Here is a 144,179-nt window from a genome sequence, read left to right as displayed (position 1 = left end):
TGTACCACCTTCCAACCGTTGTTGTGGGTATGCCTCCCCTAGGTAGGACCACAATTGCCTAATATTTCCATGATTTTCCATAGTTCTATTCAAATTTTGTTTATGAGTTCCCATTGCATGAGCCTTGAGGTCATTCATGGCCATGTTGTGGTGGGGAAAAGTTGATGTGATGCCTTTCCCTTTCCATCCATGCATCCTTTTACGGGGCAGCAACATCGATTTTTCGCTACCTCTATGTAGTTACCAGCAGCTTGTCTCCTCGCATTTTGTACATACTGCAAATCATATTTACACCGATAGTTTTTACTCTTAGATTTTGTTCTTTTCCTTTTTTCTCTTTCTAGAATCCTGCCCCCAACCATAGGAAGCCTAAATTAAGTAGCATATGGCATGCATATTCACTTGGAAAACTTCTGACATAGATGTAGTTGGGGTAGATCAAGAGAGGAAGTGTCCACGTCCTTATGTTTACGTGGGAGTCATAGGACCGCCTTGGACAGTGCATGGAGAATGAAGAAAGTTCAAGCAGGGCAATGCAATATCGCCAAACAATCGAAGGCCTCAGGGAGTGAAGGGTGACCGCATCGTCCTCCAAGAAGATTTTTGGAAGGGATTCCACACTAGCAAGATCAAGAACGATAGAATCAAGAATTTTTGAGAAATCAAGAGGGAGAGGAAGAACACCAGGTAGCAACAAAAGAGGAGGCCGGAAGATCAAGAAGAAGAAGAACTGGTAGCTATGGGAAGGATGTCTTTTAAATATCAGAAGTTCAAGGGTAAGAATGAGGAGGATCTAGATGCTCATAGATTTTCCTTCGAGGCCACTTTCTTGGCCACCCGAGATCTATTTTACAACAAAGGAGCTGAAACGTTATAAATGTTATAACCCTACCACTCGTCAGATGCGAGTAAGCAAAGATGTTGTCTTTGATGAGATGAGTAGCTGGTATGCACCAGCAGTGAAGGAAATAGAAGATGTAGATGTAAGAAGTGTTGATGCTACACTACATGTAGAGAAGCAATCACAGGTGCTTAGTGGACCTAGAGAGTCCTCTAGTAGTGGATCCAATGTTAGTCCATGTTCAGGTAGGTTGAGGACAAATGTAGGTACACATGTATCACGTTGTAAGATTCCTACCTCCAGTGTGCAGGTGTAAAAACCTCCCCTTCTGATCTTATAATTATTCCCCTCTCTAAAATAAAATGAAGATCCTGTTTTACCTTGTTTTGGTCTAGAGAGAGAAAATGTCTAGAGAGAGGTAATTCAAAATTAAGATATTTTTGGATATAAAAATCCTCCTAGTGTCTAAAATGGTTTCCCCTAAAACAGATATTCAAAAAGAAATTTCTAATGTAAAAAGGACCTTAGCCTAAGAGTCCAGATTTTCTGCTGAAATTTTTGAAGTAAGGTTCCTATGGAGGACCAATTAGATTAATTCAAATGTAGGGAAGAGATAAATTTAAGAATAAAAGGAAATACCCCCAAAAATGAGTAAATACTCACATAAGATGAAGAGTTGACTAAGGACAATGTTATTAGTTAAAAAAGAAGAGATATTTAGAAGAAATGATGCATTTTTGACACCTCAGTGTGGGGGAATTCCCCTCATGAAGGAGGCACCTATTTCACATATGTGGTCGAGTTTTAAACTCACAAATAATGAGATATTTTTATCTCTCCTCTCTCCTGCTTCAACTAGATCTAAAAAGTAAGCTAAATTGACCTAAAAATGGTCAAAAATTGACCAAACCGATCTGAAAAATTCTAGAATCAGTTTGCTTGGTTAGAGGCTCAATTTTTCCTATAAATTAAGCCTCCCTCTTTGTAAATGGTTGATAGTGTTTTATGCACTGTTACTCTACTCCTCTCCCAGAGCCAAAAACAGTGAATTTATTAATAATTCATTAGTTTTTGACCATTTCCTCTTCAAAAGAATTGGTGGCCACTCTTGTTGCAAACAAGAGTAGATCCCTCAAACCATCAAGCCAAAGGAAAGCTCACAAAAATTCATGTAAGCTAGAAATCCTACTTTTTCTTTATTCCATTTAATGGTTTTCTAATTTTTGTTTTCTTTAAAATGAAAAATGATGCTATGCCTTGTTGGAAAGGCTTTCCCCCCTCTCTTCATTCTTGAATTCAGCCTTTCTTTATCCTAGATGTGTAATCAAATTGTTAGAATTAAACTTTTCATATTGTTTCTCTTTAAAAAGTAAAATTTGATTAGTTTAGAATTCTTTAAACCATTTGGGATCATTTCTAAGTAACTTGAGAATGAAAAAAAATTGAAAAATGGTCAGCCATACAAAGGAGGTTATGGCAAAATTTTCTTGAATTTTGTGAAATAAGTTTTATCTTTTATTATCAAAAAGAGTAATCCCCATCGCTTGTGTATTCTAAAAGTGTTATTTTTATTCTATGCATAGAAAAATGCATATTAGAAATATTTTTATAATAAAAGTGTTATTTTCATTAGAATTAAATTCTATGCATAGAAAGATGCATATTGGGAATATTTTGATTATAAAAGTGTTACTATCATCAAAATTGATTTTTATGCATAAATAGATGCATAAAAGATTTTTTTCTTATTATAAAAGTGTTACTTTCATTAAAATTGAATTTATGCATAAATAGATGCATAAAAGAATTTTTTTTATAAAAGCGTTACTTTCATCAAATTTTGATTTTATGCATAGAACGATGCATAAAGAAATTCATTTTTATTTCAAAAGAGTTATTCTCACCAATTTTGATTTTATGCATAGAAAGATGCATAAAGAAATTTATTTTTATTTCAAAAGAGTTATTCTCACCAATTTTGATTTTATGCATAGAAAGATGCATAAAGAAATTTATTTATTTTTTCAAAAGAGTTATTCTCATCAATTTTGATTTTATGCATAGAAAGATGCATAAAGAAATTTATTTTGATTTCAAAAGAGTTATTCTCATTAAAATTGAATTTATGCATAGAAAGATGCATAAAGAAATTTATTTTTATTTCAAAAGAGTTATTCTCCTTAAAATTAAATTTATGCATAAATAGATGCATAAATAAATTTTTATAAAAGTGTTATTTCCCACTGAAGTTGTTCTTATGCATAAATAGATGCGTAAAGAATGTTTATATCAAAAATAAGAATTCTCTTACATTCTATAAATAGATGTGATAAGATGTGATATGAATCAGATAGATAAATAAATAGAGGATGGACGTGATGAGAATAGAAGTGATGAGAATGAAAGGTAAATAGATGTGATGATATGTGTTGCGAATCAGATAGATGGAAAAGAATGGATGGATGGATGTGATGAGAATAGAAGTGATGAGAATGAGAGGTAAATAGATGTGATGATATGTGATGCAAATCAGATAGATGGGATTGAATAGATGGATGGATGCGATGAGAATAGGAGTGATGAGAATGTGAGGTGAATAGATGTGATGAGATGTAATGCGAATCAGATAGATGGGAAAGAATGGATGGATGGATGTGATGAGAATGAAAGGTAAATAGATGTGATGATATGTGATGCAAATCAGATAAATGTGAATGAATAGATGAGATGTAATGTCATGTGAATCAGGATGTAAATGAATGATATACGATGTGAATGAATGTGATAACATGTGAATCCGGATGTGAATGAACGATAAGGGACATGAATGAATGTGTTAGCATGTGAATCAGGATGTGATTGAATGAGATGTGATGTGAAATGGATGTGATAAGATGCGATGTAAACTGGATAAATGTTAATGTATGTAAAGTGATGAGATGTATGGGTAGATGCAAGTAGATGTGATTTGATGAAGATAAATGAGGAAATAAGTGATGAGATAGAAAAAGATATGATTAGATGAGAATGGGAATACTTATGAAATGAATGTGGATTGATGTGTGGGTAATGTGGATTGATGTGGATGGATGAGTGGATAATGTGTATTGATGTGGATTGATGTGGATGGATGTATGGATGATGTGGATTGATGTGTGGGTAATGTGGATTGACGTAAATGGATGTTTGGATGATGTGGAGGATTGATGTGTGGGTAATGTGGATTGATGTGGATGGATGAGTGGATAATGTGGATTGATTTGGATGATGTGGATGGATGTATGGATGATGTGGATTGATGTGTGGATAATGTGGATTGACGTGAATGGATGTATGGATGATGTGGATTGATGTGTGGATAATGTGGATTGATGATGGATGAGTGGATAATGTGGATTGATGTGGATGATGTGGATGGATGTATGGATGATGTGGATTGATGTGTAGGTAATGTGGATTGATGTGAATGGATGTATGAATGATGCAGATTGATGTGTGGATAATGTGGATTGATGTGGATGGATTAGTGAATAATGTGGATTGATGTGGATGGATGTATGGATGATGTGGATTGACGTGTGGATTGATTTTGTATGGATGATGTGGATTGATGTGGATGGATGTGGATTGATGTGGATGGATGTATGGATGATGTGGATTGGTGTGGATGATGTGGATGGATGTATGGATGATGTGGATTGATGTGTGGATGATGCAATTGGATGTGTGGATGATGCGATTGGATGTGGTTTGATGTGGGAATGATGTGATGTGGTAGGGATCGATGAAGAAAAAAAAATTTATGGGAAGATGAGAAAATATGGGGACTAATGTGAAAGAATGTGGAGTGATGAGAAAAGATGAAAATATTGTTGGAACTATATTTGTATGTGAAATTTATTTTTAAATGACTGTTTTATATCAAGAATGCTGGGGAAGCATTTTGACCATCTTGTGAATGAGGTCATGGAGACCTATCTGTTAAAGTTGCAACTGCTGTGAGACGGAGAGTCAACAGAGGACATCTCGCGTAGCAAGGTCGGTCGAGGTCTTGACCAGCCTCGGTTTGATTTAAATGGTGAGCTTCTCGTACAGTGGATGAGGGGACCAAGGAAGCGGCCTATGAGTGAAGCGCTAGGTGACCTGCAAAGGATCCTAGAGGGTGCTGACAATTTGGTGCCGAAGATACCCACATGTACGTCGGGGAAGATATTGGAACAAGGAGTAAGAGTTGTTTTCTGAATTCGAGCATGGATGTGGTTGATTGACCTTGCTGGTCCTCAACGGATGAGTTCATGGCTCTTTTATATGGATGGTTTGTTTGATCTTGCTGATCTTCAACGGAGATTCCATTTTGATATGTGAATATATTGCCGATTACTATGAGCTAGGAACTATCGAAAACGCCCCTGAGTGAATAGGTAGTGAGCGTTTTGGTTGCCAATGATGCCATAGGTACACTGATGAAGGAATGATTGGAAATAAGGATTCAACTGGAGATTTTGAGAATTGTGATCAGTAACACAATAGTTTCATTAAACGATTGTTTCAAAGACAGCTGATGCTGAGAAAAAGGCAATTTCATATTGGGTGTGTAAGTGGTGTGACTAGTTTTAAGTTTGCATGAATATCCGGTTAGGGGGCCTGGGAACTCTTTTCCTTGGTACCCAAGACAAAACCTAACCAAATTCTTAATTGGATTCCATCACTACAGTGGTTGGGCGGTTGGCTAACCCACGGGACTAGATGGGGTTAGGGTGGACTGATGGATCCTTTAATTGAGACTCAATTCTATTATGGTATGATAGACGAAGTAAATCCCGGACAAAAATTGTTCTATGGAAAAGAATCAATGGCTGTGCCTCTCAATGAGGAAAAAAGCATTGGTCTCTATGATCCAAGTGCAATCTTTTCCCTGATCTGACTTGGGACTTATTGGTTTTGTCAGATCAGTTCATAAGGCTAGAGAAAAAAGCATTGGTCTCTATGATCCAAGTGCAATCTTTTCCTTGATCTGACTTGGGACTTACGGGTTCGGTCAAATCGTTAGAGAAAAAAGCGTTGGTCTCTATGATCCAAGTGCAATCTTTTCCCTGATCTGACTTGGGATTTACGGGTTCGGTCAGATCAATTCACTTAGTTAAGGCTTTTGACTACGTTAGAGAAAAGTTATCCCGGAGGAATCACCCGTGCTTTCTGGGCAAGGGAAGTTTTTTGGGATCGGTTTTGGAAGAACCGATGGATTAGTCTCTTGTCCGAATATCCGTGGGCGAGGCCTTGAGTGTGAGACCCTGCCCCGCACAAGAAGTGCTACTTCCACTGCTAGAACCTCTGAATTCGTTGCGCGGTGGGGATAGGGACCTCACAGCTGGTATCAGAGCGAATTGGCTAATGAGGATCAATCGAGAAGCCAAAAATGTCAAAAATTTATGAAGAAGCAGTAAAAGGTTGTAATTGTGTAAAAAAATTCATACGAAGTGATATTTAAACTGAAATTCATAAATTGGTAATTGGGTCTTCAGATGGAAGTACCGCAATTGTATGGAATCCTTGACTTGCTTGAGGCCTAGACATGATGGTATTTACCTTATAGTTCCAAGGACCATGACTACCCGTATATATCGAGGGTATAACTATAGCTCTTTATTGGCAGTATATACGAGTAAATCTAAGACTTGAAATTATACGCATTAATACTATCCAGACGATGAATTCGAATGTGGTTGATATGATTTTAATTCTGGTTGAGAACTAATGAGTTGATTTGGATTCTGATTAAAAAATTAAGATTCCTGAATTTTGGTTGAAATGTAATAAACTAAGCAAAACCACGATAAGGATGAATGGGACAAGTCCCTGTGATGATGTTCGTAGGCTGGAATGACGTTAATGACTTCAGCAAATCACTATATGAGATTAGTGGATTATGCTGGCAGATTGCTGCTGTTAACACTTGACCCAGTGGATCAAGTTAAGGGATGTCAAATTAAAAATCTGTATAATTGAAAATTTCCATGAAAGACTGTTCAGATAGAAAATTCGATCTAATGGACCCTTATTGTGATAAATATTTGAATGATACGATCTGAGTGAATTATTATCTAATGATGAGTTTTATATAAGGGATCTTTATCCCAGGATTTTGTTGGGTTCACTAGACTATAAGGAACCCCAGCATCAGTTGGATCTTAAGGAAAAGAGTTCTTCTCTAATTTTGCGAGATGAGGACATCTCGCACTTTTTAAGTGGGGTAGGATGTAAGATTCCTCCCTCCGGCTTTTGAGGTGTGCAGGTGTAAAAACCTCACCTTCTGATCTTATAATTATTCCCCTCTCTGAAATAAAAGAAAGATCTTGTTTTACCCTGTTTTGGCCTAGAGAGAGAAAATGTCTACAGGGAGGTAATTCAAAATTGAGATATTTTTGGATATAAAAATCTTCCTAGTGTCTAAAATGGTTTCCCCTAAAACAGATATGCAAAAAGAAATTTCCAATGTGCAATTGGAATAAATTGAAATCAGGTAAAAAGGACCTTAGCCTAAGGGTCCATATTTTTTGAAATTTTTGAATTAAGGTTCCTATGGACCAATTAGATTAATCCAAATGTAGGGAGAAGATAAATTGAAGAATAAAAGAAAATCCCCCAAAAATGAGTATAAGATGAAGAGTTGACTAAGGACAAGGTTATTAGTTAAAAAGAAGAGATATGCATTGTTACTCTACTCTTCCCCAGAGCCAAAAACAGTGAATTTATTGATAATTCATTAGTTTTTGACCATTTCCTCTTCAAAAGAATTGGTGGCCACTCTTGTTGCACACAAGAGTAGATCCATCAAATCATCAAGCCAAAGGAAAGCTCACAAAAATTCATGTAAGCTAGAAATCCTACTTTTTCTTTATTCCATTTCATGGGGGGATTTTTTTTTTTGCGAGCTTTTTTTGCCGAGCTTTTTGGAGCAATGAACAAGGAGTCCGAGCTTTGCAAAGGACCATGAACTTACTATGAGCTTTGTAAAGGACCAAGAACTTACTTACATATAAATAACAAGCTTTGAAAGATCAACAATATAAATTTCAGTCTTTTAAAGATCTAGTCCATAAAAATATTAATTACAAAGTCTTTTGATCCACATCATACTTATTGATATAATTACATATATACATATACCTATCTAAATTCATGCACCTCATACATATACACATACAAAATATACATATACATACATACATGCAAGATCTACCTACATACTAACATATATACATACATACATACATACATACTTTCTTACTTACTTAAATATAAAAAACAATCCTTTAAAGATAAAAAATGTATATACCGATCTTTAAAGTTCCAAACCATGAAAATCTCGATTACAAAGTCTTTTGATCCACATCTTACTTATTGATATAATTATATATATACATATATCTACCTAAATTCATACACCTCATACATATACATATACATATACATACATACATACATACAAGAGCTACCTACGCAGCACTAACATATATACGTACATTACATACATACTTTCTTACTTACTTAAATATATAACACAATATTTTAAAGATAAAAAATGTATATATCGATCTTTAAACTTCCAAACCATGACAATCTCGATTACAAAGTCTTTTGATCCACAAATTATAGCATTCTTCTACGTGTCATCCCGACCTAATGAGAAATCTCCCACACATGCTTTGGCTACCTCCATGTCATTCTCTATCCCCATATAGTGTCTTTTTAACTCTTGGCATGCATGTCCCAAGCCTCCACATCCCGCAAAAACGTCCGACACCATCTCCTTCACTTGAGAAGGTCTCCACTAGCCACCTACAATGAAATGCAATCATAAATGTGCATCTAAGTATTGTGAAAAAGTAGCTATGAAAATGAACAGAATGAAAATTATCTCACCTAAAGAACATAGGAGATCTTTCTGCACCACCTCGAATGTAGCGCTCCAAGACCATCGTGCGTTGGAATGGATGCTTCTTATTCTTCTCAAAAATGAAATTTCGTTGAGCGTTGAATAACTTCTTTGAAACATTTTGCCCAGCTAATAGGGACATGGCAATTTACTCGATAGAACATACTAAAGCGCCAATGTATCCACCTACCATAACGAGAAAACATTATATGTTTGGATATCCATACCACATAACATGTATACATAAAGGAAAATATTTGAATGATTATGACTTACCCGTTCTCCATTCTCATACAAATAACTTGATTCCACATGAATAGACATTGTTCGATGCATGACCAATCCAACTTTCTTTCCCATGGAATATATTTTAGGAAGTTGATCCATTAGACTCAAACACACAAACCAACCCTCATTAGCCACAAACAAACCAACAAAACTGAGTGTGGCATGTATCAAGGATGAAGAAACTTGATTCCATGAGGGACACCCATCTGTATCTACATCAACAACCTGCAAACCTCTAGGAAAGTCAGCCCATACGAGGCGAGCCACTGTATCTGAGGGAGCACCTCTATGAGATAGAGCCTTGGGAATCTTCATCAAGAATTCTTCCACACTACATAAAAGATTTATGATGTTTGGTTTTGGTAAGTATAACTTGGAAAACTAAGTATATGGTGAAATTATTCTTTTTACCTATCTGAGCCCTCCGAAAGAGTGTGGACGTCTACCAGCAATATGTGTGAAGAACATCTCTCACCTGCAAGTAAACAAGACAAAAAATGAGATGCATTTCGAAAGCACACACTTCTCAAAATAAATTTGTGATGGAAAGCACTCTTACTAGTCATGTCCATGATGTCACGCTTTCCTGACACCTCCCTCTCTTGAAGATGCTCTAGAGGGTCTCTCTCTTGATCTTCATTTGTGGGGTCTCCCTCTTGAACATCATGCATAATGTCAAGAGGTCTCTTTGTTTGCCTCTCACGTTGCACTTGAGACGATGTAGATGTATGCTCTTGGTGTGATTGTGGCACTCGTGAGACAGTGGTGTGGATGGTTTTGGGGCCACACGCGAGGATCCAACTACTGGAGACTGGGTCAAGTTTGTTGGGTGCAGGGAAGGTATTCTAGAGTCTTCTTGAGTTGGGGGCTCTCTTTCAAGCTCAGATTGGGAATTCTTAAATTCTTCAAGAAATAGATCAAGATAATTTAGTAAAAAGGTAGAAATCCCCAGACCCATTTGTATATGTATATGTATGTAGATGTATATGTATCTATGTATATGTATATGTACATGTATGTATGTGTATATGCATATATCAAAACTTAACAACGTTTCTTTAAAATCTGACATGCCAAACCTTAAATGTAACATGAACTATGTATGTATGAATGTATGTATATACAAATTTGTAAAAAATTTGGGCAGCATCTCCTTTGCATTTTCTAAAAAATCCCAAAATAAACTTCAAAACTTAACAATGTTTCTCTAAAATCTAACATGCCAAATCTTAAATGGAACATGAACTTTGTATGTATGTAGGAATTTAGTATATAATTTAGTGTATATGTATGTAGGTATGTATTTATGTATGCATATGTATATATACATATATGTTTACATATGTATTTGTATATGTATATATCTGTATGTATATGTATCTAGTATGTATATGTATATGTATATATCTGTATGTATATGTATCTAGTATGTATATGCATATGGATAGTTTATATATATTTATATGTATGTATAGGTATGTATTTGTATAGTTAGGAAGGTTTACATATACATATACATTTACATTTACATGCATATAATTCAATAGAAAGCAAAAAGTACCTTTGTCTAGGAGCTCCTCACTTGGAGGCACATGATTTAGAGGATAGTCCAACCACCAAGGACATCTCTTATATTCCCAATCAGAAACCCCTCTCTCAACCCATTCCTTCGGGTACATTGTTTTCGAGGAATTTGGATCTACCCATTCTTTGATTGCTTCCGTCTCTTCGTCCATTAGACCTTGGCCAATGAGTAGCTGCACCCACCTACATATCCAAAATAAAACAAACAGCACTAAAATATTTTTTTTAATGCGTATATGTATTTTCTGCAAAAATAGAATGGCATTAGAAGATATATACATGTAGACAACCCTCTTTGCGGCATTCTCCACCTCAGGTTGCTTTTGGCCTTCCTTTACTTTTCCAATCTTTGGCCTTCCTTTACTTTTCCAATCTTTGCCCACACCTCATGGAAGGCCCATGGTATGTGTTTTCATCGCTCCTCTTGCACCCATTGCATAAATGGTGGGATGTAGATAGCATCATCTTATACCAATAAACCCTCCAAAATAGAGTCCACCTCCCCTATTAGCTCTTCCCAATACAACTCTTTCTTCATATGCAGCAACGTCTTTTTGTTATCCCCAAACATCTCCGAAATTACCTTGTCCTTTGCCCTCCCGGTCATGAGCATTTGAAGCAATTCCGTCTTCCTATTTTAGCATCATACCAAAGCCATAAGAGATTAGATGTTAAGGTTAGTTTATGTTAAGGGAGGTTTATTGACATGTGACATACCTTTGAGTTGAAATCCGAGATATGGCGATTGTGTAGATCTTTTCTTTGGTCAGAGCAACCAATCCCTTCTTAGACCAATCATAGTTATATACGAGTTGAAAGAATGCATCACCATTGGATGGGTTTACAATTATGAGCATCTTGTACGCTTTATCTCGAAATGTTTTCTCTACACACACACCACGTCTGGCTTCCTCATATTCTTGCAACCCCATGGCATGTCTATCAATGCATGATATAGCTTGTTTCACCGCATTTTCAAACGATGTCTACGTATAACGAAAAGGACTCATTATCACACACAATTAAAAAACATTGATAATCCATTTATTAATAAAAGATGGGAAATGCAAACACTACCTTCCACACAAGCTGTGCCAAGATTGTAGCTGGAGCATTGTACCATTGCTCTCCACTTCGTCACTCCAAACTAAGCTCCATTAAAGCCCACCTCCTTACGTCTTCACCAAGGTAGTCCAATATGGATGATTTGTCTGCCAGTCCAAATCGTTGAAACATGAAGATCTCATGTGACAATGTGGTTGTAACACTAGTGCGCACCAATCTGTTGTAAAGAGTCACAATGAGCCAAGAACTTAACAATGACTTCACAATGTCCGTAATTAAGTAGAGAGAGATCACTTACTCATTTTGAGATCGCAAAGCCAATAGCAATTCTCCTTCTTGCTTCTTGTCCACAACCAAAAATTGACATTTGACTCGGACATGGCATGAGCGGCTATGAGACCAAGCTAGAGAAAGCAAAATAAAGATATTACAATATATTACTTTTAATGTTGCATAAAATCACTCTATGGCATTCAATAGAACATACCTTCATGCACTCGAGACATCCATGCCTTCGCATGATGATTGCCATCCCAAAACAAGAAACTTCTACCACTGAGATCCTCCCACTCAATTCCTCTGATTTCATCCTCAAATCTGTCATGTTGTACCACCCAGTATGGTCCCCATTCTTGCAAGTCTATTTTTGTGACCGTGAAATACATAGAGCTTCTGGGACGTGTAAGTGAAACTAAAAAAGGAGGAGATGCTTCAACATAGCCATGGCAGTCAAAGGAATCACGAAACACCTCAAGTTGGCTAGAAATTGTACGGATGGCTTCATTTGGAATCAGCCTGCATAAAGGGACCAATGGGTTAGAGGAATTGCATTGCACAAAAAACTTAGTGAATACATCACCAAGCAATCCCAATTCAATAGATTTTCCAAGAAGCCTTCTATGGATCTCCCCTTGACTAGTACTAGATTCAGGCATCTCCGTGTGAGTTGGAGGAGGTGAGCTCATTGAGCCAATTTCGTTCTCCAACACAAGTGCTTCTTCCTCATGAACAAGAGAATTATGCGCTTCTGTTTCCTCTCTAACAGGAGATACATGTGAGGACACAGGTGTCCGTGATGATTGAGCTTCGTCGCTAAGAGTCAAACAAACACGCCCAAATCTAAGTGAGTATCCCCTGTTGTCTATAAGACACACACACCAAGCCCAAGTAAGCATATCTAAAAACATTAAAACACAATCTCAGTAGAATCTTGGCTATTCACATCATATACCTTTCTTCGTCTTTACCTGTTGTTTCTTGCTTTTCTTGGAGCCATCTCTCTCTCTTTTGCCTGAATATGAGTAGCAAAAAGTTTGAGCTGAATGACAGATAGGAGATGAAAACCAAGATCGGGCCGTATCTCGAGGCCCTATTCAAAGAAACCTCTAGGAAAGAAACATTCACCCATCATCAACTAATGGGCCCCATTGTGTGCTAGATCCACCATGCCCAAACCAGCCCCAATAGTGCCAGGCCCATCTAGTTTTTTGGAAACCATAGAATTGGATTGAATGTAGGGAGTATTAGATTACTTGAATAAATGCATGACAAATGTCCCCAAATAAATGTCCAAACTACAAACAATCATAAGGAAAAAAAGATGTGGCATGTTCTTAGAGCACAAAGTCCCAGAAGAATTGAGGAGCTAGCAAGAACCACTATAGGAAGAACTGCACAATCTTGAGGAGAGCATAAGCCAATCAAGTGGAAAACCTACAAAGCTACCAAAGATCCTAGAGGCCAAGAAAGGGCTAGGACAAGAGGCACATACATACATACATGTATTTATGTACACACACACACACTACATGTATGTGTGTATGTATATACACGTATATACATGTATATAGATATACATATAATTAATTAATTAATTACATACATGTATGTTTGTGTGTGTGTGTGTGTGTGGATAATTCCAACACTGCTTACACCAAGATTTTGAAGAAGAAAGAGGCAAGATTCATGTAGCCATTGAGCATCAGGATTAAAGTCAGTAATTTTCCATGTTTCAGAAACCCCAACCAATTACCAAGGTAAGACACTAATGGCTCTCATGTTCATGATGGATACTCCTTTTAGTATGTTGCACATATAAATCCTATCTTTATCTATGTTGAGTGTTTCTAATTTAGTAATCTTATAATTACACCTCATCTCTCTCTCTCTCTCTCTCTCTCTCTCTCTCTCTCTCTCTCTCTCTCTCTCTCTCTCTCTCTCTCTATACCTCCACCCTCCATCTCCATCCACCTCCATCTCCGTCCACCTCCATGCCTTCACCTCCACCCCCATCTCCATCCATCTCGCCCTCTGTTGAAATATACAAGTGAATAGGGTGTGTGCGGGAACAAGCCCTTGGTTAGAGGCTGTAAAAGAGGATGTGTAAATGTGAAAGAACCTGTGAAAAGGTGAGAAGAATCTACTGGGAGAGAATAAAGGGTAGCATGAGAAGATTTAGGAAGTGTGGAGATATTCTGGGAAAAGTGAAGAGGTGGAGAGAATCAAGCAAAAGAGGTGGAGATATTCTGGGAGAGGTGGAGTGAATCAAGGAGAAATCAAGGTGATTTGATGCTTGGATGTAAACTCTATAAATTGAGGCATTGGCCTGATGAGAATTTGCTAGTTTTTGATTATCCATGCCTACATTAAGCTATTTGCTAATTACTCACTAATTATATCTTAATTATTTGCTAATCACATTAAGCTATTTGCTAATTACTCACTACATTGAGCTATTTACTAATTATATCTTAATTATTTACTAATTACGTCTTAATTATTTGCTAATCACTTTGTTAATGATGTTGATTCTAGTATTTGACCCATCATAGCTCGTCACATTGCTCTAATTTCAACATGGTATCAGAGCCATGCCTAGAATCCATCAGGTTTATGAGCCCATTATCTAGTTAATTAAGATTAGTAGATAATTAAAAATTAATCAAAATTTTAGTTAGTTTTCAACTCACCTCTGTACCCCCAGCTGGTGGAGGAGCTCTAGCTCTTTGCACACTCAACCATTGCCCAAACCCTTCTAGCCCAAGATAGCCAACCCATAGGAGCTCCAGCCAAGCCAATCACAAGCGCAAACCGCCAGCGCATGAGGAAGAAATAGTGTAAGATTCCTCCCCAGCCTCTCAAGATGTCTAGCATCTTCCCCCTGTAATCAATCCCCTCTTCAGAAATATAAAAGATCTTGTCTCTACCTGTTTTGACATAGAGAGAGAAAATATTCTAGAGAGAGAAAATATTCTAGAGAGAGAATATTCAGATTTTAAATATTTTTAGATAGAAAAATTTCTCATATTATTAAAATAAGTTCCCCTGAAACCAAAGTTCAAAAAGATTTTCAGAAGGTACATTAGAAATTAAGTATAATCGGTTCAAGAGGCATTATCCTAGGGGTGAAGATTTTTTCAAAATTTTAAATTAAGGTTCCTATGGACCAATAAGATTCATCCAAATGTAGGGAGGAGATAAATGAAGAAATAAAAGAAAAAGCCCCCAAAAATGAGTAAATACTCATGATGAAGAGTTGACTAAGGACAAGGTTAATAGATAAAAAGGGGAGATATTTAGAAGCAATGATGCATTTTTGACACCTTTGCATGGGGATTTCCCCCTCATGAATGAGGTGCCTACTTCACATGTGCAATTGACTTTTAAATCTTCAAAAATTGAGATATTTCATCTCTCCTCTCTCCTAATTCAAGTCTAGTTCCAAAAAGTTAGCTCAACTGACCTAAAAATGGTCAAAAATTGACCAAACTGAGTTGGAAAATTTTAGAATCAGTTTGTTTGGTTAGGAGCTCAATTTTTCCTATAAATAGAAGCCCTCCCCTTTGTTGAAACTTAATAGTGTTTTATGCACTATTACTCTTCTCCTCCCAAGCCAAGAAGTGTAAATTTATTAATAACTCACTAGTTTTTGACATTTCCCTCTTCCAAAGATTGGTCCACTCTTGTTATAAACAAGAGTTGAACCCTCAAACAATCAAGCCAAAGGAAAGCTCCAAGAAATTATGTAAGTAGAGATTCTTGTAATTTTCTTCATTGATTTTATGTTTTTTCTAATGTTTATGATTGTTTGAAGTGATAAATGGATGCTATGCCTTGATCGAAAGGCTTTTCCCCTCTCTCTTCTTAGAATCAACCCTTCTTTATCCTAGTTAAGTGATCATTGATTAAACTTTTTATAATGTTTTCTCTTTTATAAGTGAATTTTGATTAGTATAGATTACTTCAAATCAATTAGAGTTAATTTTTAAGATAAATTAAGTAGGAAAATTTAAAAAATGGTCAGCCATACAAAGGAGGTTATGACGAAATTTTTTTAGAAATAAGTATTATCTTTTATTATGCTAAAAGAGTATTCCCTATCATTTCTATACTAAAAGAGTATTATCTTTTATTATGCTAAAAGAGTATTCCCTATCATTTGTATACTCTAAAAGAGTCATTTTCATGCATAGAAGATGCATATCGATTATTATTATTGAATTTTCATGCATAAAAGAATAATCTTTTTATTATGATGAAGGTGTTACTTTCATCAAAATAGATTTTTATGCATAAAGGAATAATTTTCTTTTATTATGAAAGTGTTACTTTCATCAAAATAGATTTTTATGCATAAAGGAATAATTTTCTTTTATTATGAAAGTGTTACTTTCATCAAAATAGTTTTTTATGCATAAAGGAATAATTTTCTTTTATTATGAAAGTGTTACTTTCATCAAAATAAATTTTTATGCATAAAGGAATAATTTTCTTTTATTATGAAAGTGTTCCCTTCATCAAAACAGATTTTTATGCATAAAGGAATAATTTTCTTTTATTATGAGACTATTACTTTCATCAAAATAGTTTTTTTATGCATACAAGAATAATTTTCTTTTATTATGAAAGTGTTACTTTCGTCAAAATAGATTTTTATGCATAAAGGAATAATTTTCTTTTATTATGAAAGTGTTACTTTCATCAAAATGGATTTTTTTTGCATAAAAGAATATTTTTTTATAAAAGTGTTACTTTTATCATATTTGATTTTCATGCATAAAAGTATGCATAAAAGATTATTTTTTATTATAAAAGTGTTACTTTTATCATATTGATTTTTATGCTAAGAGTATGCATAAAAGAAATTTATTTTTATTATAAAAGTGTTACTTTTATCATTATTGATTTTTATGTTAAGAGGATGCATACAAGAAATGTATTATAAAAGTGTTACTTTTATGATAAATGGTTTTTATGCATAAACATATGCATAAAAGATATAATTTTTATATTAAAAGTGTGATTTTCATCATAAATGATTGTATGCATAAACATATGCATAAAAGATATTTTTTATATATATTAAAAGTGTGATTTTCATCATAAATAAATTTATGCATAAATAGGATGCATAAGAAAAATTCTTTTATTCTAAAAGTGTAATTCCTACTAAATTGATTTTATACATAGAAAGATGCATAAAGAAATATTTTTTTTTGTTCAAAAGAGTTATTCTCATCAATTTTGATTTTATGCATAGAAAGATGCATAAAGAAATCTATTTTTAGTACAAAAGAGTTATTTCATCAATTTGATTTTATGCATAAGAAGAAGCTTAAAAGATTGAATTTTAATTCAAAAGTGTCAATTTCATTTAAAATGAATTTATGCATAAGAAGATGCATAAAAGATTGATTTTTATTTCGAAAGTGTTATTCTCCTTAAAATGGAATTTATGCATAAATAGATGCGTAAAGAAATCTTATATCAAAAATAAGATTTCTCTTGTATTCTATAAATAGATACGAGGATGTGAAACGAATCAGATAGATGAAAATGAACGAGGAATAGATGGAGATATATGGATGTAAAAGAATGGACGTAGTTATATGTATGTGAAAGGAAAGATGTATGTATGTGAAAGGAAAGATGTATGAACGTGAATGTGGATGTGTGTATGTGGAAATGGATGTATGGATGTAGATATGGAATATGGATGTGGATGTATGTGAATGTGAATGTGGATGTGTGAATGTGGATATGGATGTGGATATGGATGTATGTGAATGTGAATGTGGATGTGTAAAAAAGGATATGGATGTAGAAATGTGGAGGTATGTGAATGTGGATGTAGATGTATGAATGTGGAATGTGGATATGGATGTATGAATGTGGAATGTGGATATGGATATATGGATGTGAATGTGAATGGATGTATGAATGTGATTGTGGATGTGGATGTATGAATGTGGAATATGGATACGGATGTATGGATATGAATGTGAATGTAGATGTATGAACGTGGATGTGGATGTGGATCTATGAATGTGGATGTGGATATGGATGTATGAATGTGGATGTGGATGTATGAATGTGGATGTGAAAATGGATGTATGGATGTAGATGTGAAAATACATGTACGAATGTGGATGTGTATGTGGAATAATAAATGCAAATATGAATGTGAATGGATATGAAGTCGATATGAACGAATGGATGAGATGAGATGTCATGTGAATCAGAATGTGAATGAATAATATAAGAACTGAACGAATGAGATGAGAAATGGAAGTGATGAGACACGTAATGTAAATTAAGAAAGATAGGAATGGATGTTATGCGAAGTGAATGAATCTGATGTGATGGGATGGAAAATGATGTATGTGGTCAAGAATGGATATACATATGATTTGGAATTAGATTAAGTAATATGGATTGATGTGGAACAATCTGGAAAGATGTGAGTTCATATTGAAACTGTAATTGTGAATTGTTTGCAAATGACTGTTTTATGTCAAAAATGCTAGGGAAGCATTTTGACTATCTAGTATGTGGTCGTAGACCTACCTGATAAAGTTGCAACAGCTGACGGAGAGTCAACGGAGGACGTCTTGCGTAGCAAGGTCGGTCGAGGTCTTGACCAGCCTCAGTTTGATTTAAATGGTGAGCTTCCGGTACGCTGGATGAGGGGCCAAGGAAGCGGCCTATGAGTGAAGCAGCACTAGGTGACCTACGAAGGATCCTAGAGGGTGCTGACCATACGGTGCTTGGGCTCTGGGTTGCCGAAGATACCCACACGTGCATCGTGGAAGATATTGGAACAAGGAGTAAGAGTTGTTTTCTGAAATCGAGTATGGATCCGGTTGATTGACCTTGCTGGTCAATCAAGGAGTAAGAGTTGTTTTCTGAAATCGAGTATGGAACAAGGAGTAAGAGTTGTTTTCTGAAATCGAGTATGGATCTGGTTGATTGACCTTGCTGGTCCTCAACTGATGAGTCCATAGCTCTCTTATATGGATCTGTTGGTTGATCTTGCTGATCTTCAACTAGGATTCCATCTTGATCTTTATATGTGAATATATTGCCGGTTACTATGAGCTAGGAACTATTGAAAAGGCCACACTGAGAGAACACGTGGTGAGTGTTCTGGTTGCCAATGATGCCATAAGTACGCCAATGAAGAAAGGATTGGAAATAAGGATTCAACCAGAGATTTTGAGGATTGTGATCAGTGACACAATGGTTTCATTAAAGGATTGTTTTAAAGATAGCTGAAGTTGAGAAAAAGGCAATTTTATATTGGGTGTGTAAGTGGTGTGACTAGTTTTATGTTTGCATGAACTTCCGGCTAGGGGGCTTGGGAACTCTTTTCCCTGGTACCCGGGACAAAACCTAACCAAATTCCTAATTGGATCCCATCACTACAGTGGTTGGGCGGTTGGCTAACCCATGGGACTAGTAGATGGGGTTAGGCTGGACTGATAGATCCATAAATTGAGACTCAATTTCTGTTTAGTTCGATAGATGAAGTAAATCCCGGACAAAAATTGTTCTATGGAAAAAGAATCAACGGCGGCTGTGCCTCCTCGATGAGGAAAAAAACGTTCGTCTCTATGATCCAAGTGCAATCTGTCCCTTGGTCCGACTATGGAACTTTATGAGTTCGGTCAGATCAGTTCAGTTAAGTAAGGCTTTTGACTACGTTAGGGAAAAGTTATCCTGGTGGAATCGTCTGTGCTTTTCGGGCAAAGGAAGTTTTTCGGGTTGGGTTTTGGAAAAACTGATGGATTAGTCTCTTGTCTGGATATCCGTTTGGGTGAGGCCCCGAGTGTGAGGACCCTGCCCCACGCAAGATGTGCTACTTCCGCTGCTAGCACTCCGAATCCGCCGTTGCGCGATGGGGACAGGGATCTTACAAATAGCGATTTTCTGTAGCGCAAGTTTTTCTGATGAATTTGCAGATCTTGTCCACTTCAAATCAAATTGACCTAATTCCTCTTAGCCTCGGGGGTTTTCAAGCATGCTCTACAAGCTGGTGAAGTCAGAATTCAATTTCATCAAGTCTATAGTAAGATCCAAGCTCTTCATCAAATCTGTAGGTGACTTTGGTAAAACAGAGATTAAGATTTCAATATTTGGTCAAATCTTGTGTTTCTTGGCTTAATCCTCTACTAGACTCATTGCTATTGATGGCCTTGAAAGCATTTGAGCTCATTTGAAGTCTAAGGCACCAGATCTGGACTCCCCGCATACTCTGTTTTCTGCACACAAAACAGTGGATTAATTTGCTAATCAGTGATTAATTAGGTTACATGACTACAGACTACAGATAGTGAATAGGCATAGAAAAAGTTGGTAAGTAAACAATGTGAAGTAGTGGCTTGGGAAGATGCCTTTACACAAGAGAATGGAGAACATCACAACTTTGGACTCTTGGGTGAATTAGCCAGCCTTGATGTAGAAGACATATATAATGGAGTACGGGGTGACATGCACATCCCCAAATTTAGCACCAGTTGTGGTGGAAGGAGGTAGGCCACCTTTGGATGCAAGTCGTTGTAAGTATGTGACGGCGCCAAGCAAGTCCCTGCACATGATCATCATAATTTTGAGATAAGTACCAAGGTAACTATGCACCTTTATTGGTTTTGGAACATTGAAGAACAATGTTACTTCTAAGTGAGGTTTGGAAGCCCTTTTGCTATTAGACTAGCAAACCCACTCATACAACCCTACTTTTGGGGCTTGCCCATTAGCGTTTTATTTTCATGTTTTCCCTTCCTTCCAAAGTCATCATTAGCTTTAAATTTCGAGAATTTTTTAATAACTTCTTGAACTAGGCTTTACGCTTGGAGTGGAGACAAGATGAAAGGTAACAATGAGCTAGGCTTCAAGTACTATAATCTTGAGCTTATCTAGGAGTTGGTCATTCTAGGCATCCATATGTATGACCTACCACCATAACCTTGGTAGTCTCTAGGGCTTGGTATTGAATTCAGGACATCCATGTCCTACTTGTGAGTGTGGGCTAGCTCCTCTTGGGAGGCTTTGGTTGCCACAAGTTCATTTTGATGCTAATAGATTTCATGTGTAGCTTCCTGGAGCTTAGCTTTGAGCTTGGCATTCTTCTCATGGGGCAACCTGAAACAGTTGTTGGAAGTGGCTAAGCTTTCGACCCTCTTCTATGCATCCCAATTCTTGAGCTCTTGTTGTTGCCAAAGGATGTGATGTTTGGAAATTTTCAGTACTTTTCCTTCAGGGAGCAACCACAAGCTTCTTAAACAAATTCCTTTGTGAGGTAATGTGTTTAGAAGCACCACTGTCAAAGTACCATGTATCGTGTCTTTCATTGACATTGAGATACATGCTGTAATGATGCATCATAACTACAAGTAAAAAAAGTCCACTCATCCTACACAAGATTTACTGATGACTTGAGGGTTCAAATTAACCATTAGGTATTTGATACAGATCCCTATGACTTCAGATTGCAATTTGGAGTTGGTTTGATACTCCAACCATCCCGTACAAATTGGTTACCCTTGATTTAATGTAATTTTTGTGGTAAAATTGAGCTGATAAATTTGTGATAATCATCATTTTACATTTAACCCTTGGTTAATGCCTATAAATCTCACTCAAATTCAAGATTCACAGCTAGAGTTGCATTTGGGAATGTTGTGCGCTTTTGCCGCACAGGTCGTAGCTGGGGACTTGCCGGACACCGTATGCGAGCCACGAATGGCTGCAAGCATACAACCGGGAAGGAAAGCTCAAAACAGAATGCAAAAGGTGTGTCACTCACCGCTTAACTGCCGCCTTGAAGGATTCCCGCGTCGCAACCGTGAAGGAGGAGTCGCCGTCGCGCTGCTCTACCGCCTCTCCGCCCGCCGCCGTGCCGCTACACAGTGCTCGATCGCTCTCTCACTCTCTCTCTCTCTCTCTCTCACACACACGCAGGAGAAGGAAACCAAAGAGATAAGGCAAGAGCACTCTTGTATTCACAACACATGAGAATGAGGATTTTAGGGTTACATTTGACTCATATAGGTGACTTGGCCGTTCACACTTGGGCGCCCATACATGGCCGACCGACCCTAACCCTTATCCTACTAATATCCAAGGTGCGCCTCTCATCGGCGATCACCCAATCCCTTCATCCTTAACATATGGTGCCGACAAGCCCGGCCCATGACTCAGAATATTTAAATTAATGACGTAAAACATAATACGTCTCAATGTCCGCCATGGGTTAACATGCCCCCCTTCCTGATGTAGATTCCGTCCTCGAAAGCTATGGTATGGTAAGCTCGAGAGGGTTGTTGTGGTAGACCGTCTGCAAAACAGGGAAGTAGAGTGAAGGTATGCTGGAATTCAAAAGATATGAAGTGTATAAATTCAAGCATGTGAGACCACAATGGATGTTGCTATGAGAACTTAGTTTAAGGGTCACATGAGTGAGCTAGTGTAGCAAATTAATAGGAGTTTAAAATTATTGAAAGGATTTTAGGAGTTAGCAAGGTGTCAAAGGTTAATCAAGGTTTATAACTGGCCTAAGTCAAGGAAAATAACCAAGCTTAATAAATAAACAGATGACCACACTGTGTCTACTCTAAGAACAAGTTAATACCACGCGTCTAGGGACACAAGAAACATTAGAGTTACAGGAGCCTTTTGCCTCTTTTTTTTTTTAAATGCACGTGACAATTTTTACACAATGGCGACCTTCCTAAGGCAAAACTAACATCAATCCTGGTACCATGTTTAACACAAGGCATTATCGAGGAATCTATTAGCTCACTTTAGGCAAGGCTACCCCCTACCAACCAAGGCATCGGTTTGGAGTAGAATACTCCTCGCCTACCAAGTATCAATAAGGCGATAGGCCAACATTCAAGCACATCATAGACTTGTATTGCCATTTATTGTAGGCTTTTTTTTTTAAATCTATTTCTTTTGATCCTCGCTCTGAACTATAATTTGTCTTGCATCCTTTCGACAAAGGGGTAATAGCTATGTCCTAGAGGTCAACACACACATGGCCAGGTGTCAAACATTAAGATGGTTTTACCCTAGACCTAAGACAATCGTATTCACTCTCGTCCGTGGAAATCCCATTTTTGGACACTATATGCCCTAAGATAACTCCATGTTTAACCTAGAATTGGCATTTGAAAGGATTCAAGGAGATGCGATATAATCTACACCTTTCAAATATCTTTCGTAAACACATCAAGTGCTCGTCCCAAGAGGAATGAACACAAAGATCATCTAAGAAAGCTTCACAGAAGTCCCTTAGATATTCCTTAAAGGCCGTGTTTATCAATCGTTGGAATGTTGCAGGTGCATTGGTCAAGCCAAAAGCCATGACGCGAAAGGCAAACACTCCAAACTCCGTGATAAATGCTGTTTTAGCTTGGTCCTCGACTGCAATTGTGATCTGATTGTAACCCGAGTATCCATCCAAAAAGCTATATGCCTCCTTGCCTGCCACTCTTTCAAGCACATGTTCAGAATATGGCAAGGGGTAATGATCCCTTCTGGTGGCTGCATTAACCTTTTTGAGATCAACGCACACTCTGAGTTTCCCATTCTTCTTTGGCACGATGACTATCGGAGAAACCCATTCTGAGTGCTCAATTGGGTATATGAATCCACATTTTACCAGCTTTTCAATTTCCTCTTGTACAATCTTTGCGTACTTAGGATTCATTGGGTAGGGACGTTGCTGGACTGGTTTAGCAGTGCTAATCATTGGAATCGTGTGTTGCACCACTGAGGGTGGAACACCCTTCATATCATGATATGTCCAAGCAAATATGTCCTTGAATTCTTTAAGAAGCTTCGTAAGTGCAGCTTCTTCCACCTTGGTGAGGTCTTGAGCAATAAAAACTGGTTTAGACTCCTCACCCGGATCTGCTAAGTCTATCTCCTTAACTACCGCAGGGCCATCGTAGACACCGCTACTCCCATTGGTAGGTGTTCGTTGGGCTTTTGTGTAGACTACTTTACGTTCCCCTGTGGTGAATGATTTGAAATGCTCGGGTGCGGGGTGTAAGTCTACTGGTTCTTGTTGTGCCAGGCTTTTTTCTTTCAATTCCGCTTCCTTTTGTTGTTGAGCCAACTCTTGGTTTTGCCGCCTTCTTGCAGTACGACTTAGTTTCGGCTTCTCTTCGATTTCTAATTGGGCGACGTCATGAGGTTGCGGAATACACCACATGACACTTTGGAGGTATTGTCCCCAATTATCCGCTATCTTCCGATGAGCATCAATGGCTCCTACATAACTAAGCCATTCTGCAGTGGATCTTTCCTTGTTTATTGCAGTGCGTACATTGGCTCGATAGCGTTGACGCTTATGTCTCGTTTTCTTCTTACCAAGTTTTTGATTTTTATTTTTATCAGATTCGGACTCACTTGGTCGATCTTCACTTTCGGATGAGCTGTAGGAGGTCACCGGCCTAGGCCTTGAGCACATTGCTTCCACATTTGGGTGAATATTTGATTCATCCCCACCATCAGACTCAGAGTCAGTTTGTTTTTGAGATTCATACTCAGAGTTACATTGGTCAGAGTCTTCGCTACTGTCAGTTGAGTTTGCCACTTTCTTGCCATCAGGAGTCAAGTGCATAACACCTATCATGTTTATTGGCACTAACGGTGGCATATCTTGCCCGTCAGGTGTTACCCAGCTTGTGCCTCTATTTCCCCATGTGTCTATGGTTGCCGCTAAGTGTACCCAATCCACGTTATCCGACTCAGTCATACCCGGTAGGACATCCATGTAAGGAGAATCCTTCCCATCATCAGTCTCTTTTTTGCATGTATAGCAATACCTTAATGGGGCGGAGTGAATAGTGGTATCCGATCGATTATCAATGATAACCTTACTTCCTAAAGGATGTGCACGACCATTCTCAAGATCAACTCGAATGACAGAGTCCTGGAATTGTAGGTAAACATGGTTTTTCGACCAGTCATGTACCATTTGTGCTTCCCTCATGAAAGGACGTCCTAAGATCATTTGATATGACATAGGATGCTTGGAGAAATCCATTACAATGAAGGTATGTTTTACCTTGTACCCCAGGACCTTGATCTTGAGGTCCCTTAACATTCCAATAGGTTTAGCTATGGTTCCGTTTGCCATCTTAACCACTATGTTTGTGACTTCGAGGTGAGGTCTTCCCATAGATTCCCAACAGTTTTTAGTCACAATGCTCACGCCAGCACCACCATCAAGGATTCCCTTTAGAGTTAATCCCTTGGTAGTAATGGGGAGGGTGGCATTAGATTCGTCCCCTTCAAAGTACTGACCCAACTTGTTCACAGGTATTTCCACGACCGAATCTTCATCAAATTTGGGTTGTAGATCCCAATGTTCCTCCTCATTTTGAAGCGTGTCGGCTCTATCCATATTTGCAAATTGTGGTAGCCCCGCCTTTAGTTCTCCATTGAGAAATGCCCGAAGAGCTAAGAATAGCTCAGGATCTCCGTATAATTTAGATATGATCGTGGTTCTGATCTCAGAGGACATGAAATCCATTAGCTTGGACACATTCAATGGTACTTTTCGAGATATCGCTCCTTGACTAGGAACTGGTGAAGATGGAATCACTTCCTCTTCAATGGGGTCAGGCATTCCCTCACTAAACATCCTTTCCAGCAAGAAGGGTGTTTGCCCACTTCCTGATGTCCTATCCTCACTTTCTTCCCGAATGATGCTAGGTTTAGCTAACGGTTTATGGTTCCTGTGAGGCTGAACTTGCGTAGGAAACACTGTGTCTGGAATTTTGATTTTTCTCGGGTTTGGCTCCAGTTCTCTTTGTGTTTCTTCCACCAAACCCCTTAAGTGTTGCACTTGTTCAATCTCCTCAACTGGGTTTGGGTAAGTACCAATCTTTTTCTTGAGGGTTTTTGGCCCACGTGGCTTGTCTTGGGGAGTCTCAGTCAGTTTGGGTGGTCGAGAGGGCATAATCTGCTGACTTGGTTGTGGGGCCGAGGAAGTTTCCTTCTGTTTCCCCTTATTTATGTACTCACTTGATTCTCCTTCGTTGAGCTCCCAAGTGGGTTCCTCCCTTAAGGTAGTGGCTTTGGTCCCCATGGTTTCTATTGAATCAGAATCGTCTTCAGGATCATTCATATACACGGGGTCGTCTCCTGTCCCTATGTTAGTCTTTGAACTGGGCTTGGAGCTCGTGGCATTAAGCGATCTCTTTCGTCGTGTTTTCTTTTTCTTTGCCTGAGCGATTGATGCAGTATCCCTCTCTTCAAGAATGTAGTTTTGATTTTGAAGCATTGACCGTGTAACTACATTCGCGGGTACAACGGGTGTGGTTCCTCGTGCTTGGTTGGTGACCTCAACCAAATTCAATGGCGTAATCTTGGGTGCATTAGGATTATGTGGACATTGAGCAATCAAATGATCTATGCCACAACGATTACATGTAAGTACCGGCATTCCCGATGTGCTCCCTTGATTTGGTTGCATTTGAGTAGCGATCTTCTGTAGCCTATTAGGGCACTCCGCTACACGATGCGGTCCACCACAATCATAGCATTGAAGAGGTGGTCTTCTTGCCATGGTATTAAGATTTTGCCCTCTTGTGGCAAGAGCAGCCGCTTGATATACAGGCTTGACTTGCCCGAAATGATCCTCCATGTAGTACTGGGGAATCATTTCAAACGTATCAATCCCGTATGGAGCAGTAGGGTCTATCTCCTCTTCATAATCCCCACATGCACTATGTGACTCACAACCCATCTGGTTTATTGGGGTAATCCTTGGATGTGGAGGTTGTGGTCCTAGCACTGGCGGTGGTAACGGCACAGACTGGACTACATTCGGATTCCTTGGAACTATGTGCTGTGACGGTTGCTCGATAGGTTGTGCAGGCATTAGCGCGGGTACTTGAGGTGTGTTTGACCAAGCTAGTGGTGCCTGGTTTGCCAACATTCGCTTAAGTGTTAGGCAATCTTTAGATTGATGGCCATACTTACCACATGCATTGCAATTCCCATTGAATTTGACTCTGAATGTGGGACATTCACTCGTGCTATGTGGTCCTAAGCACACCGAACACCATTGTTGCTCTCTCCTTGGGTACATATGGCTATTCTGGGGAGCTCGATTACCCCTAAAGTATTCTTGGAGAGCCTTAGTAAGGTCGGTCACAGACATTTCAGATATCTTGGGCTCCTTGGCAATAGGTTTTACCGTCATTGGCTCATGCCCAGATACTTGCGAACTAACGGATTTTGTTTCTGAAGACACCTTTTTACCTGCAATCATCAAGTTGTCTTCTAACTGGATTGCATTGGCAGTGACTGCTTCCCACGTTGTAAGACCTCTAATGACTAGGCCATTGTAAATGTCCTCGTGGCGCAATCCTCAGATGAATCTATCGAGGAGTTGGTTGTTATTGAAGCGTTCATCAGGAGTGCAGCGAGAATTTAGATGCTTCAATCGACTTATAAAGTCTCTCACTGACTCCCCTTCCTCGCGTTCGGCTTTTTGAAGTTGAGATGCTACCCCCCAAAGCACACCCTCGCGTATGTATTCTTTCAAGAACAATCTCTTGAGAGTGGGGTAGTGAGTACGCTCTTCAACCCTTAAGGTTCGATACCAATCTCCGGCCTTCCCACTTAAGGTTAAGCCTAAGGCTTTACACTTATGCAGCTCATTGTGCTCTTCCAAGGAATCACACACGTGTTCAAAGACTTCAATGTGCTTCCTAACATCCTCGTTACCACTGAAGTTTTGAGTGAGCTTAGCCACTTGTACTGCCTTGCTTCTAGGTTCTCTCTCAGGCATGCCCCGCATGTTTTCTGCAATAGATCGTCCGATCGTCTGAGCAAATGCTGCGAGATCACCTAAGTGAGCAGGCATAGCTGGTGGAGGCACTTCCGGGATAGCCTGGCTGATAGGAGTTGGCGTTGGTCTGAGTAGGTTGGCAAATGACGTAGGATATGATATGTGGCTAGGCCTAGCTCCTCTTGGATAAGGGTGGTGATAAGGCGGTCTTGGAGCATACGCCATTGGCATTCTAGGAGGCGTAGGAGCTACATGAGCATGAGTAGCAATAGGTACATAAGGCCGATAGGCACTACCATGCACTGTTGTAGGTACTGTTCCACTAGGTAGTGGTGTCGTACTAACTACAGCGGTAACAGGTGCACTTCCCGCTATGCTCATCATTGGGGTAGGCATTGTGGATTCCTGAATGGAAAGTTGAGCCAAGGTTGGAAAGCTAAAGTTACTACTCGTGGGCTCAACCTGCATTGAGACTCCAGGCGAAACAACATATGAAGGGTCTATGGGACTCACCAAGGGAGTCTCCAATTGTGATAGGGTTGGTTGTTTAGCCTTGCCCGTATCCAAAAACCTCATAGGGCCAGTGGAAACTAGGTCCACTCCCCTATTTTGCCTCTCAATTTGGATAATTCTATGAATCACCTCACATATCATGTGTTGTTGCTCCTCTAGATTAGTGGCGCTAGATGTAGATCGTAGGACTTCTAACCAACCTACATGGTATGTGTAACCTGTGTATAGGTCAGTTAGAGTCTCTGTGTGTAGATCATATTCCCAATTTTCATTGAGAAATATCCCATCTAGACTTGGTGTGCCAAATGGTTCTCTTGAAGTGGACGCAATGTCACTTCTTATGGATTGGCTTCTAGGGACCTCTACTTTAGGAAGAGCATCAGAAGTTGGTAGCTCAGTAGGGCCCTCATTAAACGAAGTAGGTAGAATATCCACATGGACACTCTTTGGGAGGGTAGGGTCTACATAAGATGTGAATGGTGAATCTACTACCCCTCCTTCATTTACTTCGCTTGTCGCATGCTCAGAGCGTGTAGCTCTACTAAAGGTCTCTATTAGACGACTAAACATGCTAGATCCAGGTTGTGGGGCCCACACTGGCATGTTTTGGCTTGTCTCCTCAGGGTTCTTGGTAGGGTGTCCTTCCATGGCTTCTGAGTCAGAAGATGAGTCACTATCCACTATTCGTGGATCTTGGGTCGCACTCCCTTGGGTTCCAGCCGAAGGCCAAGATGCCAACGTGGAGGGATGGTGTGAGCCTGCATAGACTGAAACGCTTTCTAGTGGCTCAGACTCCAGCACCTGACCAGAGCGTAGATGCATGTGACGTAGGTACCCTACGTGCGTTGGTAACTACCCTTGAAACTCACAGAAGTGGTTTCTTAGGTGTTTCGCACCCCGTTTTTACTTGTTTTTGTGTTGTTTTTAACCCGTTTTTGACCCCCTTACTTACGGTCGAACTTGGACTAGGGCGTATGATAGCTCGAAACGAGCGTATCGTTCAAAGGATCCTAGTGTGCTTTACAGCACCGTGTTCGCCTATCTAGAGCTCCCGTGGTCCTCAAAACAGTCCGTTTCCCTTGGGGGGAAGGGGCAAAAGCCTATTTGCTTGTGGAGGAAAGGGTGAGGGCTTTATCCCACATGCTCACTTTACTCGTTGGGGAGTGGGCTACATATAGGGCACAACTTCCCATAAGCTCTCACTTGAAAGAAAGCTATGGAGGCTTACTCTCCTATATATATATATCAAAAGACCGAGGCCGGGGTCGTGGGTCGTGGGTCGTGGGTCAATTGTTGGGGTTCTTTCTTTTCAATTTTTTTTTCTCCAATTAGAAAAGCTTTCCTCTCCACACGTTCGGTTCTTTCTTTGAAAATGAAATTTAATTTTTTTCTTTTTTTTTATTTTCTTTTTTTTTTAATTTTCTGATTTTTTTTGTGAGATAAGTTTTCTACGGTTTCCTTAGGGTTCAGCCTTGGTCACGGCGCAGTTCGCACACACAGCACAGATCTGGGGATTCAGAAATCCCTCTCACACGCAGAAACCAGATAACAGAATGCACGCCCACACACGGAGCGGAAAAATAACAAAAAGGAACAGAAATGCAGAAGACAACTTGCAGAAACAGAGATTGAAAACCACAGAAACACCACAACAGCAACACAGACGCCTTTCCTACAGTAGTGTAAATTAAACTTCACGCAGCAGAGCCAAGCTGCAAACTGGAGCTTGGTGCAGGGCAACTCCCCGGCAGCGGCGCCAAAAATGTGCGCTTTTGCCGCACAGGTCGTAGCTGGGGACTTGCCGGACACCGTATGCGAGCCACGAATGGCTGCAAGCATACAACCGGGAAGGCAAGCTCAAAACAGAATGCAAAAGGTGTGTCACTCACCGCTTAACTGCCGCCTTGAAGGATTCCCGCGTCGCAATCGTGAAGGAGGAGCCGCCGCCGTCGCGCTGCTCTACCGCCTCTCCGCCCGCCGCCGTGCCGCTACACAGTGCTCGATCGCTCTCTCACTCACTCTCTCTCTCTCTCTCACACACACGCAGGAGAAGGAAACCAAAGAGATAAGGCAAGAGCACTCTTGTATTCACAACACATGAGAATGAGGATTTTAGGGTTACATTTGACTCATATAGGTGACTTGGCCGTTCACACTTGGGCGCCCATACATGGCCGGCCGACCCTAACCCTTATCCTACTAATATCCAAGGTGCGCCTCTCATCGGCGATCACCCAATCCCTTCATCCTTAACATATGGTGCCGACAAGCCCGGCCCATGACTCAGAATATTTAAATTAATGACGTAAAACATAATACGTCTCAATGTCCGCCATGGGTTAACAAATGTGCATAAGAATGAATGCTATACGCATTATGTATTGGGCACATTGCATCAGTGTAAATATGGGATCAGACACTGCCCTTGTCCAGAATAAGGCAAGAGGTAAGACCTCCCGCATAAATTGGGGTTTGCATTGCATAATGACACAAGATAAACATCAAAAACCCAAAGGAACTGTCAGCAAAACATTTAAACATGTTGCTCACATGGAGCAAGAAGAACTGACGGACAAGCTCATGGCCCCAGCCATGAAAGAAGAAGAACGTCTCTTTCCAAGAAGAGGATCCACACCGAGAAGAAGATCTAGAGGAAGCATTCAAGGAAGACATGGACATGAGAAAGGAAGCTGCCCCAAGAAGACATAAAGAAGAGACGGACGCATGGAGAGAAGCTGCCCCACGACGACAAGAAGACTGAATGTGAGGCTCCAAAGAGTGAGGAGCCATGTGAAAATCTCTAAGAGAGAGAGAGAGAGAGACCCCACAACCCAATGTAACCTGCCCCAAACAAAGTAAAACCACCTCTGAGCCACCGATGATGTAGGCCACGTGGTAGATGTATGTGTGAGCACTTTAGTCAAGGTCGCGGGCAACTATAGTAAGCCTTGGACACATAGAGAAAGAGTGTGTCAAGGACTATGAGTTTAGGGACTTGAGGCACTGGTCGCAGGCTATCAAGTAAGAGAGAAACTTGGTATAGGGTCCAAGTGTGCTAAGATAACTTGAGGGAAGGTGTGCTAGACACTAGTCGCACAGCAGACTATCAAGTAAGAGGGAAACTTGGTATAGGGTCTAGGTGTGCTAGGAGTGTTCACTTGAGGGGAGGTTAAACATACAAAGAGAATAGGGTGTGTGCAGGAACAAGCCCTTGGTTAGAGGCTGTAAAAGAGGATGTGTAAATGTGAAAGAACCTATGAAAAGGTGAGAAGAATCTATTGGGAGAGAATAAAGGGTAGCATGAGAAGATTTAGGAAGTGTGGAGATATTCTGGAAAAAGTGAAGAGGTGGAGAGAATCAAGCAAAAGAGTTGGAGATATTCTGGGAGAGGTGGAGTGAATCAAGGAGAAATCAGTGGGATTTGATGCTTGGATGTAAACTCTATAAATTGAGGCATTGGCCTAGTGAGAATTTGCTGGTTTTTGATTATCCATGCCTACATTAAGCTATTTGCTAATTACTCACTAATTACATCTTAATTATTTGCTAATCACTTTGTTGATGATGTTGATTCTAGTATTTGATCCACCATAGCTCATCACATTGCTCTAATTTCAACACCCTCCACCTCCATCTCCGCCTCCCCAATGCCACCGCCTCCGCCTCTCTAGTGCCGCAGCGGGCCCTCAGATTGCCACCTCCATGCCTCATCTCCACTGCACTTCTCCCCCCTTGCCCCCATTGCTCCGGCCACTCCAAGCCCTCGGCAGAGCCGGGAGCCTGGAGTGGCCGGAGCAACGGGGGCAAGGGAGGAGATCATGACCGGTTTAGGCTCCTCCTCCACCTCCACCTTCACCTCGCCCAATCCCTCACCATCGCCGCCGCTCTCCACCTCCATTTCTGTCGACACCTTCTTCACCGCCATTGCCACCTCCAACATAGCTGCCGCCTGCGCCTCCAGTGCCACCGCCTCCACCTCCAGCGTCGCCGCCGGCTCTCAAATTGCCACCTCCATGCCTCCCTTGCCCCCGTTACTCCGGCCACTCCAGGCAGAGCCGGGGGATGGTTTGCGAGACGAACCATCCCCCGGCTCTGCCAGGGGCGTGGAGTGGCCAAAGCAACGGGGGCAAGGGAGGAGATCATGACCGGTTTAGGCTCCTCCTCCACCTCCACCTTCACCTCGCCCTCTCCCTCTCTAAATTTAACAGAAAAAGAACAGCAGAGAGAATAGTACCTCTTTTCACAGATGCGTTTGCCTGTTGAGTTGAGAGTATCCACACCACCTCTTTTCCTTCACAAAATACAAAAATGAAATGAAATACATGTACCCTAAAATATGTGTACCATATATGTGTGTGTGTGGCCTAAAATATATATAGCCTAAAGATAGATACATCATACACACACATATATTTGGCTAAAAATGTATTAAGCTATATGTATTTTATTACACACACACACACACACATACACACACACATTTTTCAATGGTTCAATATGTGTGGGATACTTTTTTAAAACTTTTCTATTATTTAATTGTGTGTGTGTGTGTGTGTGTGTGTGTGTGTGTGTGTGTGAGAGAGAGAGAGAGAGAGAGAGAGAGAGAGAGAGAGAGAGAGAGAGAATATGTGATGTACAACAAAGAGAAAACTCTTGCTCTTTTAAAACTTTTTTAAACATTTAGGCTCAAAAGAGAGAGAGAATATAGTTTAGGCTATGTATATATGTACATATATATATATTGATGTATATATATATATATTAGTCTAGGTATTTATTAGGCTACACACACACACACACACACAGAGATTAAGCTATATGTATTTTAATAAATGTGTGTGTGTGTGTGTGTGTGTGTGTAGCCTAATAGATATATAGTCTAATATATCTATATATCCTAAAATAGATAAAAGGCTAGTCTCTTTGTAAATACACACACATACACACACTAAAATACATATATCCTAATAGATTCTTAGCCTAGAATATATACAATATAATAGATAAATATAGACGTGTGTGTGTGTGTATTTACAAAGAGACTAGCCTTTTATAAAAATAATACTTAGAACCAATAAATGTATATATTTGTATATTTTTTATAAAAAAAAGTTTATCGTGACCATTCTCAATCGTGATTGCTACACCTTGTTTTATCATTTCAACCGCCTTCAATCTCAATTGTGATTGCTCCACCTTGTTTTATCATTTCAACCGCCTTCATTCTCAATCGTGATTGCTCCACCTGTTCCTTCGTTTTTATATTTTCATTTCACATTTTTGTCTCTCTTGTCCTTTTTGAATGTTTGTATTACCTTCCCTATGGAGCACACTATCACCTTTGATTGGGAGCTTGATGGCTGCAGCAAAAAATCTCAAACTTTAATACTTCTCCACCAGACCACGCTTGTCAGTCATGGATATCTACAAGGGTTTCTGCCTTCATCACACGCCCTTTCTGAAGTGAAAGCTACTAGGACCAATGGAAGCCTACACGAAATCATCGCTCATTATGATATGGAGGGCAATAAAAACTCCTTGTAGATATTACTCGAAGTACAACATATATGCTATAATGTAGTCCTCTCTGTGGTGTTGATAGTCTTGATTCTAGTGCTAATGACATTGCCCAAGATGTCCAACATTTGGAGACTTCAGTGGATAAAGAATTAGGGACACAAAACACCCATGTTCATATCTCGAGCTCCTCCTTTGAGAGTGACTTGAATGGCTCAGCAACTGTTTTGCAACCAGGTGAAGGCACAAGCAATCCAAAAGGTTCAAAGCACAATATCTCTGAAGATGAATGTATTGCTTAAGAGAGTATACTTTCAGTTCTTCATAAGAAGGAGGAACCTTCTCTTCTACGTTCATTGTTGGAAAAAGTTACTCGAGTCATCCAAGTCCAGGAGGTGCCAAGACATTATAATGGTGATTCCATCCTAGAGTTTCCACCAACATATGGCAAAATAGGAAATATGGATGGAATGGAGCAAAAATATGATGGTCACCTATGGACACGTCCAGTAACATCAAACATGTTTGTAAGTTGTACCGTGCGTATTAGCTATTGTGTTGGTACTTTGGAGTACCAATAGGCTCAGCTATCCTTTTTACTTAAACAATAAAAGGTATAACAACACCTTCTTTCATGGACATCTGACAAAAAAGATTGCAATTGGACTTTTGACAGAGGATGAGAAACCTAAAATAGTTTGTCACTTTTGTCGCAAAACTGCACACTGTGTGTAAGTGTGTAGATGTGTTGTGTATTACGTAATGCCTCGTGACACAACTATTACAAGAATGATGCTCCACACTGGGCTGCATGAACATCCAATTTAGCCAAGAACTTCAAGGTCAATGTTGGAGCGCATGAAAATGTTTGTTTTTCAAGTGTTGAAAGCCCACAGAAGTGCAGGTCCTCAAAAAATACAGATGGATATTGTGAAGGATATGCTGTTTTCCTCCATGATGAATCAAAATGATGAGCTACCTACAAGTATTGGGGATCATGAGCTCTGCAATGTTTTGGAGAAGTTAAGTCCTCTTGTGGAAAACCAGATGTTCATTCTGTAACTTAATTATATTTGGATGTATTTTTCTACATTCGGTCCTCTCTTTATTGTGAAATTATGTTTTTTAGGTTTAGACGCATTGTATCCCAGGAGAAAAGAAAATTGATGCCGGTAGGAGAGGGCTTTGATAGCATCCTTCTTATACAGGGAAGATCTCGCTATTCATTTATACAAGGTAGCCGTTTCCCAGGACAAGGTGGCCCTGATGACAAATGTTATGTCTTTAAGATGTCTTTGCGAGGACCAGCATCAGGCGTGGACTTGGTGAATCGCATGCGGTGTGATAGTGGAGGTGACTTGTCAAAGTCTTGGGTTTTGTTTGATCACACTCATCAAGTTTTTGGTTGGTCAACAATGGCTAGTCATGTTTACGACCCAAGGTGAGACTACGTACTTCAATTTTTTCCTTTCTTTCATTTACCTTGAATGATAGCTGATTGAAAAAATTCTCTCCAAAATCCTATAGTGTTCAAGAGAGCTGTTGACAATTGCCACATGCAAAATGAAGGAGGAGGATACAAAAAGCCAAGTACTATTTTGGGAAATGCTGAATAGCACAATGGAGCAATGCGGTTATGCACCTGCACACTTCTATGGGTTTATGGTTGATGAAGCAGGGTCAAATTGGTGTGCAATTAGGACCGTTTTCAATGGAGGTCCGCACAACATTATGGAGGACAGGGAGCGAACGTGCTTATTCCATTGGAAACAAAGTTTGATGAAGCATGCTAAACAATGCGTGAAGGCAGAAAGTCGACAACACCATATTGACTTGTGTGAAGAATAAGGTGTCAGCTTTCTTAAAAAGTAAAGAGATTCATGAGTGGTGGAGAAATGGACATGTTCATGAGGGAAAACTATCAAGAATGGATATGTGGATGAGTTGGTGGGAAGTACGAATAGCACATTGGGGCAACCTCATGTCAAGGGTGAGAAATTTTATGGAGAAATGATATGTTGCATGGATGTATTTGCATTGGAGTCAATTTTGTGAATTCATGTATGAAACCTCTTGTGTGCAGGTGGTCTTAAGCTCGACGGATTTAGCACAAACCCCTCTAACAAACTTATCTGAAAGTGTACATGGGAGTTGGCTTGCTGGTGAAGGATACAAGGAAAAGGTTAGCTTGTATGATGCGTGCATTTCAGATATGGCAAATGCTTTACTACAAAGTGCAAAGCAATATGCATATCAGATGGGGAAGCACAAAGGTAAGGGACCAAGCTTGAGCAAGTTGTTGGACAAGGTGGCAGCAAGGTCAAGACCGACACCACCACAAGTGGCTCGCATGGTCCATGAAACAGTAGCTAATACTCCTATGTATGAGGAATCAAGGCCTCTAGATGGAGATAAGGAGACTATTCAACGGAAGAGGGTGAGGACAACGGAAGTAGACCAATGCTCACATTGTCTAGGTTATGTCATGCAAAGCAAACATCATCAAAATCGGGGAACAGCAAGAAGAGTAAGTTTTGGAGATAGATCTAGAACAAACACAATGCAGCAAGTCATGCTTCAAGGGGAGGACCAAAAAGTCCAATGTGACTGGAGGAAACAAAGATGTCAGACATGAAGAGCCTAAACAACATTATGGCACAATGAGCGGAGGACAAATGCATGTAAAGGAAGAGGCCCTTGGACGCACAATGTGGGCCATTAGACGAACCCCATTGAACTCAAAAGTCAAATGTTTGGGAGAGGTATTGATGGAATACTTAAGTGCAACTCATACATACAGGGAAGCTCTATTAGAGTTGTTGCCCCTAGCTTCTACTCAGAGCGACGACATTCTGGTTCGAGAGGGCCAAAGGCTCAAATGATGTGGTTTTGTCCTTCAAATGTTTCACACACATGGCATGTAGATCCAAACATAATATACAAGCCATCATACCCAGATATGTGGAAAGTGGATGTTGGGACCAACATAACTAGCAAAGAGGTAGAGAAATTAGTAAAGGCAGGGTTCAAGTTAGATGTTACTCATGAAGAAACTTTTGTGTCAGGGGTGGGAGAAACGTCCACACAAGTAGCGGGCAACAAAGAAAGTGACAAGAGGCCACATGATACTACACAGAATACAAAGAGATCAACCAAGTGGAGGCATTGGATTTGCAAAGAAGGAGAAAAGAGGATTGGTAGTGCTGAGGCCATGACAGCGACAGTCCTTAATGAGAGTGCAATGCAGCCGTCCCCCTTCTCTATTTTTCATTTGGCATGTGAGAGTGGAGAGGACTATTTTATACACATCAAGGTACAACCTTGGTGTACATGTCCTGATTTCATGCAAAGAGAATCTAGAGGAAAGTCTTACGTTGCATGTAAGCATATCTATTTTGTCTTCTTGCGAGTTTTGGGATTACATAAGAATGAGGATATGGTAATGCATCAACCGACACTATCACCAGAGGAAGTGGGCAATATACTATCACATCCTCGAAGCAAGGATGTTTGTGCCTATACTTAAGCTTTAATCAAGCCTCTCATGTTTGTGCCTACTTAAGCTTGTAAGGAAATGTGAAGTCAATTTTTTTGTAAGAAAATTTGAACCCAATATTTTTGTCTTGCTTTTGGGATGGAGTATACTATCACGTACTCTAAAGTCTTATTGTAGGTAGCTTGCGACGCTATGGTAAAGGAGTTATACCAACCATATATCTTCTTGTAAGGAAATGTGAACTCAATCTTTTTGTAAGAAAATATGAGCCGGGTATACTTGTTTTTACTTGTGTTAAAATAAATATTGGAAGAAAGGTACATAGATAGGTATGTTTGTGCCTATATTTAATTTTCTTTGACATAAAATGTGTGTTTATATGTAGGAAGGTAGGTAGGTAGGTATGTAGGTATGTATGTATGCATGCATGTATATGTTTGGGAGTATGCATGCATGTATGTATGTATGTATTGTACAAATGTGTGTATATATGTATGTATCTATATATGTATGTATATATGTAGGAAGGTAGGTAGGTAGGTAGGTGTGTTTGAGAATATACATGTATATATGTATGTATATATGTGAATGTATTTATTTCTCTTTCATAAATACTTACTATATAAAAGCTCACCAAAATGTATCATTTTTCTTACAAGCCCGCATAAAACTACCTTATCTCCAAAAAGCTCGCCAAATAAAGCTCGTAAAAAAATCAAACCCCATTTAATGGTTTTCTAATTTTTATTTTCTTTAAAATGAAAAATGATGCTATGCCTTGTTGGAAAGGCTTCCCCCCCCCCCCCCCCCCCCGGTTCATTCTTGAATTCAACCTTTCTTTATCCTAGATGTGTAATCAAATTGTTAGAATTAAACTTTTCATATTGTTTCTCTTTAAAAAGTGGAATTTGATTAGTTTAGAATGCTTTAAACCATTTGGGATAATTTCTAAGTAACTTGAGAATGAAAAAAAATGAAAAATGGTCAGCCATACAAAGGAGGTTATGGCGTAATTTTCTTAAATTTTGTGAAATAAGTTTTATCTTTTATTATTCAAAAAGAGTAATCCCCATCGCTTGTGTATTCTAAAAGTGTTATTTTTATTCTATGCATAGAAAAATGCATATTAGAAATATTTTTATAATAAAAGTGTTATTTTCATTAGAATTAATTTCTATGCATAGAAAGATGCATATTGGGAATATTTTGATTATAAAAGTATTACTTTCATCAAAATTAATTTTTATGCATAAATAGATGCATAAAAGATTTTTTTTAATTATAAAAGTGTTACTTTCATTAAAATTGAATTTATGCATAAAAGTTTTTTTTAAATAAAAGCATTACTTTGATCAAATTTTGATTTTATGCATAGAAAGATGCATAAAGAAATTTATTTTTATTTCAAAAGAGTTATTCTCACCAATTTTGATTTTATGCATAGAAAGATGCATAAATAAATTTATTTTTATTTCAAAAGAGTTATTCTCATCAATTTTGATTTTATGCATAGAAAGATGCATAAAGAAATTTATTTTTATTTCAAAAGAGTTATTCCATCAATTTTGATTTTATGCATAGAAAGATGCATAAAGAAATTTATTTTTATTTCAAAAGAGTTATTCTCATTAAAATTGAATTTATGCATAGAAAGATGCATAAAGAAATTTATTTTTATTTCAAAAGAGTTATTCTCCTTAAAATTGAATTTATGCATAAATAGATGCATAAATGAATTTTTATAAAAGTGTTATTTCTTCCCACTGAAGTTGTTCTTATGCATAAATAGATGCGTAAAGAATGTTTATATCAAAAATAAGAATTCTCTTACATTCTATAAATAGATGTGATAATATGTGATATAAATCAGATAGATGAGAATGAATAGAGGATGGATGTGATGAGAATGAAAGGTAAATAGATGTGATGATATGTGATGCGAATCAGATAGATAGAAAAGAATGGATGGATGGATGTGATGAGAATAGAAGTGATGAGAATGAGAGGTAAATAGATGTGATGATATGTGATGTGAATCAGATAGATGGGATTGATTGGATGGATGGATGCGATGAGAATAGGAGTGACGAGAATGTGAGGTGAATAGATGTGATGAGATGAAAGGTAAATAGATGTGATGATATGTGATGTGAATCAGATAAATGTGAATTAGTAGATGAGATGTGATGTCATGTGAATCAAGATGTAAATGAATGATATAGGATGTGAATGAATGTGATAACATGTGAATTAAGATGTGAATGACCGATAAGGGACATGAATGAATGTGTTAGCATGTGAATCGGGATGTGATGTGAAATGGATGTGATAAGATGCGATGTAAACTAGATAAATGTTAATGTATGTAAAGTGATGAGATGTATGGGTAGATGCAAGTAGATGTGATTTAATGAGGATCAATGAGGAAATAAGTGATGAGATAGAAAAAGATATGGTTAGACGAGAATGGGAATACTTATGAAATGAATGTGGATTGATGTGTGGGTAATGTGGATTGATGTGGATGGATGAGTGGATAATGTGGATTGATGTGGATGGTGGATGTATGGATGATGTGGATTGATGTGTGGGTAATGTGGATTGACGTGAAAGGATGTACGGATGATGTGGATTGATGTGTCGGTAATGTGGATTGATGTGGATGGATGAGTGGATAATGTGGATTAATGTGGATGATGTGGATGGATGTATGCATGATGTGGATTGATGTGTGGGTAATGTGGATTGACATGAATGGATGTATGGATGATGTGGATTGATGTGTGGGTAATGTGGATTGATGTGGATGGATGAGTAGATAATGTGGATTGATGTGGATGGATAAGTGGATAATGTGGATTGATGTGGATGATGTGGACGGATGTATGGATGATGTGGATTGATGTGTGGGTAATGTGGATTGATGTGAATGGATGTATGGATGATGTGGATTGATTTGTGGATAATGTGGATTGATAAGGATGGATGAGTGGATAATGTGGATGATGTGGATGGATGTATGGATGATGTGGATTGATGTGTGGGTAATGTGGATTGACATGAATGGATGTATGGATGATATGGATTGATGTGTGGATAATGTGGATTGATGTGGATGGATGAGTGGATAATGTGGATTGATGTGGATGATGTGGATGGATGTATGGATGATGTGGATTGATGTGTGGGTAATGTGGATTGACGTGAATGGATGTATGGATGATGTGGATTGACGTGAATGGATGTATGGATTGACGTGAATGGATGTATGGATGATATGGATTAATGTGTGGATAATGTGGATTGATGTGGATGGATGTATGGATGATGTGGATTGATGTGGATGGATGTATGGATGATGTGGATTGACGTGTGGATTGATGTGGATGGATGAGTGGATAGTGTGGATTGATGTGGATGGATGTATGGATAATGTGGATTGATGTGGATGGATGTATGGATGATGTGGATTGACGTGTGGATTGATGTGGATGGATGTACGGAAGATGTGGATGGATGTGTGGATAATGTGGATTGATGTGGATGGATGTATGGATGATGTGGATTGGTGTGGATGATGTGGATGGATGTATGGATGATGTGGATTGATGTATGGATGATGTGGATTGATGTGTGGATGATGCAATTGGATGTGATTTGATGTGGGAATGATGTGATGTGATAGGGATCGATGAAGAAAAAAAAATGTGAGAAGATGAGAAAAGATGGGGACTAATGTGAAAGGATGTGGAGTGATGAGAAAAGATGAAAATATTGTTAGAACTGTATTTGTATGTGAAATCTATTTTTAAATGACTGTTTTATGTCAAGAATGTTGGGTAAGCATTTTGACCGTCTTGTAAATGAGGTCGTGGAGACCTATCTGTTAAAGTTACAATTGCTGACGGAGAGTCAACGGAGGACGTCTCACGTAACAAGGTCGGTCGAGGTCTTGACCAGCCTCAGTTTGATTTAAATGGTGAGCTTCTGGTACAGTGGATGAGGGACCAAGGAAGCGGCCTATGAGTGAAGCGCTAAGTGACTTGCGAAGGATCCTAGAGAGTGCCGACCATCATATGGTGCTCGGGCTCTGGGGTCACCGAAGATACCGACATGTACGTCGGGGAAGATATTGGAACAAGGAGTAAGAGTTGTTTTCTGAATTCGAGCATGGATCTGGTTGCTTGACCTTGCTGGTCCTCAACGGATGAGTCCATGGATCTTTTATATGGATCCATTGGTTGATCTTGCTGATCTTCAATGGAGATTCCATTTTGATATGTGAATATATTGCCGGTTACTATATGAGCTAGGAACTATCGAAAAGGCCCCTGAGTGAATAGGTGGTTAGCGTTCTGGTTGTCAATGATGCCATAGGTACACCGATGAAGGAATGATTGGAAATAAGGATTCAACTAGAGATTTTGAGGATTGTGATCAGTAACACAATAGTTTCATTAAATGATTGTTTCAAAGATAGCTGATGCTGAGAAAGAGACAATTTCATATTGGGCGTGTAAGTGGTGTGACTAGTTTTAAGTTTGCATGAATATCTGGTTAGGGGGCTTGGAAACTCTTTTCCCTGGTACCTGGGACAAAACCTAACCAAATTCTTAATTGGATCCCATCACTACAGTGGTTGGGTGGTTTGCTAAGCCACGGGACTGGATGGGGTTAGGTTGGACTGATGGATCCTTAAATTGAGACTCAATTCTGTTATGGTATGATAGATGAAGTAAATCCCAGACAAAACTTATTCTATGGAAAAGAATCATTGGCTGTGCCTCTCAATGAGAAAAAAAATGTTGGTCTCTATGATCCAAGTGCAATCCTTTCCCTGATGACTTGGGACTTACGAGTTTGGTCAGATCAGTTCAGTTAGTTAAGGCTTTTGACTACGTTAGAGAAAAGTTATCCTGGAGGAATTGCCCGTGCTTTCTGGGCAAGGGAAGTTTTTTCGGGATCGGTTTCGGAAGCACCGATGGATTAGTCTCTTGTTCGGATATTTGTGGGCGAGGCCCCGAGTGTGAGACCCTGCCCCACGCAAGAAGTGCTACTTCCGCTGCTAGAACCTCTGAATTCGTTGCGCGGTGGGGATAGGGACCTCACACACGTAAAGGGAAGGAAAATGTCGACTAACCGAGGATCAACCTTTTGTACCTGATCTATGAGCAGGTCATTTATATGTGGATGGTGATAGCGGCTCTGAGATGCAGACCCTACAGGAACTTGATTTTGAAATCAAGTACCCAGGCAAAGAAAATGTGGTAGCAGATGCCCTCAGCAGCAGTAGAAAAGCCTCCTTGCTTGCAATCACAGTGGTGTCAAATCCATTGATTAATGAAGCAAGAGAGAAGATCATGCAGGATAGATTCTTTGGCCCTATTGCTACCCTACTTATGCAGGAAAGCAAAACTCCTCAGGAGTTGAACCGAGTTCAAGGGTACAGCCTAGATGAAGGAATTATGTATTATAATAGCACGCTATGCATTCCCAATGATAAGGGGACTAAGGGTCAAATTCTGAATAAAGCCCATGATAGCCTTATAGCAGGACATCCAGGTTTCATCAAGACCTACATGTCTATAAAAAAAAGATTCTTTTGGCCTGGACTAAAAAAAAGGATATTCTTAACCATGTATGTCAATGCCTGATATGTTAGAAAGTCAAAGCGGAGAGAGTAAAAATGCCTGGGAAGCTACATCCATTAGACATCCCCTAGATGAAGTGGGAATGTATCAGTATGGATTTTATTACTGGACTGCCTTCAGTGCAATCATGTTACAACTCCATCTTTGTGGTAGTTGATAGACTAACCAAAGTTGCCCATTTGATTCCAGTAAAAGAAACCCACACTGCAGTGGATGTGGCTAGAGTGTTCCTCAAGGAAATAGATTGGTGTCAAAACACCTAGGCTAGGTGGAATGTCAAAATGGAGCATTTGGTACTTCACCTCTTGGCAAGATTATCTAGATCCATAAATAATTCATTTATGTTAGTATATCTTTAGATTGCATGGCCTACCCAGGAGAATAGTAAGTGATCGAGATCCCGAATTCACGTCAAGATTCTGAACTGCATTCTTCGAAGCAGTAGGAACTTTCTTGGATCAGAGCACAGCTTACCACCCTGAGACCTATGGTCAAATAGAAAGGGTGGACCAGGTAATCGAAGATATACTTCGGTCATGCTGTGGAAGGGAACCCAAGAAGTGGCTAAGCTATCTGCACCTAGTCGAATTCACCTACAATGCTTGGTGTATCACCGAAGTATCGGGATGAGCCCTTTCAAAGCTTTGTATATGAACAAGATTGCCTAACACCATTAACTTGGTCTGACCCATTTATTAGGGTCAAAATGACCTTCAGATAGATGCTTGAATACTTGAAGCAGTAGATGCAGTCAATCTGCAAGGATATAAAAGCTGCCCCCCAGGACAGACAGAAGTAGTATGCAGATAAGAAGAAATCAGACATAAAATTCGAAGAAGCAGATATGGTCTTCATTCGAGTACACCCCAAAAGAAGTTCTCTATCTCTTGGGAAGTACAAGAAGTTATCCCCCAGATACTGTGGGCCATATCTGATTACAAAGAAAGTAGGTGACTTAGCCTATGAACTTCTTCTACCTCCTCATCTCAAAGTACATAATGTATTTCATGTCAGCCTAATTAAGAAGTATGTACTGAGCCCGAATTATGTGCTTAATGATGAACTCTTAACTTCTTCAATCCAAGGGCAGATGGAACTCCAACCTGAAGAAATCCTTGATGTTCAAGAGAAGGGTCTCAGCAATAGAATTCTGAGAGAATTATCAGTCAAATGGAAGTTCTATCTTTTTAAAGATGCCACCTAGGAGAAAGAAGTCGAACTGATACGGGATTACCCCCAGTTTGTGAGATGAGGACATCTCACGTTTTTCAAGTGGTGGGTGAGGATATAAGATTCCTCCCCAGGCCCTCAAGATGTCCAATTTCTTCTCCTATAATCAATCCCCTTTTCAGAATAATAAAAGATCTTATTTCTGCCTGTTTTGGCCTAGAGAGAGAGAAAATGTTCTAGAGAGAGGTAATTCAATTTTTAGATATCTTTGGATGGAAAAATATCCTTTCTTATTAAAATGAATTTCCCGAAAAGAAAAGTTTAAAAAGAAATTCCTAAGGTGCATTAGAAATAAATTATAATCTACACAAAAGACCCTAGCCTAAGGGTCCAGATTTTTTAAAATTTTTGGATTAGACCAATAAGATTATTCCAAATGTAGGGAGGAGATAAATTGAAGAATAAAAGAAAAACCCCCAAAAAGGAGTAAATGCTCACATAAGATGAAGAGTGGACTAAGGACTAAAGAAAACAATTAAAAAACTAAATTTTGACACCTCAGAGTCGGGATCTCCTCTCATGAAGTAGGCACCTTTTTTAGTATTTAGATCGTTTTTTGTTTTCAAAAATTGATTTCACTAGTTCATAATTCTAATATCAATTGGTGGGTGCTGAGAAGAGAAATCTCGGAATACCATCTATAAACTAGGTGGACTAGCAAGGTGAGTTCCAATCAAAACTATACATTTATGTGTTTGGTATAACATATAGCTTTAAAATTATCTATTCTTATTTAAATTATAATTTCTTCCTTTGTTGAATAGGTGGATAGTGTCAAAGGAGATTCATCCATATTCCATTGAGAAGGGTTGAGTTGAGTCAATTAAGGCGGTGTGTATGATTAAAGAAAGCATTAGGGGGCATTTGAACATAAAAAAGGCCTTTTAAGGATCCCTAATTTTTAGGAATTAAGACTAATTCTATTGAGGCTTAAGGAGACAAACCTTATAATGACGTCTACTTTTGGGCCTAAAAGTAGGGGATCTCTCTAATTTTCAAACTAGGATTCTCTTTCTAGCTATTAAAACCTCTACTAGGATCACTGATATCTACATTTTCAATCTTATTCGCTCCACTTTAATAGTCATATTTGAAACTCCCCCCGCATTCCATTTCTTTCAATTATTAGTATTATTCATCACGTTTCCTACCAACCTCTGCAAAATAAGATTCACTCTCTCTCTCTCCCTTTTTCCCAAGCTCTCTTCTCCTATTGCGAATACAATAGGTCTATATCCCTCTCTCTCTCTCTCTTTCTCTGTCTCTCTGCCTCTTCCCCAAGCTCCCATTGTGATACAATAGGATAGCCCTATTGTGAATACAATAGGACAGCCCTGAGTCACTTCAGAATAGTCTTCCATTTTTCCAATGGCAGAAATTTTAGATTCAACAAGGGTGCAGAAGGTGGACTTGCATATTCGCATATTGAATGAATATGCACCAATCAAGAAAGAACATATGAAGGCATAGGAGAAGCATGCAAGAAGATAACACGGTCAAACTAATGTGTGCATAGATTCTTTGCTTGTGATGAGCACCACCACCAACTACGAGTTTTTGAATGTTATTGATTGTCCTCTTTCACTCTCTTTCTCCCATGGGGGTGCTCTTCATGCGAGAGATTGTGTCTTGTAGCTTCATAACATGAGCCTCTTTCTCTCTGTCTTTTTTCTCTTGCTCTACAATATTATTTTGTGCACTGAGTAATGCATCTTACGCGCTACTCAAAGTGCTTTGTAAGCTTTGTATTTGTGAGTGGAGGAATTGCATCACTCATACTTAACCTTCTGTAGTACCCAAGCAGCCCATTCTCAATGCGAAGAAGGATCATTAGGATATAAATATCCATCAACCAAAAAGAAATAGATTAAGGTTTTTTTTGTAATCTTTATTGGTTTGTGATAGGAACATTTTGAAACAAGCATGCGGTGATAATGGTCCTCAAGATTTTGGAGAAATATTACGTAGTTGTGTGAGGAGGCGTGACATTCTTTCCATCATTCGAGATCCACGCCACAAGAAGATACATCAGGTACTCACAAATGAGATAATGGATGACATTACTAATCTTCTAAGCATTGAGAAGGTCCAGAATGCATGCGATGAGGTGGGCATTAGCACAAAAGGATATCAAGCCCTCCATCAATTGCTAAAAGATACACTTCGCAAACAAGGCATCACAAGGAATATTTTTCCTATCCCCAGAAAGATAAGATTAGCAAAGAGGAAATGCAATGATAATGTGCAACAGAAAAATGGAGAATACTATTGCATCAATATTAACCATTGGAGCTGGGGGAAAAAGCGAGGCACAAATGTAAAGATCATGTATTTCCTACAATGAGTTCAACAATATATTGTTGATCTACAACGTCTTCAGAGAGCTATGATCTTATTCTATGGACTGCCTAAACAATGTAAGTATTGTTTTACATTCCTTGCGAGCTAATAGAAAAATATTTGAAGTATTAAAACTTATCTACTTTTGTTTGTCATGCAAGGTGACAAGGCAAGTTTTGTATTGAAAGTGGATGGGTGTTAGATTGTAAAAGGTAAGTTTTGTATTGAAAGTGGATGGGTGTTAGATTGTGAAAGGTAAGAGGTTAGAATGAATATCACACTTATGAATGAGGCAATGGTATATGCAAAGAGTGAGATCAACATGACTGAGGAGACTGAGTTACCTTTGGAAGATTCTAATGAAAACCCATACAATCAGATGAGAAATAGAGAGAGGGTTTGCAAGTCAAGTATTCCCTCTTTTAGTGTCCAATATGAGAGAGAGATATGGTGGCTTGGGGCGTTTGAGACACATGAAGTGCTGGCTTGGATGTTTGATGAGATAAAATTGATTACAAATATCATTCAAGCAAAGATTCAGGGAAAAAATTAGAAGTGGAAGATAAGGGTACTTATACAGTAGACTGGCATTTAGGAGGTGACTTGAAGATAATAAAGTGCCTTGTTGGGTTTCCACGAGGTGCTAACATCCCAAATCCTTATCCATGGTGCATGACAATGGTGAGAGAAAAGAAACATACGAAGGCAGAAAGGAAGAGGAAGCTAGAGAATCAAGATGATGTGAATGATACAGTGGATGATGATGTTGACAATTGGGTTGGTGGTGTCTTGTCTACTAACATGCTAGCTGAGCCAAACATGCATTTGAGAGACCCCGAATGGAATCCTGTTATTCCATTCAAACTCAAGAATGTCCACTTTTGTACTTTGCATGTATTCATGTGTGTGTTTGATTGTATGCTTAAGTGTCATGTTGATTATGCATTTACTATGCAAGGCACAGGAAGGATAATCAAAAGGCTGATGAATTGGCTACTAAAACCTTGGCTTCTTTCAAAGTAGCTACTCTTGCATTAATGCAGGTTGGTCTGAGCTCCAAGATGTTCAACACTATTTAGATACAGGATACTTCCCTCCTGGATTGAATCCTCAATAGAAGCAAAGGCTTACAAGGAAAGCTCATCCTTACACAACTCTAGGGGCTGTTCTTTACAAGCAAGGTAAGGATAAGATTCTTAGGAGGGTAGTGAACCTGGAAGAATCTAAAAGGATTATGGAATTATGTCATGAATGTTCAGGTCACTTTGCATCAGCCAGCACAACTCTCGGAGGATCCTTAACACAGGTTATTATTGGCCTCGACTCAGCAAAGATGTCTAATTGTGGTGCAAAAGCTGTGAAGTATGCCAGGCATATGGGCATAAGCAATTGGTTCTCGTTCCTCACATGGGAAGTATTACATATTGGTTGCCACAGATTATGCAACAAGGTGAGCAAAAGCAAAGGCCATGGTCAATAATAAAGCAGTGGCTATGGCATTCTTTCTCAGGGAATACATATGTGCCCGATTTGGGTGTCCATTAGAAATCCTTACGGATGGGGGGAGGTCTTTCAGGAATGACTTGATTGAAGCTTTGGTGCAAAAATTAAAAATAAAGCATGCTATGTCAACTCCCTATTATCCCCAATGTAATGGTTTAGTAGAAAAAACTAATGTGCTGCTTTGTGGATCTTTGTCTAAGCTAGTGGATACTATGAAGAGAAAGTGGGATGTGCATTGCCAGAGGTCCTATGGGCCTATAGGACAACTCACAAACTCTCTCCTGGTTTCACATCTTTTCAGTTAGTTTATGGAATGGAGGCTATTTTGCCAATAGAATTGGAAATCACAAGCCTTCGCACATCTTTTGCACGCTTGAATAATGAAGAAGAAACACATGCCCAATGCCTAGTACAACTGGAGACCTTGGATGAGAGGTGACTTCAGGCACTTCAAAATTTGGAGGCTGCACAACAACAGCGCAAGGCAAGGCATGACACTCTCACAAAGAAGAAGAAGAAGCCAGAACTCAAGCAAGGAAGCTTAGTCATGAGGTATGATGGCCGTGTGGAGAAACGGCTAGATAAGAAGCTTCTTCGACGCTGGGAAGGCCCCTTCAGGATAAAGCAAAAGTTCAAAAATAACACCTATCTTCTAGAGGATACAAGTGACCAGGAGGTTCCCGGACGTGCCAATGAGTACCGACTAAAGATATTTTACCCTCGAGCACCATGGCCAGCAGACCCCCAAGACAAGCATGGAGGATCTGCTGGGGGGGGGAAGAAAGATGTGACATGACAAATTGATATCTTTCATTTTTAATTTTGTGCATATTTTGATGGTTTCTCAATGGTAATAAGGTGGAAGCTTGTCCAAGAAGATTGTAGTGCCCCCAATGGAATAACGGCGTGGTGATACAGTAGCTTGGCGGCTACCCTGATAACAGCATTCTATCTTCAAATATAATAGTTTTACTTGATTTAGGGTGTACACATTGTAAATGCCACAAGTATGCATGATAAATACTTTGGTATGGTAGAAAGGCTAGTGATGTGGAAAATAAAAGTGGGCCTTCATGCTCACATGGATTTTAATTGTATAATTAATATGGTATTCACCATAAGGCTACAAGTTGGGGAGTGTGGAAGGCATGTGGAGGAGTGTGTGTAGGTGCATAATTGGGAAAGATTCTTCTAGAATGCCTACATGAAAGAGGAGAATTCTGCCATGCGTAAGTAGGATCTCCACCTACATGCCACTTAGACTTGGCTATTATCTCATCACACTTTCAAAGTCAAAAAGTCTTCAATTTAATAATCAATAGAAGACTTAGCCTAAGAGGACAATTGATGGTGACATCTACCCTTATGTCACTTAAAGGTTGAAGATTTTTATGTTGTAATTTGTAACAATGGAAGAGAGGGTGATTCTCCACCTATAAAAGGAGCCCTCCTCTCCCTTTCAAATCAATGAATGAGACTCCTCAATTGAGCATTTTGTGTCATTGCCATTCTCTTATCTTCAAACCCTTATTCAAACACTCTCTTTATATGTGAATGTCTCATTTAGAATTAGCTTCTCATGCTTAACCTAATTTTGGACCTCTTTGATGATTCATGATAAGTGGGATAAGGAGTTATTATCTTGGTGGGCCTGTGACTTCTCAAGGTAGCCCTTGCCTTATTGCCGCCCTCCTTTGGAGGTACCAATGGTTTTAGCAATAATGAGCATGTGGAAAGACTTTGGGGACCATAGGTAAATCTTTACGATTGTCCTATTGAGAAATTTTAACCCTTACCCTCTAGCTTGAATCATGAAGGAGATGAAAGGCAAGAGGCTATGTGAAAATTGAGGTTTCATGCAAAGAGAGGGAAGTGCAGTTTTTGTGGTCTAATACCCGAAATTCAACCGATAATTACTCATCACTCAGGTATTAGTTTCTAAAATTGATCATATGGCTAGAAAGCTATTTATATGCTCTTTTTACTCATGTAACTAATTTCTTAATCCTTTACATTGATGATCAAAATTTCTCCCAAAGTTGCTAACTTTTAGGCGAATTTTGGCAATTTTATAGTCTTGTAGTAAAATGCTCATAACTTTTCGCTCGGTTGTCCGTTTTTGAAAGTTTTTATATAGGCATGAATCTCTCTTCAAGCTCCATGTACCTATATAATCCTTTTTTGCACAATCTATATGGATTTAAAACTAAAATTCTCTGTGTATCTCTATTTTTATAGACTTCTGGCCACTATTTCTTCTTAATAATGATCTCTTATCAAAAAGCAAATCCCATGTATCTTATCCTCTTGTAAGTGATTGCTATATTCTTTTACTTTAAGATGTTCCATCCAAATTGCCCAATTCAAGCGGATGAACCTTACCAACATTCCCCGTACGTTTCCGTTTACATAATCCTGAGTCGGAAGATTTTCTTCCAACAAAGAATTGCCCTCTTGTTTGGAGCTGCAAGACTGGCAAAAATTCTTGCTTCTCCTGAGCCTTTCATCTTTCCTTCCATGAACTATGATCTCACCTTTGATGTGTTTATCTTTATCTTAACCTAGGGAGAGAAAGGGAGATGAGGAGGTTGTGAGGTTTCATACAAGTGTGTTTTGATTCTAAGAAGTGACCGAAGTCAAAACCCCAACTTTGTGTCATAGTACCATACATCATCTTTATGTGCTGCTTCAACATTTTCAGACATGGCATTAACAACATGCTACATAGCAAAAAACCTTTCATTATCCTCATTGTTTCTGCTCGAGGATGCATAGTTGTTCTGCTGTAATTTTCCATTTTGCATCTCAGCCTGCTTCTTATAACAATCTGCTTGCACATGTCCAGGCTTACCACAATAAAAGCATCCACGTGTATCATTATACTGTATTTGCCAATTTCCACGACCTCTTTGACTCCCCCTGTCTCTAAATTAGCCTCTTCCACCTGCGTGTTGTTGTTGTTGTGAATTTTGGGACTGTTGTTGTTGCTGCTCTACTGGCCATAATTCTGATTACCTGTTCGGCCACCTCCTTGGCCGCATCCATGGCCTCCTCTACCTCGTCCTCTTCTTGAACTTGTGTAGAAGGACTGTTGCTCTGAGCTATTTTTGTTTTGTGAAGACTGTTGGTCTTCACCCAAGCTCTTCTCTACTGTAATCAACATAGACACCAAATCTGTGAAATTAGGAATGTTTTTCCGAGTCTCAATAGACGTCTTGAATGCCTTGTATTGTGGCCCGAGACCACGTAGACAGACTTCCACCTTATCATCATCATCTACTGAAACACCAATAGATGCAAGGGATTCCACAATACCCTTGATCTTCAATGCATAGTCATTCACAGACATACTCTTTTTCTCCATAGTATGAAGTTCATTCTTCAACTGTATCTTTCGTGCCTTGGTATTCGTTTCATAGAGTTTTACCAAGGTGTCCCACACCTCCTTGGGGGACTTGGCATCCTGTATGTGCCAATCATGGTGTCCTGTATACTGATAGAGAGCTAATACATAACTTTTCTGGCTCGTTGGTTCCAATCCTTGAAGTCTTTCACATCTGCAAGAGTCGGATTGATCTCCGGTATCTTCGGTATCTCCGGTGCCTCTTCATGCTCACCTTCTATGTAGTCCTAGTAACCCTTTTCCATCAGGAAATTTGTCAACCTGAACCTCCAAGCATGGAAGTTGTTCTTGTCAAGCTTCACAGTAACAATATGGCTTATGCCATCATTTGACATCTTGCGAGACACACAAATTTACCAGAAACAGCACTTTGGTTTGTCCTGCACAAAGTGCTATATTTTCTGTAGCGGTACTGTACTACACTCAAATGTCACAGTCAGTGACCTCAATGTGCATACATACACCCAATGGAAATTGTTTTACCTCCTTGCAGTACACACAATGTCTGCACAACCAATCTGTCTTCTTGTAGTTCTTAAAACAGAGTTCTGTATAGAATCGATGACTTGCCCGCAGTGCTCGAAATCGCCTGCTTTTTCGAAAAATGAAGGTCCTAACGTGCCCAAAACGCGTTTTCAGCCCAAAAAAATTCTGTCCAATAGGACTTTATGGTTGCCCTATAGCTTTACTCCCGCGAAGAAAGCTCCTTAATCAGAGATCGTTTGCCGGTGCCTCTCGTAGAGCTCCCGACAAGGGTGTAGTTTGCCAACACAAATAGGGAAGAGTAGATGAAGCTCTTACCCTCGTACCGCTTCCTGTGCTTCTCTTGCTTGCACCAGGCTCTGATACCATGAAAAGATGTTAGGGAGAAGAGAGCTTGAGCTCTTGCAAGCACACACACACTCACAAAACCCTAAAAGAGAACACACAAGGTGAGAGACTGGAAATCTTCTTCTTCTTCATGCAACACTCAACACACCATATACAAAGATAAGAGTACACACTATGAAAAGGTACTCAACCAAATACATACTAGGGTTCTCTATAGTGTGAACCCAACTAAATGAGCTGGCGCTATAACTATGCCAGTCTCTAGAATGGCTGTCACATAGTCTATCATTCCACTGGCCGCATATCACCCATGATCTCACCAACCATGCCAATGGTGTAAGTGTAGGCCTATCCCCCAGGCGGGTCATCAGTGTCCACCGCCTCACTAGATGAGCTCAATATCTCAACGCCCAGGCCCCTAGCCGACGCTTCAAGCAAACTTCAAGATAGTCACACCACTTACACACCCAAATGAAATTGCATGTTTCACAGATTCAGTTGCCTTTAAAACAATCTTTTAATGAAACCATAGTATCACTTATCATAATCCTCCAAAATATTTGGTTGAATTCTAATTTCCAATCATTCCTTCATCGGTATACCTATGGCATCATTTTGCAACCAAAACGCTCACCACCTGTCCACGTAGGGGCCTTTTCAATAGTTCCTAGCTCATAGTACTCGGAAATATATTCACTTATAAAAATCCAAATGGACTCTCCATTGAAGATCAGCAAGATCAACCACCAACAGATCCATATAAAAGAGCCATGGACTCATTCGTTGAGGACCAGCAAAGGACAATCAACCAGATCCATGCCCGAGTTTAGAAAACAACTCTAACTCCTTGTTCTATTTTCTTTCTTGACGCACGTGTGGGTATCTTCAGGGCAACAACCCACAGCCCAAGCACCATATGGTCAACACCCTCTAGGCTCCTTCGTAGGTCACCTAGCGCTTGACTCATAGGCCGCTTCCTTGGTCCCTCATCTATCGTATCAGGAAGCTGACCATTTAAATCGAGCCGAGGCTAGTCAAGACCTCGGCCAGCCTTGCTATGGGAGACGTCCTCGGTTGACTCTCTGTTAGCTATTACAACTTTATCACTTAGGTCTCCACAACCTCATTCACAAGATAGTCAAAATGCTTCCCCAGCATTCTTGATGTAAAACAGTTATTTAACAGGTCATAAATAGAGTTTCTAACGAACTCTCATCTTTCCACATTGTTCCACATCATTTCTCGTTATTCCACATTCTTCTACATCAATTCACATTGCTTAATCCGTATCCAATCATATGTATTCCCATCATCCTTCATCCATTCTCATCTAGTCACATCATATTACATCTCATCACATCTCATCCATTCTCATCTAGTCACATCATATTACATCTCATCACATCTATCCTCATCACATCTCATCCATTCACATCTACCCATATCCATATCACATCACATCACATCCATTCAGATTGCATCTCATCCATTCACATCTATCCCGATTCACATAACATCCATTGACATCAAATCTCATCCATTCACATCACATCTCATCCATTCATATAACATCCATTCACATCACATCTCATCCATTCATATCTATCCCAATTCGCATCACATCACATCACATCTCATCCATTGACATCTATCCCGATTCACATCACATCACATCACATCTCATCCATTCACATCTATCCTGACTTATATCACATCACATCTCATTCATTCACATCTATTCCTATTCACAGCACATCACATCACACCACATCTCATTCATTCACATCTATCTCTATTCACATCTCATCACATCACATCCACCATTTCACATCATATTCATTTCACATCACATCACATCCATTCACATCACATCTCATTCATTCACATCTATTTACATCACATCACATGTCATCCATTCACATTTCATCGCATCCATTCACATCCATCTCATTCATTACATCCACATCACATCACATCACATACATCCCATCATGCACATTACATCATGTCCACATCTCGTTCTCATCCATTTACATCACATCACATCCTTTCACATATTATCACATCTCAATCTCATCTCATTACATCCACATCCACATCCACATCCACATCCATTTACATCACATCACATCTCATCACATCCAAATCCATTTACATCACATCACATCCCATCCACATCTCTTCATATCCACATCCATTTACATCACATCACATCCCATCCACATCTCATCACATCCAAATCCATTTACATCACATCACATCCCATCCCCATCTCTCTACATCCACATCCATTTACATCACATTCACATCTTATCACATCCACTCACATCCTGTCACATCGCATTCAGATCGTAATCACATTTAGTAGCTTTTTCTATTTCGATACCGATGATGGGACTTTTTCTAAATTTCTGCCAAATGCTTGGCCTAGTTAAAGGTACTTTTTCTCGACGAATATCTTCATATTCTTTCTCAAATTTCTCAAGTGAAATATATTTAATATTCTTCTTTAGAGTAAAAGATTCATGGGATTTACAAAAATCAATTCTACCCATATTTCCCAATAATGCTCAAAATTCCACTTTTGATAAATATTCATAATTTGAATTATGCTAAAAATTTCTCTTTTTCCATTTAATTTCTTGGATCTCAAATATCATGGGAATTCCTCTTTTTGCATTTAAATAATTGAATTCCAAATGTCATGGGAATTCCTCTTTTATCATAAAATAAATTTATCTAAAATTACTCTTTTCTTTAATAAAATATCCATTATTTCAGTTGTGCCAAGAATTCCTCTTTTACCATTTAAATGATTAAGTTCCAAATGTCATGGGAATTCCTCTTTTATCATTTAAATTTTCTCATACATAAAATAAATTTATCTAAAATTTCTCTTTAAATAAAAATATTTATTATTTTAATATACCAAAATTTCTCTTTTTCCATTTAATTACATAGATCTCCATTATCATGAGAATTCCTCTTTTTTCATAAAAATAAAATTACCAAAAATTCCTCTTTTCTTTAATCAATTATTTATTCATAAATACTAAAAATTAGTTTTCCATGAATATGATGAAAATCATTCATTTAGCATAGGATATTCAATCCTAGAATATGGCAGGAAGTCCTCTTTTCACATTATGCATAAGAATGAGTTATGTATTAATTTCTAAAAATTTTACCATAGCTTCGCTCTGCTATTACTGATAATTTTTAATATTTGTAGAAAGAATAAGACTTTGTAATACAATTATGATAGAATACTATCCTTAGACTTAAGTCAAATCTATGGAATTAAATCATAAGTTTACCATAATTTTATTAAAAGCATAAAAAAGTCATTTTCTTAACCTCTAGCTTAACTAGCATAGAGTTTGATTTTTGAATTGAGAATTTATCAATGAGAAGCATCCATTTACTAAAGAATTAGTCATAGGAATGACTATTCTTTTGGGAGAGAGAGAGATATACATAAAAAGCATCCTAATTAAGCATAAAGATTAAAATTTTCTTAACTATTCATTACAACTCTTAGGGAAAGCTTGATTTGCATTATAAACAATTAATTAGAAACTTCTCAAGCTTGAGAGGGGTTAAGAAGTGAAATCATTAAGAATATAATCAAAAACGATGAAATTACTTCTTACCTCTTGATTTGGCTTGCTTTTTATCTTTGCAGGAAGCCCCCAACCAATTAATTGGTTTAGTATGTTGAGAAGAAAGCTCCAAGGATTTTTGAAGAGAGAGTCAAACTCCAATCTCTCCAAAAGTAGAGGATTTTTTAGGGATAATAGAAAATTCAGTCTTCGTCTGTCATGCCCATGACCTTAAATTCCTTAGCCTTGCCCTCCAGCAAGCTGGACTCCTTAATTAGGTCCTCATCATCGGCCTCTACCTCAATGTTCAACTTGAATACTTTGTAACATACAAAGGGTTAAACACTCTCTTCTCACCTCATGGAAGCGTGATGATGTTCGACTTCTACAGCTACTCCAACTACTCTGCAGCCTTGAAGTTTTAGTGGACTTGGATTTTGTTTGTTGAACATTCTCCAGATCTTAATTGGGACACACTTTTCCTCCTTGTTCTGGCATTCTTCCACAATAAGCTTTTAGTTTATACCCATTCACCAGTTTCCTTAGACTTTCACCATCCAGACTTGCCAGCTCAAAGGTTCCTATCCCCATTTTCTTGACAATTCTAATTGGGCCTGTCCATCTCATTTTAAATTCTCCTAGGTGGGGTCCCATTCTTGATGAGAAAAGTAGAACTTTATCTCCTTCTTCGAAGCTCTTTAATTTCATGTTCCTGTCACCTGCAGCTTTCTCCTCTCTTTCTCCTCTTCTGCACAATTTTGACTGTCCATGCACTATGTAGTATCCTTTCATCCAAATTAAGGAGTTGCTCAATCCTGTGCACCTTTGATTCTTTCGAGGAGAGCCTTTTTGCTACTACTATCCCTGAGGCCTTATGTGAGGAACTTTATGGGAACTACTTCTTCCAGTCCATACACCATGCGGAAAGGCATAAGTCCTATTGCATTCTTCTAAGATATTCAGAATGCTAATAATGTTGAGTGCAACTTTGTGTCCTAGTCAGTCCTGTTCTCATTCACTATCTCAACTAGGATTCCCTTCAAGATTTGATTTTATTTTTGGATTTTGAAGTCTCCTTTCATCCAGATTAAGGAGTTACACAATCTTGTGCATGTTTGATTCTTTCAGGGAGAGCCTTTTTGCTACTGCTATCCTGAGGCTCTATGTGAGGAACTCCATGGGCGCTACTTCTTCTAGTCCATACACTGTGTTGAAAGGCATAAGACCTGTTGCATTCTTCTAAGCTATTCAGAATACCCATAATGCTGAGTGCAGCTTTGTGTCCCAGTCAGTCCTATTCTCATGAACTGTCTTGACCAGGATTCCCTTCAAGATTTTATTTATGGATTTTGCTTGCCCATTTTCCTCCGCGCTAGTAGTAGATTGTTGACTTCTTATGTATTATCATATGCTGCACTATCAGCTTCTTGATCACTTCATTGAGGAAGTGGGTCCCTTGGTTCCTGACTATCTCTATTGGGCATCCAAATATTGTCATGATAGTTTCATAAAGAAACTTTTCTATTGAAGATTTCTTATAGTTTCTCACGGCCTTGGGTTCTTCCCATTTTGTTGTGAGTAATATGTAGTCACCAGAATGTTTTTATTCGTTGTTCACTAAGGTGCTGGCTTGAATAGACCAACAAAGTCTAGACCCTACTTCTATGGTGGCTCTAGGGGAAATATTGGGTTGTGAGGCATTCTATCTACATATCACACTCCTTTACAAACTTGAGTGTGTCTTTTAATGCAGTCAATCATCACAATCTTGTTTGGAACACTTTCCGCTCCATGAATTCTCTAGAAAAGTGTCCTCCACTTATTTCTTGGTGCTCTTGTTCATGTTCCAGGATGCATCTTCTTAGTATTTGATCAATGCCCATCTTGTAGAGCTGTCCTGCTACCACCATGAATGACTTGCTCTGGAGAGTAGGCTTTTCTCTCTCATCTCTAGACATGTAGTTAGGAAAGGATAAGTTTGACAAGAACTATAACATCTCATCATAACAACTTGGTTTTTCTCCATCTATGAGGAAGAGATGCACATCTGGGAAGTTATCTTCCACCCCCTTTGGATCTTATCCTGACGCTAGCCTTGACAGGAAATATGCCACATTGTGTGCTTGTTTTGGGGGGTGTGCCTTATGGTGACCTCAAACTCTTGTATAGAAGCATGCATCTGGCTAATTTTCTTTCCAGGTCTGGTTTGTTCAAGTACAAGAGTGCTTTATGATCTACAAGAAATTCAAACATCTTTTCCCACTAGATGGTGCTTTAACTTCTTGATCGAGTAGATCGTCCCCAATGACTTCTTTTCTATGCTGGAGCAGTTCCTTTCTAGCCTAGATAGTCTCCTTCTTACATAGTAAACTTGTCTAAACCAGCCTCCTACTTGCATAGTAAACTGGTCTAAACAAACCTTCTAGAAATTCCTGCATCAAAGCACTACCTACCAATGGTGAAATCAGAGGCATCAACAAATAAATGGAATACCAGATCGTAGTTGGGCTATTGGATAATGGGTGCTGATGACAGTATTTCCTTGAGATTTGGGAATGCCTCTTGACACGATCCTAATCAAACATATTCTGCATCTTTCACTGGTTAGACTATACAGGGATACTACCACATTCGCCAAGAACCTCATGAATCTACTATGCCACTTGATAGTTTTAGGAATCTAGAAAGTTCTTTGGCATTCTTACGTGGCTAGTAGCTTTACAATAATTACAACCTTGGTCGGATCTACTGCTAGCCCTTTTGTAGATACTATGTGACCTAAGAGGGATCCACTTGTTATAACAAAGGTGCACTTGGCTGGATTAAGGCTCAGACTGGTTTTTTCCCACTTCCCCAGGAACATCGTGAGGTGTGTTATGTGGTCTTCTTTCTTTCTGAACACACTGAAATCATCCATGAGTACCCTCATGAAGGTGGTAAATATTCGTAGAATATTTCCTGAACCATTCTATCACAAAGGCTATTTTTTCTTTATCCTTTGAGGCCATTGATACCTGGTTGTACCCACTGAACCCAGTCAGGAAGGAATATGTATCATCCCTAGCTACCCCGTCTAGCAGGGAGGAATCTATGAGTGGTAGCGAAAATAGATCCAATATGGTGGAAGCATTCAGCTTTGCGGTAATCAATGTAGACCCTTATCTTAGAAATTCTGCCCTAACCACTGTGAATAGATGAACCCTTTTCTCAATAGAGCTTATCGATCTCCTCCTTCACTTGTTTGGGGTAGTTGGGGTTCATTCTATATCTGCTCTACTTGATAGGAATTACCTCCTATTTTAGGTTGATCTTATGTTGGTAGAAGCTTGGATCAATCCCCTTCATGTTAGAGTAGTTCTAGGTGAACATATCTTTGTAGGATTTTAGCAATTTCAAGTGTTCTTGTGAGTTCTTGATTCAGTTTGAACTCTAACTATATTGGGCTCTTTTTCACCCCCCCCCCCCAAGTTCACTTCTTCAAGCTCATCTTCTTGGACTCTCATGTTCTAGTTCCTAAGCTAGGCTTCCTTCTGCTTAAGAGCCATCATAGCCTTTTCCTGCTCAGCCTGTAGTTCTACCACACTCTCCTAAGTGGCTTCCTCATCTTTTTTGCACTTTCTTCATTTAGTAGAACTTTAGAGTGATCCACTAGGACTTCTGGATCTTATCTCTGTACAAGTTTTTTTGATCCTAATGTTGGGGTTCATCAACACAAACAGAAATATAACAAGTAGACACAATTGTTCAATAAGAGACGTTGATTAGGCAAAAATAGAAATTCAGACACAGCAAAAACGCAAAGCACAGACAGAGATTCGATAGAGTAAGGTCACACAAGAGATAAAACACTCAAAATTCTGCTTCATTCTTTCTTCTTCTCTTCATTACATTGCTTCCCCTTCTTTTCTACCTTGCTCAAAAAACGTTACTCTTTCCCAAAACGTTATTCTTGAATAACCGTTACCTATCTTAACTTCCAAGATCCCAAGAAATTCATCATACATTCCTATCACCTTATAATTCTGACTTAGTACATATCTGACTTACTACATATATCCGACTTAGTAACATTCAACCTAAGAGAACTATGCCTTCAACACATGGCACGTCCCGGTGGTAGATTTCAAAGAAATCTGACTCGGATCCACATATCCCTTGATTAGCTCAAAATGGCAGACAAAAGTAAAATCATGCTGCTACATCAAACAGTTGTAGCAACATCAAAAGTCTGGTCCACCTCCTTCATAACATTAGGTTTAACAACTTGAACATCCTTGTCTGTTGCTACTACATCCACACTTTGTAATGAAACTGGTTCCTTGAACTGCTCAACCTGTATCTGCTCTGCACCATGCATCTCTACCTTAGGCACTTGGTCTGCAAGTATCTCAACTGATTCTACCAGAGCAAATCTGCAACTTGTGTCTTGAAACTCTGGTTTTTCTCCAAGTCATGCACTTTCTGCATCCAAAATTCCTTTTCCTTCTTCAATTGAGAAATCTCTTCCACTAATATTGCTTCATGTTCTGTAATAAAACCTGTCTTCAACACATCAAAAGGATACTTTAACACAAAAGACAGTCTTTCTTACTTCTGCTTCAGCACTGTCACATCACCTTCTGCCATCAGAACTCCATTAATGTCCAACTCCTCTTAAGCTAGTACCTGCCTCTCCATAATCTGCAATGGTTGCAACCTCAAGTTCATCACATCATTATGAACTTGTAACTCTATTCCTTTGGGCCAACTGTTGCATTTCCAAACCAACCTTCTCTTCCAGCTTCTGTGTCCATTCCTTGAACATGCCCAAATACCTCTTCACCTGTACCATTTCAAGTGTATGATGCTCCAACGTAACCTTCATTTCCTTACTATGCTTCTCCTTCACCTCTTGTTGCAGCTCATTATGAAATTGCTGTATCTGCAACTCCTTTGTTTGCAACACATCAGATGACACACCATACTTACCATCTGCTGCCTGTGTTGATCAAATTGAACCTGTTGCTTACTAATAAAATCTTGTACAGCTGTCAACATCTTATTAGCCATGACTCCATCTTTTACATGAAACTCAGACTGAGTAAAAACATTTTCATCACCACCAAAATCAAACTTAGTCACCAATTTCTTGATGCTACTATCAGCTTTTCTTCTCTTGGACAAAGTGAACCTGTTGCTTACTAATAAAATCTTGTACAGCTGTCAACATCTTATTAGCCATGACTCCATTTTTTACATGAAACTCAGACTGAGTAAAAACAGTTTCATCACCACCAAAATCAAACTTAGTCACCAATTTCTTGATGCTACTATCAGCTTTTCTTCTCTTGGACAAAGTGAAAGTCTTACCCAACTTAGTTGGTGTTTGTGCTTCCATCACCTCCATTGGAGAATGTACCTCCAACTCCATCCACCTTCTTTGGTGCATGTTGAGATCCTTCTGAGTTTAGATCCACTTTAAGCTCTGATGATCTGTCATCAAAGTGAATCTTTGACCCAGTAGGTAATGTCTCCACAACTTCAGGACATAGACTACTGAAAGTAGCTCCAGGTCATGGTGATAGCATAATTTCTCTCATGCGTTCTAAGTTTTTGGGATTCATAGGCCACTACATGACCTTCCTGCATGAGCACACCTCCCAGGACAAAACCACTGGCATTAATTAACTACCTCAAAGGGTAGAGAGAAATTTGGCAACTTCCGAATGGGATTGGTTACCAAGGCGGTCTTTAGCTTATCAAAAGTGCTCTGACACCTAGCAAACCATTGAAACGGGGTATTATTCTTGAGAAGATTGTTACCATATTATAGTAGTGATGTGTGTGAACACACTTAGGACCGCCGGGGCACTTTTTCCCTCACTAGGAGGTTTTTTCCCCCGTGCATTGTATATACGCCCATTATCTTCTAGGGCTTGTAATCTTTCATTTTTGGCACTCATAATACACTACTGTGTTGTGCTCAAGCTTCCTCATCTTCTTGAAGTTGTGTGTGCATTCCTGCAACCCTAATTCCAACAATTGGTATCAGAGCAGGCTTCCTCCTCCCGGGCAGCATCACCGGCACCTGCCGCTTCATCTCCTCCGATTGCGACGAGGTTTCACGAGCGTCTGCAGGTTAGTATATGCCGTGGGATGGCCCGTAGGGCTTGGTCGTTTCAGAATTTTGATCTGAAGTCATTTCGCCCTCCGTTTTTGCATTCCAAGTACTGCGCAGGCAAAATCGTCCTACTGTGCAGATTTTCTGTCAAGATTAAAATCTGCAGGACAGGTGCCCATTCGTCTGTTTTGGGCTGTGCTACATAGCACAGGTCGATTTTATACAGGTTTACCTCTTACAGACAGCATTTACATCTAGTAGTACAGTCATTGGCCATGGCTGACAACAATGATGTATTCCGCATGTTGGCTGTGCTGAGGATAAGTTGGATGGCACCAACTATCCATTGTGGGCATATATGATGCGACATGTATTGGTAGCAAAGGGGTTATGGAACATTGTGCAGGGTATTGATGCACGTCCTATTGTGGCTGGGAATGCTGCAAACACATCAGAAACAGGTACTGTTGATGATGGTGCAGGCACAAGTGCTGTAGCAGCTGTTCGAGAACCACCACTTTCAGCAGAGCAGATTCGTTGGGATGGTAGAGATGCGCAGGCTCATGCCTTGATTGCGCTGTCTGTCAAACGTACCATTATCCCACATATTCGCTCCTGCAGGACTTCTAAGGATGCTTGGGATGTACTTGCCACATTGTATCAGGCAAGAAATGAGGCTCGTGTTGCTTACCTCCGAAAACAGTTGGAGAGTGAGCATATGAACGAAGGTGATTCTATGGATAGCTTTTTGACAAAGATCAAGGATTTCAAAGAGCAGCTCATTTCTGCAGATGAAATCCTGTCAGACAGTTCACTTGTGCAGACTGTTTTGAATGGTCTACCAGATTCTTATCACGGTTTTGCTTCCACTCTTCGCTTGATGATGAAAGGCAATCCCAATGCCTTATCATTTGAGGAGTTAGTTTCTGTTTTGCTGCAAGAAGACCAGTCAAGGCAAAACAGGAATATTATGCGTGTCGCAGATCAAGCTTTCGTTGCTAGTCAGAGAAGCGGGAAAGGTAAAGCTGGCTTTTCTTCTAGTAAGCAGAAATCTGCAAATGCTGCGCAACCAAAGAAGGAAGACAAAGATGAGAAGAAGGGTGACAAACAGAAGACATTTTGCAAGTACTGTAAGGGAAATGATCATGTCATCAAAGCGTGTCCTAAGCTGGCTGCGAAAGAGGCTAAGAAGAAAGAGGCTGGTATGGCTGTTGTTGCAGATGCCTCTCCTTCTAACAATGAATCTGCTAATGTTGTGCAAGATACAAAATGGGCATTCAATGCGCAGTGCAGTTATGACCCATCTTTGCATGACACATGTATGTCTGCAGTAGATTCAGATGTATGGTACTTTGACAGTGGTGCCACTAAGCATATCACCTCGCAGCGTAGTTTATTCACTTTCCTTGAGTCTGCTCCCACAGGGAATACTGTCACTTGTGCCAATAACTCCTCTTATCCCGTTAAAGGAGTTGGACAGATTGTGCTGAATGTTGCAAATTGCAACACCTTTACACTTTTTGATGCATTGTATGTGCCAGGGATCAAAAAGAATCTGCTGTCAGTCTCCGCATTTGCCAAAACAGGTTTGGTTGTAAAATTTGTGGATGACAGATGTACTGTTCATGATCTCTCTTGTGGTGACATCATTGTAGCATCTGGTTCACTATGTCGAGGGCTGTATAAGCTCAATATGAATGGCAAATGTGTAGAGGATTCAGCATGTGCTATTATGGATACGCAGGCTATTTCAGATGCAAAACTGTGGCATGCACGTTTTGGTCATCTGAATTTTGCAAGTTTGCTGCGCCTGCAGAAATCTGAAATGGTGTCTTCTTTGCCTAAGCTTGAGGCACCTGTCAAGCATGTTTGTGAGGGCTGCATATTGGGTAAAATGCAGCGTGCTTCCTTTCCCAAAGATGGATCAGTGAGAGCTGAACGCAGATTGCAGCTTGTTCACAGTGATGTTTGTGGTCCCATGCAAACTCCATCATTTGGAAACTACCTTTACTTCGTGACTTTCATTGATGATTTTACCAGGCATGCATGGGTATATCCTTTGAAGGCAAAGTCCGAAGTGTTTTTGTGCTTCAAACAGTTTTTGGTTATGGCTGAAAATGTGTCAGAAAGTAAGATGGGCACCCTCCGTTCAGATCGAGGGGGGGAGTATATGTCTTCAGAATTTAATGCATTTCTGGCTGAGCGTGGGATAAAACACCAATGTACAGTGCCGTATACACCACAGCAAAATGGTGTGGCTGAGAGAAAAAACAGGTCTCTCATGGAAATGGCAAGATGTATGGTTAAGAGTCAAAGTCTACCACATGGTTTTTGGCTTGAGGCTGTCATGTGTGCCACTTATGTACTAAACAGGTGTCCCACCAAAGCATTACAGGTTGTCACTCCATATGAGGCTTGGCATAGCCGCAAGCCATCTGTTGGCCATTTACGTGTTTTTGGTTGCCTGGCATATGCATTAGTGCCTGTGCAACATCGCAGAAAATTGGATGACAAAGCTGTCAAATGTATTTTTGTTGGATATAGTGCTAAGAGCAAAGGCTATCGTTTGTATCATCCACAGACAAAGCGCATTTTGGTTAGCCGTGATGTTGTATTTGTGGAAGATGCAGTTCAGCCCTTGGTTTCATGTACTAAGGAGACAGATATCAGCTCACGTGATGTCTATGATACAGTGTTGCCTCTTTTCAGTGGTGCACAGTCAAGTGCAATACCTCATGAGGCAGTTTTTCAGCCTATGCAGGTTTTAAATGATGGCACAGATCAGCCTATATCTGATGCAGATGTGCATGATGCACTTGAGGATGAGAGACAAGAGATTGAGGGCTCTAGGAATATGCCTAGATGGCTGGTGCAGACTTTGCGTGACAGCAAGTTGGATGCCCCTTTGTCTAGTCGCACTCGTTCTGGCTCTCATGGTGCCTCTTATGCGTCAGATTGTTATGCATTGGCTGTTTCTAGTATGTGCGATGAAAGTGAGCCTGTTTCATTTGATGAGGCACAAAGTTCAGAAAATTGGATGGCTGCTATGCAAGCAGAATACGATGCTATTATGAAGAATGGTACATGGTCTTTATGTGACTTGCCCCCTGGCAAGAAGGCCATTGGCACTAAGTGGGTATACAAATTGAAGCGTAAGCCTGATGGCACAGTGGATCGCCATAAGGCTAGGCTTGTTGCAAAAGGTTATGCTCAAGAGAAGGGCATTGATTTTGATGAGACTTTTGCTCCCACATGTCGTATGACCACTGTTCGTAGCATCTGTGCATTAGCAGCTCATAATGGTTGGAATGTACATCAGCTGGACATAAAGACTGCGTTCTTAAATGGAGATTTGCATGAGGAGGTGTATGTATCGCAGCCTCGTGGTTTTGTTCAAAGAGGGCAGGAAAACAAAGTGTGCAGGTTAAAAAAGGCTTTATATGGTTTAAAGCAAGCTCCACGAGCTTGGTATGAAAAGATACATGCATATTTGACTGCACATGGGTTTCAGAATAGTCCAACAGAAAGCACTTTGTATGTTAAACGTGTGGATGGTGTACATCTAATCATTGCTCTCTATGTCGATGACATGCTGCTCACAGGACCAAATGAGAGTCATATTGCTGATTTTAAGGCTGATTTGAATGCCTCTTTTGAGATGTCAGATTTGGGGCATTTGCATCATTATTTGGGAATACAATTTAAGCAGTGTGATGGAGGTATTGCTTTGTGTCAGACAAAGTATATTGAAACATTGTTGCGGAGATTTGGCCTTGAAGACTGCAAGCCTATTGCTACTCCAATGGAGACAGGTTTGAAGTTGAGTCTTCATGATGCTGGAGATCCCTTTGATGTCACACTCTATCAGACAGCTGTTGGTTGCCTCATTTATGTATGCATTACGAGGCCAGACATTCAGTTTGCAGTCTCACAGGTGAGCAGATTTATGCATAGCCCAGGCATTAAGCATTGGCAGGCAGTGAAGCGTATCTTTTGCTATTTGAGTGGTACTCGGCATCTTGGGTTGTTTTATCCCAAGGGGGGATCACCGCCAGATTTACATGTTTTTTCAGATTCTGACTGGGCTGGTTGTTATGACACACGCGTGTCCACGAGTGGTTTTTGCTTCATGCTTGGAAGCTCATGCATATCATGGTTGAGCAAGAAGCAGCCTACTGTGGCCACTTCTAGTTGTGAAGCTGAGTACAGGGCAGCTTTCACAGCTACGGTTGAGTGTGTGTGGCTCAGACGCCTTATGGCTGATTTGGGTGTTGGGCAGCCATCTGCCACCACCATCTTCACTGACAGTCAGAGCGCATTGGCAGTTGCGCGGAACCCAGTGTTCCATGCTCGTACGAAGCACATTGAGGTGCACTACCATTATGTCAGGGAGAGACTCTCTGCAGGAGAGATCAGTTTGGCTTATGTGCCAACACAGGATAACCTTGCAGACCTTTTCACAAAGGCTCTGCCTCGTGAGAAGTTCGAAGCTTTTCGCAAAGCTTTGGGCTTACTCCCTTTTGTGGATTCGTCCACATAGCTAGACACTTCCCTATACATGAGTGCTAGCTCTTGTTCACCGCATCACTCCAGGGGGGATTTGTTACCATATTATAGTAGTGATGTGTGTGAACACACTTAGGACCGCCGGGGCACTTTTTCCCTCACTAGGAGGTTTTTTCCCCCGTGCATTGTATATACGCCCATTATCTTCTAGGGCTTGTAATCTTTCATTTTTGGCACTCATAATACACTACTGTGTTGTGCTCAAGCTTCCTCATCTTCTTGAAGTTGTGTGTGCATTCCTGCAACCCTAATTCCAACAAAGATTAGTCAGGGGGAAGCTATGAGAGCATACTTACGTATAAAAATTCTATACCAACAACCAGTTAATCCCAAGAATCCCCTGACTTCTTTCGCTGTCTTTGGTTCAAGCCAATCTATGAATACTTTGAGTTTTGCGGAGTCTAGAGAAATTTCATCTTTGGATACAAGAAAGCCCAAGTATTCAACATGGTCACAGAGAGAGGGTGCATTTGCTCTTTTTTGTAAAGAGTTGGTGCTTCCTTAGAATCTCAACTTCTTTTCGGACGTGAGCTTCATGGTCAGCTCCATTCTTTGAGTAAATCAGAATATCATCAAAGAAAACAAGAACAAAATCATCCAAGTATTCTTTGAGAATGTCTTGCATTAGGCGATTGAATGTAGCTCGGGCATTTGTCAATCCAAACTGGCATGACTGTAAATTCATAGTGCCCATAATGAGTATTGATGGCTGTCTTCGGGATATCTTGCTCATTAATCCTGATCTAGTAATACCTTGATTTGAGATCTATCTTTGTGAAGATCTGGGCTCCATTTAGCCTGTCCAAAACCTCATCAATTGTGAGGATAGGATACTTAGTCCTAATAACTATCAGCTCATTGAGACCTCTATAATCTACACACAGTCTTAACATTCCATCCTTCTTTTTCTGAAAGAGAACTGGCGCTCCCCAAGGTGAAACACTGGGTCTTACAAACCCTTGTTCTAACAGCTGCCTAAGCTGTTCCTTGAGTTCAATGGCCTCAGGGACTGGCATTTTGTACATGCACTGGGCTACTACGGGCTGAGCTCCAGGGGTCAATTCTATCTCATGATCTACTTCCCGAATTGGCGAAGGCATCTCAGTTAGCTCTACTAGGAATAAATCATCATACTCACTTAACCATTCTAGTTCTTTAGCCTTTAACTCTGTGTCTACCAGATTCATTTTGACAATATAAATGAGCTGCTTCTTTCTAAGTCCTTTTAGTAACCTAGAAGCTTTCCAATGTTTCTCCTATAACTGTTACCCTTCACCCTTGAAGGGACTAGGTTGGGATCGGTGCAAGGCTTTACGAACGTCCGGATCTAACTCTTTATCCATCGGTAAGAGGATTCGGCTGCCTAGCAGCACAGGCCGCGCGCCTCATGATTCTGACAAAACAAGATCTTTGTCAACTTAACTTTGTCATCAGATTTATGACTATTTAATTTTTAAGATTTATTTCTTAAACAAATAAATATTCCATCATAATTCTTAAAAACAAGATTCACTCTAATAATTTTATTAACCAATATTCAATTTGGAATCTTTTGCAAAACATCATTTATTATCAAAAGTTTTTGATATATACATAGAGCGTCTCGGCTCCAAAAGTCACTGCCTCAATCGTATACGCATAAAAAGGCGATACTGCAATGGAGACATGCTATGATATACATGATTCATCACTGATAATGGTGCTCTAATTCTTCTCCTAGGAATAAAGCGGCTAAGAAGTCTAAAAATTTGACAAGAAATTCTAAAATTTCGGGGTGAATGATTATAGAGTTGGACATAATGAATAACTCCTAGCCTTATCAAGATCATGGCTAGCGAGATATTCTGTCTGAGTCTCTGACGTTGATTGGTATTGACGTTGATACTTCGCCCTCTAGAGAAATACATATGCTGATGTCGCTCTATTGGATCAGGAAAGTATAGATCGTCAAAGTGACGAGCGAGCCTCACTCTGCTTTCTCGGGTTGTAGCGGAGTTGATGGAATTTTCGAAGGTAAAGGCGATAATATCCTGACTCTCGGAGAGTCTAGGATGGAGAGTCTAGGATGGAGAGTCTAGGAATGCTAGACAGATTTGGGGTATCCATCTAAAAATCCAGTTCAATTTATGAGTCTTCAATTTATGAATTCATTTCAAACATAATCTTAGCAAGTGAAAACATTATTTCCCAGATTTACTTTAAAATTTTAGGCAATTTCTATTGTTGTTTCATAAGTTTACAACAGCGCTCTGATACCAGGTGTGAGACCCCTCTGCCCCCTCTACGCACCAATTCCCGATTGTTAGCAGTGAAAGTAGCTTGCTCGCGGGACATGGTTTCCCACTCAGGGCCTTGCCCACGAATGTCCAGACATGAGACTAATATGGTGGTCATTCCGAAACCGAAACCGGAAAAATTTCCCTTGCTTGGAAAATAGGGACAATTCTACCTTTTTTTATTTTCTTAACAAATTTTCTAACGGGGTCAAGAGAACTAAACTATCCTTCACCTGATTAAACCAAAAAGAAAGAAAACTATTACAAACTTAACTTGAAGAAATCAACGCTTTTTTCCTAGCCGAAATCAAGCACAACCGTTGATCTAATCATTTGAGAAAGTCTTTAGGTTTTTATTTAACTACTCGGATTCTAAGCGTATTCCTATTATTTCAACTTCATTATTAATACTCCACTGATTCCAGTCTAACCCCATCTGGCCCATGGGTTAGCCACCACCCAACCACTGGAATCGGTAGAACCAGACAATTACTCATCCACCCATAATTGAATGCCTTTCTTAACTTTTGCTTTCAAATACAGATACGCACACACACCTCTTTAAAACTTTAACTTATAAAACAATCCATTGACAAATAGTGATTGGTTATAACAGATGTCATAACTCAAAATTTCCATCTAGTCCCTTGTTTCTAAAAAAAAACAGTATCACTCTCGACTCTCCATTGAGACCAGCTGGTCAGCCAACGAGATCGAGTAAACAGATTACAATAATCATTTTGTCCATCATACCTATCTTCCATGACATATGCATGGGTGTCCTAGGTGTTGAGATTCAAGCTCGATGTCAGTGTGAGCCAGCTATGCTATGTGCTGGCATGTTAGGTAGGAGCATGTGTGAGACATAAATGACCGTGTCCAGCTGGTCATAGTGTGTGGACATTAGCTAGGGCTAGATGTGTGTGGACACAACTAATAGGGTGTTGTGTGTATTATGAATTATGGCTTTATGCATTGTGTGAGAAGGGAGATGGCTTCCCTCTATGGTTAGGGTTTGCAATATACATTAGGGTTTGCTCCTGTGTGTGTGTCTTCTCTCCCTCTACCAGTTTTTCAACATGGTATCAGAGCCCGGTGCTCTCTATTAGGGTTTATGAGTGAGTGAGAGAAGAGGGAGAAGAAGCTGTGAAGAAAAGCTGTGAAGCTTGCCATTGATGCTGTGAAGTTTGGAGCACACCGATTCCTATCAAATCTGAGAGCTTGGCCTACCGGGTAAGGTATTCTAAACATCCTTGAGCGGATTGCAGGTGATTCAGGCAGAAACAAAGCAAACTAGGGCAAATCAAAGCAAAGAAAAATTTTGGTTTTTTGGAAGCTTTCCATTGAAGCTTGGAAGCGGTGATGTATGGTGAAATACATGCAAATCTCGCAAAGAAATATGTATGTGACAAGCAAGAATGTGTTGGCTCCTGTGTGTGTGTCTCCTCTCCCTCTACCAGTTTTTCAACATGGTATCAGAGCCTGGTGCTCTCTATTAGGGTTTATGAGTGAGTGAGAGAAGAGGGAGAAGAAGCTGTGAAGCTTGGAGCACACCAATTCCTATCAGATCTGAGAGCTTGGCCTACCGAGTAAGGTATTCTAAACATCCTTGAGCAGATTGCAAGTGATTCAGGCAGAAACAAAGCAAACTAGGGCAAATCAAAGCAAAGAAAAATTCTAGTTTTTTGGAAGCTTTCCATTGAAGCTTGGAAGCGGTGATGTATGGTGAAATACATGCAAATGTGGCAAAGAAATATGTATGTGACAAGCAAGAATGTGTTGGCAACTCATTACAAGCCCTACACTAATTTTGGAGCATTTTACATGCATTTGAATGAGTGAAACTTTTTGGTTTTTGAGCTCTCACAAAACAGAGAAAAGGAAGACAAAGTTTGATGCATTTGGAGCAAATTTTTGGCAAAAATCAAAGCATTGATGGGTTACACACTTGCCTAGGTATGTTAATTAATCCCATCATCAATTAACATTATAAACATTCCCAAAGCCCTCAGGAGCAGGCGGCGCAGACTGAATAGAGAAACAGGGCAGATTTTTTATTTTTTTGATACGAGGAGGTCAAATTCCACTTGGGTGCTTGATTAATTCCACAATTGACTTAGCAATTGGTTGCTACACACAATTGAGAAGAAGGCTACATGATTGGATTGATCAATTATCATCAATTGAGCTGAAAATGAGCTGATTAAACAGGCTGTCTACTGGTTGCAGAGAAATAGAGTGAGTTTAATCGATCAATTACTCTTTGGTCTTAAACAATTGGACTAATTCCTTTTACATGGAGTTAGTGGACATCATTGCTAAGCTAATGAATGCTTGGTTGCTCAATTTGGACAAGGATTGAAGAAATTAGAGCAAAATTACTAGTTTTTTTGGTTTTTCTGGTTTTTCCCAAAACAGAGAAGGGGGTTTGACAAAATTGATATGTACACATGTCGGATGGTGATGATACTCAACATTGAGGTTGTTTAGGTGTCAATGCAAGTTGTCCATACTTGATTGAACCACTACATTACAAATTGGAGCCTTGGAAAGCGCATCAAAATAGGGTATCTTGGACTGTGTGAGCCAGTTCATTTTGGATGCATATAGGTTGATTTTTTACATCAAATTTGAAGTTTGTTGACTACTTTCGAGTATTTGAAACACTCATTGGAGTGTGGTTGAGCTAAGGAAGGCTCCTTTACAGATTTTGAATGTGCGAAAGGTGTATTTTGCATTGAGCAATATATCGGATAATCCAGTACAGATTGTTGGTGAAAAGCTGGATAGGAAGAACTTCCAGGCATGGAAGTACAGGATCAAAAGTTTTCTGAAGGGAAAAGGTTTTTGGAATCTCATTACAGGTGTGCTGAGCCAGAGCCGGAACTACCCCGACAACCTACACAGCAGCAGGTTATAGCTCATAAGCTACCAACTGTAAGATTCCTCTGCCCCCTTCGTGCACCGGAACTCCCAGTTGTTGTTGCTAACAGCGGAAGCAGCCCCCTCATGCGCGGGGCAGGGTTTCTCACTCGAGGCCTCGTCCACGAATGTCCGGGCATGAGACTAGGCTGGTGGTCACTCTGAAAATCAAAACCGGGAAAATTTCCCATGCCTGAAAAGCAGGGACGATTCCACCTTTTTGAATTTTCTTAACGAAATTTCTAACGAGATCAAATCTAAACTATCCTTCACCTGAATAAACCAGGTAGAAGGAAACTATCACTGATATAATTTGATCATCTGAGCGATTTCAGCGCTTTTTTCCTAATCAAGATCAGGCACAGCCGTTGATCCACTTGATTGAGAAATTTATCAGGGAATTAAGTAACTACTCGAATCCTAGCGTAATCCTAAGATTTTTCAGTTTGATTATTAAAACTCTACTGATTCCAGCCTAACCCCATCCGGCCCATGGGTTAGCCACCACCCTACCACTAGAATCGGTAGAACCAAACAAGTACTCACCCACCCATAATTGAATGCCTTTCTTAACTTTAGCTTTAGAAAACAGATACGCACACACTCCTCTTTAAAACTTTAATATAAAAATAATCCATTGACAAAACAGATATGGTCACAGATTTCATAACTCAAAATTTCCATTCAATCCCTTGTTTCATAAAAACAGTACCACTCTGGACTCTCCGTTGGGACCAGCTGGTCATAGCAACGAGATCTAGTAAACAGATTACAATAATCATTTCGTCAACATACATATATATATCTTCCTCGACATATGTATGGGTGTCCTAAGCACCGCGAGCCCGTGCATCGCCTGGTCAGAACCCTCTAGGATCCTCCTTAGGTGTCGTGGTACTTCACTCAGGGACCGCTTCGTCGGCCCTCGCCCATCGTACTGGAAGCACACCATTTTTCACCATACCTAGGCTGGTTAAGACCTGGGCAGGTTTTTGCCGTGTGAGCTATCCCTTGAACACTCCCCGCCAGCTGTTGCAACCGAACTTCCCTTAGATAAACATATATGCCAAATGCTCCCTCCAATAGCATTCTAGCGTAAGACAGTCCTTTAAGAAAATAGGGTTTCTATGCAAGTTTTCAGTTTTGATCTTGTTTGAATACCATGAATAAATCTTAAATCCGTATCCCAATACTTCTAGATCCAGGTCTGAATTCCAAACAGAATTCCTTGAATTCTGTTAACTTGATCCTCAGATCAAAGTCAAAAGTCTTAACTTAGTTTCAGATTTGGTGGGGGATTTGAGAGCATTTTTCCTGAACTTGGCACATCGTCATTGATTGAAACTGACGAAGGAATTAGGTCTTGGTCAATAGTCTGAATCAGAGTTTGGGTCTGGAAAGGTTCTTTCTAAACTATCTTTCTCAAAAGGTAATATTTCAATTTCTCTTTTTCTAAATTTCGTTCGTCGAATATTTGGTTACAGATTTCTAAAACATGAATTTCCTATGAGGAATAAAATAATCATTTATCTCGATCTCCAACTTCGATAGTTTAATTGAATTTTCTCATTACCATCTTAGTGAATATGAAACGGTAGCATTTCTTCTCATAGATTATCTACTTATTTATTTTTCTAATTTTTATAGAAATTAAACAGAGGATTAAGAGAACCCTCATTTAAATATAAAAATTCTATATGCATCTATTTATGCATAAAATCTAATTCTGATGAAAGTCACACTTTTATCATCATAAAAATCATTTATGATGACAATCACTCTTTTAATATGAAAGAATCTCTTTTATGCATCCATTTATGCATAAAAATCATCCATGATGAAAATCACACTTTTAATATAAAAAAATATCTTTTATGCATACAAATCATTTATGATGAAGATCACTCTTTTAATATAAAAGAATTTCTTTTATGCATCCATTTATGCATAAAAATCGTTTATGATGAAAATCACACTTTTAATATTAAAAAAATTATCTTTTATGCATATGTTTATGCATACAAATCATTTATGATGAAAATCACTCTTTTAATATAAAAGAATTTCTTTTATGCATCCATTTGTGCATAAAAATCATTTATGATGAAAATCACACTTTTAATATTAAAAAAATATCTTTTATGCATACAAACCATTTATGATGAAAATCACTCTTTTAATATAAAAGAATTTCTTTTATGCATCCATTTATGCATAAAAATCATTTATGATGAAAATCACACTTTTAATATAAAAAAATATCTTTTATGCATATGTTTATGCATACAAATCATTTATGATGAAAATCACTCTTTTAATATAAAAGAATTTCTTTTATGCATCCATTTATGCATAAAAATCATTTATGATGAAAATCACACTTTTAATATAAAAAAATATCTTTTATGCATATGTTTATGCATACATATCATTTATGATGAAAACCACTCTTTTAATATAAAAGAATTTCTTTTATGCATCCATTTATGCATAAAAACCATTTATGATGAAAATCACACTTTTAATATAAAAAAATATCTTTTATGCATACAAATCATTTATGATGAAAATCATTCTTTTAATATAAAAGAATTTGTTTTATGCATCCATTTATGCATAAAAATCATTTATGATGAAAATAACACTTTTATAATCAAAATAAAAATTTCAATATGCTTTCTTCTATACATAGAATTTAATTCTAAAGAAAGTAATATTGTTTTAATAAAATATTTTTAGTATGCATTTTTCTATACCTAGGATGAAAAATAACACTTTAAGAATACATATACGATGGGGATTTCTCTTTTTGAATAAAAAAAGTAAAACTTATTTTACACAATTTTAACAAAATTTTGCCATAACCTCCTTTGTATGGTTGACCATTTTTCAATTTTAACTCTCTAAAATTAATTAGAAGTTTACCAAGAGTATTTAAATTATTCTAATGTAAACATTTTCTACTTATCAAAGAGAAACATTATGAAAAACTTGAGTAGGTTTCAGCCGCTATAAATTTTAATGCCTCGATAAAAGTGTAGGTAAAAACATCGATAATAGTGGTAAAAACGTCGATAAAATGTCCATAGGTTTTATTTTGACGCTTTTTTATGTGTTTTTTTTAATGGTTTTTCTGATGATGAAAAGGACAACGGAGACTATATATTAAAAAACATTTGAAATCCAAATGTGTTTCGTGCCCCAACACCTTTTACACTTGAATGTGAACTTTGGCCGAGTAGACTAGCACCTAATATATAAGGGGCCATTCCCCCTCCCAAATCAGCCATGGACCATGAAAACACTCTTGCAAACATGTCATCTCATCCGAACAATGAGGAGAAATGCATGTGCCCTTGTAACCGATGCAAGTATCAAGTCTCTCAAAACGACACAAAATTTGCAACAACCATGTAAGATTGAATGGTATATTTCTAATTGAGCGTCTAAATTCCTTCCTTGGTGTTGTGAATATGCACTCTTGCAATGATGAACCAATCGACTGCTCGGACCTTCGACCCAAGTGAAGTAGATAAGAAACGACACAAGTAAGTACTAACATGGAGCACATGGTCCGTTTGTCTTGTGAAATATAATCTTCCACCATGGTTAGCAATAAAGAAGCAGCATCCTTTGCTCTCGTTGATAGTGCCTAGGAAGTACAAGGTAGACGATGTGTACTTAGCCCCGTTAATAGAGGAGCTACAGAGATTATGGAAAGGAGTTGATGTTCACGACATATCAAAGAGGTTTGGAAAAAGGGATTTCTCATTACAAGGAATACTAATGTGGACTATCGATGATTGGCTAGGTATGGAGAATGCAGTGGTAAGCTATTTTGCTATTGTCCATGTTGATATCTATAATGTTTGTATAATGTTAATTGTTTTAATATAGGACTATCAATCTCTGGATACAATGCATGTCCTTTGTGTGGGCCTAGACTAGAGGCTCGCCATTTAAGATGCTTGAGAAAGATGGTGTATGATGGTCACTCTATAAGTATCTGCCAGAGTACCATGAGTTATGTGAGGGATTTTTGGGTTGGCCTCCTCTGATATGAAAGGAAAGTGATTGAAAGAGATCATGGGAGGACAATGAAGGTTCTCCACCCCTTGTAATGAAGTGGTTGTCTATCTTTCTAGCTACCACCATATTGGGATAGTCTTCTAGTTAACCATTTTCTTGACCCTATGCATAGTTTTAAAAATATAGTCGTGGTGCTTTGGAAGACTATTAATGGGGCAAAAGAGAGAAAGGGCCAAAGGGAGGATTTACAAATAAGTGATTGTATGCAACACTTAGGCCACGAACCAAAGCTAATGGTAAACTCCTACTATCTACTTTGTTCCTTGGGTATTGATGAAAGGAGAGGAAGCTCCAGTTAGCTACTATCTACTTTGTTCCTTAGGTATTGATGAAAGGAGAGGAAGCTCTAATTAATAAGTGCATTTTGGAGTTTCTTACTCTGACTGGATGCATGCACTGCCTAAAGGGGGCATTTACAAAGGATGTCGAGCTCTCTGGCTTGAAATCACACGATTGGCACAAGTTCTTGCAATTTGTCTTGCCTCTGGCAAGGGTTGCCTCACCGACAACATAAGGGATACAATATATACAAGATTGGCACCGTGGTCCACTGGATTTCATTAAAGGAGATAAGAAAAGACAGTTTAGAAGTAGCCCACTTAAATGCCATAGAAGCTATTACATTGGTGGAGATGTTTCTCCTAGCATATTAACCATACAAATGCATCTCCTAGTTCATGTTGTGGATGAGGTGGTAGTGGTGTGGCAGGGGTCATCCATTAATGTTGGATGTTCTTTTTTTATAGGTTCATGAAGATGCTACATTAGGAAGTGAATGGGGTCTTCTTGGGCCCTTTAATTTGCCCATGCCTAATCAAGGTGATTAAGGAATAGCCAAATGGGGGGTTGCCATGTGGACTGAAATGTTGGGTTTGTAAGAGAGGTGTAAGAGTGGTCAAAGGGTGCACTTTTTTCCCCAAAAAGGGGGGGAGGTAATTTTACAATTTTCGGACCTCCATAACTTCTACATACAAGCTCCGATTTGAGCGGAGATTATAGATCTGTGATCTACGCATCAAGAGCTTTCCATAGATATGTTACATGATATGGTTTTGTCCGCTAGATTTTAAATTCCATTTTCCTCCCAAAATTCAAATTCGAATAAAGTAGCCGTTTTGAAGCTTCTAATTAGAAAACGTTTCTTCTTAAGAGAAAAGGTTTGACTCCTTAAACTGCCAAATAAAAGGTCCCAAGAAGCCTTCCATTGAGGTCCTAATGAAAGGGTTTGTCTGTGAAAGAGCTCATCTAGAGGGAAGTATGGCAATGGCATGGCTTGTGTAAGAATCCCTAGTGTACATCACAGAGTTTCTTAGTACCTTAGTAGACTCTTAAATGCCTAAAGTGTGGTCAATAGAGGAGAATGATAGGGTATTGTATAAGAGCCGCAAGGACAAGGGATTGAGAGAATGATGGATGTGGCCTTATGAGACAAGATTGAAGAGAATGTGGGGGAGAGGGAGAGCTTCAAACCTTAGTAAGCAAACACACACACACAAAAGAGAGAGCAATACACAAGAGAGAGATGGATAGCTAAATTTTCTTCTATCTTCTTCTTCTCTACTCAACCAACATAACATAAAGATAAGAGTACACACTATATGGGTTAGTACTCAACTACTACAACATACAAGGGTAAGTCCATAATGTGAACCCGACTAAATGAACTGGCGCTATAACTATGCCAGTCTTTAGTAATCCAAAATTGCTGTCACACAGCCTTTCATCCCACTGGCTGCATATCACCCATAATCTCACCAAAATGGCTGTCACACAGCTTGTCATCCCAAAATGGCTCACACAGCCTGTCATCCCACTAGCTGCATATCACCCATAATCTCACCAACCATGCCAGTGGTGTAGATGCGGAAGCTATCACCTAGGTCGGTAGCACTAGTTGAGCTCGATATCGCAACACTCTTCCTCGAGCTCAACTCCACACGCTACACTCAAAGTAAGCTACTAAACTTGTGGAGCTTCTCTGTGCCCGATTCCTTCGTGAAGATGTCAGCCACCTAATCCTCTATGTGGACATATATACCAGATCTACATCTCCTATCCTAGAACCTTCTCCCTTCACAAAGTGATAATGCACCTCAATGTGCTGCGTTCTAGCATGATATACTGGGTTACTAGCCAACTATATGCTGCTCATGTTATCACAATATATGACAACTGCCCTATCCACGGGCTCTCCCATGTCACCAAGTAGCTTTTGAAACCAAACTACCTCACAAGCTGCCATAGAAGCACCCCTGTACTCTGCCTTTGTACTCAACAAGGTAACTATTGGTTGCTTCTTACTACTCCAACTCATAGCAGCACTCCCAAATGAGAACATAAAACCACTGGTAGATCTCTTGTCTGCAATACTACCAGCCCAATCAGCATCTATGTACCCATGCAATTATATCCATGTACCAGCCTCATAGAAAAATCCATAATCAACTGCGGGACTTTATGTACCTGAGGATCCATCTAGCCACATCAAGTGTGTCTTCCAAGGGGCCTCCATAAACTAACTCACAAGTCCAACAGCATAGCTCAAGTCTAGCCTTGTAATGGTCATGTAGATCAAACTACCCACTATGCGCCTGTATGTAGTGGGGTCCTCCACTGTATCTACGGAAAGCTTTGTGTTCTGCTCCAATGGCACTAAAATACGCTTACAGCCTATCATACCATACTTGGACAACATGTCCAAGCCATACTGCCTCTACAATAACAAAATGCCATGAGGTTATCTCACCACCTCTATGCCCAAGAAATATTGCAGCTTACCCAAATCCTTTATCTCAAACTTTTGCTTCAAAAGCATCCTAACATCACGTATGTCTGCATCACTATCATCACGAGTGATAATTAAATAATCCACATAGATGGCTAATAGCATGATCCCTCTATCTGTCTTTTTCACATATAGTGAAAAAAAACTGCATTGGATATCAGAAATCTAATGGTAGCAAGATACTCCCTGATCTTGTTTGACCATGCTCTGGGTGCCTGCTTCAAGCCATACAAGGCTTTGCGTAACCTGCACACAAAATCTGGATGTGCATCACTCTCATAGCTTGGTGGCTGCATCATGTACACTTCTTCTTGAAAATCACCATGCAAGAAAGCATTCTTTACATCCATTTGATGTAGAGACCAACCCTTCGCTGCAACCATAGCAATGACACCTCTCACGGTTGCCATTCTTGCAAACCGGGCTAAATGTCTCCTCATAGTCTATGCCATAAATCTGTGCATAGCCCTTGGCAACCAATCTTGCCTTGTACACCTACTCATTGAACCATCAGCATTTTGCTTGACTTTATACACCCACTTACATCCAATCACCTTCTTTAGGCAAAGGCACTAACTCCCATGTTGCATTTGCATCCAATGCTGCCATCTCCTCATCCATGGCATCTTCCCATTTCTTATTTTCAATTGCTTGCTCAAAGAAAGTGGGCTCAACCTCCTGTATTGCTTTTACCATGTAAGCATAATTATGGGCTATATATCCATCATACCTTAACCTGTCAATAGGGTATCTAACCCTCTTAGACCTGTGTACACCTGGATCACTGCTAGGTGTTCTCAAAACAGCCCTAGTTCTCCATACACTAGGAGTAACCACCCATAGGCAAAATGCCAAGCTCTTCATCAAGGCTCTGCTCAGAGCCACTAGATTCACCATCCACATATGACTGACCTGCGACGCTGACAGATCAGGCACAAAAGGTTGATCTACCTTTTCCTTCCCTTTCTCGCGATACATGTGTACCTACATCATTCCTCAACCTGCCTGACCATGGGCTAGACCATGGGCTAACATTGGATCCACTGCTCGAGGACTCCCCAGGTCCACTCAACACTTGTGATTGCTTCTCTACATGTGGTGCAGCGTCAACACTTCTTACATCTGCATCTTCTATTGCCTTCACTCTATTGGTGCATACCAGCTACTCATCTCATCGAAGACATCTCTGCTTACTCGCATCTCACAAGTGGTAGGGTTATAGCATCTATAACCTTTTTGCTCCATAGCATAATCAATGAAGATGCATTTCTCTACCTTTGGATCCAACTTTGTTCTCACTTCATTAGGAACATGTGCAATACACCCAAACACTTTCAAATGAGACACATCCAGTCTTATGCATGTAAACTCATGTGCAGGAGTCATACCATGAAAAGCTGCAGTGGGTGTCCTATTCATAATGTACACAACAGTTGCTACTGCTTCTTCCCAAAAGTAATGTGGAATACTCTTTTCAGCCCATCAAGGCATGTGCCACTTCTATAATGTGCCTGTTTTTCCTTTTTGCAACACCATTCTGTTTTGCGGAGTGTACCTGCACGCAAACTCCCTCTTGATTACCTGCTTTCTCAAGAAATCGCTGAACTCATTAGAGAAATATTCTCCCCCACCATTTGATCTTAGGCATTTTATTTGCATGTCTTTTTCCTTCTTGAATGTAACATAGTACATGCAACAACCTGCAATTGTTGCAGCCCCATACATGTGAATGTATGACATCCAATGGCCTTACACTAACATGTGGGAAAGCATGTTTGGCCTTCTTACCAAGTTGGCATGTTTCACATACCTTATGCATACTGTCAACCTTAAACATTGGCAAATCTGCAACAATATTTTGAGCCTACATAGAGTTCAGTCACTGTACATTCACATGACCAATGCGCTTGTGCCATATGTCAATATCTGCAATGACACCTGTTCCATGCGCAAACACGGATGCCTTTATCTCAGGCATATTCACATCCAAAGTAAACATCCTGCCATTTCTGTTACCCTTTGCAACCAAGCGACACTTATTTTTGAAGTCTTTCATAAAAGATCCTTGAGGATTAAACCTCACTTGTAGACCTTGCTCAACCATCTGTCCAATAGAAACTAGGTTCTTTATAATATTCGAAACATAAAGTACATTAGCCAAGTTCTTCATTTTGCCATCCTGTATAGACAATGGCACTTTACCAACATGTGCAATGGGATGCACAGTATCATCACCTATTTCTACATAACCTAGTTTTTCCATTTTTTGCATATCTCTAAACCACTCATCAGCATGACTGGTCATGTGGTTAGAGGTGCCAGAATCCACATACCATATATCTTGAGATCCTGACACATCCTGTGTTATGGAACCAAGCATGTGCTGCATCACAAATAGCTGCTCACTTCTGTCATCATCACCTCCATGTTTGCTAGATGATGCATCGTTGCCTTGCTGCAAATTCTCACTTTTAATGTCATTTTGCTTTTTGTAGCAGTCCTTTGCCATGTGTCTTGGTTTGCCATAGTAATAGCACTCTATGCTATTTGCATTTTGATTTCTTTGCCAAAACCACCTCAGCCTCTTTGGCTCCCCTTGCCTCTAGACTGGCCTCTTCCACCTGTGTATGATTGCTACTGTGAATCATTGGACTGTTGTTGTCCAGAATTCTAATATCCTTGTCGCTCACCACCTTGGCCTCGGTCGACCATGGCCTCTACCTGTGCCTCTACCTGAATTAGAGTAAAAGGCTTGTTTCGATGTGTTCTTGCTCTGTGAAGAAGAATCCTCACCTAAAGCCTTTTCTTCTATGAGATTAGCATAGATATCAAGTCCCAAAGGTTGGGAATATTCTCCCTAACTACAATGGAGGTCTTGAATGGCTTGTACTCATTGCCAAGCCCATTCAGACAGACACTCACCAAATCATCATCCTCCATTGATACATTGGTAGACCCAAGGGATTCAACAATGCCCTTGATCTTTAAGGCATATTCATTGATGGACATGCTTTTTTTTTCCATAGTATGAAACTCTTGCTTTAACTGCAACTTCCTTGCCTTTGTGTTAGTCTGGAACATCTGAACCAGATTCTGCCATGCAACTGCTGGAGTGTTTGCATCCTATATGTGTCCTATCATAGTGTCTATGATGACACTAATTGAAAGCGAGTACATGAATCTTCTTCTTGCACCCTGATTCCAATGCTTGAATACCTTTATATCTATAGGAGTGGCATTCTCCTCAGATAACTCTAAGGCTCATCATTGTCTCCTTAATCCTTTACCCAATTAGGAAATTGGTCATTCTGAACTTCCAGGCATGGAAGTTATTCTTATCCAGCTTCTCACTAACAATCTGATTAATTCCGTCAAACATGTTTTCTTCCAGAGCAATCAAATAAACTGCAAATAGACAACTTTTGTATGCAACCTATAATACAACAATATCTCTTATAATTGTTGCAGCCGGTACTTCAGCATAGCCTGTGTGTCACCAAATGTGACCAGAGTACATGTACATACACCTAGTATCAACTATACATGTGCAAACCCTGTCTACACTTCCAAAATGCATTACTACACTACAATAACCAGATTTCGAGCACAAATAGTTCTCTACCAGAACTTCTACCTGCCTGTAACTACGCTCCTGCAAAGACAGCTCCTTAATCAGAGATGTGTAGCTCCCAGAGCTACTGAGGGGGTGTTCTACCTAAACCAAGAAGGGGAGAGAGATGATAGTGCTCTTACCCATGTAGTACCTCTTCCTTTCTTGCTTATTCTTGCCTCTTGCTTATCTCCTTAGCTCTCACACGAACCAGGCTCTGATACCATAAAGAGAATGTGGGGGAGAGGAAGAGCTTCAAACCCTAGCAAGCAAACACACACACAAGAGAGAGCAAGACACAAGAGAGATATAGATAGCTGAATTTTCTTCTATCTTCTTCTTCTCTACTCAACTAACATAACATAAAGATAAGAGTACACAATATATGGGTTAGTACTCAACTAATACAACATACAAGGGTCGGTCCATAATGTGAACCCAACTAAATGAGCTGGCGCTATAACTATGCAAGTCTCTAGTAATCCAAAATGGTTGTCACATAGCCTGTCATCCCACTGGCTGCATATCACACCCATAATCTCACCAACCATGCTAATGGTGTAGACACAGAAGCTATCACCCAGGCGGGTCATTAATGTCCGCCATAGCACTAGTTGAGCTCAATATCTCAACAAAGATCAATAAATTTTGCATCTTAAACTCAGGAATTATACAAAAGTAGATCAAGTGATACGGAGAGGCCAAGAATAAAAGGAATCAAGCTTGTCAAGCTTTTCAAAGGAGTCGGACTATGGCTCATGAGTAATACCCTCCAATCAATTTCTATACTTCTAAACTTTCCGTTAAGTAGATTATCCAACAAACCTTACAAGAAGTAAAACTTCATGATGAAGTTATTATGGATGAGGAAGAGGAGCTTACATATGGATGTGACTACATGTAGGTGATTTCATTCATTCTAAGCCTTGATATGTCCACATGTTCTCTAAATATTGTTTACAACTTCTCCATAAACTAATGGACGATGTGTTATTTTCTTCTAGTACCAAACATTTGCAGCACTGTGGTTACTTGGATGCCATTTGCAAGTGGAACGGATCGATAAGAAGAGAACAACATTCAATTGTGGTGTTAAAAAGAAAATTATGTTGGCTTTAAAAAGTTTCATATGTTTATCTTTAATGTTAAGTGGTTCAAGGTAGCCACAATAGGATCACATGCAATCATACGAAGAGAAAAAACCATATTAGTTCAAGTGGATCCCATAAAGATATGTTCAATGCATATATGATAAATTTGTACCATGTACTTGCCAGAAAAAAGATATGGGGATATCAGATCTAGAAGATGAAGGAAGAAAAAGTACTGGTAGTGAATGAGACAAAGAGAAAATACATATCTTAAGTGGTGTGCTTATGCTTTTGATAGATGTGTGAATGTACTGAGAAGAATATGGCAGAGAGGGTGAGCCTAATCTACTTGCAAGCAAACACACACACACAAGAGTAGACAAGCACATAAGAGAGATGGATGCCAGTTTAAATTTCTTATGTTCTATTCTCTTCTCTACAACCATAAAATAAAGATAAGTGTACATGCTATAAGGGAAAGTACCTCTTACTAAAACATATAAGGTCATTCCATAGTGTGAACTTGACTACATGAGTTGGCGCTATAACTATGCCATAACTCTAGTAAACTAAAATGGTTATCACATAGCTTAGTGGCATACCACCCATAATCTCACCAACCATGCCAATGACATAAGTACAAATTGTGATGTCAAAGGAAATGGCCATAAAATAGAATACATTAGGAAAAGAGTATAGAGGTCACATCAATGAATTGGCACCTATACTACCCCCTCATAATTACTATTATTTTGTGTGCATTTTTGCTTAGTAAAAGCTAAAGATTATGATCAATCATGAGGATATCAATATGGTGCGCAATTATGTCATTAAAAAAGGCTCCTCAAACCAATGATTGTCAGTAGAGTAACTACATCCCCTCTTGAGTTGGGTAGATTGTCATGTGCCCTTTACTGTGAGATTAAATATATTGAGTACTACTACTCTCTCCGATTATGATTTTTGTGTCCCCTCCCCTCCCCCCCCCCCCCCCCTTGATCTCTATTTTCAACTAACTCCATCAGCCTTCCTAGAAAGATGATGAAATTTGAACACTTGAGATCTATTTTCCCCAAAGAAGCATAAATCATGGAGAATAGCTATAAAAAAGTAGGCATCGATACACAAATAGTTTGCTAAGTTTCCATGGGAGGAACACTTAATCTGCATGTAGAGAGGTTGTTGGCCAAGTTGTAGAAATCAAGCGTGATAAAGGTAACCCATGAAGTTCTCCCCAAGCATATGTAGTGGAGATATTCAAGCTTCATATAGAAGGAGAAGTCTGGAGGGAAGAGCCAAAGAGTACAAGATTATAAGTAATAACTCAGATGAGGACATATAGAAACATATGAGGTTTGTGGTAGAAATGATAAATCGTGTCTCTATAAATCCTATTATATGTCTAGGAAGAATTATGGATTAGAAACATAAGTAGAGACAAGAGCCAAGGTGGTCTATGTTAAAATCTTATACAATAATCTAAAATATGAGATGGAAAAGCTTACAAAACAGAGTAGAAAAATAAAGATTGGAGGCTATATGAAGGCCCTATTCCAAAGAAGAGTAGTCCCAAACTAGAAAGAAAAAGAAAAAAAACAAGAATTGGTAAAACATATTATAGAAGAAACAAGGTATATATTAATCTAAAATATGAGATGGAGAAGCTTACAAAACAAAGAAGAAAAGCAAAGATTGCAGGCTATATCAAGGCCCTCTTTTAAGCAAGAGTAGTCCCAAACTAGCAAGAAAAAGTAAAAGAACAAGAATTGGTAAAACATATGTTAGGCCTTTCGGCCACTCAATGGAACTCTTCTCTCATGCGTCACATTAGGAATTTTTCGGACCCAAAGAGGGCCTCTTAGATTAACTTTTGATTAGGAATGGACCAATAGGAAGAGGGCTGGGTGCACATTTTTAACTTCTTTGACCCTAGGGGGCCTAGGCTTTGGTTTGCTAATGGGGCCTAATTACTACTCTTGTCCCCCTACCTCTTGGGCCCAAAATTAGAGGTCCCCCCACCTAGAATCGCGCAGATGAAAAACCCTAAAAATTGAAAATTTTTAATTTTTTCCCAAAAGTGTGTTTTTCCTCTCAAACTTTCCCCCAACATACTCTAGGTTTGGAAAGCTCATTTTGAACCTCTTTCTTCCTCTTCTAAGCTCTCCATTGTTGCAGAAACTCCATACCTCTCAAGCTCTCCCTCCTTGTCAAGCTCCCTCAGTCTCAAGCTCCCTCTCCCTCTTTCTTTCTTTTCTAAGCTCTCCATTGCTGCAAAAACTCCATCCCTCTCAAGCTCTCCCTCCTTCTCAAGCTCCCTCCCTCTCAATCTCCCTCTCTCTCTCTCTCTCTCTCTCTCTCTCAAGCTCCCTCCCTCTCCGTTGCTGCAGAAACTCTATCCCTCTTTAGTCTACCCTAGGTTTAGGAAGCCTATTCTCAAACTCTAACCCTCTTTTAAGCTTTTCATAACTGCACTGAAAACCTTGAACTTTCTCTCCTCTCCACTCTTCTATTGTAAAATAAGCCTTTCTTTTCTCTTCTTCTCTTTTCTTACCACCATGGCCTCTTCCAGTAATGTGAGAGAAGACCTAGGGAGAAGGTGGAAGAGCTTGTGCTACATAACACAAGAGATGAGAATGGAGTTTGGGCTCCAACAAGATTTAGGGTTGGGGCTTGGGTCTACATACAGCCAAGCTCTAAGGGCCCACATCGAGTGTGTCAACTGGGGAATATGCTACATCATTGGAAGGGGTGGCTACAAGGCTTCAAGCATACTAAGAAGGAAGGACTGGTTGCCATAGTGCAACATGTGTATACCCTTGGAGACCCGTTCATTCAAGGCCAACGACCAAGGTTTCCTTCAAATTGTCAATGTAACATAAACACAGCTTTAACAACATGCTAATATTGGATTTTTTGTTTCAAATTTTCTTATGATTCTTCATTTTCTTATGTCTCTCTACAGATATTTCTCCCTCTAATTATGTTGAGAAACAACCACTACAAAGCCTCACTAGAGTTTTCTATGCTATGCATGCATCCATTGGAGAGGCAGTGTTTGTATCTCAAAGCCCAAGTGATCTTGTACAGAACAATATCTTTTTCTTTTCTCACTCATATTTTGTAGATAAAAAACCAAGTTTATTTGGCAAGCTAGAAGAGATCCCCAACCCCCCTCTTAACAATCCCGAATGGCCCAAATCTGATGCTTGGACCATCTTATACTACTTAAAGTTTAAGATGGTAAGTGATATCAAGACATCACTCAAGTTTTCAAAGGCATCTAGGTCAGTAGGGCTAAATTGGTTTTGTCCTTTACATGTTTTTGTGCACATGTTCAATTCCATGCCAATGCACCAAACAAAAATAATGTATATTTGTAAGGAGGTACGGTCTGACCTCATTCAAGGATTACTAGGAGAGAGTTGGGAGGTTAATGAGGGGTCACATCAAGGTGATGTGTACAAGTGCAAAGTAGTAGATTCTACAGTGTCTTTCAGGTTCTTGAAGCATGCTCTATTTTGTCCATGTGTCTGCACTACCAAAGATGGATGCAAAAGCACGGGACATGGATCCCACTTCAAGCCTCAGAAGAAGAATTATGCCTATGGAGGTAGCTGTGATAATGCAAAATGGATGGATTGAGCGAGTGGCAGCAAGCATTGGAGTCTAGCAGACCTACATCAACACTTTAGCATCATGGGCTTTGACAATTATATTTTTACAGATTGGGAAGCGTAAGGAGGGGATAACCATGGTCTCAGAATCATGGCAAACGGGGGACCTTGAATTTTCAGCAGCAGTAAGGTGCATAGCCCTACCAACACATAGTAGGCATGTGGAAGAGCTTGAAGATGAACCGAGTATATGCAAAAATAGCCTCTGTTTTGATGCACGTGAGGGGCAAGAGTTTCAGGATCGAGGTGAAGGCAATGACAAGCTTTCAAGTCAACAAGGAGATGGAGATCAACATGAAGTAAATGTCACAAGAGGGACAAAAAATAAAGACATTATAACAATTTTAGATTAGATGACATGCTTGTAATTTTGTAGGAGGCTCTTTTTTAACCAATCTTTATTTAATTGAAATCTTAATATTTTTGCAAAAACTATAATTTTTTTGTCTAGCGATCTAGTGTTAAAAGGCCAAACTTTAAATTTTAACTATATATAGCCAAAAGTGCCTTCTTTCTCATTTTCACGCGATAGAAACCAAGCACGAGCTCACACTATCTCTTTGCATTCACATGGCTACCCACTTTGACAACTTTTGTGAGTTCCTCTCTCCACCACCCTGTGGGTGGGCAAGAGCAAGCTCTTTGTCATGTTCTCTCGTGAAGTCGACTTTGAAAAGGCGCTCGCCCTTGCGTCCCAACATTATGAGATGCAGATTGCATATACATGGAGCAATACTTGGCTCCCCACTCCATCTCCTTTCCCCATTGCCCCAATGATTGATGGGGGTGCCTGTTGAGCTGCTTAAGTACATTCAACAATATGCCCGCCCCTACATCCAGCGCCTTGAACGCTTCATTGACATCTGCATCCCCGCAGGAGCTTACTATACCTTCAATAAGCTCCTGCATCCCCGCAGGAGCTTACTGTACCTTCAATAAGCAGGAGGTGAAGAGGTTGGAGAAGGGAAATTTAGGAACTAGGTTCCTCTCGTGGCTCGCCACTTTTGCATTCCTCATCAGCGATGAGGATTCGGATGAGGAGGTAGAGATGCCTACATTGCAGTTGGCAGGGTATTTGAGGGATGACAAGGAAGTGAAGGCAGTAGGAACGAGTGCTGGTGTAGAAGAGCAGCTTGCATCATCAAAGCACTTTCCAGAGGGTGCACAATCTGCAGAGGTAAACAGCCCACTGTAGTAGAAGATGCGGGGCGATCTTCCCCAGAGCAAGAGAGCAAGGTGCTGCCAGAGCTTGAGATCAATCTCTTGAGCACCATTGTGGTGGAAGGTGAAGAATACTTATTTCTTCATGACCTTGAAAAGACAGCTGGCTTGAGAATGGATGAATGCCTGGGCATTATATGCACGCGATGTGAGATGGACCTTGATACGTCCAACCTCAGTCCTCACCTAGATAGTGCTATATTACCCCTTGGAGAATCTATCGCAGAGACAGTTGCTTTGGTCAAGGAAACTGTGGGGTTGACCGCGGAGCAAGCCCTAGTCCTAGAGGAGGAATTCACAACCTTACAAGACAAGCTAGAGGCTGAAAAGGATATCCTTGCTGCTAGAGCAATGGAGGAGACCAAAGCACCAAAAAAGGATGAGGCCAAGTCCTCGATTGACCTCTCTGCCCCCACCAGCACTTTGGCAAAAGAAGACATTGAGCAAGAGGTAATAATCGACCTTTTTACAACCTAGAAACATTTGTAATTATGTATAGGAAAATATTTTGATTTTTCCTTTGATTGCAGAGGGTGGTTGAAATTGACGCATTTGCTGGGAGAGGCGGCGGCAACAACAGAGACCAGGCCAAGGTCCATGGACATGATGCTACGTTGGCGCATTATCTTGGTCGACTTCCTGTGGATGGCATTGCCATTATCCATAGGGACTACACCCCTCAATCTTCCTTCACTCTCTTCTTTTTGAAAGCCCTCTCTAAGGTACTCTGTGTAGCCTCTATGGCACAGAGCACCAAATGTATAGTTCTAATTAAAAAATTCCTTGCCTTCAATGTTTTTGGTTCTGGATTTAGGGGTAAGCTTCTTGCTCATATAGGTATAGCCAAAAGCATAGGCATAGAGGATGATCCTCAAGAAATAGCCCAATCACTCCTTAACCACAGTCTGCCCAATAACAAGAGAAGGAAGCTCAATATTGTAAGAAAGCTTTTGTAAAGATGATGTATCATTTGTTATTTTGTAAACATGATGTATCATTTCTTATTTTGTAAAGATGATGTATCATTTCTTATTATGAATACAATACAAATTTTGCAAACTTATTTTCATCAAGTATATAATTGTTTTTTTTAGTTTGTACCATCAATGTTTTTGTGAATGCATCAGAAATGACCCTGGGAGCCTGGGGGGAGTAGTGCCAGAACAGCTTCCCCAGCCCTTCAGGAGCAATTCTGATGCATTGGATGATAAAATAATGTATTTTTACACATGATTAAAGGTATTTTTATCTTGTAAATTATTGTTTCTCATAATCAATGTACTCAACTTGATTATAAATGCATCAAAAATGATTCTGAGTGGCTGGGGGAGCAGTGCTAGAACAGTGTGAATTTTGAGCCTGCATCGCTATTGTAGAGCCCAAATTTGCACTGTCTTGCATAGCTTCCCCAGCTCTCCAAGAGCAATTCTGATGCATTGGATGATAAATAATGTATTTTTATACATGATTAAAGGTATTTTTATTTTATAAATTACTGTTTTTATAATTAATGTACTCAACTTCATTATAAATGCATCAGAAATGATCCTGAGTGGATGGGAAAGCAGTGCCAGAACAGTGCGAATTTTGAGCCTGCACCGCCAGTGCTGCATAGCCTAAATTCGCACTGTTCTGGCATAGCTTTCTCAGTCCTCCAGGAGCAATTCTGATACATTGGATGACAAACAATGTAATTTTACACATGATTAAAGCTGTTTTTATCTTATAGACTATTGTTTCTCACAATTACTGTACTCATCTTTATTACAAATGCATCAGAAATGATCCTGAGTGGCTGGGGGAGCAGTGCCAGAACAGTGCGAATTTTGAGCCTACACCGCGCTGCTGCAGAGCCTAAATTCGCACTGTTCTAGCATAGCTTCCCCAGTCCTCCAGGAGCAATTCTAATGCATTGGATGACAAACACTATAATTTTACATATGATTAAAGCTGTTTTTATCTTATAAACTATTATTTCTCATAATTAATGTACTACTCTTCATAATAAATGCATTAGAAATGATCCTGAGTGGCTGGGGGAGCAGTGCCAGAACAATACGAATTTTGAGCCTGCATCGCTGATGCACAGCCTAAATTCACACTGTTCTGGCACAGCTTCCTCAATCCTCCAGGAGCAATTCTGATGCATTGGATAATAAACACTATATTTTTACACATGATTAAAGGTGTTTTTATCTTATAAACTAATATTTCTCACAATTAGTGTACTCAACTTCATTATAAATGCATCAGAAATGATCCTGAGTGGGTGGGGGAGCAGTGCCAGAACAGTGCGAATTTTTAGCTTGCACCGCCGCTGTAGAGCCTAAATTTGCACTGTTCTGGCATAGCTTCCCCAGTCCTCCAGGAGCAATTCTGCATTAGATGATAAACACTATATTTTTACACATGATTTAAGATGTTTTTATCTTATAAACTGCTATTTCTCACAATTAGTGTGCTCAACTTCATTATAAATGCATCAGAAATGATCTTGAGTGGCTGGGGGAGCAGTGCCAAAACAGTGCAAATTTTGAGCCTGCACCGTCGTTGTTGTTGCAGAGCCTGAATTCGCACTGTTCTGGCATAGCTTCCCCAGTCCTCTAGGAGCAATTCTGATGCATTGGATGATAAACACTATATTTTTACACATGATTAAAGGTGTTTTTATCTTATAAACTATTGTTTCTCACAATTAGTATGCTCAACTTCATTATAAATGCATCAGAAATGATCCTGAGTGGCTAGGGGTGAAGTGCCAGAACAGTGCAAATTTTGAGCCTACATCACCGTTGCAAAGGCCAAATTCGCATTGTTCTGGCACAGCTTCCTCAGCCCTCCAGATGCCTTGGGTGACAAACTGGCACATGATAGACACTCCATGTTAAACAAACATGATGACACCGAGACATTGTAAGAGAAACTTAAAATTTTAATTATCAAAAGGTTACAAATGAAAGCCAGATAGGCTTGTGTTACAAAGGGGGGTTTGAAACAAAAGAGTTGCTTCAAAAAAAAGGTTAACATCTAAGATCTCTAGATCGTGTCTCGCTCGCCTCGAATGCGCCGAGCTAGTTGCATGTCCTTGGCAGATATGGTAATCCTCTTTGCATGTATTGCAAGGAGGTTGGTGTCTTCAAAAAGCCCAACAAGGTAAGCCTCGGAGGCTTCTTGCAATTCTTCAAGGGCAATCCCTTGCACACGGAACTCTATTCTATATCGTTGGAGAATCTCCTTCACTATGCGAGCAAAAGGGACTCTACTTATACTCAGTGTTCCTCTGTTAAAACTTGATTTCTTGTAGAGCTCTATGCCCTTGGTGCATCCTTCTCCTTGGAGCTCTCTGTGTTGTGTTAGTGCATTGGCGCGACCGTTGGGACTTCCTTGGATTGAAGAGCTAGACCTTTCTATGCTTGCGCCACTTGCAGGAACCTCCTCTTGAGCTCTCTCATAGTCTGAATCCTCCTCCTCCTCCTCTTGTTGCTGTGGTATCTGTGTATCAAGTTCCTCCCGAGTAGTTAGGGGACCCTGTCTTGGTAGTAGGGTCTTGCCACCTATGGTGCTACGCAATGTAGGAATGTTTTCACCAACCCAGTCGAACTGCTCATCATTGGCCTCTCTGTCTTGATCTCTGGGGTGGCTGCATTGTGGGGTCTTCTTCACACGCTTCCTCCCAATAGAAAGGCCTGCATGTGTGTGCACTGGTGTTGCTATGGGAGGAGGGTTGGACTCTGGTGATCCCATTGGGCGTGTCCTAGAATCCAAGGGGTCACTCTCTTCTGTGGTGTCGCTAGTATGTGGTTGTTGGGTGCCTTGCACTGTGTTTTGTGAAGGCATGGTAACACGTGCGGTGTTCTTGGTGCGTGCCATATCCATGTACGACTATGCTAACGTGGTGATGTGCTGGTGTCCTTACGTGGGTGTCTACGTAGATCTTGAGCTCAAGCTTTCTAAAAAAGTGAAATGAAAATGAAGTGAGAGAAGGAATTATTAATAGTTTTCTTGAGGGGAAAAAAAAACCTAACTAAACTTAGCCTTATTACATCTCGATTTATGCTTGTGTGTGCACAACCCAACACCTCCCTTGTCTCCTCATTCGTGCACACCAAGCACCATGCCTATGGGGAGCATTGGTCTGCAACTATTCAAGTCGAGCATCACTTTTTGTAGCCTTGCATGCCTCTTGCGCAAGCTTAGATTGTTGGGCCCGCTCCCTAACCAATACCCTTCCAAAGGTTGTGCGATAAAACCATTTGAAAATCTCTTGTAGATAGTTTGTACGTGTTCCTCCTACAGAAGCTCCACCTCCATGTCTTGTATTTTTGAAATAAACCCCTCTTGCTTTATAATGTGATTTCTCCATCCCTTGGGTACTCCACATGTCGAGCGATCCATACTTGTTCATGAAATACGCACCATGTGCATAAACTATGTGTTGTACACATGACAATAGAATTTAATTTAGAAAAATTCAAGGTTAAAACACCAATTTATTTTTTTATTGTATAACTTACCATATAGTGTGTTACTTTACTCTCTCTCCCCAAGCACCTACACTTTTGGTGAATTCTATGATATGTTGTTGGAATGATGCTCGTTCTTGGGCAGTTGTGCTACTTTGATTCATAATGCGAAACATGTTATTGAAATTTATCCAAAGTTGTTTGCACATATTTACAAGAGCTGGCATTGGACAATCTACATTTGTGGTGATTGCACACAGGTCTCGAGTCCAGAGTCCCCAAGTCTTCTTTGAATTCTCTATGTTTGCTAGCTTCTCCAAAAATCTCCTTGCCTTTGATCCAGTCATGGAGACCTTTTGAGCAACCTCGTATGACTACCAGAGGCCTGCTTATTCACTCCAATTTTCACGTTTCTGCCATGGAAGCCCAGAGAATTCAAAAGATGCTCTAATTTACCAAGGGCTGCAACTTTCCTCTCTTGTGTAGGCATTGTGAATGCATAATCTATATTTTTTTGCTTCTTTTGTGATAGGCTACCACCCCGTGGAGACTAAAGTAATAGCCTAGTGAGTCCCTCCAAGGATATCAAGAACCACTAAGAGCCTCCGATGATGGTTTATTAGTGAAGCAAAGACACAAGGTTCCACCCTATGAGAAATCAAGGCATCGGTCTTATGGTACCATTGCTAGTTTTCCAAAGACCTACTAGAATTCCACATGGCGATGTCTATCTTCTTGGTCATGTTTTTTTTATAAACAAATTGTTCTTTTTTATAATGTAACAACCATCATTTTCACTCACACACTACCTTGAGAGCTAGTATATAGCTAAAGATGGTTTAATAGCTGTAAAATGGAGTACTTGGCATACTTTATCTTTAGATATAGAATCATAAGACTAGGGCGATTTAAAGAAAAAGATGTTGGCATGGATATCATCTTGGAGGCTACTAGGAGAAAAGAAAACTAATCAAGTGTAATGCAAATATGCTCTCCAAGGGAACAATTGAAGTATAGAATTGCAAAAGAGAGATGTATGAAGGGCTAGTTTCAAATACACCTATTCAATTTGAAGTTGTGAAGTCATTGCTTATCCTTTTCCTCTTGATCTTAATGAAAGACTTTGTAGCTACTTGTCGAGAATGAAGATTTTTGTGTAGGTTTCTTCCATTGTTAGAAGACTTTGTTGTTGCATCATGATAAACCTATAAAAATCCTTAAGAAAAGCTCTGCACATGTTGATTAGGGATTATGAAGTATATGCCTGTTTGGGGATGCTCACATTCTTTTGTTTGAAAGTGGTCACTTGATTAGTGATCTTTTCTTTTTTAGTTTTTTTTTTGTCTTTTTGTGATTATGAAAGAAATAAATAATGCTTAAGCTGTGTACAAAGTAGTAATGCTATACATGTTCAATCAATACCAATTTTAATGGTATTAAAATTTCCCAACAAGATCCCTCTCGTTGTGAACATGGTGAAATGTTTGAGAGAGTAAGGTTTCTTAGAGGATTATAAGGAAGATGAGACCATATCCTTGGGTCACCACCTCAATTTTTTCCTTTACTCACTTTGGTGTAAGCTTGATGAAACCATCCTTTCCAAATGCTATGTTGAGAAGGCCTAGGTGATGGTACACATGTGAGTGCTGGATAAGTGCTTACATCCAACTGAAAAGGTGACAATGTGCTTACATAAATGTGCTTACATAAGAGTGAATTTGGCTTAGGCACTCTTTATGATGTATTGGTATGTCTCTTTCTTCTTGATGAGGTTTTGCACTAAAGACCTGGAGTTCAATAGCATGAGTGGATGCTTTGATGGGTGAAGAAGCCTCTTGGAAAGAAAGTCTATGGATTTTTGATGTTGAAGCATGGCTTGAATCCCCCCTTCTTGAGCTCTGGTGTACCCTCAAAATCTGTTTAGTTAGCCAAGTTTGGAGGGGTGGGAATGTTGTAGACACAACCATAAGTGCCTTGCCCTTGTCTACTCTTAGTGAAGAAGCAATTGCTACTAGTGGTGGAGTTTTCACAGTCTCTGTTTGGATAGGTCTCCTCTTCCAAGTGTGATTTGGAGATTGGGGCACATTGGTTATGGTCATTGATGAAGAAACAGAAACCTTAATATACTTGGGCTGGGGTAAGACGGTAGTTTGCTTTTGCACATTGTGTTGTTTCTCCTACTTTTTGTAAGCTTTAATTTTGGTGGAGAGGAGTCAATGGCGTTGGATAACCTATTGGAACTTCTTGGGAAGCTAGCTCCCCTAGGTGATTCATATGTGGACTCTATGGCACGTTTTGGTTTTCATTTATGAGATCTTTGATTCTTTTTTTTTTTGGAGTAGTCGATGGAGAAGTTGAGGTTAAAGAATCTTTCATTGACAATGGTGTAGAGGGGTTTGAGAAACTAGCTTCAAATTCATTTAATGGCAAAGAGACCTCCTTGTCATCATCCTTGAGAGTAAGCAACTTCACCGAAGGTTGCATAAAGAGTAGAGGTTTGCAGTTAGGATGTTCTACCATGTGTTCAATCTCTTTTGCGGTGTCATTTTTACCTTTGGCACTTGTCAAAAAATTTGTAACCAAGGATGATTGGCCCTTTGAAGTTACCTTTAGGAAAGACTAGAAAGTCACCAACAAGGTGCTCTGTTGGATAAATGTAATCCCAACTCCTTAGTCCAAATTAATATGTGGTTGATAGGCTAGTGGTTAGTGGTTGGTGTGTAAAGCCTACAAATGGTTGGTGCATGTTGTTCATGCAACTCATGCAACTAAAAATAGGGTAGAGGAGTCTCTAAATAAGGTACAAGTCGTGATCAAGTGATTATATAAGTTTGGTTCATGTCTAATCACAATTAGTGTCTTCTTGTGTTAATCTCATATCAATTTTCTGCATATACGAATTTTTATCCCTCATATTTATGATGTCTTGTACAATCTTTGATCCAACTTGAGTATGTTTTGATCAATCTTCATAGCTTAGTTATCATATCCAACATTTGGTATCAGAGCTTGACTCAATTAGGTTTAGTTGACTAGCAAAAAATCTTAATCAATTTCTTAATCACCATAGCCAGTTTTTTCTGTTTGAACCCCTTGCTGTAGATTGATTCCGTGTGTGCACCTGAGTTGATCATACCCCAAGATTTTGATATAGGCTCTTAGATTAGCTCCCACGCATGCTACAAATCCAATCTCATCGCCTAGTTTTGATGCAGCAGCACGAATTGTTCATCGCCATCCAAACAAGCGTTTTTCTGTTCAGCGCAGCCATTCGTCGCCGTCCGTACGAATTGAGACAATTCCTCCAAGGTGTTGCTAGTCCAGCAAGTGAAGATTGAGCACACAAAATTTGAAGGCATTTGGTGCACTGTAGCAGCTGCACGCATCAGTTTTCTAGTCGCCCCTTTTCTGTAATTTTTGCTCCTCCAACATGGTGATACCAAGTTTGATTTATATTGATGATATTTTTGTTATTTGGGCTTAAATCATCTATGTGAGCAAGTTCTCAACATTAATCATCACATTTCATCATCATAAGTTCCAAATTTCTCGACAAATTCAACGAAACTGGATTCCATACCTGGCAAATCAAGGTGAAGGGCTACCTCATGAAGAAAAATCTGTGGAGTATGGTCAAGCCACTTACTAAAGATGAAGCTGGTATTTCTGCTGCAGTTACAAGAGCTACAACGGCTGCACTTCAAGCAAAAGATGAGCAAGCACTTGGTATTATCATTACTGCTTTAGAAGATGATTTTATTCATTATATTGATGATGTTGAGTCAGCTATGGAAGCTTGGGAATTATTAGAATGTACTTTTGGTGCAAAGGCAAAGCATTCCAAGATCAGTTTGAAGATGCAACTCTTTGATCTAACCATGGAGAGTAATGAAAATTTAGCAGCTTTGATTAACAGGTTGAAGAGCTTAATGACACAGTTGGTTTATGTTAAATCTCTTGTTCCTGAAGAAGATGCTATTGCTATCCTGCTTAAAAGCTTACCTTCAAGCTTTAGACAAATTGTGACGGTACTTAAAGAGAAGGAGCTAGTCTCTTCTTTGGAAAGTATCATAAATTCTTTGCAGGAAGAAGACAAGAAGATTACAAAGGATGTGATAGATCCTTATGCATATACTGTTACTACGACATCGGCAAAGAAGAAGTGTACTATTTGTGGTCGTACAAATCATCTTACGAAGGATTGTTTCTCCAAACATCCTTGTGAGTATTGTGGAAAGACGAATCATCCATCCTCAAAGTGCTACCAAAAAGATCAAAAGCAAGCAAAGGCACATGTGGTTGAAGAAGTCAAACAACAGGAAGAAACAAATCTTTGTTCTAGTCTCAGTATAAAAGATGTAGATGAGGAGTATGCTTTTTAGATTATGTCATGTATGTGGTTGAGTCAAGACTTATGTTGTTCCAACTTGACGAGTTGTAGAGGAGAGTACACTACCCTATGTTGTTGTTAAGGGGGGACTCTTACTCATTGTGTCAAGGAGGTTTGTTAGACTTGATTCATGTTTTGTAAGAAGTTGGTCTTAAGGGGGGATTGTTGGATAAATGTAATCCCAACTCCTTAGTCCAAATTAATATGTGGTTGATAGGCTAGTGGTCAGTGGTTGGTGTGTAAAGCCTACAAATGGTTGGTGCATGTTGTTCATGCCACTCATACAACTAAAAATAGGGTAGAGGAGTCTCTAAATAAGGTACAAGTCGTGATCAAGTGATTATGTAAGTTTGGTTCATGTCTAATCACAATTAGTGTCTTCTTGTGTTAATCTCATATCAATTTTGTGCATACACCAATTTTTGTCCCTCATATTCATGATGTCTTGTACAATCTTTGATCCACCTTGAGTATGTTTTGATCAATCTTCATAGCTTAGTTATCATATCCAACATGCTCAATATCATAATAGGTGTCAATTTTTAACAAACCAAGCACTTTTGTATTCTTCTTCTTGCTACCCCTCACTCTAGCTTCACTTGGTTCAAGCTCAGGTTTTCCTAGTTGGCACTAAGCAGAAAAAGAGATTAGGTTGTGCATGGCTTCCCCATCAATTAAAGAATTAAATAGCACTTTCCCATAGGGACTAGTAAGTTCAATGCATTTTCTTTTTGGTTCTAGAGCTGTTGTAGCTGAAACCACAAGTGCTTCAACACATGTAGTAGCTTTTGGAATAATCTCATCCGTGTGATTAGAGTGCCAAGATGTGGCAACATTGTAGTAGTTTTCCAAAGAGGTGGTACAATGGCCATGGTTTCACTAGCTAGAGGAACATATGGGTCACTAGCTAGGATTTCATTTGGAGCTCTATTCATGCTTGTGTTACATGGTTCTTGGATCTTTTCTTGATTTTGTGGAGCAGTTGATGGTTTTGTCAAAAATCCCAAGGATGTCATGCTAGATGTAATTTGTGAGTTGGCTAATGGGTTGTCCTCCTTGGTTCGAGGCTTGAGAAACTTTCTATAGGTGCATCTGCCTTTGACAGCTCTTGAGATTTCTTGTCATGGGTAACAATATTTTTCTCTTTCCTCATTTTTTCCATGAAGTGATGTAGTTCTAGCATTAACGAATGAAGACTCGGTTTGATTCCAAGATCTTTGATTGATATTTGCACAAAGTGCTTGCCAAACCAAAGGATAGAATTTCTCGGTGACAAGATCCATAAGCATGTTTGTTGCTATGTTATACTCCCGATCTTGTCCCTTTGGAATTTATTCTGTCCTTCTGCTTAAGGTTCTTTGAGATGTCTACTCAGGGTTCATTGCTATGGTACCAATGGTCTCTTTTTGAATAACCCTCGAGCTTGAAGTAGGTGATTGAGGAGACTTTGGGCTATTCTTAGGGAAAATTGTGGTTATGTCCACAAAAGAGTCCAAAGAGCCAATAGAACTAGCATTTGAGCACCTAGCACTAGTAATTGGTCCTCCTTGTGATTCCATGGTGGAGTTCTCAGTTGAGCTAGGCATATCATTCATTTTCATAGCTTGTGAGTTTGAGTTAGGAAACTCACTCTCCTTGGCTACCATCGCAACATTGGTAGTGAACATCTTGTTGCCATCCCCCTTATGTGGAGGCATATTTAGAGCTTATTTTTCTAGAAAGCCTGGTGGTGGCATCATAGAAGTAGCACATGATTGGTTTATCACATGTTGTTCTTCTTGCACTAAGGTGTGATGTTCTTTTGTGGTAGAAGACTTAATTGGAATCGAGGTTTCTTGAGTAGAGGTCACAATGTTTGGTACCTTTTGTATAGCCACAAGTGTTGCTCAATGAACTCAGGCACCTCTTGGAGTTAATTAGTAAAGTAATTATCTCTAAGCACTTATATCTTGTAGAACGACCTTGTAAAAAAAGATAAAGTGGATGGTTCGACCTTAAGCTAGGTGGTATCAAAAGTAGTAGGGTCATGAAACCAGCTAGGACCACCTCATATAATTTTGTGTGATAAGGTCACAAAACCAGCATCCACAAACTCAAGTTTCCACTGTAACAAGACATCAGATTGAAGAAAGGCTACCAAATACTAGTGCATTAATGATCAGGACGAAAACCTCCACCGGTGTTTAGATGGTGGGCTTGATGTGGTGGTGGTTTGCTATGTGGGTGTAGAGCCTTGAGACAGAGCATGAATTTTTTACCTTCTATATTTTAACTAAAGTAATTGCTTCAGGCCGTCCATGCTCCCATGACGTGGCGTGGATCAAGTCAGATCATTATCCACACAATGCTCTCGGATGAGCCACCACAAAGCTAGTATCAGACCACTTAAGATTTTGGAACACTTGGCTTGTATCTACTAACGGCCTATTCACACAACTGGTATAATACAAAACATGCCAGTGTGTCCAACCACTGAATGGAAAGGATGCAACTAATGGTAAAGCTTTGGGTTCAAGTCTGAAGCCTCTAAAATGCTTTCGTGGGTTATGCCTGTGGAGATGTCCACGATGTCAACCTCCTTGCATCACATGATATTTTGCTTACAGTTTCATGTGTTGCTGAGAGAAAGGGGGAGAGAGAAATGTGTGCAGGGTTGTATGGGGTGAGAGAGATTGTGTGTGTGTGTGTACCGTATGGTGTGAGTGTAGAGATTCAATAGTATGGGGTGCGAGAAATTGTGTGTGCGCGCGTGTTGTATAGTGTGAGGGCTATGAAATTGGCGCTATATTTTAAAAAAATAAAACAAATTACGATAGCTACAAGAAAGGGTCACGGTCGTGTACAGCATGGGCGCCTAGCGGGTTGCCGTTAGAAAGGGTTTTTGTGTTGGCAACTTGGTAGCCCCCAGCTAGCAAAGGCTGTGTTGGTGGCAGGTGGGGCCTAGTGAAGGCAGCATAAAGGGCGTATAGCAGGTCTCGAAAAAAACCCGGGTTTAGTGTAATAACACCTTCCAAGTTTACAAAATACCTGCAAATTTATAGGTCGAAGGTACCAATACTTGCAAAATTTGAGAGAATATAGTACAAATATGTTGAGAAATAAAATAAAAACTCTTCATTGATAGTTTCTTAATTCTATATATGAAGGTTTTTCAATTTTTAAGAAATTAGTTTTTTTTCCAGCACTGGCGTATAGCATGGAGGGGGCCTGGCGCCTACTAGCGAGTTTGGCAGGCACCAAGTGTGGTAGCGGTTTAAAGTGCGGGGCCAACTGGTATCCAACATGGACGTTCCATGGAGCAAGGTTGGCGCCTAGTGATGTTGCAGCAGTTGCAGGGGCCATTCACCTAGCTAGCGAGGCTTGTGTTGGCAGCATGTAAGCTATACTGGTTGGCAGGAATGGTAGGTGGGGTAGCGATGCCAGGTTGCGCTGGTGCCTAGTGAGGTTGGCAGGCATGGCAATGAATTTGTTGGCAGCTGGAGCAAGGCGACTTATATAACACAGGTAGGCCGATGAGGTGCCTACGTAGTACGCATGAATGTAGTACCTAATACTTATCAGCATTAATCTCCTTAGTAAGCCAAAAACTAGAAATTTGCTAAGCACCAAGACCCATGCAATGCAATTCACTGCTCCACGTCATCACCGAGTTTTGTGCGCACACCACCAAATTGAAGAATTCCAATGCTATAAACAAGATACAGTGTTATCTTTGATTAATTCCACCGATTGAAACTCCAATTAAGCAAAAAAAAACAAAACAAAACAAAACAAAAATTCCACCGATTGATTCCTTTTTTATGTGTAAAAAAAAACCATAAATTTACAATGCACAACCCTCTTCAATCGAAGCACTAAATCAAATAAATGTTGCCAATTCTCATGCACTCGTGTATAAATACACTAATTGGCATGCTACGGACATAATGGCAATGTCCATTTTTCCCAATTTTGACAATTGGAGAGCTAACGTGGAATCACATTGAAGAGCTCAACGAGGCTGCCACCACCATGCCTTAAGTGTAGCCACTACTCTCTCTCTCTCCCTCCCTCGCATACACACACTCACACAAGCATTGAAGGAAAGAGATAGGTAAGATTTGAGAGAAGAATAGAGAACTATGTTCATTTGAGAGCATACAAGAATGAGGATTTAGAGTCACAATTTGACCTTTATACTTGTCTCATAGTGTTCACACCTGGTCAGCCAATGTTAAAAATGAGGTCCTAGTGCATCTAAGACTGCCTACACTAGTGTAGACACCTTATCCTAGCTAGTAACTCTAACCTTATTACCCCGTGACGCACCTTTCATATACAAGCAGCGATCGCAGATGTAAAATAATAAATTACAAGAGAAATATGAATTCTCTAGTGCCTAGGCCAATGAATGTGCAAAATATGTGGTGGTGGCCGACCACGGTTCCATAGAAGTCTTCGACAATAATTAACAACATAGTACAAAATAAAACAAGGAAGACCTCAAATGTGCTGAGAAACAATGATGGAAATGACATTAACAGGATAAGGGAGAGAAGAGTGATGAGAAGAATCACAAGGGAGAGAAGAGTGGTGAGAAGAAAGACAAAAAAAGAAAACAAAGTTGCTTGATGGAGCCCATGCCCACTAAGCATGTGGGCATAAACCCCCTCTTATTACCCAAACTAATTCCCAAACCAATCCCATAATAGATAACATCTGCTAGCTCTGGGTTGTTCCAAAAAAGCTATGTTCCCTCCAACTTCATGACCATATGTATTTCCTAAGTCTCACTATAGTCTTGCTAGACCTTGATCCTATTTGTCTTTAAGGACTCTCTCTCTAATTTTTCCACTTATGTTGATATAACTCCACACGTAACTTAGTTACCTCTAATCGATCGGATTAGAGGTAACTAATCGATCGATTAGTTACCTCTAATCGATCGGATTCCTTTTTCTATTGTAGGTTTTAGCCATTTTCTTTACCATTTTTTAGAGAGAGAAAATGTGAGATTTACTAGGGCTAAACTAGATTTACATGGATTAAATATTTCTCTTCTCTTCATAAAATGAGAAAGGAATTAAACCTCCTTATGAACAATGATTTTCACATATATCCCTTTAAGTAACTAGAAATTCTAGGAGATTCTCGCAGTAAAAATTTGCATAAATTTTATACTAGATTGCCAATTGAGATTCAACTATTCCAAAGCCATTCTAATGTCCTACTCTTGAAATAGTATACATTTATATACATTAAAAAAGGATTGCTATTATAAATTAGGTATGTGTACTAATGTTTCTCTCTCTATGAAATTATCTATTAATCTAAGATTAAGTTATTAATTAATTTCCTAAGGTTAGGCCAATTCATCCTAGCCTATCCTTACCTTAGACTAATTTAGTTATAGAAGGATACATATAAATTTACATGATAACCTATAAACCTTAATTTTGCTAAGGTCTATTTAATTGTTAAAGACCCTTGGACTCTCTGTTCTGGGGTCTTGTGTAGAGATTTAAATTAATCTATTCTTTTCTAAAAATAAATAAGATATTCTATGTTAGATATCCGTAACGCCGCTACGGGCATTACCACAAGAGGGGACGGCCTCTGGCTCACCACCCAGCCATAGAGGAAGAATGAGGATTACCCCTCACCCCCCAGGCTATATAGTGTGTGGCCTGCCGTCTACACTAGCCTGGGGGGATTGCCCCTCACCCAGCCATAGAGGAAGAATGAGGATTGCCCCTCACCCCCCAGGCTATATAGTGTGTGGCCTGCCGTCCACACTAGCTCTGATACCAGTGTTAGATATCCGTAACGCCGCTACGGGCGTTACCACAAGAGGGGACGGCCTCTGGATCACCACCACCCAGCCATAGAGGAAGAATGAGGATTGCCCCTCACCCCCCAGGCTATATAGTGTGTGGCCTGCCGTCCACACTAGCCTGGCCGCCCATGACTCTGCATGGGCTTCCTCTCCCACTAAACCCCGGACATGGCCATCCGGACTGCCATCGGTCTCACAGGCGTTACAGCCTACATGACATTCTAACTTCACTAGGTTTGATTTATTCTTAGGGAAGAAATAGTCTAAATGGTATAATTACATCGTTCAAACCTTATAAAAATTATACTAAGGTGATTCTAGCCTTTGTCTAGGGTACTATGCATTAAATTTATAGAGAATTGTTTATGTAATTGATTTAATAGAAAATGATTAAAACAAATTCACTAGGAATACATAATTTGATTATTTGTACATACTATACCTTTATAGCCTAGCTTTCGGGTTGATGGAGATGCTAATTTGGACGACATTGATGATCCCTAAAAAAAATACTATGTCTACTTTTGAGCTCTCATCCTCATCTCGTGTGAAGAGGGGATAAGTTTTCCTATTTCTTCCAACTGGCATCTTCGGTTAGGAAAAATTTTTGCTTGACTAGATACTCTTTCAAGATCGTTCTTCTAAGTGGACTCTATCTATCTAAAATTACTTTTGGTTCTAGTTCCATATGTCGTTGGGTTGAAAAGGTAACTTATTCATCATATCCAAAATATGTATGGGAAGACATTGTGGATCTTTAAATATGGGGGAAGTAAAAGTTCATAAGCTTAATCTCTGACCCTCTATGTAATCATATATGGTCCACAATATATCTAGGTGACAACTTTTTGTGCTTTTCTAGGAGAGAGAAATTCTCTTGGATTATACATAAAGAAAAACCATGTCCACATTCATTAAAATTCCTATTAGATCTTTTCAAATCATCATATTGCTTTTGCCTATCTTGGGTAGCTTTGTTGTGTTTCTTTATAAGTTCTATATGATCCATCTCATCTAGCATCTATTTTGATAATTTTACACTAATCAATCGGTTGGAATAATTCAATGGTGTAGGTAATCTTGTCCATATAGTGCCTTAAATGGATTCATCTTGATGCTTCGATGATGAGAGGCACTATAATCAAGCTCTACCATCTATAAGTAGATCATCAATCTGTTGGGTTCTTTTTCATAGAATGATCAAAGGATGTCCTCGATCACTTAGTTTATGCTCTCTGTGTGACCCTCAATTTCAAGATGTTAATAAGATTCAGAGAGATACCTATGGCTTCGAAAAGTGTGGTCCAAAATTCAGATATAAACTTGCCATCTTTATCACTTATAATAATTTTGGGTAGCCCATGAAATTTGAATATCTCCTTAAAGAAGACTTTAGCAACATATCTAAAGCTGTATAAGTCTTCTTTACAGGAATCAAGTGAGAAACCTTTGTTAGATGATACACTAGTACTAGGATGGAGCCATATCCTACATTCACTAAGGAAAATCATATGCAATAAGTTAGGTTTAACCCGTCATAGCTATTATGTAGAAGTTTTTTAATAACCACCATTGCCGTGTGGTTAGGGTAATAGAATTGGCAAAATGTTTACTTTGTGGATGTAAACTTGCCTAAAGTGAAGGTTGTAACCTAAATTTTTTAAATTCAATCATTTATTGATGGGGAGAGTGTTAAATCCATAAAGTACCAATATACTATTAATAATAGTATGTTGGTATTATATGTGTGAATAAACCTTAGTAGTTAGTTTTACTAGCGGTTTGGCATGCAACCTGGATATATGAAGGGTACGTGAATCGTGAAGGAAGAACTAATATTTTGTAAAAAACTCATGTATTATGTGTGTTCTACAGTTTTAGTGTGTTTATGATGTCTTTTGCGTCATGTCTAGATGATTTGGGTGTTTGCTAGATAATCTAGGTTTTAGGGTTAGACCATCCAGGAAGTGCGACTGTTTCCATGGTATTTCTATCTTTACTTGGTTTAATGTACTAGGCTTTAACCAGAGCACACATTGGAAATCCTACTCATTCATGACTTAGGGTCCTAACCATTAGATCAATGTTTTTGGGATTGGATGTTTGATAAGTATGGTTGTGAGTAATTGCTGTAATTGCTGGGTGAATGTTTGGGCGTTACCCTCATCATATATCTCACCCTTATGTCACTAGGTCAAGAGGGCATGCTAGCTGAAGTTCTGACTAATTCAGGGCTAGATTCTTCACCAATGAGATGTTGAGTGGGAAGATGAATTTCAGGATGAGTTTGGTGTGGGAGGCCGTCTGCATCAAAGGGGAGTTCATGAGGGTGTAGATCAAGAATTACGAAACCTGGATGATCCAGGTGTTGCACCTCTAATAGATCTGGCAGTTCAGGAAGTCCCATATCTAGAAGCGGTAAATTGTGTTCAATTCCAGAGATGGATAGGAGTGGCTGCATTAACTCCCATGGGGAAAGTTCTAAGAAGGTAATTATTCTTTAATCCACTTCTACCAAGGCCTAATCCAAGGATTCCAAGGCGTAGATCACCACCTTGACCAGCTCTCACACAACCTATACCTCCACCGTTGAAGCCCAAGGTAAGAGTCTCCAAATTTTTGGGAAATCCAAAGAGAGAAGACCCCAATTGCCATGTAGCCCAATTCGAGACATGATGGCAAGTGAGTGGCTTTGATGCCTTGTATGGGGATGAGGTGAAGAAACAATAGTTTGCTACTACTCTGGAAGGAGGGGAGATGAATTGTGTTGAGAGATGTAATCGCGATGTTGTGTGTATGTGGGAAAGCACTCTAGAAGTGCAAGATATTGTGGTGAGATGGAATGCCACATGTAATATTGTATGGTGTGTGAGTGTTGACCAAAAGAAGTGGAAAAGGAGTTGCCACATGGATGATGATGTGTAAAGTGGGATAAGGCTAGAGAGCCTATATCATTGTATGGTTCATTGTGATATGCAATACAAGGAAATAGTGTTGAGTGTGCAATCTCCCTCTCTCTCTAGTCATGGAGTTTTTAGTGTGGTTTAATCCACCTTAATCTTATGCTTAATCTATGTCCTTCACCATGACCAATCCCATTTCTAGAATCTTAACATGGTATCAGAGCCAAATGGGCTCTTGGTCATGGGTGATTATTATGTACATTAGTTTGTGTGTTTGTTTGATTAAGCATTATTTTCAGTTATTATGAAAAAAAAATATGCACACTCATATTATCATTTGGATTTGCATTTGTGATGAGGATTTGAGAGGAGATTTGCATTTGTGAGGATTTGAGAGGAGATTTACAACAAGGAAGTTGCATAGAAGCTGCCCAAGAGAGTTGCAAATGGAGTTTTGCAACATGGAGAGTTTGCTCATCATCAAGGAAGCTGAAAATAGAGATTTCAGCATTATGAAGGCTATGGAGTCTTCATCATCATCAAGGAGAAGCTGCCAAGAGAAGATATGCTGCTGATTATGCCTCAAGAAGGTTGGTTTTGTGAAGTTTTGCCTCAAAGTTTTGTGTTTGAGCATGGAAGAATGTTCATATTTGAGAAGGGTTGCTATGTGTGGGATTTGTGGATCCCATGGTTCTTTGCATTTGGGCAAAGAGTGTAAGAGGTGCAATGCTTGTCTAAGAAGGGACAAGCGGTTATGGGCTTGGAAGAAGTCCATGGTTGAGCACATTGGAAAGAGTGATGCTCATGGTTTTGCTCATAGAAGATGGGCAATGTTTGGTGGAAGCTTTTGGAGTTTTCACATTGGTTTGCACCTTGGTTTCTTAAGAGAAACCAAAATGAAAAGCACCCTTGAATGGATGCATGCATTGAAGGAAGAGCATGCTGATTTGGAGGCCATGAAGGCTATGTCAATGGTCATGGAAGACCTCAACTTGGAGGTCTTGGAGAGGCAAAGTAGCAATGGTAGAGAAAACAAGGGCTTCTGATTAGAGAAGCATTACAATAGAGGCAGCAAAGGAAATGAAGGCAAAAGGCAGCAAGAGGCCTGGCCTATTAGTGGTCAATGTGTGAACCTCATGCAAGGGGTTCAAGAGGAAAAGAAGTGCAGTCAATAGGGGGGGCTGCAAGCTACAGTCAAGGAAGAGCATTCAGTTATGTTTGCAGCTCTTCAAAAGAAGGAAATGGAAGCCCTTGATGCAGTACACAAGGTAGAGGATGGCATAGAAACATAGTAAATAATCTAAAAGTAACAATTTTTTATTGCACACGGAGTGGTGGCAGGGGAGGTCACATTGGTGGCAGCCCTGCCACGAATGGAGATTTCGTGTCTCCAAGAGATGATGGTGAGGGCAGGCGGCCATATGAGGCTGGTCGTGGACGCAGATGTGGCAGAGGACACGGGTACATTGCTAATGGGGAAGAGTGCTCTGGATGCCGTAAATTTGATCGTAGAAAGTGGCTCAGGACGTGGAAGCGAGATCAAGCATGATGGTGCACATTGCAGGAAATGGAGCGCATGAGAAGAAGCTCGAACTAGAAAAGAAAAGTAGAGCTATTTGTGAAGATGATGTGCTCAGTTGGAAGACAGAAGAGAACATGGTCAGTGAGAGATCCACGAACAGGATGAGCTCATAACCCGTGACTTGTGAGATTAATTGTGGCTATGCTGAATAGCTACAGCAGCAGAGACTCGAACCAGAAGAACCGTCGAGAAGAAGGATGAAGAAGACGACCTTGGGATGCGGGTCCCATGTGCAGGTTGTCAGCGCCGTTTGCAGGCTACAGAGAGTTTTAACGCATTTTGGAGTATTTCCAAATTTGGTGCAGCTCTTGATAAGATTTTTAAAACCTTGAGTTAAGATTTTACTCACACCATATCATTTATTTAAAAAAAAAAGCATAAGCCTTGTTCACATGCCTTAAAAGGCATTATATGAGAACACATTCACACACAACCAATTTCCAAAGTTTTTTTAAAGATGTTCACACACATCAAGGGTCTTCTGCCCAGTTGCGACCAAGGGTTTTGTAATTTTATTTTTCACCCAAATATGATGATGGACAAATCGTCCACGAGCATGCGTGCTCAAAACAGAATTTAATGTAATCATCCACCATGGTATGAGGGTTGTCATGCCCGAGCTCACCTAGAAGCTCAAAATGGTTATTGTTGTGATGTTGTGTGTAAGAGCGATGCACGTGTGAGGTGCATGCGCATGGGTTGGATCCCTCCCGAACTTCCATGTTCATCAAATTGGACTCAGTGGTTCCACTGTGAGCGATGAGTCGACTCAAAATGGACTAGGTGTCTAAGATGGTAGACACGGGCACACATGTTTGGTTGATGGACACTCCAATGTATCATTGAGGGGGAGTGTTGAGAGATAGCAATTGCGTTTGTGCAATGCTACATTGTATGGATGATGGATGATGGGTGAGTTGTGGAACACCTCGATTAAGAGGGGGTGTTGAGAGATGTAATCGCGGTGTTGTGTGTATGTGGGAAAGCACTCTAGAAGTGCAAGATATTGTGGTGAGATGGAATGCCACATGTAATATTGTATGGTGTGTGAGTGTTGACCAAAAGAAGTGGAAACATTAGGAACTCAATGGAGTCTTTTTGGGCCCTTTAATTTGCCATGAGGTTATGGAAACGTTTAACTTTTTGACAAATAGGAGCCTGCCATGTAAGTAAAAACCATGGGTTTGTAAGAGAGGTGTAAGAGTGGTCAAAGGATGTACTTTTTCCTCTAAAAGGAAAGGGGGGGCAATTTTACAATTTTCGGACCTCCATAACTTCTACATACAAGCTCCGATTTGAGCGGAGATTACAAATCCGTGACCTACGCATCAAGAGTTTTCCATAGATATGTTACATGATATGGTTTTATCCGCTAGATTTTAAATTTCATTTTCCTCCCACAAGTAGCCGTTTTGAAGCTTCAAATTAGAAAACGTTTCTTCTTAAGAGAAAAGGTTTGACTCCCTTAAAGTGCCAAATAAAAGGGCCCAAGAAGACTCCATTGAGTTCCTAATGAGGAGTTGCCACATGGATGATGATGTGTAAAGTGGGATAAGGCTAGAGAGCCTATATCATTGTATGGTTCATTGTGATATGCAATACAAGGAAATAGTGTTGAGTGTGCAATCTCCCTCTCTCTCTAGTCATGGAGTTTTTAGTGTGGTTTAATCCACCTTAATCTTATGCTTAATCTATGTCCTTCACCATGACCAATCCCATTTCTAGAATCTTAACAAATTGGTTTAGCCAGTATGGGTTAGCCCATTTCAACACTTATGATGTGTTGAAGACAGCCTTTTTGGGAAGGTTCAAGAAGGAGAAAACCACAAACGATATCCTTCGAAAGTTGAAAAGATGGAGCAGAAAAGTATGTTGGTGGAAGATTATGTACAAAAGTTTTGGAGTTTTTTCCATAGATTGGATGTAGTTGAGAGACCTTCAATAGAGATGTTGGCTACTTATTTTCTCAAAGGATTGAGGAAGGAAATTAAAGGGTCCGTAGAGCAAATGTGGATATTGCTGGTGGTTTGGATGAGCTAGTTAGGGTGGCCATCAGAGTTGAGAAAAGGTTACAAACAAGAAAGTCAAAGGAAAAGATAAAGACGCACCCCTTCGATTCTAATTCAAATAATGATTCAAAAAATGAAAGTTCAGATTCAAAAAAAGTAGAATAAGAAGAAAAATCAGCACACTCCCAAGAAGTCTAAAAAGACCAAGGGGAATAAGGAGAAAAATCAGCACACTCCCAAGAAGTCTAAAAAGACCAAGGGGAAGAGGTCCCCTAGAAAAGTGGATGGAACTACTTTGGGCAAGTAGATAAAATAGAGCCTATAAATATTGGGATTTAGTGTATCAGATGTGAAGGAGATGTTCTGTGACATATGTCCAAAACCAAGTCATGAAACAGTGGGATGTTGGTGTAATCCTAGCTTTAGAGGAAGGGTTCCAGCTCAAATACTACCTAAGTGGGAGCAAAATAGATTCCTAGTAGCAAATCAGAACATGCCTATTCAACAGGGAAGAAATTTTGATCGACCACCACGGAGGTTCTAGAACATACCTAATTGGCAAAGACCACAAGGTCATCAAGAGGGTCCACCAGGGTACAAACTTGTGATTACTATGGTCTTAGAGATCATAGAGCTGGGCCATCATGTGAGCTATGGGTTAGGCATATGGATGAAAGAGGGATGCCAGTGATCAAAAATCGGGCTGGGGGTTTAGACCAACTAGTCAGGTGCCTCAACATCAACAACCACCAGCTTCAAAAAATATGGTGTTGGTGGAGATGCATTTAGAAGGTGACTCCCTAGATAGTCCAAGAATGTCTACATCTGCTATACCTGGATGTGCAGATAGCCCTTCAGTGTTGCGGAAATGGGAGAATTGGTAGCTGGTTCTCTTAAAATAAATTTTGGAAATCACTATAATTATGATTGTTCATCATGTATCCAGATTGAAGAGTGTTCGAAGGAAGCACCAGCTTTTGCAAAGTGACTAGAGCCAAACCAAAAGTTAAGGGACCATTGGATTGGCTGGAAGAGGATGAGGTTCGAGAAGGTGTGCTAAATGAGATCAATAAGATCCAAAGAAAGATAGTACCTCCTCCTGATACTCCTGAGTTTCAATATTTGCATGGAGGCAATAGTCTCGCAATAGTGGTCCATCATGTTTCAAGCAGGAGCCTACTTGCATCAAGGAAGGTAAGGGTGGTTCATTAGAACTTTTTGAAGCTTTTCTGAAGTCTAAGATTTAACTAGCCTTTGAGCAAGTATTGAATTCATACCTAGTTTTTGGGAGCAACTGGTAGCAAAGCTTCTGACCTTGGACGAGGCAAAGCCAGTTAGGCAAGAAACTGCTCTGTGCAGTCCAGAGGATCTGGCAGCCTTGTTGACCCAAGTAGAAATTGATGTGGTGGACTATAAAGTACCAACAATCCAGGATGAATTGAAGGGAGAAACATTGAAGGTGGTTCTATAAGATGGTGGTTCAGGGGTAAATATTTTGCCAGAGGTAGTTTATATGCATAACAAGTTGGGGGTTTTACAGTCCAGCTCCATTTCAGGTTAAAATGGAAGACCAAAGGAGACTGCAGTCGCTTGAAATTTTGAGGAACCAAGACACTAGAGTGGCAGGTTTGAAATTTAGAGTAAATTTTATGGTTCTCAAGATGGATAGTGAAGAGCATTCACATGACATGTTGTTGGGAAGACCCTGGATTAGATCTGCCAAGCTTACCTGAAATTGGGGTGCTGCTGACACCGTTATGATAAGATTTGGTAAGAAGGAAATTCAGCTTTCCTTGGAACATAAGGTTCTCTTTAAGCAATGCCATAGGCCATTGGTAGCTCAGACTATCAATTTTGCAATCAGCAGCTCTGCATGGTGGTTTGATGAGCTAATTCAATGTGCTAAATTGTGGGGTTGTGGCTACAAATGGCTAGAATATCTTGGGCTAATGTTATGGCTGGAGAGAGAGGGAGCTCCTCCACCAACGGAGGGTGCGGAGGATGGTTGAAAAAGAGCTTAAAAGTGGATTATCTCCTAATTATGATTAGTAGAATAATTAGCAAGGTAATTAGGCTTAAAAACCAGATACATCCTAAGCTTGGCTCTAATACCATGTTAAAATGCAAGAAAAGTGATGAGTTATGGTGGATCAAATGCAAGAATCAACATCATTAACAAAGAGATTAGATGATGATTAAGATGAGATTAGTGAAAAATTAACTGATAGCTTAATGTAGGCATGGATACTCAAAAACCAGCAAATTACTCATTAGGCCAATGCCTCAATTTATAAAGTTTACATCCACAAGATGCCAAGCATCTAATCCCACGGATCTCTCCTTGATTCACTCCACCTCTTTTGCTTGATTCTCTCCACCTCTTTTGCTTGATTCTCTCCATCTCTTCACTTTTCCTAGAATATCTCCACACATCCTAAATCTTCTCATGCTACCTTTTATTCTCTCCTAGTAGATACCTCTCACCTTTTCATTGCTTCTCACTCATTTACAGATTCTCTTTTAAAGCCTCTTGTGCTAAGGGCTTGTTCCTGCACACACCCATTCACTTGTATATTTCAACAGAGCCCACATTTTTAAAGGAGACACGAGGGTAATAATAGTCAAGGAGTAGCCACCAATGCATCAAAATATTCCTTGATTTGGATGCATATGAGTGACACTATTGAGGATCTTGACACTTACTCTCCTCTATTGCTCTGCTGGTAAATCCTAGCATAACCTTACTCTTGGCTAAGTCATGATCAATAAGAGATGTGAGAACAACAAATTGTGACAAGGGCGTGAGACCTGTGCCAAATCATCACCAATTTGGAAACTTCTTGAATATGGAAAATTACACATCACTCACTCTTGCACCTCCTGCTTCTCTTTTGCCTCCTTTTCTATCTCTCTCGCAGATTATCTCAATTCCCTCCTTTTTTCCCATTGTTGCCTTGTTGCTTTTCTAGAATAATTGTGCCTTCTTCTTGGAAACATTGATTTCCCTGCCACCTCCATGCAGTTGCTAGCTGTCTCCTTGCTTTTTGTACATACTACAATCGTATTTACACCAATAGTTTCTATTGTTAGATTTTATTCTTCTCCCCTTTTGCTCTTTCCAAAATCATGTCCTTACTCCCATTCCTAATCATGGCTAGAGTAGGATCATCTCCTTAAATGCTTTTCAGTTCTTGATGTGCACCATTAACACCAAAAAAAGAGTACCTTGCAACAACCCTAGGTGGAAAGGCCACCAACTAGTAGCATTTCTAGACATTTGAGGAGTTGAAGAAGGCTTTCCTAAAAAGATTTTGGAGAGAAAAGACCATCACAGAGGGAGTGGTGGAAGAGCTGCATAGCTTGACTCAAAAGAAGAGGCGAGCATAGGATTATGTGGTAGAATTCAGAGCATTGCTAATGCATCTAGACTAGCGCAACAAAACTTCCCTAGCCACGTTAAGTCAATGGTTCATGAGAGGATTGAGGGAGAAACTCCAGACAATGGTAGCCTCCTATGATTTGGAGATCCTAACCTTTGAGCAGGTGGTATAGCAAGAGCAACTAGAGCTGAAGGGATCTTGAAGCAGACAAGAAAGAGTCCAGGAAGAAAAAGGAGGGAGAATGAAAAAAGGAAAAAAAGGAAAAAAAAGGAAAAAAAAGGAAGAAGAGACTTTCGAGTCTCGTGAAGATGCCTCATAATTAGACTCTAGTCAACATTCGGATATTGAAGAGTAAAATCCTCGAAATTAGAGAGCCAGGAAGCATGCAATGGATATTCAGATAAGAACTGAAGGCCACCCTAGCCAAGCTTTCCTGAGGAATTGAGATTGAACATCTGGTGCACAAAGTGTAATAACCAGGGTCACATGAAAGAAGAGTGTCACATGAAACCCACACAGTAGCCATATGCTATCTACAAATAAGAGCAACCACACCACTAACACATGCTTTTACAATACTCAGAACAAGATTCCTAGAGTGTGGAAAGGCAACCAGCGTAGCAACAAATAGGTTCTAGCCGTTAATCAAGTCACCACTGGACCTTAAAACAACAAACCTTATGAAAGAGGAGGAGGTGGAAGATTATGACAAAGAGGAGGAGGAGGAGGAGGTGGAAGATTATGACAAAGAGGAGCTGGACTAATATGCTTCTACTGCAACAATCTTGGGGGTAGGTAAACATAACGCCCCATATTGCAAGCAAGGCTGCAAAGGGAGGCAGACATAGCAGGAGCTGATGTAGCAGTAGTAGTAAATATGGTGATAGTGGATGTATGGGAAGTGGAGCATCAAGAGAAGAGCCACCAGTATAACGGCAGTCACATCCTGGATGGAGGTTCTAGAGTCAACATCATATAGATAACCTGGCTAGGAAGCTAGGAATCATAGAAATGCAACCTGTTCCATTTCAGATCAAGATGATGGATCAATGGAAGGTTTGACCAGTCAGAATAATTAGAGGAGATGTATGTTCAATAGTCCTAAAGATGATTGAGATTGTAGGAGCACATCCCATAAAAACCTATTGTTAACATATTAAAACTTGTGATCACATTGTATATTCACATGACCTAAGCAATGACCTGCCAGAACCCACTAGTCCCGTAACACCTCTGGGCTTTTATCTTTCCCGGCGGGCCCGCCGGGAAAACTATTATCCCGGCGGGGTACTATTCTGTATATAAACACTGCCCGACACCCATCGTACAACTTTTGGGGAGATAGTCCTTGTTTTGGGGGCGTGATATCTCTCCTCAAAGTACTTGTAGAGCTCTCGAGTTGCTAGAAGTGTCCTCTTGGGAAGAACGTCCTTATCTTAGGGGCTGTCATCTTTCCTTGTAGGCACTCCTAAGGCTATTGAGCCACTCGTCCTTAGTTCTTTGAATTGGGGGCAGGGTGTGGTTCGTAGCTAATACTTGCGGAGATTTAGGGACAAATTTGGAGTCATTCAGCTTTGCATTTGAGCCACGTATGTAATCTATCTCATTCTGCTTTATGAATGGTTTGATGGAGCCAAGAGTCCTGCTTAGGGGCTTGTATTGGTTCTTGATACTTGATATAGTTTAGAGTAGACAAGGGTCTATTGTCCTATACTAGAGTATTGGGCAAGCATAGATCTTTGATTTTCTTTGTGAATGTTAGAGAAGGTCTATTGTTTTGCTAGAGTATTGGGCAAGCATAGATCTTTGATTGTGTAAAGTATCCTTAATTGGGTACAAAAGGCATCCTTCATTGGGGGTGCAATGTGCATGATAGTTTCGAAGTAGTTTTGTAGTAAGACCTTGCAAGATAGTTTGAAGTAGTTTTGTGTTATGTGATGATCTTTTGTATTTGTCAAGATAGTTTCGAAGTACTTTGTCAGCTAATGTATGTTTTGTAATACGTGAGTGATTTGTTGTTTTTTCATTTGTATATTCATTGTTATATGCTTGGTTGAATAGGTTATTTGTTGAGATGGAGGACAATGTTGGATCCAGTGATACCTCCAATAGAGTCCAAATTTCAAATAGCAGGAAAAAAAAGGCACCTGGGATAGAGTGGCAATATGCAATTAATGTTGGTGATCGATTCATAGATTGGGAGTGTAAGCTATGCCATGCAGTAAAATCAGGTGGGGCGCCCGACTAAGAGAACACTTTTTAGGCGAACCGAAGAAAAAGTCATGTACCCACCCCTCTGCACCTATAGTGGCCAAACGCATAAGAGAAGAAATTCAAAAGAAAGATTCAAGAAAACATGACACTCCTACCGTTAATGTATCAAGGCAGCAAGAACACTGTTGTTCTAATCATCAAACTCCCACTACATCGCCTACTTGTACCCCGAACGGCAATGTGCAACCAGAAAGTAATCTACCCAGTGCATCTTCCTGCAAGCGAAACTTTGACGTAGGAAATATACCCATGCGTCAAACTTCATTGCAAGAAAGCCTACGTCAAGGTCGACTCGATGATGCACAACTCGCCCTTGCTGAAGCGATTTACTTTGACGTAGAAAATATACCCATGCATCAAACTTCATTGCAAGAAAGCCTACGTCAAGGTCGACTCGATGATGCACAACTCACCCTTGCTGAAGCGATTTACTTTTCTGGGAGTGCTATGAGGATGGTGGACAGTGAGCATTGGAAGAGAGCATGGAAGAGAGCATTGGAAGAGAGCATTGGAAGAGAGCATGGAAGAAAATTGGTGAGTTTGGACCAGGGTTTTCACCGCCTACGTACCATGCTATGCGAAATGATCTATTAGAGAAATGTTATGCGCAAGTAAAAGAACGTGTACAAAGAATAATTCTTAGCAATATAGAGCTTTCTGGATGTAGTATAGTAAGTGATGGATGGTCTAATGTGCAAAGAAAACCATTAATTAATATAATGGTTATTTCACCTAGAGGTGAGACTTTCATCCGTGCCGTGGATTCAGCTGGTTCAATCAAAACTGGGGCTTACATTGCTCAAGTCATTAGCTCTGTGATAGAGGAAGTGGGTGCCAAAAATGTAGTCCAAGTCGTCATGGACAATGCAAAAAATTGTAAAAATGCATCCAAAATCCTACAACGACAATATCCACATATTTTTCCGGTAGGCTGTAATACTCATAGTTTGAATCTTGTATTAAAAGATTGGTATAAATCTGATGATACCAAATGGTTTGCCTCAATCGTCGACACTTCTCGCCAGCTTGTGAAATTCATGCTCAAGAGACAGAGAGTGTTAGATATTTTTCGACCTCGCATGTGAGTTATGTTAAAGCTTCTAGCGGAGACTAGGTTTTGCACTCACTTTCACTTTTGAGTCTCTTCTTAGAAATAAAGATGCAATTTGCAAAACATTTACATGCATGGCATTTCATGACTGGGAGAACACTCAACTTGAAAAAGTGAAAGAGAAAATCAAAGTCTTGAAGGGAGCGGTTACGAGAAGAAGTTGGTGGAACAGTGTGATGGATGCATACCATGTAATGATGCCTGTTATGTATGCTGTACGAAGTCTTGATCAAAGAGCGCCTAATCTCGGAAAAGCATGGATGCAATGGTGGACTGTCCAGCGGAGTTTGGAGTGTCGTGAGAAATTAGAGCATTCAGTGGTGGAAAAGCAATGGCGTGTACCATTCTCCAGTAGACAAAGAAAAGTTCTATTGAAGTACTTTCATGCTAGATGGATTGGAGCGCATTCACCACTACACAGTGCTGCTTACATGTTAGATCCTGAATATTGGAATATGGATTTGATGTCCAACGTTGAGGTGGTGCAAGATTTTTATAAAGTGGTAAACACTTTCTATAATAATGATGATGATCGTGTACAGTGCATAAAGGAGATGACCTCATTTCGATTGAAAGAGGGTTTATTTTCCAACTCCCTTGTTCAACAAATGGCTAAAGAGCAACCTGCATGGAAGTGGTGGATGATGAATGGTAGTGAGCATTATGCTTTATTGCGCAACCTTGCGATGAAGGTTCTAAGTCAGTGCTCTTCAAACTCAGGCTCAGAAAGAAACTGGAGCATGTACAAATATATTCACAGTACTATTCGCAATCGACTTCTTGTTGCAGAGCGAGCAGATAAACTTGTTTACATGTATTGCAATGAAAAGATCTTGCGAGACATTGAAAGCGAAGAGTATGAAGAAGATATGCCCAGATGGATGTACAATTGTGATGATGTAGTAGACGAGAACTTTGATGTTGGATGCACGTTGTGCACCACCCTTGAGATAGAAGACAATTTAGACATTGACTTAGATGAGCTTAATTTAGCAGACGAGAGAGTAAACGGTGAAAGAATTTTGGAGCAAGATACTGACATAGAGGAAGAAGTCACTTCATTAATTTCATAAAAAGTACTTGTACAAATGATCGTATTTGGAGAAATTATCAATACAAAAGTAGGATTTATTTTTCTTAGCTTTCATCTTGAAATAAATTACGAATTGCACTAGGAGTTGCATCTAAAGGTCCTGGTGGTTTATATTCGCTAGCCATGCCGAACACTGTATAAATACCTTGATTTATTGGGACACTGCACAATGCACATGTGGAAGTATTTTGCATTTGCCTCACTAAACATATTAAGTGGTAGTAGTGTCCACAGGGTAGTATATACTGGCCGCTCCACCCATCAAATACTTTGTAACATACAGGACATTGGGGGGTGGAGGAACTAGTAGCCTCAGCAGAAACTCCCACAAGATCAGGATGTATCAAAAAATGAGAGATGTGGTTTCCTTGGCGCACAGGAGCAATACGTGAAGAGATGCTCTGCACATCTTGGCTGATCTTTGTGAGCTGCTCTTGAATCCCTCTATTGGCTGGGGGAGGAGTTGACGCTTGAGTTAATCGCTCAGCTTCTTTCTCCTTCTCTGCTAGCTATGCCCCTAAGCTTTCTTTGACCTTGTTTAACTCCAATCCAGCGCCCTCCACCATGAGAGCAAGTTCTTCCCTTGTGAATGTCACTATCTCTTCACGTATGTCGTGGGTGTTGACAGTGGCCTCTCTGGAGGCGAAGTCCACTGGAGTTTCTAGGATAAATTGAGCATATAGCATCTTAGCAAAATAGAGTGGAGCGTCGGCATTATGGAGAGGACGACCGTACACCTGCAAGAAAATGCGCTCGGCATTAGTTTTGATATCATTGTGAGTGCAACGTGAAATCTTCCATTGTCCCTTCTTAATCTTGCCATCTGGACATGGCCATATTTCCTTTATCATCTCTGTGGTTACGCATTTGTTTATGTCTTTCCATTGGGCATAAGTTGGATTTGTCCATTTCGACAACCTGCATGCTGTTCTTGTAGCTTCGCAGGCTGTCAGGCCATGTGCAAGGGCCTTCATTCGCTCATATGCCTTCTTGGCTAACTCCTGGTGCTCGTTTGCTTGCGCCTCTGCCATATCTGCATGAACATAAATGACTTTAGGATTTTAATGAACTGTAAAGATCAACGTAAGATAAATTGACCATTACTCTCAAAAACTTAAAGTTAAACACCACGAGAGGAGATATGTATTGCAAAGACTCGATGAGAAATATCCACTTGACTCCAAAAATACTTCAAACAATGCGCGCACATCAAATTTTGAAGGAAAAACATAAACTTAAACACCACAAGAGGAGAGAGATATTGCAAAGACTCAATGAGATAATATTTCAAACAATGGACACATCAAATTTTGAAGAGAGAAACAAAATGCCATTCCTGAAACTTAATCTCCTGATACTGTATCATTACAAAGTTGGGGTGAATGACACCGATAGCTCTACAAGAGGACGTTGTGCCCTCGTTGGGTCAGTATTTAGTGATCTAAAAAATTCAACTACTTGCAAAATTGATTTTCGCTCATCGTGATTAGGTAGAAACATCCAATTTTTGACTCTATGAATAATAGTATCCATGGTAACTTTGTCATAGGAACTATTATCCATCCACAACTCTTGTACTTTCTGCCAAAAGTCATATAAAGTTTGTAATAAATATCCCAAGGCAAAAACATCAGATACAGGAGTGTATGCATCTGCCAAAAATGGATCATAAAGCTCCGGGGCTATCCACGGCCGTTTATTTCGCTCTCTGTCTGCGTAGGAGACCGCCTGTGCCACCTTCTCAGGGTTCTTGTCTGCTTCAAATACAAAATTGAGAGGCACTCGTTTTTTGGGCGCTCTCAGCAGTAACCCCCAATCGATAATACCTATGCGTGGCTTCAACTCTTTTGTAAAATCCAACACTACATTGAATGGATGTAGGTCGGTATGTACAATTCCTGCCAGATGTGCTGCCGCTAGGCCTTCCACCAGGGCATGCATAATATGTGGCATGGTTATTACTATTTGTTTTATTTTAGAAAGTTCTAGATGACTTAAAGGAATATTATCAGGCGGGGGTTGTCTCCATCCTCGATCCAAACGGAAAATTGCTCTGGTGAACTCACTGAATCTGAAGGGAACCTTCAGAAGAGTATCACCAAGAGAGCCGCCATTATAGTATGGAAAAATAGTGATCCAAGGAGCTTCTTTTGTAAAGGCAATACACCGGACAATCGATGGATGTAGCACTTACATACCCTGCTCTGCCTGGAAGCTCTCGAACTTGGCGCTGCCTTCTCCTTTGTAGTGCTTTCCGCAAAAAGTAATGTGCTCCGGTAAAAATGATATACCTTTAACTGTATACTCTTTTACTGTGCCAAAAACACCGGAGCCTATTGTTCGCCCTTCGAACAGAGCCTCGTGCGGGATGCCAATGAGATGTGTGCACATAGAATTGTAGATGGCACGATTAATGACACCTGTACCACTTGCATCTGCCTGGCTGGACGTTACAGCGACGTCCTGGGCAATGCGCACTCTTTTGGGGAGGGACTCTGCATCCAACGCCTTCATGCGCTTGCTCTTGGCTCTTTGCTCGCTCCATACAACGTCCCATAACTGTAGACGTTGCATATTGGCTTCAGGCGGGGCTGCATCTAAGATCACTGCATGCTACACGCATGCTCCCCAAAATGGTTCGTGTTATATGTTGATGGTTGAAATCTGCTATCTTCTGTCTATCAAGCAACTCAGCGTTGCCTCCGCTTCGAAGCCGACGCTGTGCATTTTCCCATATCTGGTCTATTAGATCTCGCATGAGTATCTCAGACTCATTGATCTTTTTGACGACATCATCAGCACATTGTGACACTGTGATGACTGCTTCAATGCGAATTGCTCGTAGAACGATTTTACGCTCTTCGGGGGAAAGCATGTTGGTTGTCTTCGTAAATCTAGCAAATATCACTAAACACAAAAAAATAGAATATCAAACATTACTGAAATCAACATCAAACAAATGTGAGAGAACAGCAACAAGTATATCATTTCTTATCAATGTTCAAACAAAAACGGAATATCAAATAATTTTAATGAACTCAACATCATCCAATACATCATCAAACGTGAGAGAACAGCAATAAGTGTATCATTACTTATCAATGATCAAACAAAAACAGAATATATCAAACAATATTACTGAACTCAACATCATGCAATACATTATCGAACGTGAGACAACCGCAACAAGTGTATTATTACTTATGAAGTGTATACATTATCGAACGAGAGAGAGAGAGAGAGAGGGGAGGAAGAGAGAGAGGTGTGTGACAGATAGAGAGAGAGGAAAAATTAAATGACATTTTTTATAGTTTTGTGAGTTCCTAAAGAGAGGAAAATAATGTTTTGTAATCCTAAAGCACTCCTCATCTACACACCTATCGTGATAGAGAGAGAGATGTGAAGTGTATCATGAGAGAGAGAGAGAGAGTTGTGAAGTGTATCATGAGAGAGAGAGAGAGAGAGAGAGAGAGAATTGTGAAGTGTATCATGAGAGAGAGAGAGAGAGAGAGAGAGAGGAGAGGAAGAGAGAGTTGTGACAGATAGAGAGAAGAAACATTAGATGACATTTTTAATGTTTTTGTGAGTTCCTAAAGAGGAAAATAATGTACTGTTTTAATTTTTAGGTAAATAGAAGGAGAAAAAAGAAATTATTAGGAATTATGTATATTTTAAGAGAAATAAAAAGAAATCCTTATCTACACATCTATCGTGTTGTGAAGTGTATCATGAGAGAGAGAGAGAGGGGGGGGGTAAGAAGAGAGAGATATTCATATTTTTCGAGTTACGAATCACGATATTATAAAATAAAACGTTTAGATAATATGATGTAAACTTTGATCCATGAAATACTCATGCCGCGTTAGCAACCAAGTATCGCATGGATCAAACACAATAAAAACAATACAAGTCAAATCAAACAAATTTACGACATTTTTTCGACCGCGTTAACGATCATATGCCGTAATATGCAAGCAAATTTACGACATTTTTTCGACCGCGTTAACGATCAAACGCCGCAATATACAAAAAATAATTTATGCACTAGCGGACGACACCAACTTGTCGCGTTAACGACAAAATGCCGCCCGATTCTATGGGAATACGAATAGGATACGAACATACACTGGCCGCGTTACCGACCATATGTCCGCATTTGACAAAGGGAAGGGAAGGGAAGGTGACATCGCCATAACGATACTATGCTTGCCGCGTTACCGACTAGTACTGCTACGGCGTGCCATACTTACCATAGGACATAGACTAGCCGCGTTACCGACTAAGTGCCTCAGGGTAAGCACCATTCCGAAGAATGGCCTTACACACACACCTGTCGTGTGGCGGGCCACCCACATCCTGTCGCGCATTGCGACAATGGGCGGCTGCCCGCACGAACACACACCCACACACACATCCCTTGTGTGTGTGGACCACCCACATCCTGCCGCGCATTGCGACAGTGGGCGGCTGCCCGCACGAACACACCCACATACACACACACACACACAAGTTTCATTACTTGTGTATGCTGTCAGCAATGAACTCCCAAAGGGCCCCCCGGGCCCATATATATAGGAAATTGTACCCCGCGGGGCTAGATGACGACCTCGCCGGGACCCGCTGGGTTTTGCTTTTATCCCGGCGGGACCGCTGGGTATAGCAAAAGCCCGGTGGGATTTTATCCGGTTACCAGGTTGCTTGCTACCGGCTTTTTTGAGAACATGTTAACATGTTAACACGTTAATAACATGTTAACACATGTTATTAACAAAAAAAATTTGTGATCACGTGAATATAAAATCATTGTTTGCAACATCCACAATTAAGTGGGACTGCCCAACCTATGCTCTAATACCAACTGTGAATGACGGTCCCGTATTCTAATCATATCTTAATTATATAACTTAATTTAAAAAAATATTAAACTCACTTAATCTTGTTATTTCTACATAGCAATACAATCAAATCAACCTTCTCAAATAGCAAACAAGCATACATGCCATATCTGGATAACATTCTTATCACATAAGCAAAGAATCATGTAATCTCAAATAAACATTCACATAATAGAAATCTCTATTAATTAAAACCTAACATCTTAATCAATCACCATGTAAGTCTATCTCGAAGATTTTGTCATCATCACCATGCTCGATAACATGGTTAGTCATAATGACCAAAATCCAGCCAATCTAGGGCTTTCTCCGATGCCCGTCCACCCAACCTCCACACTGGACATCGCGACTATCCCTGATATGCCTCTTTCTGAATCTTATTCTCTCTAGGTTCTACCACATGGCTCCCAGAGGGCATAAATCTCATTCTCTATCCGGCGATCCCTGTCTAAGGACGGCCGGCCTGAATCTCAAAATCTCATGTCGAGTCTCATCATACACATGCATATCAATCAGTCATACATGTGCATATCAATCATTCATCTTAAAACAAATCAATCCTAACTCATACATATCATCTCACACTCATCTCTAGTCCATAATCTTTCAAGGCATGCATATTCAAATCAATCACAATCAATTTCAAGTATAAAACAAGCTTTTAATTTAAACAGTCTTTAACTTCTCTTTATCTTTTAAGTCACATGGGAGTCCTTGTTTTTAACATAATCAATTATTATGTTCTAACGAGCGAGGTCATCTCTAGTCACTATAACTAAGTCTTAACTATGCTTATGCATTAGTCCATCCGGTCTATATAGATAAGATAGTCAATCTTGATAGCAATTTCTAATAGTTGGTCTCTTTGGGAGAGTAATATCTTCCAATCCATTTGGAATTAGAGAAAAGTCAAAACTATAGAGATTTAAGACTTCTAATGCTCTGTAAAGCACGTCTCAAAATGATGGTTCTCTAAAAATGAGTTCCAAGGCCTCTTTGAGAGCATTCAAAATAGCCAAAGTTGTGTTTTCACCATGTAACTGTCAAAAATAGCTAAATGTCCCACTTTGCACAAACCGAAAAGGAATTTTGACTTTCTAGTCTCATACACTCTTGTAGAGTTTCTTGTCGTCTAAAACTTTCATGTTTACATCAGAATCTGATTCTAAACATAGGGATAGATAAACTCTTTGTAAAATAGCCCCTCATGAAGGTTTTACCTAGAATCTAGTCTTAAACTAATCAAAAATTCTTTTTTCTAATTCTTTATCCTCCAAAAGTGTTTATTCTATGAGTCTTTAGACTAAGGCGATCATTTTTTAATTAATAAATTCAATCGTTAAGCATTCCATACCTCAACTCAGATTCTCTCATATACATGCTTATCAATTTATTTATTTAATCTCAAAAGAATTTAAAACAAAATAATAAAAGAAGTGTTTGTGTACTTCCCTGACATATTTTCTGATGTCTTGATTGATTGGGAATCCATGTATACTTTCCAGAAGTTATGCAAGAGCTGCCTGTAGATTTGGCAAGCCTCTCAGATCTATTGTCAGGGGGCTGCAATCTAATCAACATACTCCATAATCACTGTATCTATTAGAATCTCAATACTATAGCATTCTTTTCTCTCAGTATTGTGCTCTCTTCCATTCATATCTTCGATAGATCTTATCTTGGGTAAACGACTTATATGTTAAGCTAGTTATGTATACCCTAGAGTTTAGTAGGTCTCCTAAACTCGTCTTAATTCCATAAAATTTAACTCCAAATAAGAAACTAGATACATCTTGAGGCATTACACAAGGTATCTTGATCTTGTAAATCAGTCACTATCCACAAGCCTTCTAAGAATCACAACCTAATAAACAATAATAAATCTAATGAAAAACATTACCATCGTATTGTCTTAAACTTCAAGGTAATCAATCAATTTTCAAACTCTTATTTTAACTTTGCTTGTATCGAATGAGCATCACATGATTGTATGCCTTACTTATTTGAGCAATAAGGGAGATGGCCCTGTATGCAATCGATTTATGACATTGTTGCATAGAAGTAATGGGACATCTCTAGGTTTATATGAGGCACTTACAGAGTATCTATGCAGCATTGGTTTACCAAAATCAAAGCTAGTGGGTTTCTCCTACAGATGGATGCAATGTGATGATGGGAACAAAGAATGGTCTTGTTACATTTGGTAGGGGTGCATTGTGTTAAAATTACAGCAATGTGATGAGCTATGGTGGATTAAATGCTAGAATCAACATCATTAACAAAGAGATTAGATGATAATTAAGATGTGACTAGTGAGTAATTAACTAATAGCTTAATGTAGGCATGGATAATCAAAAACCAGCAAGTTCTCATTAGGCCAATGCCTCAATTTATAGAGTTTACATCCAAGCATCTAATCCCACTGATTTCTCCTTGATTCACTCCACCTCTTTTGCTTGATTCTCTCCACCTCTCCCGGAATATCTCCACACTTCCTAAATCTTCTCATGCTACTCTTTATTCTCTCCCAGTAGATTCTTGTCACCTTTTCACAGGTTCTCACACATTTACAGATTCTCTTTTACAGCCTCTAGCCAAGGGCTTGTTCCCGCACACACTCTATTCACTTGTATATTTCAACACCTCCCCTCAAGTGAATACTCCTAGCACACTTGGGCCCTATACCAAGTTTCCCTCTTACTTGATAGTCCGCGAGATGAGTGCCTAGCACACCTCCCCTCAAGTGAACAATCTTAGCACACCTGGACTCTATACCAAGTTTCTCTCTTACTTGATAGTCCGCGACCAGTGCCTCAAGTCCCTAAACTCATAGTCCTTGACACACTCTCTCTCTATGTGTGTCCGAGGGTACTACAAGTGCCCGCGACCTTGACTAAAGTACTCACACATACATCTACCACGTGGCCTACATCATCAGTGGCTCTCAGAGGTGGTTTTACTTTGTTGGGGTAGGTTACATTGGGTTGTGGGGTTTCTCTCTCTCTCTCTCTCTCTCTCAGAGATTTTCACATGGCTTCTCACTCTTTGGAGCCTCACATCTTCTCTTGTCTTCAGTCTCTTCTTATCGTGGCAGCTTCTCTTCACGCGTCCGTGTCTTCCTCTTCTTTCAGTCTTCTTGTTGTGGCAGCTTTTCTTCATGCGTCCATGTCTTCCTTCAATGCTTCCTTTAGCTTTTCTTCTTGGTGTGGATCCTCCTCTTGGAAAGAGATGTTCTTCTTCTTTCATGGCTGGGGCCATGAGCTTGTCCGTCAGTTCTTCTTGCTCCATGTGAGCAACATGTTTAAATGTTTTGTTGATAGTTCTTTTGGGCTTTTGATGTTTATCTTGTGTCATTATGCAATGCAAACCCAAATCTATGTGGGAGGTCTTACCTCTTGCCTTATTCTGGACAAGGGCAGTATCTGATCCCATTTTTACACTGATGTAATGTGCCCAATACATAATGCATATAGCATTCATTCTTATGCACATTCCCAAATGCAACTCTGGCTGTGAATAATTTTGAATTTGAGTGTGATTTGCAAGCATTAACCAAGGGTTAGATGCAAAATGATGATTACCACAAATTTATCAGCATAATTTTACCAGAAATTACATTAAATCAAGGGTAACCAATTTGTACGGAATGGTTGGAGTATCAAACCATCTCCGAATTGCAATCTGAAGTTATAAGGATCTGTAAACCCTCAATTGCACCAAAATATAGTGATTAGCATTGATTAGCAAATTAATCCTCTATTTTGTGTGCAGACAATAGAGTATGCGGGGAGCCCAGATCTGAGGCCTTAGAGTTCAAATGAGCTCAAATCCTTTCAATGCCATTAATATCAATTAGTCTAGTAGAGGATTAAGCCAAGAAACAGAAGATTTGACCAAACATTGAATGCTTAATCTCTGTTTTACCAAAGTCACCTGCAGATTTGATGAAGAGCTTGGATCTCACTGTAGACTTGATCAAATCAAATTCTGACTTCACCAGCTTGTAGACCATGTATGAAAACCCCTGGGGCTAAGAGGAATTAGACCCATTGCAACTGGAGCAGCCAAGATCTTCATTTTCTTTAGAAAAATATGCGCTGGAAAAAAATGCGATTTCTCCTGATTGCGCTGGCGGTTTGCTGCGCTGATTTGATGAGCTGGAGCACCAATGAAGTAGCTATGTTGGGCTAGAAGGGTTTGTTGAAATTTGAGCATAATGATGAGCTATGGTGGATCAAACACTAGAATCAACATCAATAACAAAGTGATTAGCAAATGATTAAGACGTAATTAGTGAATAATTAGCAAATAGATTAATATAGGCATGGATACTCAAAAACCAGTAAATTCTCATTAGGGCTATGCCTCAATTTATAGAGTTTACATCAAGCATCAAATCCCATTGATTTCTCCATGATTCACTCCCAGAATATCTCCACCTTTTGCCTGATTCTCTCCACCTCTTCTCTTTTCCCTGATTATCTCCCAGAATAACTCCACACTCCTAAATTCCCTCATGCTACCCATTATTCTCTCCCAGTAGATTCTTCTCACCTTTTCACAGGTTCTTTCACAATTACATCTCCTCTTTTACAGCCTCTATCCAAGAGCTTGTTCCCACACACACCCTATTCACTTGTATATTTCAACACCTCCCCTCAAGTGAATAATCCTAGCACACCTGGACCCTATACCAAGTTTCCCTCTTACTTGATAGCCCGCGACCAGTGCCTCAAGTCCCTAAACTCCATAGTCCTTGAAACTCTCTCTCTCTCTATGTGTCCAAGGCTACTATAAGTGCTCGCGACCTTGACTAAAGTTCTCACACATACATCTACCACGTGGCCTACATCATCGGTGGCTCAGAGGTGGTTTTACTTTGTTGGGGCAGGTTACATTGGGTTGTGGGGTCTCTCTCTCTCTCTCTCTCAGAAAAGATGATCCGACTCCACTTCCCTTGGAGCCTCCATGAAGTTTGCCGATGTCGTTCCTTCTTCATTGGGTTTGCTGTAGCAGTCTCTCGCCATGTGTCCTGGCTTTTCACATTTGTGGCAAGTGAAGGTCCTCCCTCCTACTCTGCCTCTTCCTCGTCCTCGTCCTCGAGAGAATCCTCCTCGGGTGAAGAATGCTTTTTCCTCTCCTGCTGTTGAGTCGAGCCCTTTCTTCTCTTTGCCTCTGCTCTCTTGCTCCAGTAGAGCTGCTTCTATCTCATATATCTTCAATTCAGGTACATTCTTTAGTGTTGCTACAATAGAGCTGCTTCTATCTCATGTATCTTCAATTCAGGTACATTCTTTAGTGTTGTTACAATGTTTTCATAATCTCCTTTGTCCACACTCTTCAGAAGTACAGCTAATGCTTCATCATCTTCTACCTTTTTGCCAATAGCTGCCAGCTGTTGCTTAATGCTTTTATATTTGTTCAAGTGTGTGATTAAAGGTTCACTTTCCTTCATGTCCAATTTGTAGAATTGCATTAACAGATTTATCTTTGAATTTTTTGCTTGTGTACCAAATAACTTATTGAGTTCATCCCATGCATCTTTTGCCCATTGTATCCCTGTGATGTGATGAATGATTTCATCATTTAAACTGAGTGCAATAAGTCCCAATGCTTTTTCATTCCTGCTCTTCCACTCATTTTCCCCTCTCTCTGGGCATTCATCTCTCCCTTCAACTAATCCCCACAGATTTTTCCTCATCAGCAACAAATACATGGTTTTTGTCTGCCATGTATAAAACTGTTCCCCATTAAATTTGGCTATTTCCTGTGCTGAACTCATGGTGATGTGAAGGGGGTCTTACCTCTTGATCCAATTTCAAGATTCAAGGGCAGTGTCTACCCTTTTCCAACTCAATGTGGTGTTTAATAGATGATTTCAACAATTTTATCAGCATAAAATCACTAAAAATTACATTAAATTGAGGGTAACCAATTTGTACGGGATGGTTGGAGTATCAAACCAACTCCGATTTGAAATCTAAAGTTATAGGGATGTGTATCAGATACCTAATGGTTAATTTGAACCCTCAATTGCACCAAAATATAGTGATTAGCACTGATTAATCACTGATTAGCAAATTAATGCTCTATTTTGTGTGCAGAAAACAGAGTATGCGGGAGTCCAGATCTGGTGCCTTCCACTTCAAATGAGCTCAAATGCTTTCAAAGGCATCAATAGCAATGAGTCTAGTAGAGGATTAAGCCAAGAAACACAAGATTTGACCAAATATTGAAAGCTTAATCTCTGTTTTACCAAAGTCACCTGCCGATTTGATGAAGAGCTTGGATCTCAATGTAGACTTGATGAAACTCAATTCTGTCTTCACCAGCTTGTAGAGCATGCTTGATTACCCCTTGGTCTAAGAGGAATTAGAGAGCTTTGATCTGTGGAAGTTGCAATGTCCATTTCACTCAAAAAAACAGGCGCCAACAAATTTGGTGATTTCTCCTTCGTTTCTACGCGGTTTGCTGCGCCGTCTTGCTGAGCATGAAGCTAAAGGTGTTAGCTAGCTTGTGTTAAAAGCTCAAGACCTAATGTTGACTGTGCAAGAAGAATGGAGTCCTGCACTGGCTGGGGGTGAAGGGGAGAAGTGAAAACTCACTAAAAATTGATTTTTTGCTAATTTTCTACTAATCCTAATTAATTAACTAATAGGCTCATAAACCTAATTGATTCTAGGCATGGCTCTGATACCATGTTGAAATTTGAGCATAATGATGAGCTATGGTGGATCAAACACTAGAATCAACATCAATAACAAAGTGATTAGCAAATGATTAAGATGTAATTAGTGAATAATTAGCAAATAGATTAATATAGGCATGGATACTCAAAAACCAGTAAATTCTCATTAGGGCTATGCCTCAATTTATAGAGTTTACATCAAGCATCAAATCCCATTGATTTCTCCATGATTCACTCCCAGAATATCTCCACCTTTTGCCTGATTCTCTCCACCTCTTCTCTTTTCCCTGATTATCTCCCAGAATAACTCCACACTCCTAAATTCCCTCATGCTACCCATTATTCTCTCCCAGTAGATTCTTCTCACCTTTTCACAGGATCTTTCAGAATTACATCTCCTCTTTTACAGCCTCTATCCAAGAGCTTGTTCCCACACACACCCTATTCACTTGTATATTTCAACAGGGTTTGGGCTAATTTGATGTATGTAAGGAGATAGAGCTCCTCCACCAACTGGGGGTACAGAGGGTTAGTTGAAAAAGAGGGAAAAATATTAATTAGCTACTAATCCTAATTAGCCAAGTGATTAGCAAGATTTTAGACTCACAAATTGATAGATTCTAGGCTTGGCTCTGATACCATGTTAAAATTACAGCAATGTGATGAGCTATGGTGGATCAAATTCTAGAATCAACATCATTAACAAAGAGATTAGATGATAATTAAGATATAATTAGTGAGTAATTAACTAATAGCTTAATGTAGGCATGGATAATCAAAAACCAGCAAGTTCTCATTAGGCCAATGCCTCAATTTATAGAGTTTACATCCAAGCATCTAATCCCACTGATTTCTCCTTGATTCACTCCACCTCTTTTGCTTGATTTTCTCCACCTCTCCCAGAATATCTCCACACTTCCTAAATCTTCTCATGCTACCCTTTATTCTCTCCCAGTAGATTCTTCTCACCTTTTCACAGGTTCTCTCACATTTACAGATTCTCTTTTACAGCCTCTAGCCAAGGGCTTGTTCCCGCACACACCCTATTCACTTGTATATTTCAACACATTGCATCGCACACCGAGATGCATTGGCTGCTAAAGATACATTGAGTTCTTTTTCTATCTGCAACCTCGTGGGAGAAGGCAGCAAGAAAGTGTTATAAATGGGTTAATAGCTCATACAAACGACATGAAGAATTGAAAGAGCTTGCTAATGAGTTCCACTTATCTGTTGATGAGGTTTTGAGAATGCATGAGGTTCATTGGCTCTCATGAGGGCAAGTGACAAAAAGGCTAGTAACTCTCATGCCAGCTCTTTTACGCATATGGTTACATGAAAGAAGTGAGTTACACTTTTTTTACTTCCTTTAAGGTCCAATTCTTTTTACATTTATTAGCCGATGTGCTTCATTATCTTAATATCTTAAATAAGAAGTTTCAAGTCAAGCATGTGGATATCACTTCAATTGGGACACAATTACTGGTGACCATGGACACTCTTGAGGCACGCTTTCTCTTGGGTGAGTTTGGTCATGGTGCCACTCATATTTCTGCATTCTTTTAACAAGTTAAAGATGTATGCATGAGTTTTGAAAGTGACACTCACGGATGTGAGAAGTATTCTCTTCACAATGGAACTCTAGGGGAGAAAGATGATTATCGACACTTAACCACTTGGGATAGTTGCATTAATGTTGGCAAACAATTTGTTGGTAAAGTTATATCTTCCTTGCATAACCGTTTTCATGATTTAAAGCTTTTTGAGGCTACAAAGATCTTTTATCCAAGGGACTATCCACCTGATTTGCGTGGTTGCTTTTCCATGGGTGCCATTTGGATAAAAGCCTTGTTGGAAAAATTTGGATGTTTAGTAAATGCTGATGTATGCAAGACAGAGTATGAAGATTTCATGGTTAAGTTAAAGAGAACATGCCTTGGAGAGAGTATGCATATGGCTTGACAATTTTGTGGACATGATGTTGAATGGGATCAAGCTTTTGGTGAGATGAAACAATCTTTATGTTAGATGTAATCTTTTTAAGTATATTGTTGGTTGTATTTCATCTAGAAAGACAATCTTTATGTTAGATGTGATGTTTTTAAGTATTATTGGTTGTATTTTTCCTAGAAAGGTAACTTTAATGTCAGGCAATCTCTTAAAGGGCAAAGAAAAAAATTTGCCCTTCTCCAACTTAAAAAATGACCTTCCTCTTGAAGGGCAAAGTTTTTTTTTTTTTTTTTGGCAGACCTTCCTAGAAAACAAGGTACCTCACTGGCTTGCAAAAATAAACACTGGCCCCTGAAGAAAAGAAGGGCGGCGTCGAAGGCCCTGGCAGCCTCCTCGGCAGTGGCGTAGGAACCAGATCACACGCGCCCCCTGCTCTTGGGCACGCGAATCTCTGACACCCACTTGCCCGAGCTTCTCAAGCGTACCCCATTATACTTCCCACTGCTGCACTGACGACGACGAGGACCACAGGAAGCAAGTGCATAAAGGCTCGCCATTGGCGCAATGAGCAAAAACTCTTATGTTGACTATGGGTGCGTTGAAGACGGGCTACCGCGCAATGGACACGTTATAAACTTACCTTAATCGCGAACCCTACACTTAGAAGTCTGGGGCAAGTTGATGGATCACTAAAGCTTTCGTTGACCTTCCTTTGGATTCAAAGAATCAGAAGTAGATGCGGGGCAATCTTCACGAAAAGTATATGGACAAACGAGACCTTTTTACAACCGCCATCTTTCAAAGCATGCCACTTGGAGCATTTTGAAACCTTTAGTTGTCTCGATCCCAATACTCGTCGCATGATTGATGGTCTCTCAATCTGCCTTGCTTTCTAGCAAGATACTAGTCATCGTTCAACCAACACACCTCTTAGGCAATAGCCCCAACAATTATATATTTTTATTGCATTGACATTCGTAAAGTCAAAGGTCCAAACTCGACCGTCCACACTCATCTCCCTTTCCATTTTCCTGCCTGTTGACTTTTGGCGGTTAACCTTAATGCAGATTCACATGCATTTAGGTCACCACCAAAAAAAGCAATACACAACAATCACAAGGATCCTCTCTCACAAGGAGCTTCCTATTATATCGGTCTAGTACAGTTATTGAAGGAGCACACATTAAAATTCACATCATGTACAATTTCACATAGAAGTAGCAGGCTTGTCAATTTAGGGAGTGTTTGAAGATCTTTCCTAAACATACAAGTGGCAGGCTTATCAATTTGGGGAGTGTTTCAAGATCTTTCCTAAGCATGGGTTGTGTCAACAATGGATTTTGGAGACTTACTTTTTCCAAATGTGCATGCATTAGTATACTTATATACTTATGAATGCACCATTATTTGGAATACATTGATATACTTATGAATGCACCATTCTTATTCATGAATACATATTACTTGAAAGATCCCTGCCCCCTCCGCGCAACGAATTCGGAGGTGCTAGCAGTGGAAGTAGCACTTCTTGCACAGGGCAGAGCCTCTCACTCGGGGCCTCGCCCCCACGGATATCCGGACAAGAGACTAATCCCTCGGTTCTTCCAAAATCGAACCCGAAAAAACTTTCCTCATCCAGAAAGCACAAGCGATTCCTCAAGGAAAATCTATACTAACGTAGTCAAGAGCCTTAACTAACCAAACTGATCTGACCGAACTTGTAAGTCACATGTTCCGATCAAGGGAAGAGACTTGCACTTGGATCATAGAGACCAATGCATTTTTCCTCGTCAAGAGGCATAGCCGTTGATTCTTTTCCATAAAACAAGGACTATTCGGGATTTACTTCAACTATCGTAACTTAACAACAGAATTGAGTCTCATTTTAGGGATCCATCAGTCTACCCTAACCCCATCCAATCCCATGGGTTAGCTACCACCAAACCACTATAGTGACAGGATCCATTTAGAAATTTGGTTATGTTTTACCCCGGGTACTAGGGAAAGAAGTTCCCAGGCCCCCTAGCTGGTGCTTTAAGCAAACTTCAAGATACTCACACCACTTACACACCCAATATGAAATTGCATGTTTCACAAATTCAGCTGTCTTTAAAACAATCTTTTAATGAAATCATAGTATCACTGATCATAATCCTCCAAAATATCTAGCTTGAGTTCTAATTTGCAATCATTCCTTTATCGGTGTACCTATGGCATCATTGGTAACCAGAACGCTTACCACCTGTCCACTCAAGGGCCTTTTCAATAGTTCCTAGCTCATAGTTCTTGGAAATATATTCACTTAAGAAAATCCAAATAGACTCTCCGTTGAAGATCAACAAGATCAACCAACAGATCCATATAAAAGAGCCATGGACTCATCTGTTGAGGACTAGCAAGGCCAATCAACCAGATCCATGCCTGAGTTCTGAAAACAACTCTAACACCTTGTTCCAACAGATCCATGCACGTGTGGGAATCTTCGACGACCCAAAGTCTAAGCACTGTATGGTCAGCACCTTCTAGGCTCCTTCGCCGCTCAGGGGTCACTTAGCACTTCACTCATAGGCCGCTTCCTTCGTCCCTCATCCACCGTACTAGAAGCTCACCATTTAAATCGAACCAAGGCTGGTCAAGACCTTGGCCAACCTTGCTACGCGAGACGTCCTCCATTGACTCTCTGGCACCTGTTGCAACTTTATTACTTAGGTTTCCACGATCTCATTCACAAGATGGTCAAAATGATTCCCTAGCATTCTTGACATAAAACAGTCAGTTTAAAACAGGTTTCATAAATACAGTTTGTAACGAACTCTCATCTTTCCACATTGTTCCACATCATTTCTCGTTATTCCACATTCTTCTACATCAATTCACATTGCTTATTTCACATCCAGTCATATGTATTCCCATCGTCCTTCTTCCATTCTCATCCAATCACATCATATTACATCTCATCACATCTATCCTCATCACATCACATCACAACATATCCACATCACATCTCATCCATTCATATCACATCACATCCATCTACATTCGTTCAGATCCACATCATATCCACATATCATCACATCATGTTCATATCTATTTACATCACTTTACATCCATCTACATTCGTTCAGATCCACATCATATCTACATATCATCACATCACGTTCATATCTATTTACATCACTTCACATCCATTCACATTTACCCAAGTCCACATCACATCACATCTCATCTATCCACATCATATCTCATCCAATCATATCTAACCAGATCCACATCACATCACATCCATTCACATCTCATTACATCACATTCACATCTCACCACATCCACTCACATCTCATCACATCCATTCATATCCATCACACTCATTCACATCCCACATTCATTCACATCTCGTCACATCCATCCTCATCTTATCACATCTCGTTCACATCCATCCACATCACATCTCATTCATTCCATCCACATTACATGACATCCACATCTATCCATTCACAGCTCATCACATTCATCCACATCCATTCATTCATTTACATTCACATCTATCCACATCCATTCATTCATTCACATGCATATCTTTCACATCACATCTCATTCTCATCCATTTACATCACATCACATTCTTTCACATATCATCACATCTCATTCTCATCCATTTACATCACATCACATCCTTTCACATATCATCACATCTCATCACATTCACATCCACATTCATTTACATCACATCACATCCCATCCACATCCACATCCAATTACATCACATCACATCTCATCACATCCACTCACATCTTATCACATCGCATTCACATCCATCACACTCATTCATATGTATTCATTCACATCTTGTCACATCCATCCTCATCTTATCACATCTCGTTCACATCCATCCACATCACATCTCATTCATTCCATCCACATTACATCACATCCACATCTATCCATATCACACCACATCCATTCACAGCTCATCACATTCACCCGCATCCATTCACATCTATCCACATCCATTCATTCATTCGCATGCATATCTATCACATCACATCTCATTCTCATTCATTTACATCACATCACATCTTTTCACATATCATCACATCTCATTCTCATCCATTTACATCACATCACATCCTTTCACATATCATCACATCTTATCACATTCACATCCACATCCATTTACATCACATCACATCCCATCCATATCACATTCCATCCACATCTCATCACATCCACATCCAAATCCACATCCACATCCATTTACATCACATCACATCTCATCACATCTTATCACATCGCATTCACATCTTATCACATCGCATTCATATCTTATCACATCCATTTTAGTATCGTTTTCTACTTTCGATACCAATAGGACTTTTCTAAGTTTGTGCTAATTGCTTGGCCTAGTTAAAGGTACTTTTTCTTGATGGATATTTTCATATTCTTTCTCAAATTTCTCAAGTGAAATATATTCAATATTCTTCTTTTTGAGTAAAAGATTCATGGGATTTACAAAAAGCAATTCTACCCATATTTTCCAATAAAATTAATAATGCTCAAAATTTCACTTTTGATAAATACTCATAATTTGAATTATGCCAAAAATTTCACTTTTACAATTTAATCACTTGGATCTCAAATATCATGGGAATTCCTCTTTTTGCATAAAATAAATTTTTCAAAAATTTCTCATTTTGTATAAAATAAATTTTTCAAAAATTCCTCTTTTACCATTTAATTACTTGGATCTCAAATTTTATGGGAATTCCTCTTTTTGCATAAAAATAAATTTACCAAAATTTACTCTTTTCTCATAATTAATTAATTATGCATAATTACAAAAAAATAATTTCTCATGAATATAATGAAAATCATTCTTTTTGCATAGGATGTCCAATCCTAGAATATGGTAGGAAGTCCTCTTTTAGCATTATGCATAAAAATAAGATATGTATTATTTTTAAAAAATTTTGCCATAGCTTTGCTTTACTGATAATTCTCAAAAAAAAATTCTAAAGAATAAAAGCTTGTAATGAAAATATGATAGTAGTTCCTCTTTTATGCGTAAAATCAAACTATGAATTTAAATTGTAATTTTAACCATAATCATAAACTTAATTATGATTATCCCACTAGATTAAGCTAATTTCATTATTTCTCTTTTCCCAAATTTATAGGATAATCTATTTCTAATTTAGAATCAATCAAAGTAGGTTTTAACTACTTATGAATAATCTTAAAGAAATAACCATTATTTTGTTAACACAAAATCATAAAAATACCATTTTCTTAATCTCTAGCTTATCAAGTGTAGGATCCCTGTTCCCACCGAGCAACGGATTCGGGGTACTGGCAGCGGAAGTAGCGCTTCTCGCGTGGGACAGGGGTCCCACACTCGGGGCCTCGCCCACGGATATCCGGATAAGAGACTAATCCGTTGGTTGTTCCAAAACCGAACCCGGAAAAACTTCCTTTACCGGAAAGCACGGGCGATTCCACCAGGATAACTTTTTACTCTAACGTAGTCAAGATCATTTCTGATCGAGATGATCCGATTACATCTATAAGATACTTAGTCAGTTCAAGGAAGAAACTTGCACTTGGATCATTGGGATCAACGCTTTTTTCCCCATTCAAGAGGCACAGCCGTTGATTCCTATCCATAGAACAGTTACTGTCCGGGATTTATTTATTTATTTTTTCTATCGTAAAAACAAAAGTTTGAGTCTCGGTTTACGGATCCATCAGTCCAGCCTAACCCCATCCAATCCCATGGGTTAGCCAACCGCCCAACCACTGTAGTGATGGGATCCAATTAAAAATTTGGTTAGGTTTTGTCCCGGGTACCAAGGAAAAGAGTTCCAAGGCCCCCTAGCCGGATGTTCATGCAAAATAAAACTAGTCACACCACTCACACACCCAATATGAAATTGCCTTTTTCAACCAGATTCAACCAGTTTAAAACAATCCTTTAATAAAACCATAGTATCATTGATCACCATCTTCCAATTTATCCAATTGATTCTTAATTTCCCATCATTCCTTCATCAGAGTATATATGGCATCATTGGCAACTAGAACGCTCAGGGGCCGTTTCGATAGTTCCTAGCCTTTAATAATTTTCCATCATTCCTTCATCAGAGTATATATGGCATCATTGGCAACTAGAACGCTCAGGGGCCGTTTCGATAGTTCCTAGCCTTTAATAATTTTCCATCATTCCTTCATCAGAGTATATATGGCATCATTGGCAACTAGAACGCTCAGGGGCCGTTTCGATAGTTCCTAGCCTTTAATACTTGGCAATATAATCACTTATCAAGATGGACTCTCGTTGAAGATCAGCAAGATCAACCAACAGATCCATATAAGGGGCCATGGACTCATCCATTGAAGACCAGCAAGGTCAATCAACCAGATCCATGCCCGATTCAGAAAACAACTCCAACTCTGTTCCAATATCTTCCTCGACGCACGCGTGGGTATCCTAGGCAACCCAGAGCCCGAGCACCGTATGGTCAGCACCCTCTAGGATCCTTCGCAGGTAACCTAGCGCTTCACGCATAGGCCGCTTCCTTGGCCCCTCATCCACCGTACCGGAAGCTCACCATTTTAATCGCACCGAGGCTGGTCAAGACCTCGGCCGACCTTGCTACGCGAGACGTCCTTCATTGACTCCCCGTCAGCAGTTGCAACTTTACCATCACGACTTTAATCACAAGACGGTCAAAATGCTCCCCCCAGCATTCTTGACATAAAACAATCATTTACAAACAGCATTTACAAACAGTTTACAATACAATTTCTATTTTAACTTTCATTTTTCCACATTATCCCTCCTCAATCTACATTACTTATTCCATATTCCATTTATATGTATACTCATCCCATCACATCATTTCCATCTCATCACTTCAGATTCCCTCACCTCACAATCGTATATTCACATCCATACATCTACATCTATATGCGTACATTCACATCTACATGCATACATCTACATCTCTATGCATACATCTACATCCACATTCACATTCACCTCCATACATCTACATCTATATGCATACATCCACCTCCACATTCACATCTACATCTATACCTCTACGTCTACATGCATACATCCACCTCTACATCCTCATCTACATCTATACACCTACATCTACATGCATACATCCACATCTCCATTCACATCTACATCTATACATCTACATCTACATGCATCCATCCACCTCCACATCCTCATCTATACATCTACTTCTACATGCATACATCCACATCTCCATGCACACATCCACCTCCACATTCACACTCACATCCATACATCTACATCTACATGCAACATCCACATCTCCATGCATGATAAAATTCTTTTAATTAATCTAGGATGATAGTTCCTAGAATATGGTAGGAAGTCCTCTTTTTATGTTTTGAATGAATTTATTTTATGCGTAATTTCTATAAAAATTTTGCCATAGCTCCGCTACTATGACTGATAAATCTCAATTTTTTTCTAAGGGATAAGCTCATTATTAAAGAAATAATTAGAATGGTCTCTAATTGGATCATCAATCCATAATGGTCTCTAATTGGATCATTAAGAAAACAATTAGAATGGTCTCTAATTGGATCATCAATCCATAATGGTCTCTAATTGGATCATTAAGAAAACAATTAGAATGGTCTCTAATTGGATCATCAATCCATAATGGTCTCTAATTGGATCATTAAGAAAACAATTAGAATGGTCTCTAATTGGATCATCAATCCATAATGGTCTCTAATTGGATCATTAAGAAAACAATTAGAATGGTCTCTAATTGGGTCATCAATCCATAATGGATTGAATCATCAATGTGCATAAACTAAAAGCATAGCAAAAAGCCATTAATTTGGCCTCAAGAATAGCTTAATCTTGGATTAAGGAAAAGCTTTATGAAAAGCTTCATTTGGATTGAGAATGGGTCATGAGTATGACCATTTCTTGAGTGAGAGAGAGAAATTATAAAAACCATTAGAATTTAAATATAAGTGGAAATTAACTTCTATAGCATTTATTAAATTATGTAACTCTTCACTACTATTCACCAATTAACTTCATTAGCATTAAAAAAAAACCATACCAATTAAACTTCTCAAGCTTGAGAGGGGTTGAGAAGAGAGAATCATTGAGAAATCATAGAAAAGATCGAAATTCAATATACTTACCTTATGATTTGCTTAATTCTTTATTCACGGTAGAGGCCCCCAACCAATCAATTGGTTTAGTATGTTGATGGAGTCACCAATGGGGATTGAAGAAAGAGAGAAGTATCAAAAACTAGTGAATTATTAAAGAATTCAGAACTCTTGGCTTAGGTAGAGTAGAGTAACAATGCATAAGACACTCTATATTTTGGCTTAGGTGGAGTAGAGTAACAAGGCATAAGACACTATCTAATTTGGCTTAGGTGAAGTAGAGTAACAAGCATAAGACTCTATCTAATTTGGCAAAGCATAAGACTCTATCTAATTTGGTTTAGGTGGAGTAGAGTAACAAGCATAAGAGACTATATATTTTGGCTTAGGTGGAGTAGAGTAACAAAGCATAAGAGACTATATATTTTGGCTTAGGTGGAGTAGAGTAACAAAGCATAAGAGACTATGTATTTTGGCTTAGGTGGAGTAGAGTAACAAAGCATAAAAGACTATATATTTTGGCTTAGGTGGAGTAGAGTAACAAAGCATAAGAGACTATATATTTTGGCTTAGGTGGAGTAGAGTAACAAAGCATAAGAGACTATGTTTTTTTCAACAAGGGGAGGCTTCTATTTATAGGAAAATTTGAGCTCCTAACCAAACAAACTGATTCTAGAATTTTCCAAGTCAGTTTGGTCACTTTTTGACCATTTTTAGGTCACTTAAACTAACTTTCTGGAACTAGACTTGAATGAGGAGAGAGGAGAGATGAAATATCTCAATTTTTATGAGTTTAAAACTCATTCAAGCATGTGAAATATGCACCTCCTTTAAAGAATTCCCCTTCCTTACATATGTGTCAAAATTGTATTGTTCATAGTTTTTTACTAATAAACCTTGTACATTTTCAACTCTTCATCTTATGTGAAATATGCACCTCCTTTAAAGAACTCCTCTTCCTTACATATGTGTCATAGTTTTTTTACTAATAAGCCTTGTACATTTTCAACTCTTCATCTTATGTGAAATATGCACCTCCTTTAAAGAACTCCCCTTCCTTACATATGTGTTTATTTACTAATAAACCTTGTACATTTTCAACTCTTCATCTTATGTGAAATATGCACCTCCTTTAAAGAACTCCCTTTCCTTACATATGTGTCATAGTTTTTTTACTAATAAGCCTTGTACATTTTCAACTCTTCATCTTATGTGAAATATGCACCTCCTTTAAAGAACTCCCCTTCCTTACATATGTGTTTATTTACTAATAAACCTTGTACATTTTCAACTCTTCATCTTATGTGAAATATGCACCTCCTTTAAAGAACTCCCTTTCCTTACATATGTGTTTATTTACTAATAACCCTTGTACATTTTCAACTCTTCATCTTGTGTGAGCATTTACTCCTTTTTGGGTATTTTCTTTTTACAATTTGGATTTATCTCCTCCCTACACATGGATTGATGCTATTGGCCCATAGAAACCTTAATTGGACCATAGTCTAAAGATTTCTGAAAATCTAGACCCTTAGGCTAAGGTTCTTTATACCTATTTCCAATTAATTCCAATTGCACATTGGAAAATTCTTTTTAAATTTCTGTTTCAGGGAAACTCATCTGAATTATAAGAGATATTTTTCTATCCAAAAATATTCAAAATCTGAATATTCTCTCTCTAGAATATTTTCTCTCTCTAGGTTAAAACAGCCACAAACAAGGTCTCTTATATTTTAGAAAAGGAATTGATTACAGGGGAATATACTAGACATCAAAAAGGGGGTTGGGGGAGGAATCTTACATTCTACCCCACTTAAAAAACGCGAGATGTCCTCATCTCGCAACTTGGGATAATTTCGCAAGATGCACGAATATGAGACTTAGAGAAAATTTTTAATCAAGATTAACCACCAAGAAAAGTCTTAAAGAGAGCAAGATTCAAAATAAGAACAAGATTTAAACTTTATTCATTCACGGGACTTATACAGTAAAGATAGAAGAACTCTTTACACTTCCATAAGCCCGTCCATCATATGGTCACAAAAGCAGTCCTCACAAGCTGCACAAGTATAGGGTAACTCATCTATGGGAATGATTCTGCTGGTTATTGCCGCACCTATCTCAGTGGTATGAGGTGATCTAACAAAAGGACCTCTGAGAGGCAAGCCAAAAACGGGGTAAAGGCATATCTTCTCGTGAGGAAGAAAACATGCCAGTAAGAAGACCCGCTCAGAAAACCCATGATGCCTTGATCTCATGACGCAGTAGTATCGGGGACCCAAACCCAAAGCTTCAATAACCATGGCCAAGCGGACATTGTTACGAAAGTGTTGCTGACCCCAGGGTGTTACCCTAGTTATGTTTTGATAGGTCCGCCATTTGGTCTGCGCTACAGAAGTTCCTAGGTGAGGAAAAAGTGAGCGCTCATACTGTTCTATAAAGTCTTTCTTCACAGACTCTCTTGCGTCTTGAAGGTGAGAAATCATCAGGGATAAAACTAATTCCTGTTGCCAAGCCATGAAGGAGATTAAGAAAGAAAGGAGATTGATGGGAGTAAGATTACTGTGAGCGACAAGTAAAAGTTACGACTTATATAAAGGAAGGAGCTAGCGTAACCTAGAAGCCAACGGTAACTTGCCACTGAAGTTTTACCGTCTTTCCATGATTTGTGTTTGACACATTTTTCTATAGAAGGCATTAAGAATTTTGAGATGAGGAGATAAAAGAGCTTGTAGGCTAAGTCACCTACTTTCATATTGAATTCCGATATAAGGATCACAATATCTGGGGGATAACTTCTTATACTCCCCAAGAGATAAAGAACTTCTTTTGGGCCATACTCGAATGAAAACCAAAACCTTGGTATCCAAAACACCGATTCTCACTTCTAAACTCATTGTTCTAAGTCCTTAAAATAGGCGTGACTCCTGAGAAGTATTTTAGGAAAAGGGTATTCCTTTTTTAAACAGAAACTTTCTTTTATTTTAGAGAGGGAATAATTATAAGATCCGAAAGGGAGATTCTTACTCCTATATACCTCGAAGGCTGGGGAGGAATCTTACATCCTACCCCACTTAAAAAGTGCGAGATGTCCTCATCTCGCAAGGTAGAGGACAGCTCTTATTCTTAAGATCCAATTTTTATTCTGGGGTTGCTTATATTCTGGTCAACCCAACAGAACACTGGGATAAATATCCCTTATATAGAACTCATCATTAAATAACAATTCATTCAGATTATATTATTCATATCTTTAACATGATAATGGTCCATTAGACCGAAAAGTTTCCTTCGGAACATTCCTCCACGGAAATTTCAGTGAAGCAAGTTCTCAATTTGACATCCCTTAACTTGATCTACCGGTCAAGTATTAACAGTAGCAATCTGACAGCACAACCCACTAATCTCATAGTGATTTGCTGAATTCGTTATCATCATTCTAGTTATGAATATCATCACAGGGACTCGTCCCATTCCCCCTCATTGTGGTTTCATTATATTTCAACTAATTTTTAAAAATCAACATTTTTCAATCAGCATTTTCAATCAGAATCCAAATCAATTCATTCATTCTCAAACAGAATTAAAAATCATATCAATCACATTCGAAATCATCATCTAGATAGCATTAACGCTTATAATTTCAAGTCTTAGATTTACTCATATATACTGTCAGTAAAGAGCTGCAGTATACTCTCGGTATATACGCGTAGTCACGGCCCTTGGAATTATAAGGTAAATAATATCATGTCTACGCCGCCTCAAGCAAGTCAGGGATTCTATATAATCGCGGTACTTCTATCTGGAGAACCAATTACCAAATTATGAATTTCAGTTTGAATATCAAATTGTATGAATTATATCACACAATTATAACCTTTTTGTGTTTCTTGATAAATTTTTGACATATTTGTCTTCTCAGTTGATCTTTATTAACCAAATGCTCTGATACCAACTGTAGGATCCCTGTTCCCACCGAGCAACGGATTCGGGGTACTGGCAGCGGAAGTAGTGCTTCTCGCGTGGGACAGGGGTCCCACACTCGGGGCCTCGCCCACGGATATCCGGATAAGAGACTAATCCGTTGGTTGTTCCAAAACCGAACCCGGAAAAACTTCCTTTACCGGAAAGCACGGGCGATTCCACCAGGATAACTTTTTACTCTAACGTAGTCAAGATCATTTCTGATCGAGATGATCCGATTACATCTATAAGATACTTAGTCAGTTCAAGGAAGAAACTTGCACTTGGATCATTGGGATCAACGCTTTTTTCCCCATTCAAGAGGCACAGCCGTTGATTCCTATCCATAGAACAGTTACTGTCCGGGATTTATTTATTTATTTTTTCTATCGTAAAAACAAAAGTTTGAGTCTCGGTTTACGGATCCATCAGTCCAGCCTAACCCCATCCAATCCCATGGGTTAGCCAACCGCCCAACCACTGTAGTGATGGGATCCAATTAAAAATTTGGTTAGGTTTTGTCCCGGGTACCAAGGAAAAGAGTTCCAAGGCCCCCTAGCCGGATGTTCATGCAAAATAAAACTAGTCACACCACTCACACACCCAATATGAAATTGCCTTTTTCAACCAGATTCAACCAGTTTAAAACAATCCTTTAATAAAACCATAGTATCATTGATCACCATCTTCCAATTTATCCAATTGATTCTTAATTTCCCATCATTCCTTCATCAGAGTATATATGGCATCATTGGCAACTAGAACGCTCAGGGGCCGTTTCGATAGTTCCTAGCCTTTAATAATTTTCCATCATTCCTTCATCAGAGTATATATGGCATCATTGGCAACTAGAACGCTCAGGGGCCGTTTCGATAGTTCCTAGCCTTTAATAATTTTCCATCATTCCTTCATCAGAGTATATATGGCATCATTGGCAACTAGAACGCTCAGGGGCCGTTTCGATAGTTCCTAGCCTTTAATACTTGGCAATATAATCACTTATCAAGATGGACTCTCGTTGAAGATCAGCAAGATCAACCAACAGATCCATATAAGGGGCCATGGACTCATCCATTGAAGACCAGCAAGGTCAATCAACCAGATCCATGCCCGATTCAGAAAACAACTCCAACTCTGTTCCAATATCTTCCTCGACGCACGCGTGGGTATCCTAGGCAACCCAGAGCCCGAGCACCGTATGGTCAGCACCCTCTAGGATCCTTCGCAGGTAACCTAGCGCTTCACGCATAGGCCGCTTCCTTGGCCC

The sequence above is a fragment of the Cibotium barometz genome, chromosome 7, assembly GCF_041138505.1.
Source record: "Cibotium barometz isolate CiBa-2024 chromosome 7, ASM4113850v1, whole genome shotgun sequence".
In the NCBI taxonomy this organism is placed as follows: Eukaryota; Viridiplantae; Streptophyta; class Polypodiopsida; order Cyatheales; family Cibotiaceae; genus Cibotium; species Cibotium barometz.
The sequence above is the reverse complement of the archived record's forward strand: the minus strand, read 5'-3'. Positions refer to the sequence as shown.